Source organism: Thamnophis elegans, chromosome 8, assembly GCF_009769535.1.
Source record: "Thamnophis elegans isolate rThaEle1 chromosome 8, rThaEle1.pri, whole genome shotgun sequence".
Taxonomy (NCBI): domain Eukaryota; kingdom Metazoa; phylum Chordata; class Lepidosauria; order Squamata; family Colubridae; genus Thamnophis; species Thamnophis elegans.
The window spans coordinates 4,246,608-4,384,625 of record NC_045548.1 but is presented as its reverse complement, the minus strand read 5'-3'; the positions used below and the strand labels follow the sequence as shown (position 1 = coordinate 4,384,625).

General features: G+C 43.0%; 3 protein-coding genes across 3 annotated transcripts in view; 2 read left to right on the top strand and 1 right to left on the bottom strand.

The window, feature by feature from the left end:
• Positions 1-4,416, bottom strand: part of NQO2 (N-ribosyldihydronicotinamide:quinone reductase 2) — a 10,390-nt gene extending 5,974 nt beyond the window's left edge. The window contains 3 exon segments of the mRNA XM_032222947.1: positions 2,453-2,524; positions 3,670-3,727; positions 4,321-4,416. Of these exon segments, the coding sequence (XP_032078838.1) occupies positions 2,453-2,524; positions 3,670-3,727; positions 4,321-4,365 (175 nt within the window). The 5' untranslated portion in view covers positions 4,366-4,416.
• A 34,252-nt stretch (positions 4,417-38,668) lies between these two features.
• Positions 38,669-80,793, top strand: DUSP22 (dual specificity phosphatase 22). Its single transcript, XM_032223294.1, has 7 exons — positions 38,669-38,836; positions 50,959-50,992; positions 56,478-56,560; positions 66,627-66,676; positions 72,686-72,760; positions 75,000-75,171; positions 80,334-80,793. Exons 1-7 carry the CDS (start codon positions 38,816-38,818, stop codon positions 80,463-80,465), a joined length of 567 nt encoding a protein of 188 aa, XP_032079185.1. The 5' UTR covers positions 38,669-38,815; the 3' UTR covers positions 80,466-80,793.
• Positions 80,794-133,596: 52,803 nt separating this feature from the next.
• The window catches only part of IRF4 (interferon regulatory factor 4), a 20,082-nt gene continuing 15,660 nt past the window's right edge, over positions 133,597-138,018 (top strand). The window contains exons 1-2 of the mRNA XM_032223169.1: positions 133,597-133,850; positions 136,634-136,820. Of these exons, the coding sequence (XP_032079060.1) occupies positions 133,626-133,850; positions 136,634-136,820 (412 nt within the window). The 5' untranslated portion in view covers positions 133,597-133,625. The remainder of the gene's footprint in view (positions 133,851-136,633; positions 136,821-138,018) is intronic.

The window sequence follows — 138,018 nt, the reverse complement described above, 5'->3', positions numbered from 1 at the left end:
TAGTAGAAAGATTTCGGGTTTGCATTTTATCTGTTCTCCTGTAATTTCTTGTACCCATTTCCAAATTTAGTTTAATTTCTTATCTGAATCGGGCAAATGCTATTCTAGCTGTAGTTAGCAGATGTGTTAATATATACTTAATTTTCTTTGTATATTTCCCTTTGATTATTCCCAGTAGAAAGATTTCGGGTTTGTATTTTATCTGTTCTCCTGTAATTTCTTGCACCCATTTCCAAATTTTTGTCCAATATTTTTGTGTTTCCGGGCAGGTCCACCATATGTGATAATAAGTCCCTTGTACTTTTTTACACTTCCAGCAGGTCGGCTTCATGTTTGGGTACATTTTAGCCAATCTTGTTGGTGATGGTTCCACCACAAAACCGCGGTAGACTAAAGCGTGCTCAACGAAAGCGCGTACGTGACGTCATCACAGCGCGACGAAAACAGCACGCTGTGAGCGGTAAACTTAAAAATAACACGTAAATCTAAACCTAACCCCCCCAAACCCTAAACCTAACCCTAAGCCTAACCCTTAACCTAACCCTAAACCTAACCCTAAGCCTAACCCTATACCTAACCCTTAACCTAACGCTAAACCTAACGCTAACCCTTAACCTAACCCTAAACCTAACCCTAACGCTTAACGTAACCCTAAACCTAACCCTAACCCTTAACCTAACCCTTAACCTAACCCTAACCCTAAACCTAACCCTTACCTTTATGTGAATCGGCTTGCTTTAAAAGCGCTTTTTAAAGCGCCCTTTCTTCTCCGCGGTCATATTTGTCGTGCTGCTGATGACGTCAGGTACGCGCTTTAATCGGGCGCGCTTTAGTGGACCGCGGTTTTGACGGGTCACGGTTGGTGATAAGTGCCAACGATAAAACATTTTGTAACTGCTTTTTAAAATTATTCTTTTATTTTACCTTTTCAATCAGTCAGACCAAGGTAGATATTTTTTTTAATGCTTTTGAGTCAGTCTTAACTCCTGGTGACTATCTGGAAAACGCCCTGCCATTTTCTTAGCATGATTTAGGAAGTGTTTCAATCCTAGGAAGCATTATCTGTTTCCTTTATGTCTAATGCAGGCCTAGAACTCACAACCTCCCAATTTATAGACCGATGCCTTAACCACTACGCCAAACTGGCTTGAGGTCGCTCTTCCTGTCCTAACTTTATCCTAACCCTTCTGGGGTTAGATTAATTTAGCGGTGACTGGACCAAGGGCATCTCATGCAGTTTCTAGTCAGGAGTCTTTTAATATGCCGATCGTTTTTAAATATAGAACAAGCCCAATCTATTTGTTACCCAATGATATCACCTCTCTGTTATATTCCCTGACTCAGCTAGCTTTCCCCCCCTTATCATTTCTTTAAAAAAATAAAATAGAATGATGGTTCACTGTACCTTTATTTTCCTAAAGGCTTTTAAACTCCTCCTAGACCTCATGGCATTTTAGGAAATAAAAATATTAGGTGGCTGAAATTTATAAATTTATATATATATATCACCCCGCACAAACACACACAATGACCATTTGGGGAGAATTTCCAAAGTAATCTCTAATAATCTCTGGTCACAGTCCAGTTAGCTATCCCTATGGAAAATGAGGGGATCTATGGGGCCACAGCCGCGCGAGTGATAGTGGGTGCACCTCGGTACACCCACGTTACACCTGTCCTCCGCGAGCTGCACTGGCTTCCTATTGGTCTCCGGACATGCTTCAAGGTGCTAGTCGTTACTTTTAAAGCCCTACATGGTATCGGACCTGGTTACCTACCGCCTCCTGCCAGTTACCTCCCAGAGGCCTATAAGATCGCACAGACTAGGCCACCTCCGGATTCCATCTGCCGGTCAATGCCGGCCGGCGACTCCCCGGGGGAGAGCCTTCTCTGTAGCTGCTCCGGCCCTATGGAACGATCTCCCCATTGAGATCCGGACCTTCACTACCCTTCCGGCCTTCCGCAAAGCGACGAAGACCTGGCTGTTCCGGCAGGCCTGGGGCCGTTGATTTTGTCCAGCCCCATCCTAAATTGTGAATGTTGTGGATCTTTTAATGTTGTCTTGTTTTTGTAATGTCCTCCCCTTCCCTTTTTTACTTGTAAGCCAGAGTCAAGGTGGCGCAGTGGTTAGGGTGCAGCACTGCAGGCCACTTCAGCTGACTGTTATCTGCAGTTCAGCGGTTCAAATCTCACCGGCTCAAGGTTGACTCAGCCTTCCATCCTTCCGAGGTGGGTAAAATGAGGACCCAGATTGTGGGGGCGATATGCTGACTCTGTAAACCGCTTAGAGAGGGCTGAAAGCCCTATGAAGCGGTATATAAGTCTAGCTGCTATTGCTATTGCTCTCTTGAGAGTGGGCGGCATACAAACTAATTAAATAAATAAATAATAAATAACCTTAATTCTGGCTGTCTCCTTTAATAGAAATGTGATAAAACAAAGTACAACTTACCTGCCATTTTTTTTTCAACACCCTGCAACAGTTTGTGTCTGGTGCTATGGTTTTGAAAGATTCTTGTCAAGACTGTTACAAAAAGAAAAGAAAGAAAGAAAGATACTAAAATCCTTTTCTTGGTTTTCAAAAACAAACACTACTTGAAACTGGTCATCTTGATGTACTAATAATGACAAGAGAATCACAGGGGGGGGGAAAGCAATAGACACACAAACTTTAGCACAAGGGAATCAGCAGAAATATCCTAACTTAATAGCTCTTGGCAATAGAAACGGAAGCATCTTCTAATCCCCCCCCCCTCCTTCATTCCTATTCCAAGTCCTAAGCAAAGCAAAATAGATTCAGTTTCTCAAATCTCTGGAGTAGGATCCACCAACTGGAAAAGGGGCAATGAAAGTTTGCTGCTATTTGCATCCCATAGGAATGTGGATTCTAGGGAGTCAATGGGAGATCAAACACAGTCTTACGGAGCTTCTGCTAAAAGTTTTGGATCAAGCCCAGTTTAACAGAAGTGAAACATCCAACACTTAAGTTGCTGCAACTATTGGAGTAAGAAAAACCATGGCAAAGAAAAAGAATAATTATGTGAATGTATATGTATGTAATCTGTATGTAAGAGAATAAATGACAGTAAAAATATATAGCATAATATAGGTAAATAATATCTGGTCATAAGTAGCTAAGTTTAAATAAATAAAGAAATGTGCATACAAATGGATAACGAATAAGGAGATTATGAATGAAAGATAGAAATGTATAGTAGGGAAAACACTAACCGCAAAGAAACCGATTCGGAACTGCGGTATGATATACGATGGAACTTATTGTTCCTATGTTGTTTTTTAAGTTATGTGTTTGTTTTTGTTGATGTGCTTATGTGTTTAAAATAAAAAGAAATTATCAATGGAGTAAGAAAAACCAGAACAATGCTAGCTATCTTCCCTGTTTCTTCCCCGCATTTGAGGGCACATGGTGTCAAATTAAGGGGGAGTAAATTCAGTGGATTATTGGCTTATATTCATAATAACCCCCCACCCCCACCCCCCAAATCTGTTCATTATACCTCTAAATGAATAGTTTGCTTATCAGATGGGGTGCAAACCAACAGCCTAGAATGCAAAATCAAGAAAAGGAAAACTAATCAGCCTACCAGATTTTTTTTAAAAAATGTAAACATTTGTATCCACTTTTCCTTTATTGCAGTCTTGCCTTACCGCTGAGTAAGTGTTTAAACACAAATACCGCCACGGGGGGGGGGGGAATTTCAGATTCCTGCAACAAAGCACATTGACAAGCAATTGTATACTGTTATTCTGTATTTTGTTACTCAAAAGTAAACAAACTCTTGTCCAGTTCCCTAATTTTACTTCCAGGCAGCCGGCTTGCTGTCTCCTGTAATTTAAATAACCCACGCTGAGCATTAATAGTCCAGTTAGTTCACGGATCAAATAAGTAAATAATAATTAATGCATAAGTATGTTTCCAGCAATCTTTCCAATGAATATTGAATGACTTAATTTCTGAGTAACAGCATGCACCATGGATTAAGGGACGATTCTAAGGTATTTGGATGAATTGCAGTAAGTTTTAATGAAAAGGACCCTTTGGGTTCCCACTTTTATACTATTTCCAGATTTCTCAAACTCTTAAAGTTAGGATTTTCTTTCTTCTTCGTCTCTCTGTCTCTCTGTCTCTCTGTCTCTCTCCCTCCCTCCCTCCCTCCCTCCCTCCCTCTCTCTCTCTCTCTCTCTCTCTTTTGCAAGCCACTTTCCTTACTTGAAACTCGTACTGGAATATTAATAAAATCTAACCACGGAAGACAAACAAAATTCTTAATAAAAAGTTGTACAGGAGAAGACCGTTACCAGAATGCAGCGCAGACACCCGGCGACAGGATACGATCGGATCATCTAAGCAAGAGAGGATCCATATAGTTAGTGCGACTAGTAGTGCCTGGCCATTTAAACAACCGGGTGTGTCTGTGTGTGTGTGTGTGTGTGTATAGGTGGGTCCGCCCCTTCTTTAGCCACGGCTCACAATTATAGGATTTGGAGCGTGTGATGATTGATTTTGTTTTCGCCGTTCTGAATTTTAATTGCCTTTTCATGCGTAACTGAGTTTACTACTCGTATTAAGCAATTTAGAACTGTGGAGAAGTTTCCTGACAGTTAGAACAATTAATCAGAGGAACAGAAGTTGCCTCCAGAAGTTGTGAATGCCCCAACACTGGAAGTCTTTAAGAAGATGTTGGATAATAGCCATTTGTCTGGAACGGTACAGGATTTCCTGCCTAGGCAGGGGGTTGGACTAGAAGACCTCCAAGGTCCCTTCCAACTCTGCTATTGTGTTGTATTGAAAAGGAAGGAAAGAGAGAAGGAAGGAAGGGTTTAAATAGTAGTGGGATTCCACTGAATTATATCATCTGTCCCATTGCAATATGATGATTTTGTTATGGTTTTATCTTAATTTAATATATGACTCTCATATAGTGTTATCCACATACCTTTATGTACATCTATGTATATCTCTCCATCTCTCTTTCTCTCTCATCTATTACTATCATTATCTACTATCTCTAATCAGCTCTCTCTCTGTTATTATCTCAGGGGTTGCCTCCAGAAGTTGTGAATGCCCCAACACTGGAAGTCCTTAAGAAGATGTTGGATAGCCATTTGTCTGGAGTGGTGTAGGGTTTCCTGCCTAGGCAGGGGGTTGGATTAGAAGACCTCCAAGGTTCCTTCCAACTCTGCTATTGTATTGTATTGAAAAGGAAGGAAAGAAAGAAGGAAGGAAGGAAGGGTTTAAATAATAGTGGGATTGTCATACATGCTGAATTTCATCCACTGAATTATATCATCTGTCCCATTGCAATATGGTGATTTTGTTATGGTTTTATCTTAATTTAATATATTACTCTCATATAGTGTTATCCACATACCTTTATCTATGTATATCTCTCCATCTCTCTTTCTCTCTCATCTATTACTATCATTATCTACTATCTCTATTCAGCTCTCTCTCTGTTATTATCTCAGGGGTTGCCTCCAGAAGTTGTGAATGCCCCAACACTGGAAATCCTTATGAAGATGTTGGATAGCCATTTGTCTGGAATGGTATAGGGTTTCCTGCATAGGCAGGGGGTTGGACTAGAAGACCTCCAAGGTCCCTCCTAACTCTGCTGTTGTATTATTGTATTAAAGGGGGGGAAGTAATATTTCAATTGAAGATAAAGTAGGACGTAAAGTGAGATTTGGACATTAAGTGTGAAACCTTAAACGATAAGATCCCACAGGGTGGGCCTCCTTCGGATGCCGTCAGAAGGACAATGTTGGCTGGCGGCTGCCCGGAGGAGAGCCTTCTCTGTGGCTGCTCCGACCCTCTGGAACCAGCTACCCCCCAGAGGTCCGGACCTTGCCCACTCTCATGGCCTTCAGGAAAGCCGTTAAAACCTGGCTGTTCCGGCACGCCTGGGGCTGTTGACCTTATTGTTAAGGTCCAGCCCCGATTAGAAATGTATGCGTGTTGGGAATTTTTAAATTATTCTTTTATTTTGCTTTTCTTTTTCTTTCTTTCTTTGTAAGCCGCCCGGAGTCGTCCGGGATTGGGCGGCCTAGAAATTTAACAAATAAATAAATAAAACCTACCGGGTCAGGCTGGACAGCCTCTCGAGACCCCTTCTATATTAAAAAGCCACATAGGCAGAGTTGCAGCTTGCAAAAGAACAGGAAGCAAGCGCCTAACCACAAGATGTTCTAGCCAACGTCCCTATGTCAAAACCTATGTCAAAAGTCCAAACCACCAGGTTCAATTAAAGTTCGTTAATGACACGTACTCCATAAACAAAAGGAGAAGTAAGACCCCATCTCCTTATAAGGCTTCCTCCTCAAGGTAACCACTAAGAAATGAGTTAAGCGTTTCCGTGTTACGCTGCCTTTGAGGATGTATAAGAACGCCTGCTTCGATAATGAAGGTTGTTCAGAACTTGCAATGCTAGCCATTTTGCTAGCTTTCTGAACCTGGCTGCCAAATAAACTTTTCCTGTATCCTGAGAAGTCTAAAGCCTGTCATTTTCTGCAACAAAATGAGATTTCTGTTGAATAGCAAGTGCAGTAGATAGAAACCTCGTATGGCCGATGTTGATTGGGCTCTCAGGACAACCGGAAGGAAGAGGCAGTGGATTGGTATGCAGTGTGAATCCAGCTGATGTGCCCAACGCAGTGAAGTCCTAGCAAACCAGGATGGCTTGAGTTCGCACAACATGCTATGCCAAAATATATTTGGATCACCCCTGGTTCAGTGTACTGTACAAACCAACCTAAGGCTGTTAAATTTATGATTTAGTATATGTGGTACTACCGATTCGAGGTGGCGCAGTGGTTAGAGTGCAGCACTGCAGGCTACTTCAGCTGACTGCAGTTCTGCAGTTCGGCGGTTCAAATCTCACTGGCTCAAGGTTGACTCAGCCTTCCATCCTTCCGAGGTGGGTAAAATGAGGACCCGTATTGTTGTTGGGGGCAATATGCCGACTCTGTAAACCGCTTAGAGAGGGCTGAAAGCCCTATGAAGCGCTATATAAGTCTAACTGCTATTGCTATTTTAATCCAATAAACTTCAGATGAATTAACTGAATGTGTCACAGCTAATTTTCACTAGGTCTTATGATTAGATAAATATGCATAGAACTACTAGTCAGAGCTTCTTCTCTGAAGCAGTGGAGGCTGCCTTCTTGCTCTTTTCCAAATAATTAGATAACCAGAACTTGATTGTGAATTAATGTTTCCTCTGTTTAGAACTTATCGCATGAGCCGATACAAGCCTCACAAATCATATAATCAGGACGAGAAAGGGCCTTGGTGAGCTGCTAATCAAATGCCCTCTCCAGAGCAGGAATGCTCTACATGGGGCAGCCCTTGAAGAGTATTCGGAGACTTCAACTCGTCCAGAATGCAGCCGCACGAGCGATTGTGGGTGCACCTCGGTACACCCATGTTACACCTATCCTCCGCGAGCTGCACAGGCTACCGATCAGTCTCCGGATACACTTCAAAGTGCTAGTCGTAACTTATAAAGCCCTTCATGGTATTGGACCTGGGTACTTGAGAGACCGCCTGCTGCCAATTACCTCCCAAAGACCCGTTAGATCGCACAGGGTCGGCCTCCTCCGGGTTCCGTCTACCAGCCAATGCCATCTGGCTACCACCCGGGGGAGGGCCTTCTCTGTGGCGGCTCCAGCCCTCTGGAACGAACTCCCCGCAGAGATTCGGACCCTCACCTCTCTCCAGGCCTTCTGGAAAGCCGTCAAAACCTGGCTTTGCCGGCAGGCCTGGGGTTGATGAGTTCCCCTCCCCTCTCGACCTGTGTGGTTGTGTGATTCTTGGCTATTTTAACTACTTGTATTGTGTTCTATGTTCCCTTTTCCCCCTTTGAGTTGTTCGCCGCCTTGAGTCCCTCCCGGAGAAGGGCGGCATACAAATAAAACAAATCTAATTCTAAATTTTCAGGCCATCCCAATCAAAGGCCAGCCGGCATTTTCTTGAAAATCTCCAGTCCGTGGCACACACACAACTCCCAGAATTGTAGACATTACAAGAGATGAGGGCAGGCTGGAAATAATGATTGACGTGTTGTCAGCTCTCATGCCTTCTTGCATCTTCGAACCTGGTACTTCTGGTTTAGCAATGAAAAGTCTTTGGTCATAAATCAAGGACTGGCTGCTGTGGTTAAGGTGTTGGACTAGTACTGGGGGAATCTTTGTCCCAGTCCACCCCCGACCATGGAAACTTACAGGGGAACTATGCCAACAAGTTTCTTCCCCTCTGGTAACAGAAGGTTCTCTTCCGGTAATATTGTATTGCTAACCGGGGCATATAAAACCTTTGCCAGACCAGTTCTCGAATACAGCTCATTTGTCTGGAATTTGCACCCAGTGGTGGGTTTCAAAAATTGTGGGAACCTACTCTGTGGGTGTGGCCTCCTTTGTGGGAGTGGCTTGCCACCCATGTGACCGGATGGGAGTGGCTTGCTGCCCATGTGACCGGATGGGAGTGGCTTGCCGTCCATGTGACCGGATATGAAATTATGAATTAGTACTTAGGTCGGTCCAAGGAGCTATTCAGACGTTAGTGGTTAGAAGCAATCGTAAAGCAAGATATGGAATTAAAACCAGAAATATTTTGTTGGCTATTTGAAAGGGAGTATAATATATATTTATTTTTCATTTTTCATTTTTTTTTATTTCATTTTATTAAGATTTATAGGCCGCCCTTCTCCCTGAGGGGACTCAGGGCGGCTTACAATCACAAGGGGAGGGAGTGCAATACCAAGAGACAAACATTAAGTGAACAAAATAAAATGATAAACCACAACATACACTCAACAGTCAACACTCGGGCGGGTAATTAGAGACCTATCCCCAGGCCTGCTGGGAGAGCCAGGTCTTGAGGGCTGTGCGGAAGGTCTGGATGGTGGTGAGGGTACGAATCTCAACGGGGAGATCGTTCCACAGGGTCGGAGCTGCAACAGAAAAGGCTCTCCTCCGTGTAGTCGCCAGTCGACATTGACTGGCGGATGGAATTCGGAGGAGGCCCAGCCTGTGCGATCTAATCGGTCGGAGGGAGGTGATCGGCAGAAGGCGGTCTCTCAAGTATCCAGGTCCACTACCATGGAGTGCTTTAAAGGTGGTCATCAGTACCCTGAAGCGCACCCGGAGACCGACAGCTAGCCAGTGCAGCTCGCGGAGGATGGGTGTAATGTGGGCGAACCGAGGTGCGCCCACTATCACTCGCGCGGCCGCATTCTGCACTAACTGCAGTCGCCGGATGCTCTTCAAGGGCAACCCCATGTAGAGCCCATTGCAGTATTCCAGCCTAGAGATCACAAGGGCTCGGGTGACTGTTGTGAGAGCCTCCTGGTTCAGGTAGGGCCGTAACTGGCGGACCAGGCGAACCTGGGCAAATGCCCCCCTGGTCACAGCCGACAGTTGATGGTCGAAAGTCAGCTGTGAATCCAGGAGGACTCCTAAGTTACGGATTTAATTTTACACATGTTAGCAGCTGCTGGAATTGTGTTTGCACAACAGTGGAAAAAACAGAGATAGGTAAATGAATAAATATTACAATGTGCAGGAATAAATAAATTGACAATTAAAATCAAGAAGGCCTTGAATACTTTTTCACGTGGGATTGGTTTTAGCAATTGCCAACTAACGGAAACAGAAATTAGAAATCCAAAAGTATGAAAGAAAACACCAATTATGTAAGGAAAGGTCCCTAAAATGTATAAGGAAATATTACTAGATCATTATTAATGAGTAGATAACTGCGGGACATTACACACCCACCAGTGGTGGGTTTCAAAAAATGTTTGGAACCTCTTCTGTAGGTGTGGCCTGCTTTCCGGGTCCACTGGTGGAACCTCTTCTAACCGGTTCAGTAGATTTGACGAACCGGTTCTACCGAATAGGTGCGAACCGGTAGGAACCCATCTCTGATCTGCACTGTATATCGGACATTAATACAATTGAGTGAGTCCAGAAGTATTTCACGAGAAGAGTACTCCACTCCTCTGCTCACAAACAGAACCTCATAGATGATCCTCACTCTGTCAAGGACCTTGGAGTACTCATATCAAACAATTTAAGTGCTAGAGCTCTCTGTAATAGCATCGCCAAAAAGGCATTGAGAGTTGTTAACCTAATCTTATGAAGTGTCTGGAGGTTATGGAGATCTGGATGGAAGAGAACAGTCTCTGGATTAACTCTAGCAAGACTGAGTGACTACGGATTTTAGAATTCCCCACAGCTGCCGGTAGGTTTCCAGGTGCAATTCATGATACTGGTTAGCACCCAAAATGCCCTTCACAGCACATGATCCCATTCCTTATGGGGCAAACCAATTATAATCCCCCCCCTGCTTATTACACAAGATCTGATTTAGTCATAGTGCTTCAGAAGGTCCCCCTTGATGAAGCAGCGTCAGCTGGTGGTATCTAAGAGGCATGCCTTTCCTGACAAAGCATCTACTATATGGAATGAAACCTACCCCCCATTCCCCAAATCCAAGATTTGGATAGCTCCCGCTGAATTTCTGAGACCTTGAAAACTTGACTCTTCTCCTAGATATTGGCCAAGGGTATTGGATAGGCCCATTTTCTAATGGTTTTGGAACGTGATTGTGATTGGATATACGATAATTTGGTTATCTTCATTTCTAGACCGAGGAATTGCAAGTTCGACAGTCATGTAGACTTATTGAAATATCTTGTGATTGAATACAAACACTGTTTTGTCTTGCATTCGTAATGAAATTGTGATGCATCCTTTGTCATGTGGCCTCCTTATCCCCCTACCGGGGACTTCTGGGCCAATAAAATCTTATTACTTCCTTTCTGGGCCACTATCCATTTTGTTTTTAAAAAATACATTTTCATCAGATGTTGAGGTCTGAGTGAAGGAGTAAGTAAGTGCATAAAATGCTAATAGATGTCTGGTATTTTAATCAATTCATCTTATTCAGGGCGGGCTTCAAAATTTTTAGCAAGGGGTTCTCTGCCCAGTTACTTGGTGGGCAAGAGCCGAGGTGGTGCAGTGGGTAGAGTGCAGTACTGCAGGCCACTTCAGCTGACTGCTATCTGCAGTTCGGCGGTTCAAATCTCACCGGCTCAAGGTTGACTCAGCCTTCCATCCTTCCGAGGTGGGTAAAATGAGGACCCGGATTGTTGGGGGCGATATGCTGACTCTGTAAACCGCTTAGAGAGGGCTGAAAGCCCTATGAAGCGGTATATAAGTCTAACTGCTATGGCTATTGCTATCTCACCGGCTCAAGATTGACTCAGCCTTCCATCCTTCCGAGGTGGGTGAAATGAGGACCCAGACTGTGAGGGGCAATATGCTGACTCTGTAAACCGCTTAGAGAGGGCTGAAAGCCCTATGAAGCGGTATATAGTACTATTGCTATGGTGGTATGGCCTAGTCATCCTCCTGCACCACAAGGGGGCATTTTTGCCCTCCCCGGTCTCCAGAGGCTTTCCTTGAGTCTCTATGAGGGCGAAAATGACCTGAACGTCTGGTAGGCCCATTTTTCGCCCTCCCTAAGCCTCCACGCGCACCCTGCATTTACCTGCATCCAAAACAGGCAGCGTGGGGATTCCTGGGCGGGGCCAGCCAGGAGTGGGATTTGGGGGGGTTCTCCAAACTGCACAGAATCTTAGCTAGAGGTTCTCCCGAACTCCTGTGAACCCCCAGCAGCCCACTCCTGATTTATTCTTTATTATTGAGCCGAGGTGGCGCAGTGGTTAAATGCAGCACTGCAGGCTACTTCAGCTGACTGCAGTTCTGCAGTTCGGCTGTTCAAATCTCACCGGCTCAGGGTTGACTCAGCCTTCCATCCTTCCGAGGTGGGTAAAATGAGGACCCGGATTGTTGTTGGGGGCGATATGCTGAGTCTGTAAACCACTTAGAGAGGGCTGAATGCCCTATGAAGTGGTATATAAGTCTAACTGCTATTGCTATTGCTATTTCAATCTATATCTTGCTTTTTTAAACCTGTAAGACATTTACGAGAATAAATACGGGAAAAAAATATTTTAAAAAATCAAGAATTAATGGCTTTTCCTCTTGATGGTAGTTTGTAGAACTACAGGCCACTCCATGACTGTTGGACTTCAACTCCCAGCATGGCTTTTTTCAGGAATTCTGGGAGTTAAAGTTCACAAGTCATAAAAGGACCATTGTTCTCCACGCCTGCTTTAAATACTAGTTTTTCCTCTTCTGTTCAATCATGTCAGATTTGTAGAGACTGCCTGGACAAGCTACTAGGGAGTAAATGGCAGAAGAGGACTATTATCTCCTCCATGCACTACATTTTTGGAAAACAAATGCTCAACCATTGGAGCTGATGTTCTTAATGTGGCATGGCTCTTCCTAACCCCTTAGTGGAGGTGGAAAGAACAGAAATAAACACAGGTGATGAAGGAGTGCAACTCCTTCATCAAACACAGGTGATGAAGGAGTACATCGTTGGACAGGAACTCAGGAAATAGGCCTTTCACACATATTCCCCAGATGGCTGTATGAAAGCTTTCATTTCTTTAAGAAACTCTCACCTGCCAATAATGCTTGGATGGGTGTGGGATAGTGTCACTTTCTCATAGCCTTTGTGACCTTAAGACTGGATTATTGTAACACGCTCTACATGGGGCTGCCCTTGAAGAGTGTTCGAAGACTTCAGTTAGTCCAGAATGCAGCCGCGCGAGCGATTGTGGGTGCACCTAGGTACACCCACGTCACACCTATCCTCCGCGAGCTGCACTGGCTACCCATTAGTCTCCGGACCCGCTTCAAGGTGCTGGTTGTTACCTATAAAGCCCTACATGGCATCGGACCTGGGTACCTGAGAGACCGCCTCCTGCCATTCACCTCCCTCAGACCGATTAGATCTCACAGGTTAGGTCTCCTCCGGATCCCATCTGCCAGCCAATGTCGGCTGGCGACTCCCCAGGGGAGAGCCTTCTCTGTTGCAGCTCCAGCCCTCTGGAATGACCTCCCCGTGGAGATCCGGACCCTTACTACCCTCCCAGCCTTCTGCAAAGCCACCAAGTCCTGGCTGCTCCAGCAGGCCGGGGGGCTTGTGAAACATCCAGCCCCACGGAAATTGTGAATGTTGTGTTTTTAAAGTGTTGTCTCTGTCTTTGTCTATTTATCCCTTTTCCCTTGTCTATTGTGAGCCGCCCGGAGTCCTTCGGGAGTGGGCGGCATACAAGACAAATAAATAAATAAATAAATAAATAAATAAATAAATAAATAATAAATAGCTTCTAAAGACTCAACTGCAGAAGATTTATGACATACAAAAAGGAAACAAATACCCATTGTTGGCAAGGAACAAACCAGGATGTACTTCCAAAAGCACCCTGAAAGAATGGGAGAAAAATAGAAGTTTCTGATATTTGCAGTGTGTGGGCTGTAAATACACTAATTAAATGGCAGCAGAGCTACAGAAGCCCATCGGACATTTTTGTAATCTACTTCTGGTAGTTCTCACAGTACAGAAAAATCTTTTCACCCCCTAGAAAGGAACTGATGAATCTCACTTGATTGCATACAATTGATGTTGGGACAGTACCAGGTTGCACCTGGTAAAATATTTTTTTTTAAATTACTTTTTATTTGAGAAATCACCCCTTAAACCATTCCCAGTCCTCTGCTTCACGGTGTTCTCAAAATTCCCCTGCTGCAGAACTGATCTTATTTAACTGGGGAGGAAAACTACTGTGAGATAGATTAATAATAAAGGACCCTAAGAAGAATCAACGTTATTTAAATTAATTGTTTACAGATGCCTGGATACACCCACTGCTGGATTGCTGATATGGCTAATCTCTACAAAGCTCACTTAACAACGGCCAACAGAAATTTTGGGCTCAATTGTGAACATAAGATGGGGAATATCTGGGTTCCACCACAAAACCGCGTTCGACTAAAGCGCGCTCGACGAAACCGCGTAGCTGACGTCATCACAGCGCGTCAACAGCGCGGAGAAAAAAGCACGCTGTGAACGCTAAAGCTAAAATTAACCCCTAAACCTAAACCTAACCCCCCTAAACCTAATCCTAAACCAAACCCTAATCCTAACCCTTAACCTAACCCTAAACCTAACCCTAAACCTAACCCTTACCTTAACTTGAATCGGCTTGCTTTTAAAGCGCTATTTAAAGCGCCCTTTTTTCTCCGCGGTTGCTGTTGTCGCCCTGCTGATGACATCAGCGACGCAGTTTAATCGGGCGCGCTTTAGTGGAGCGTGGTTTTGTCGTGCCATGGAATATCTGTACTCACATTATTAGTTATGGTGGGTGGGTAAGAGTCAATCCTCATCTATTTTTCCACCTTGTTAGATTTTTGGGTTCCAGTAAATTTCTGGAGCGTGTCCATGTTTCTTTTTAGCCTAGGGTGGAATTTTGGGGGCATTGGGTTAAGTCAGAAGTGGTGAGGACTATTGCAATCCAGGAGCTGATTTCAGAAGCTGCAAGTGTCTCATCATCTTAGCTCCTCCCATAATTATTTAAGACATAATATAATATACTAGTATAATGGATTATTATTATCAGCTGGATTTTGATTAAATCTTAATTATACAATTCATGATTAACTTATCCCACTGATTTCAATAAATCCAGTTAAATATGATTGACTCTGGACCATCAAAATAAAGTATGGATATATTATGGCTTCAACTTTGCTTTAGTATTTCTTTTTGAAACTGTACATACGCGGGTTAGGGAATACTTTAATGAATGATTTTGTGTATTCTCCCTTTAATCGATCATAGGTAAAGGTAAAGGTTCCCCTCGCGCATATATGTCCTAGTTGTTCCCAACTCTAAGGGGTGGTGCTCTGTTTCAAAGCCAAAGAGCCAGTGCTGTCCGAAGACGTCTCCGTGGTCATGTGGCCAGCATGACTAAATGCTGAAGGCGCATGGAGCGCTGTTATCTTCCCACCAAAAGTGGTTCCTATTTCTTTCTACTTGCATTTTTACATGCTTTCGAACGGCTAGGTTGGCAGAAGCTGTGACAAGTAACAGGAGCTCACTCTGTTACGTGGCGCTAGGGATTCAAGCACCAAAGTGCCGATCTTTCGATCGAGAAGCTCAGCCTCTTAGCCACTGAGCCCCTGCTGAGTCACCAATTAATCTATCATATACTTTGGCTAATTTTCTAATTTACCTGAAGGTGTTCACATATAGCATGCTTTCTCAATTAGGTTTTCTCAATTCAAATAATTCATACACTAATTACACTACCTGGACTCTCACAGCAATGTAAGCTGAAATGACTAATTTGTGGTTCAATGTGCTCTATGCCAACAGTTTAAGCATGCACATTGTCAGAACTGGAAGGGGTTCAATGAGTCCAATCCAGTGGTGGGTTTCAAACATTTTTAGAACCTCTTCTTTAGATGTGGCCTGCTCTGTGGGAGTGGCTTGCCGGCCATGTGACCAGGTGGGAGTGGCTTGCCGGCCATGTGACTGGGTGGGAGTGGCTTGCTGGCCATGTGACTGGGTGGGCGTGGCCAACTTGTAAAATGTGACGAAACTCACTTAACAACACTCTTGCTTAGCAACCAAAATGTGGGCTCAGAAACCCTGGCATTTGAAGCATGCAAGTCTTAAAGCTGTCAAGTTACAAGTCCCTTACACCCCTAACCCTTTAGAAAAAAAATCCCAGGGGTGTTCAAACTTTACAGCTTTAAGACTTGTGGACTTCAACTCCCAGAATTCCTCCTCCAATTATGTTGGCTCAGGAACTCTGGCATTGAAGCACGCAAGTCTTAAAGCTGTAAAGTTACAAGATCCTTGCACCCCTAACTCTTTAGAAAAAAACCCCAGGGATGTTCCAACTTGACAGCTTTAAGACTTGTGGACTTCAACTCCCAGAATTCCTCCTCTCGCTCTTCCTCTTGATGATGTGCGGACTGGCAGGGGGTGGAGGGAGCTGGAACCGGTTCTAAACGGCAGTGTAGATTTGTGGAACCTCTTCTATAGAAGAGGTTAGAACTGGCAGGAACCCACCCTTGGTTCAATCTATCTGACATTATTCCAATACTGCATGATATTTGGAACGCTGACACAATCTTTGATGCCGGAATCCAACTCAAAGCATTCTAGATACGCCTGTTCAATCTGTCTTGAATACAGCCGGTCAACTCCAAGGGGAAATAATTGTGCTGCCAAACTGCTCTGTTGGGAAATTACACGCAGTCTGAGTTGCAAAAATCAGCTACAGAATGGGACCAGCCTATTAGGGTGCTGTTAAAAAGGCAAGTTAAAAACTAATACCATTTTATATACATTCTTAGTAAGGCCACACCTGGAATACTGCATCCAGTTTTGGTCACCACATTACAAAGAAGATGTTAAGATGCTGGAAAAAGTGCAGAGAAGCACAATTAAGATGATTAAAGTCCTGGAGACTAAAATAAATGAAGAACGGTTGAAAGATTTGGGTATGGCCAATCTAGAGAAAAGAAGGGCCCGGGTGACATAATAACAGTATTCCAGTATTTGAGGGGCTGCCATAAAGAAGAGACCTATTTTCCAGAGCACCAAATGGCAAGACAAGGAACAATGGATGGAAACTTATCAAGGAGCGAGGCAATCTGGAATTAAGGAAAAACTTTCTAACAGTAAGAACAATTAATCAGTGGAACAGCTTGCCATCAGAAGTTATGGGTGCTTCATCACTGGAGGTTTTAAAAAAGAGATTGGATAGCTATTGGAAGAGCTGGTCCCTTCCAGCTCTATTTGGATCAGAATTAAATTTTGGTCCTCTTGAGTCCCAAATCAATTGTAAACTGAGAGAGGCGTCTGCCTGTGAATATCGGCACTCCTCTTACATGTATTCTTACAGAGAGAAGAAAATGTTGTTAAAGATATTCCCTCCCTCTTATTCCCATTACTGAAATATATTTCTGGTTAAATGCGAATTAGCAGAATTTCTACATCTCTCATATTCTGAAGATCAATGTAAAGGTGTTGTAATCCATTCCGTGTGTCTGTGTGTGCAGGGCAGTTTCTGCTGTCTGAAACACACATACACAGGGATGCAAAAACATCGCACCAGAAACATCTTTCCGGCCTAACCGGCCAGGACTCACTACGCAGCCTCATGTAACGTGAACTATGTGAGCCAGCTACTCCCACACATGCCCTTTCCCCTCCCAATGCCATGCAGCTTGTGACTTTCTATTCACCCATGGCCCAGTGCATAACAGGGCATGCGCAGCCACGCTGAACCACATAGGAAAAAACAAACTCCTACATAACATAACATCCTGATAGTGCTCCATAACATCCTGACAATTCATAACATAACATCCTGATGTTCACTCTAGATGTGCCTTACCAACGATTCCAGGATTTGGTTCCACCACAAATGCGCGAACGACAAAAGCGCGCCTGACTAAACCGCGGTGACAAAACCGCGCCGACGAATGAGCGCTGAAGCGCGCCGACAACAGCACGCCGACAGAAGCGCGCTGTAACCTAACCCTAAACCTAACCCTAAACCTAACCCTAAACCTAACCCTAAACCTAACCCTAAACCTAACCCTAAACCTTACCTTAACTTAAATCGCGCTTCCGTCATCGCGCTGTTGTCGTCGCGCTGTTGTCGGTGCGCTTTTGACATCGCGGTTTTAGCGCCGTGGTTTTGTCGGCGGGCTTTTGACGTTCGTGCTTTTGTCGGGTCACGCAGGATTTGACCATATATAGACAGAACATCCCTGAGCAGTAGATTAGAAATTGTAGTTTTACAGGCTGTCTTTAATCACATGCTGACTGCTGATTGCTTCTCCTGCCTTTGTCCTATCTCAATAAAAGGGGCTCTCAGACCCCCAATCTGGGTCGCTCCATCCCGAGAAAGCTCGTGTCCGTGTCTTTTCTCCACATTGGCCTCATGGACAAACCACGGGAACTTCACATAAAGCTACCTCTCAGGTTTTATCTGGGCTGTCTGCTTTCCATCCTTTCAGATATATGCCACTAGAGGGAGCTGTATAACAAAGCAACTTTCCATGCTGGTAGGTTGCGCAATCTGTGCAAAATTTCCTTCTATTTACTTGTACATTGAATACGTGTATATAGAAAGGCATACGTGTTTAGAGCACCTGATGCAAAACTCTTTAAATTAAGAGATTGCTTATAGATATTTTCTCCAGATCAGTGGTGGGTTTCAAATTTTTTTAGAACCTCTTCTTTAGATGTGGCCTGCTTTTATAGTCTGGAGAGGAGCCTAATGACCAACAGCTGAGCGTAATTACTTCCTGTAATTACGTAGTTGTTCTTGACGCCGAGTAGCCCTTCGACGGCGTGCATCCCGGAACAACTCACTGCTGGCGTCCGGATCACTCTCCCTTGTCTCCTCCCCACTGATCCAAGACTCAGGCGCCACCTGGTGGCCAACCAGTCTCTCTGCGCCCTGCTCGGTGTCGGTACCCTGTCCAGGGTCCTCCACATCCTCCAGGGACAACTCATAGGGCCCCTCGCTGTCGGAGTCTGGTGGCAGCTCCAACGGCTCCTGCTGGGCCACAACACAAATGCTACTTTCATTCTTTGCAGATGGTTTCTGTGATTCAGGTCCCTTTTCCTCTCAAAGAGGTTTCCCTCTTGGGTACATTATGACTGGTATCAACAGCATTTTCTCTTGCAAGGTAGTCCTTGCAAGAGAAGTTCTAATAACACCTGTTCTCTGAATTATTATGTAGAGAAAGGGAAGGGAGAGGGACACATGCAATGCTTTTTTACATTTATTTTAGAACAATGACACACATATAAAACTGAGTTTGTTTTGAGCAAATAGTTAAGCTAAATGTTTATGAAAAGAATACCTGGTGAAACTTTTCTTGGTGAAAACTTTCGTTTAGAATAAAGTGAGATTTCTCACCATTACAGTAATATTGCAAGTCCTCCTCTCGTAATTAGCTATAAACCAAACTGAGTCAGACTCCAGAAAGATATTGCATTATATACTCTGCTGCTGTACAACACATCCCTGTTAGCAAGTGATTCTTTTGCTTTATTTGTTCTTTTATTCTTTTAATACCATCAGTGGTAAAGGGCATATATTATGTTTATTTATGTTTGAATGTTTATTTTATTTATATGCCGCCCTTTTCCCCCGAAGGGGACTCAGGGCGGCTCACAATTCAAATCAGGGAAGGGGGGTACAGACAGAAAATAAAAAGACGAAACATAACCATACATAATTTAAAAACACACAACAGTCATACCATTCGAGACGGGGGCAACAGCTCTTTAGCCCCAGGCCTGTCGGAACAGCCAGGTTTTAAGGGCTTTGCGGAAGGCCTGGAGGGTGGTGAGGGTTCGAATCTCCACGGGGAGTTCGTTCCAGAGGGTCGGAGCAGCCACAGAGAAGGCTCTCCTCCGGGTAGTCGCCAGTCGACACTGCTGTTATTATTCATATCATATTATGATATGAAAAGAAGGGGAACTATGGTCCTGTAAACCATTGTTGGGTTTAAAAATGCAGGTAGAACCACAACAGAGCCTCAAATTTATGTTGTTAAGCAACGGGTCTGCTTTTTTTCCTCAAGTGGTCTTGAGGAAAGTTGTCCTGCCGAATTCTCTGGAATATAGCATCCCTTCATTTTTGCCTGGTTAAGAAAAACCTAAACTTAAGCCTAAAACTTAGATTTGAAGTCACTGTCAGCAGTGCAATAAAATAAATTAGGGTTCTGGATTTCTTCTTCTAATGGATCGAAGTAGAGGGGAAAATCAAGGCTCAGAAATACATATTTTCTGGTAAGAAATGCTGTCTGCAGTTGATTCTTTGCTTGTTATCACTTGATTATTTTTATGGGTCTTGAAAATTGAAGCTTTGCTTATTGCAAAACCAGTTTCATCTTTCTCATATTTATTTCTTGTTTTTTTCAGAACCTAGCCCTTTTTATTTTACCATAACTATTTTACATGCCATTTAAAATAAACAAATTTCTGGAAATAATCTGTTTTTGTAGAGGGCTTCAGGGGGAAAAAAAGATTATCATCACCCATCACTATATAATAGAGGCTTCATAATTTGTAATTTGTAAGTTTATTTTATTTTTTTAATTATGTACTGTTTTTATATGTCACTGTCTGTATTCCCTTCCCCATAAGTTGTAAGCCGCCCTGAGTCCCCTCAGGGAAAAGGGCGGCCTATAAATAAACTTACAAATTACAAATTACAAATTACAAATTACAAAGATAGTTATTAAGTTAATTTTGTCCCACTTTACAACCTCTCTTGCCAAAGTTGTTAAGTGAATCACTGCAGTTGTTAAGTTAGTGATGCAGTTGTTAAGCAGATCTGGCTTTCCCCCATTGCCTTTGCTTGTCAGAAGGTTGCAAGAGGTGTGGCCACACGACGCCAAGACATTGCGACGGTTATAAGTATGAACCAGTTGCCAAGGATCTGAATTCTGATCACGGGACTATGGGGATGCTGCAACAGTCACAAATGTGGAAAATGGTCATGTGTCCCTTTTTTCAGTGCCATTGTAACTTCAAAAGATCATTAAATGAATAGTAGTAAGTTGAGAGCTACTTGTAGCATTTTGGCAATATTTCCACTTTCATGTCTATGGCCTGCCTCCCTTCTACATTCACCCTGTCAAGAATAACATGGCTTGAAGTGTGCGTACAAGATGTCAGTGTTCCAAGTATCATGTAGAATTAAATCAGAGTCCAAGGCAAAACGATCCTTAAAGTTCCAATTTAATAAAGCAGACATCTTAGCACATCTGTGTTAATCCCAATTCTGGAAATGACATCAGAATTCCACCCAGTTGAAAGTTCATGATCTTGTCCCCACACCCACAAATCCATCACATGGTCCAATCTTCTTCTTCCATGCTGGCATCCACACCCAGCTGCTTCTGGTCAGGTGTAAAAGTCCGGAGACAAAAGATGACCTTGGCTTCTAGTAAAGAATGACAACGATACATTCCACAATCCTACTCCTGTCTATTCCCCCCTCCCGTCGACTATACTAAAGAAACAGCATATTGAAATAAGAGAAAGTGAGGCAGGCCAAAATTCTAAAAGGAATATAATTGCAGACCTGACACAAGATAGGGAACAGCTTCAATATTTGGTCCCATTCGAAGAATCCTTAGATGAATAATCTATGCAGATGTGATGATGCGGGTAATTGAAAGCACAAAAGCAATAAAGAAAAGAGATATGGGGAAAGTGTAAGTCACTTTTATGGACTAGGGGAATATATACATCCCACACATAGACACACTTACATATACACATGTGTGTGAGAGAAGAAATTACAATTTGATCTGCACAAGGAAAAAAACATGCTGAACTGGGATGTGGAATTTCTTGGGGGGAAATGTTAGCATTCTGAATTGTTTTATGAGTACAGAATTGTAGATATCTACCCTACTACCATCTATGTTAAGAGTATTACAGCATAATCAGCTTTGCTGGAGAATTATGTTGGGGAATATTATTACATGAAAATCTCCAAGATCGTCCAGCAGAAGCTGTTTAGATATAAAGGGAAATACAAGATGAGTCACTTTTGATAGAGACAGATAAACTTCACATCTGGATGAGAATTTAGGGGCCCACTACAGTGATTTAAATCATCCATTATCAAAGGAAATTATTAATTACTTCAATGGCTGCTACATCTTCCTTCTCTTGTTTCTAAGAATCTACAGAATTGCCAGTGGGATTTAATTCTGAAATGCTATTTAATTCAGTAGTGAAAGCAAAGTCACAAAGTCACTGTTTACTGAACTTGCAAAATTAACACATACACTTTCTAATTGAGGAAGAACTATTCCACGTTCATTACTTTTCTCAGTTATCAAACAGTAATGCTTCCACACCAACCTCTGACCACTTTCCCCAAAGTATTCTGGTATACTTGTTTAAGAGCTTAACCAAAAAAAAAATCAAGAGTACCACTTTGGGACCATTAACTAATTTTTTTTCCCAAGCTCATGTAACTGGCAGATTAGTTTAATTACTTCAAAGAGGAAAATCAATACAGAAAGCTGCAATATCTTTTTAAAGTGCTGACTTTGTGACAAATGGCAGCAAACACCATCCAATCACCGTGGGGTAGCTGTCATTTTAATTCTCACCATATTGTTCTGGAAGGCAGATTCTTTTAATTTCTTCTAATATCGTTCAAAGAGATGGGGGTGAGAAGAGCAGGCTGGGAAATTAAAATGGCAGCTACCCGGCACTGATCAAAATGTTGAATTTTAAAGGAAGCCCAGGTTCCAGAAGCAGAGGTTGCTCAGAATAAAGATCAGGGAAGTGCAGATTTGAAGGCTGTGACTCTGTTTAACCACAATTTTGTTTTTCAGGGTTTGCTAATGCCTAATAATGGACAGCAAACCGTTTCTCTTCTTGACCGTTGCATAGGGTTTTTCCCTATTTAAGGTTTTCATCCTGTTGCCTTTTCATTTTGAGCCATATCCTCTCTTTCATCTCCCCACACCCAATTCCATTTATTTATTTCGCTATTTATTTAGTTATTTGTTCTGACCCCCCCTCGTTCCACACCAAAGCACACTCCGAGCCAGAGATAAATTACGGCATTTAATTAACAGACAAACAGGTCCTTGGCAGCAACACAGCACAGACAAGCTTGGGCAGCAATAAACACAGATAAGGCTTGGCAGCAATCCAGTCTGCCAAGCTCATACAAAGTTTTCCGACATTCGATTCTGTGTTGACTTCTGCAAAGAGGGGCGTGTGCACAAGTAGCCTTTTTATAGTCTGGAGAGGAGCCTAATGACCACCAGCTGAGTGCAATCACCTCCTGTGATTGCGTAATTGTTCCTGACGCCTATTAGCTCTTCAATGGCGTACATCCAGGAACAACTCACTACTGGCTTCCGGCTCACTCTCCCTTGTCTCCTCCCCACTGGTCCAAGGCTCAGGTGCCTCCTGGTGGCCAACAAGCCTCTCTGCGCCCTGTTCGGAGTCGGAACCCTGTCCAGGGTCCTCCACATCTTCCAGAGCCAATTTATAGGGCCCCACGCTGTCGGAGTCTGGTGGCAGCTCCAACGGCTCCTGCTGGGCCACAACAGTTATTTATTTAGTTATTTAGTTATTTAATCGCCTTGGAACTCTCAAATGTTGCTTCAAGTGGGTATGATACCCAGAAGTTAAGGATGTATTTCTTTAAGAAACAGTCAAGTTTTTTTTAAATTTTAAAACAAACAAAAACATACATAAAAATACCACCAGTTACACATCTATTTAGCATGTTGTTTAGTCACAAACATTTGTGCACCACCGCTTTCATAGAAACAGTCATTTTCAGAATTAAATCTGAAAGGCTGGGGTTAACTTTATGATTTTATAAAAATGGAAATATGACTAATCTGCCTGTCATTCAAAGAACAGGCAGATTCACTGAAATCTGGACCCTGCCCCCCAAAAACATGACTTAGAATTTCCTCCTTGAAGGATTTGGTTGGAAGTATTCCCATCCTAAAGGTTATTGTCAGAGCACGTTTCAAGATGTAGCTAGAAAAGTCAGGTTTTTGCCCTGCTAGTGAGATGTATTTCTGCCAAGTATTTTATTAAAATGACATTTCTAGCCTAGGTGATACGAATTTGGTCTTCTATAAGTCTTCCCTCTAGCCTTTGAGTTCAGTCAAGGTTGGCTATGTGGCCCTATTCTATTCTAGTATTTGCCTAGACGTTGATGTCATGGATTTTTCAAATTTCATTTGCAAGGTTACAGTCTCCATGGATGATAGTAGATTTCATCTGAGTTTCTATGGCTATGTTTCAACTATCTAAATTTTCAATGATCTGTAAAGGCACCATAAATTGTGTCTAGCTATTAGCCAAACCGTAGTTGTTCTCTCTAATGACTCTCCCTGACTTTTAACATCTTGGGGGAAATCTCTTCTCTCAGTTCTGCCACTATCAGAAACATGTGAGGAATGTCAGAAGAAAAACTTGAAGAAGAGTTTCTTCCTATACCCTAACAGTTGGAATTCGTCAACTGGTGAGGTCTGTAACATACCTTTCCTTCCTACCCAGGCGGGATGAGTCAATGTAATTGGGACAAGATGGTTTCTCAGATAACCTGATCCCATGCGATGAAGGGCTTTTAAGTGATAACCAATATCTTGAATTGGACCTAGAAGCAAACTGGCACCCAATGTTGACTCAGCCTTCCATCCTTCCGAGGTGGGTGAAATGAGGACCCAGACTGTGGGGGCGATATGCTGACTCTGTAAACCGCTTAGAGAGGGCTGAAAGCCCTATGAAGCGGTATATAAGTCTAAGTGCTATTGCTAACAAGACAACCATATCCAATGTGTGGCCAGTGTTTTGAGTCAGACCATGAATGACCTAGGAGAGGCCTGTGAAGCCTTAAGCTCCCTCCAAGGCCCATCCAAGGGACAGGCATGTTGAAGTCCCCGCCAAGATCATAAATTTGGGGAATTCCACAGCCAAGCCCTGGCCCCCAGCAATTCAAGCAGCAGAGAAGCTTGACACAGTAGTAACAATCCCACCTGCTCCCATGAGCCTATCTTCTGAAGCAAGGTCTTACCACTGGCAACTTGTAGAGCAGTGGCTGTGAAGATCAGCAGCAATTCCCAGATGACAACTGCCACATCCCTTGTGTGCTCTGGGGCTCCACCTGGTTTCACATCCTAAACCTCGCTGGGCATATTTCACAGAGGGAACCCCCCTCTTCTTTCCCTATTGAAAGTGAGTGGAGAGAAGGGAGTTACCTATGCAGCTCCGACAGTAGGCCCAGCAAGCTATAAAGGATTGCCTAAAATTACTGCAGCATTATTTGACATTTAGATGAACATTCAGAGACAAGATGTATCCAGGACTTTTGGCCCCTGAATGCTTCAAGTTGGTTCTCTTTCAGTACTCAAAAACTTTCATCACAACAGCCCAGAAAGTTTTTTTTTTTTTAAAGAAAGAACGACTGAATTTTCATTTTTTCACTATCTTTCTCTGCTGCCCAGTGACTTTGGGAAATACGAAAGATGAATGCCATGGCCTGCTCTTATTTGTTTCTTAATGAGTTTCTCTATACTATGGGGGAACTCCCTTGTCAAAGGGAAATTCAGGTGTCAATGGGAAATTCACATAGCAAAGGGTTGGGGGGGGGAAGCCCCTCACATGTGATGCATTTATGATGAAGAGGAGCTCTATAAAAAAAAAATTGGCCAGGTGTGGATTAGCAAATTTTTGCAGATGTAGAGAATTTAGCTCGCTCTCTGGGCAGCAAATTTTCTCACCAAGGATTCAGATTTAGACCGCAGGAGATCTGAATAATCTGTGGATCAGCTGGTACAGGGAACCCAGATTCCAAAGACCTGATTTTTCCTGCTGCCAGGACTGGTAGAACACTCTTATTGTGCCCACAAACCAGTGGTGGGATTAAGCCAGTTTACACCTATTCGGGAGAACCGGTTGGTAACTTTCTAAGCAGTTCGGAGAACCGGTTGCTGGAAGAAATCTCCTTTTGTTTTTTTCCCACTTTACAGGGCTAATCCTGTAAGGAAGGCAGGAAGGAGACATTCTGGTGTTGTTTCTAGCCTAATCTTTATTGACCTGCTTACAGAAACTGCCTCTCCGGTTAACCCTTATTACATTGTCACAGCTAAGAAAAAGCGCCCATCGACATGAGTGATGTTGAGTTGGCCACGCCCACCCAGTCACATGACCACCGAGCACCACCTACCCAGATGGTCATTAGGGCAGAGAACCGGTTGTTAAATTATTTGAAACCCACCACTGCTACAAACTGCATGCAGAGCCATCTCTCCAGGCACATGAACAATTGCGCATTGCTCTTCCGTTGTTCTGGCACGCCAGCCAGTTGGTCTTCAACATGGGAATGCTGGAAACCAGAAGAGCAGTTGTTCAGTGTGCATGCGCGTGCCGAGCGGCTGCTCTTCTGATTTCCGACGCGCACAATCGCACCGGCTACTTGGTCTTCTGGTTTCTGATGTACATGCGCACCGGGCTGGTGTTCTTCCAGTTTCCAGTGCACGCATGTGCACCGGCTTGCTGGTCTTTCCTCATGCATGCACACTAGAAACCAGAAGACCGGGGGGGGTCGATGCGCATGCACATGGGAGCTGAGGTGGCGCAGTGGTTAGAGTGCAGCACTGTAGGCTACTTCAGCTGACTGCAGTTCTGCAGTTCGGCTGTTCAAATCTCACCGGCTCAAGGTTGACTCAGCCTTCCATCCTTCCGAGGTGGGTGAAATGAGGACCCAGACTGTGGGGGCAATTTGCTGACTCAATTTGCTAAAAATCTGTAAACCGCTTAGAGAGGGCTGAAAGCCCTATGAAGCGGTATATAAGTCTAATAAATAAATAAATAAATAAATAATAAATAAATAAATAAATAAATAAATAAATAAATAAATAAATAAATAAATGCACATGCTGGAAACCGGAAGCCACCAGGGGGCTGCTCTTCCAGTTTCCAGCACACTCATGTGCACACACACACACACACACACACACACGCTCCTGTTTCGGCACTTGGTGCCCAAAAGGTTTGCCAACACTGGCCCAAGGAATCCTAGAGGCACTAGAATAATCCCCCCCCCCCAAAAAAAAGTCATCTAACTGGGATACTGCCCAAACCGTTACTGAAGCATGTCAAATCACATCTATCATTAATCTGCTATGGTTTGTGGCTTGCTGAAGTGGTAAAGCACATCTTGGACGCGCAATATTTATTCATATTTAAGAACATTTGAAGTGTAAATTTTTGAACCAATTGACAATTCCACCTGACCTACTTAAGTAAAATTTGAACTTGATTTTCAGTGAGCCCACATACTGTAGACAGAGGAAGGAATTGTCTGGAAAGACAGGAGGAAAAGGGAAGTCAGATAAACGTTGCCTGAGTCTGGCCAAGAGAGTAATAAATTGTCTCAGACACCGTGACCTGACAAATGCGCGCATGACAAAAGCACACCGACAAAACCGCGGTGCTAAAACCGCGACGTCATCAACGCGCCGACAACAGCGCGCCGACAGAAGCGCGATTTAAGTTAAGGTAAGGGTTAGGGTCAGGGTCAGGGTCAGGTATAGGGTTAGGGTTAGGGTTAGGGTTAGGGTTAGGGTTAGGGTTAGGGTTAGGGTTAGGGTTAGGGTTAGGGTTAGGGTTAGGGTTAGGGTTAGGGTTAGGGTTAGGGTTAGGGATAGGGATAGGGTTAGGGTTAGGGTTAGAGCGCGTTTCTGTCGGCGCGCTGTTGTCAGTGCGCTTCAGCGCTCATTCGTCGGCGCGGTTTAGAACTCGCGGTTTTGTCACCGCGGTTTAGTCGGGCACCCTTTTGTCGGGCGCCCTTTTGTCGGTGAACCCTCAGACACGCCTTTTCCTGGTTCACAAGTTAAGGAGGGGAGGGGGAAGTGCATTCAGACTAGCAAGCTTCTGTTACTAAAGTTGTTGCAATAAAAATAATCCTAACCCATATGGCATTGATTTCTTAGCCTGGTCTATCTTGAGAGGCTGACACATATATTTCCAGTAGTTTCCTTGGCAACCAGGGGCATCCATAGAATTTGATGGTAAGTGTTATGATGTGTAATGCAAGCTCTTCCGTGTGTGTGTGTGTGTGTGTTTGTGTGTACACAGCACATACAACACTAGTATGCCCATTTATCACCTTTTCTTCTCCCGTGGACAATGGCAATTGTTTACCATTGCCTTCTTCAAAGATATTTTTGTCTTTTTAATCTAGTCTTCAATTATCGGATTTCTTAGTGTCACCCGTCCATGGACTAAGCAGGACTTCATTAGTATGGAGATGTTTACTTTCTTCTCTGTTTACATTAATAATCACAATTCTCCCAAAGTTGCTTTTTTTCAAAAGGCAACTGTAAGTTTGGTTTTCCTTGAAGACATTTCCCTTCTCATCCAAGAAGCTTCTTCAATTCCTCAGAACAGAACTGAAGAAGCTCCTTGGATGAGAAGTAATAGCAGTATAGGAATAGCAGTTAGACTTATATACCGCTTCATAGGGCTTTCAGCCCTCTCTAAGCGGTTTACAGAGCGTCAGCATATTGCCCCCAACAATCCGGGTCCTCATTTTACCCACCTCGGAAGGATGGAAGGCTGAGTCAACCCTGAGCCGGTGAGATTTGAACCGCTGAACTGCTGATCTAGCAGTAGCCTGCAGTGCTGCATTTAACCACTGCGCCACCTTGGAGAAGTGAACCGTCTTCAAGGAAAAAACAAAATCCAGCTGCCTTTTTGGGGGGTTAGGGTTAGGGTTATTGATAATCTCCATAGACAATCATGATTCTCCAATTACAAGGATAAAAAAAGACAAAAATCTCCTTCATACTACCTGTAATTAAATGAAACAAACTGCTACAAGACATAACAAAATAGATATTGGAAGAGATAGCAATGGCCACCAGGAGATTTACAGTATGGCTGAAGAAAATTATATGTGTCCAGTTAGTGGACACATGGGTTAGCAGCCTGTTGTGGCCCAGCAGGAGCCATTGGAGCTGTCACCAGACTCCAACAGCGAGGGGCTCTATGAGTTGGCTCTGGATGATGTGGAGGACCCTGGACAGGGTTCCGACTCCGAGCAAGGCGCAGAGAGGCTGGTTGGCCACCAGGAGGCGCCTGAGCCTTGGAACAGTGGGGAGGAGACAAGGAAGAGTGATCCGGACGCCAGTAGTGAGTTGTTCCTGGATGCCCGGCACCGAAGAGCTAATAGGCATCAGGAACAGCTGCGCAGTTACAGGAGGTAATTGCACTCAGCTGGTGGTCATTAGGCTCCTCTCCAGACTATAAAGGACTGCTTATGCACACGCCCCACTGGCAGAAGTCAACGCATTGACTAAAAGTTGGAGAACTTTTGTAACTAGCTTGGCAGGCTGGATTGCTGCCAAGGCTTGTCTGAGTTGCTGCCAAGGTCCTTATCTGTTTGTTACGCTTGGCTTTCAGCCACCGAGGTTTTGGTGTCTTGCTAATAAAGTACATTCCAGTTAAGCTTGTCTCGGCATTCATTACTGGATGGAGGAGGGGGTCAGAACAGCAGCCACATGGGCTCTTTTTCCTCCTGTCTTTCAAGACCATCCCTTCCTCTCTCTACAGTATGTGGGCTCACTTTTATGTCAATTTCAGCTGGATCAAATTTTCCTTGAGTGGGTCATGTGGAATTGGTTGCAGGTGCTGCTGCTTCAGGATGGCCTGGCTGCAGGGGCCCTGAGGTGTGTGGGGCAGTTCCACTACCACCCTGCCTCGCTTCGTGGCACTGCAAACAACCAGATGAAATGGGGCTGGCTGGCTGTGCAGGCTCTTAAATAGGGATTATTTTGGGGGGTAGGGCTTATATTAGGCACAAAGGTAGCAATAGCAATAGCAGTTAGACTTATATACCGCTTCATAGGGCTTTCAGCCCTCTCTAAGCAGTTTACAGAGTCAGCATATTGCCCCCACAGTCTGGGTCCTCATTTCATCCACCTCGGAAGGATGGAAGGCTGAGTCAACCTTGAGCCGGTGAGATTAGAACCGCTGAACTGCAGATAACATTCAGCTGTAGTGGCCTGCAGTACTGCACCCTAACCACTGCGCCACCTCGGCTCTTAAAACATGTAAAACATGCTAGGGCTTATTTTTGGCATAGGAATATTATTTTCAGGGAAATAGGGTACTGCTCCTAGTTTTCAGAGGCTACTGGTTAGAGGCTCTTGGTCAAAGGACAATTCAAGCATGCAACTGAGAGACATCTTAAGCCCAACTACCAATTTATGTAGTTATATCTTGAGCCATAAGAAAGGGAAACAGTGAGCGCCCATACAATCTCTGGCTTGGTTGCAAAGACTGCATCAGTATAGATCAGAGGTGGGTTCCTACCAGTTCGCACCTATTCGGTAGAACCGGCTCGTCAAATATACCGAACCGGTTAGAAGAGGTTCCACCAGTGGACCCAGAAAGCAGGCCACACCTACAGAAGAGGTTCCAAAAAATTTTGAAACCCACCACTGGTCCTTGGATATGATTATTCTGCACTATCATGCTCCTATTTATAAAACTCAGTGCCTCTGTGAAAGGTGAGGATGACTACTGCGTTTGTGGTGCAATCAGAACATTGCGTGTGTTGAAGTTGTTTTAACGCAAACCAAAGATGCCTTTTAAAAAAACAAGTTTACATCCTATTCTTATGCATGCCAGTGCTGTGTGTGAGGTAATTTAAGGTGGTTCTGACAAGCGTCGTTGGCATCTTCATATCCGGTCACCTGGGCGGCAAGCCACTCCCATCCAGTCACATGGGCGGCAAGCCACTCCTACAAAGGAGGCCACACCCACAGAGTAGGTTCGAACAATTTTTGAAACTCACCACTGGTATTGATGCTTCATCACTTCCCTCAGTTGTCCTGGAGATACAATGCGTAGTTAAGCTACACTATAACTCCCAACATGAAACTGAATTCAAAGAATTCACAGCACATTTGTAGGGCACTAAATTGAGGAAGATTGACTGCATTCATCCTTTCTTCTCCAGTTTATTATCTTTCTATCCTGCTTAATCAGCAATGGAGTCATCTAAACTTTGAAGTGCTAACTAAAACAACCTTTTGTTGTTTCTTCCAGTTGTAGCTTTTTAAAGTGCATTTAGGTGTTTTATCAGTATTTTTCATGAAAATATTAAAAACGTGTTTCAAGAATTTGGGGGGAAATTTTGCACGACAATACAAAATATGCCTTTTGTGACTGCTGCTTAGTTGTGTAATCTGTTAATGGAACTTGCATTGCATTTAGGATACTGTGGGAAAATAAATAATACTGAGAACTGAAGGTTCTCAGTAAAAATATTTACTGATTTTTTTCCACTGTAAATAGCAGATAGGGAGGGGAAAAAAAGCCTACTGTATTAAAGATTTTGAAGATGCCCAGGTATGGGTGAATGAATGAACACGACTTACATTCATATTGAAACCGAGTTACCTAATGTAATTTCACAGGAAATAGTGTGGTATTTGACAGTATAATTTTTATGAATTATTGGAACTGAAAGGTAAGGAAGATTTATGGTACATATTTAGCATGCACTTTTGACTTTTAAATCAAATAAAAGGAAACATTTTAATCTTATATTCAGAATTTGATCTAGAAATCTTTATAGATGTTGTTGATCGCTCTGAACTGAACAGTAATTTATTTATTTTTTGAACTATTGCTGTGGAAGTCAACATGCCACTATAACAATAGCTGATAAATCTCTATTTGAATGCAAGATAAGCTCTGTTCCAGATATAAATGCCATCTTCATGTTCCCTATATGTAAATAAAAAAAAATGATTACTATTACATTTGCATAAAGCAGTGTCGTTTCTGGTAAAATGTTTGCAGGTCACAATTTTACAAAATCTATGATAAATATGTATGACTGTGCCGTAATTTGTATGTTACTTATGAGGACACAAACACACACACACACACACACACAAACACACCGTATATGCATATGCATGTAATATGTACATGTATATGAGGGTTCATTCTAGCCATTAGTACTTTAAAGCATAATTCTCTTATTTTCCTGTTTTACTCAAATTTTTACTGAATTGCTGTACTGAAAACTGCAGTTATCGGTACACAGTTTAATTTCAACAGCAAACTCGGGTTTATGCATCTACTAGAATGAATTGGATTAAAGAGTATAATTATGTGGCTTTCTTTTGTCCTTAAATTTTCCATAAATGGGATTTTCTGCATTGCAGCCTTAAACGTTCTGTGCATGAACTGGCTGGAAATGAAACTGGCTTAAGAACCTCCATTTCAGATTTCATCTCTTTTCTCGGATTCGGATACAGTGGTAGTCTGAGGTTTCGTGTGTTCCCTGTTTCCCTTGGCTTTGAATTGGTGACTTCACCTGGTTTTCTACCTCTCGCACCAGTGGTGGGATTCATTTTTTTTTTACTACTGGTTCTGTGGGTGTGGCGTTGCTTGGTGGGTGTGGCCTGGTGGGCGTGGCAGGAAAAGGTCACTGCAAAATCCCAATTTCCTCCCCATTCCAGGGAAAGCTTACTGCAAAATCCCCATTCCCTCCTGATCAGCTGGGACTCAGGAGGCAGAGAATAGATGGGGGCGGGGCCAGCCACAGGTGGTATTTACCGGTTCTCCGAACTACTCAAAATTTCCGCTACCGGTTCTCCAGAACTGATCAGAACCCGCTGAGTACCACCTCTGCCTCGTACCCAGGACAGGAAAGTATACACCAATCACTTTAGTTTTCCTTACAAAGCTTTTGAAGTCTGTCTACCAATGGCCCACTACAAAGAAATCATCAATGTTACCAATATGTGTCTGGAATAGGGGTGTCAAACTGGATTTCTTCGAGGGCCAGATCAGCATTGTAGTTTTCCACGGGCCGGCAAGGGGAGGGTAGACCTCCTGAAGCAGTTTGTCAGCCAAAATGGGGCACGGGGGGGAGGTACCCACGTGTCCCCCCTTGTGCCTTGTTTTCAGCGTGGATGGCCTCCTGCAGCAATTTTCCAGCCAGAATGGGATGCTGCGAGTCGGTATTTATTTCCAGGCCAGCCCCGCAGGCCAGATTTAAGCACCCCCGGTTTAGAAGAAGTGGGGCATAAGTCCTTCTCAAAGAATGTTCTGACCTAGGCTTCCCAAGAGCATGAAGCAAACTCCTTGCCCCAACAAAAACCCATTTTATTAATTTACTGTGAATTCTGCTCATTCACAGACTGCAAAGTCTTTCAAGGGAGGATTTACAGTCACAGACCTTATCTGGCTTGGAGAGATGCCAGGCCGATATCTGCTAAACTTGGCAAGGCGTTTCAGAGAGTCACGAACCAATTAAGCGAACTAATTGTCTCCTGCAAACTCTACTCCCCCTTTGCTCCTCTTTTATTTCCTCTGGGAGGAGCCATTCATTGTCCACCTGTGGCCTTGCTCCTAAGTTGACCCCTGTTCTTTAGCTGTTCCCTTTGTCTGGCAACTCTGCGCATACGCACACTGGCAACAGGCTCCAACTGTTAATCTGCCTCACTGATGTCTGACTCTGAAGGCAGCTGATAACTGGCATACGGCTCTGGCCTGCTCTCTGCCTCTGACACGGAGCCCTCATCAGAGCCTTCCCCAGATTCCAGGACTGGCCCATGTTCTTCCCCAACCTCCTCATTGTCTGAATCTGTTGCCAGTCCTTGACTTTATAAAAGATGCAGAGATGAATTGTGAAAACTACAAATTTTTCATTACAGTCTTTAGACAATTCTGGAGAGATACTAGCTTTGAAATGTAAAGCCAAAAACTTTGTACCATCTCTTGAATAAGAATGAATTTATTGAATCAAATTTTTTGTCAGATATCTGAAATAGGCTTATAGGCTGTAGTTCCTCAAAGATCTAAATAAAAGTTTTATTTTTGATGAGATCAGGAAATGAAAGCAATGCTACAGACAGTGGGCATTACCACTTTTGAAGAATTACCATATTAAACAAGCAAAAGTGAGAAGCATTTTTATTTATGATGCCTTGATCTACAAACATAGGTTTTTATTGTAGTTTTTTTTTTCAACCTAGAAAATGAACATAATGTACACTGTTGGGAGGTGAGGGAAGGAATTTGCTAGTTCTTGGAAATGTAGCGTTGATATTTGTCTCAAACGGCCTGTTGCAAACCTTATTTTTGGAACCGCTGGACCAGTTTTATGGAAGTTTGGGGTGAAAAACTGTATGAAAGTATACAAGTATCATGCAGAATTAAATCAGAGTCCAAGGCACAACGATCCTTTTTGTTCCAATTTAATAAGACAGCCATCTTAGGGACATCTGTGTTAATCCCAATACTGGAAGTGACATCAGAATCCCACCCAGTTAAAAGTTCATGATCTTGTCCCTACACCCACAATCCATCACATGGTCCAATCTTCTTCCTCCACGTTGGCATCCACACCCAGCTGCTTCCGGTCAGGTGTAAAAGTGCGGAGACAAAAGATGACCTTGGCTTCTAGTAAAGAATGACAACAACACATTCCACAATCCTACTCCTGTCTATTCCCCCCTCCCATCAACTATACTAATGAAACAGCGTAATGAAATAAAGAGAAAGTGTGGCAGGCCAAAATTCTAAAAGGAATATAATTGCAGGCCTGACAGTATGTGTCTTCTAATTTGAATCCACTGTACCTCCATGCAAACTGCAACAAAGTGATTGGAACAGTTACCTACATCCTCTCCAGTACTTCTTGTGGATTTTTGCCCAAGTAAGGAGCACAACACTGAGAATAACCATGTTTATTGCAACAACTGTTGGATACCTGTTTTGTCTGAATAAAGAAGCGGAACAATGGAACAGCAAAGGCTTTTATAGAAATTGAGGGATACCACACAGGAAATGCTAAAAATCTGATTAGCTGGCCAGTTTGGAGAAGCTGGACAAGTGCTTGTCAGTTGGGTCGAGTCTATTGTTGGGCAAAATGGACCTTCTGGGACAGTGGTGGGTTTCAAAAATTGTTCGAACCTACTCTATGGGTGTGGCCTCCTTTGTGTGAGTTGGCCACACCCACCCAGTCACATGACTACCTAGCCATGGCTACCCAGCTGGTCATTAGGCAGATCATATTAGTGGTCTGTGGGATTTAAAATTATGAATTTAGTAGTGAATGAGAGGGAGGGAGGGAGGGAGGGAGGGGGGGAGGGAGGGAGGGAGAGAGAGAGAGAGAGAGAGAGACCCGTCCCTGTTCTCTGCTTTGGGAAAATGGTAGTGAAACAGCTGATAGAGCAGGCAGAACACACCTGTTTCACAAATGGTGAAAAGACCAGTGAAACCCTGAAAAATGCTTCACAACACGATTACATCTGAAACTACAACAGATTTCAATTCTGGCATAAGGCTTTAAGATACACAGCAGGAGAGCTTTCTTCATTTCTATAGTCCCTTACCCCTGAATATTTGCTCGGATACCATCAGCTTATATTAAAACAGTAAAATTACTCAGCAGTGGAAACGCTCCTCGATGTGAAATTGTCTTTTCTACATTTCAGCTCATTTCAGATATTCAAGGAGATTTAAGATAAAAAGTTTCATTTTCTGCGCGACAGTGACAAATAAAGGAACTATCACTGCAGGTGAAATAGCAACAAAAATAATAATAATAATAAGACAAAAAGATACTGTGAAATTTCCTGACGTTGTCTGCTTACTTTTATTTGCAAAAATATTGGTGAAGTGATTAGTTTGGTAGAAGGCTCCCCTCCCGCCCCCGTGAAGGTTTCTAGAACTGGTTTTCCTCTCTTGCATTCTCATTGTCTCTGTCTCTCACATACACACACACACACACACAAACACACAGTGGTGCTTCTGGCCCACCATTTCCTGCAACAATCAAGCATCTGAGAATGACTGAGACAGAAGATAAAAGTAAAGGAATGGGGGAAAATTGAGCCTTTTAAGTTGACAGAAAAAATATTTGGGGCTCAAGACTCTTCCCTCTTAGCATCACAAAATAAATTAGAGCAGTTTCAGTTGTGTTACAACGGCATTTAAAAAGTTCTTTTTAATATCCCCCAAAATATTTCATTCTTCCAGGAAGTGGGGGAGCGCTTTCCAGAGGTGGTATTCTGCCAGTTTGCACTGGTTCAAGCCAACTGGTATTAATGGCGGCAGGCGGCTCCGCCCACCTGCCCAGACATCATCACGGATGCGCTGTGCATGTGTGCGTGCTCCCTGTTCCGTACCAGTAACTAAGGTAAGAGGGCTTCATGCCTGGGGGTTTCCCATAAATGGAAAGCTGAAGTTAAGACCATTAAACACAGCTGCAGTTTCACTTTGTGACCATTTTGCTCAATGACCAAGTGACCAGTTCTGAATGTAGTCCCTAAACGAGGACTACCAGAAGTGCAGTGGGAGAAGCTTAAAAGTGTAGGTATCATCACACAGCCTCTACCACCAGCCTCCCCGTGTGTGTGTGTGTGTCTGTGTATATATACACAAGACACCTCTGTAGATATATCTCTATAGAGATAAGCCACAAATATTTCAACTACACCAAAAGGAAAACAATAGCAAAAGTATTCCCCCCCCAATCCATTGTAAGATTTATATATATATAAAAATATAAAAAATATAATATAAATTTATATTTATATATATATATATAGCAATAGCAATAGCAGTTAAACTTATATACCGCTTCATAGGGCTTTCAGCCCTCTCTAAGCGGTTTACAGAGTCAGCATATTGCCCCCAACAACAATCCGGGTCCTCATTTTACCCACCTCGGAAGGATGGAAGGCTGAGTCAACCCTGAGCCAGTGAGATTTGAACAGCCGAACTGCAGAACTGCAGTCAGCTGAAGTAGCCTGCAGTGCTGCATTTAACCACTGCACCACCTCGGCTCACATGTTTGTGTGTTGCACTTGTGCTGATAAATAAATAAAGGACAAGTGCAACACAAATGTAACAAAGGCAACAGTAAAAAATATTGGGTTTCTGTCGTGACGGTCTCTTGTGACGAGCCGATAGACAGAGAATGGAAGCAGTTAGTTTCATCCCATGATTGGGGCATACCAGGGGTTGTAACACTATCTATCTATCATCTATCTATCTATCTATCTATCTATCTATCTATCTATCTATCTATCTATCTATCTATCTATCTATCTATAGTTGTATTTGTGCTGATAAATAAAGGGAGACTAGTATAGATCTAGTTCAAGCTATTTAGCTCTCATCAGCTAGCTTGAAATAGATCTATACTAGTCTCCCTTTATTTATTTATCAGCACAAATACAACAAAATATAACAAAAAGGCAACAGTAAAAAAATATTGGGTTTCTGCCTGGATGGTCTCTTGTGACGAGCCGAAGGACAGAGAATGGAAGTGTGACCTTCCTCCCATATTTGGGCATACCAGGGGTTGTGACTTTAAATATATACCTTTCACCCTGGCCTGGCTGATAAGGAGTCGAGCCCTGTAGCTCAATGGTTAACACATCTGCCTAAGAGGCAATAGAGCACAGGTTCGATTCTCAGCAAGGGTATGGCTAGCTGATGAGAGCTAAATAGCTTGAAATAGATCTATACTAGTCTCCCTTTATTTATTTATTTATCAGCATAAATATAACATATATATATATATATATATATATATATATATATAAAGTCACAACCCCTGGTATGCCCAAATATGGGAGGAAGGGTCACACTTCCACTCTCTGTCCTTCGGCTCGTCACAAGAGACCATCCAGACAGAAACCCAGTATTTTTTACTGTTGCCTTTTTGTTACATTTTGTTATATTTATGCTGATAAATAAATAAAGGGAGACTAGTATAGATCTATTTCAAGCTATTTAGCTCTCATCAGCTAGCCCTACCCCATGTTGGGAATCGAACCTGTGCTCTCTTGCCTCTCAGGCAGATGTGTTAACCATTGAGCTACAGAACTCGACTCCTTATCAGCCAGCCATGGTGAGAGGTATATATTTAAAGTCACAACCCCTGGTATGCCCAAATATATATTTATATATATTTATATTTATATTTATATTTATATATATATATATATATATATATATATATAGATAGATAGATAGATAGATATAGATAGATATAGATAGATAGATAGAGAGAGAGAGAGAGAGAGAGAGAGAGAGAGAGAGAGAGACAGACAGACAGACAGACAGACAGAGACAGATAGATATAGATATATATGATATATATAGATATGATATCTAGAAGATACATACATACATACACACATAGACACAGACACACAGAGCTACTATAACTGGAACATCGAAATGGAAATAGGCTTCTGGAAAACAACTCTGCAGAGAGCCATTTACTGGAAAAGGCTCGTTTAATTAGGGCTGTTTTCGCACAAAACACATATTTGCATAAGCAGCGACAAATAAAACTATATATAGGAAAAAATGCACGGCCTTCACGAGACGGCTCCCATTGCCCAGAAACCAAAAAAAAAAAGACGCCTCCCACACTTTGCAGCAAAGACCCCGCCGGGCGCTTACTCATCCTTCCAGGAATGAAAGTGGGCGGGGCTCCCACCCTCGGCCTACGTGCTCGGGGAGGTGGAGCCAAAAGCCATCGTCGCTCGGCATGCCGGGAGCGGTAGTTTTTCCCTCCCACCCACCCCCGCTTGAAGCCAGGCACCGAATAGGCATCAAAACTACCAATCCCAGAAACGTTCGCGGTGTTATTTGGGGCAATTTTCACGGCGCCTGGAGTTTTAATCACACGTGGGAGTGGTGAAAAAAAAATAAAAATCAGAAAGGTCGGGTTGACCCGAGACGTTGTTTCCTGGCAGTGTAAACTTGTAACTTAGTTCATCTGGGTTTGCAACCAGAGAGAAATCCAGGGGCGGATATTCCGCATATATATATATATATATATATTTTTAAAAAAGACACTTTAAAAGAGGAAAGTCCCGGTTCATTCTGATGGACGGGATATATATATATATATAGATAGATATATTTATTTATTTAGAGCTCCTGCGGTGCAAAAAAATAGCTAACAATAACAATCGCTTCTCTATGCCAGTGTTTCTCAACCTTGGCAACTTGAAGATGTCCGGACTTCAACTCCCAGAGTTCCCCAGCCAGCATTCGCTGGCTGGGGAATTCTGGGAGTTGAAGTCCGGACATCTTCAAGTTGCCAAGGTTGAGAAACACTGCTCTCTATGCGATTGCTCGACCAGACCAGAGTAAATACCGTCGTTTCCCCGCCCTAGTATTTATTTATTTATTATTTATTATTCTTTGCAGCTTCCTAATTCAATAGATTCCGCTTCCAGCCTCTGGTGCTAAAAGTTTCAGATCGTTTTTTAGAGCCATGGGGAATGGGATGAATAAGGTAAACTCGGCTTTATCTTGGCTTTAATCTTCGGGGTTGTGCTCGCATGCGAGGGTTTTAAGGGGGGGGGGTGGGACCCGCAGGGAAAAAAAGAACACCCCCCACCCCACCCCACCCCACCACCCCTCCACTTCCCTTTCCTTGCCTTGCATCGGTACAAAATTGGATACGTCTGAATCACACTTGGATGCTGGGCAAGGAAGGACCCGACAAATCACGGTTAGCCTTTCGCTGCAAAGCCGTTTGTGTGTGTGTGTGTGTGAGAGAGAGAGAGAGAGAGACAGAGACAGAGAGAGACAGAGAGAGAGAGTGAGAGAGTGTGTGTGTGTGTGTGTGTGTGAGAGAGAGAGAGAGAGAATGAGATTGAATACAGGACGCGTGTCCGCCTCCATGCCCGTCCACACGTGCAAATCAGACCCGGCGCCTGTCGTGCATTCGAAATCGGGGTTGCGCCGAGTTCCCGGGTGGGTTCGGATCGCCCGTTTTTTATATTCACGGCTTTGCTTGTTCCAAAAGGGACTCTCTCCAGTGTTGGGTTTCCAAGGAGGCTTTGATGTATCCACGGTGGATCTTAGGAGTTGGGAAGCAGGAGTTGGTTTGCACCGCCTGTGTTAGAATAGCTTGGTTTAGAAGGCGGGGGGGGGGGATAGCCCTAAAAATAGAAGACAGCCCCCCCCCCCCATTAAAGCTGCCCCCGACGCGCCAGCTTTATTCGGCAGCCTCCAGCTCTGCCTTTTTAAATCAAAGTTAAACCCTAGGCTCCCTCTTCCCTCCCCCGTTGAGTAATTGTCATTTGCATCAGAAAGCCGGAAAGGCTTGAGATCTTGCAGCTGGGCTAGTCAACAGCTGGGCGAGGCTTCCTGGGTGCTTTAAATCGCTGGCATAACTCGGGAGCTTTTCAAGAGGCAACTGTATCTCTCTGGGGTCTTTTCCCCCCCCCCCCTTCCCTTTGAAGACCTTTCCCTTCTCATCCAAGGAGCTTCTTCAGCTCTGGAAGCCCAATTTCCTCTTCACAACCGTCGCAAGGAAAGTCCCTAAACGGGGCAAAGCTCCGCTGGAGCTGGCTGGAGAATTCTGGGAGTTGAAGTCCACAAGTCTTAAAGTTGTCTCTTATATTAGAGCAGTGTTTTTCAACCACTGTGCCGCGGCACACTAGTGTGCTGTGACATAGTGTAAGGTGTGCCGTGGGAAAATTACTTTATATATAGTCAATATAGGCACAGAGTTAAATTTTTTTAACATTTTCTAATGGTGGTGTGCCTCTTGATTTTTTTCATGAAAAAAGTGTGCCTTTGCACAAAAAAGGTTGAAAAACACTGTATTAGAGCTCTAGATTTTATTCATTTTATGAAATTCTTGATGTTTGAACAATAGAACTGCTAGTGGTGCAAGCTTATGAAGGTGAAACCCAGGGGTGGGTTCTTGCCAGTTCTAACCTCTTCTATAGAAGAGGTTCCACAAATCTACAGTGCCGTTTAGAACCGGTTCTAGCTCCCTCCCTCCCCCCACCCGTCTGTTCGCACATCATCCAGATGAAGAGCGAGAGGAGGAATTCTGGGAGTTGAAGTCCACAAGTCTTAAAGCTGTCAAGTTTGAACACCCCTGGGTTTTGTTTTTTTCTAAAGAGTTAGGGGTGCAAGGATCTTGTAACTTGACAGCTTTAAGACTTGCGTGCTTCAAATGTCAGAGTTTCTGAGCCAACTTTTTGGTTGCTAAGCAAGAGCGTTGTTAAGTGAGTTTCACCACATTTTACAAGTTGGCCACTCCCACCCGTTCACATGGCTGGCAAGCCACTCCCACCCAGTCACATAGCCAGCAAGCCACTCCCACAAAGCAGGCCACGCCTACAGAAGAGGTTCTAAAAAATTTTTGAAACCCACCACTGGTGAAAACCCCCCCACACACACCGTTAATTTCCTGCTTATCCACATACAAATGGATGAAAGACAGAAATAATGTAACTGATTTGACTGTAAGAAATTGAATTCCTCCTCCAGAACTAAATGCACAGATTTTAGAAATGAGGTTTGAGCTACATATCTGCAGATGGTTAGGGTGAAACCCTTCTTCGTTCTAAATTTCAACTTGTCCATGCAATCGTAATTTGATTCGCCTATAAGATTTGGAGAGGAAGCAGGGGATAGCTTGAATGTATTGTTCGGCTGTGTGTGTTAAGCTCAGTTGTTGTGATGACTTCATTGCAAGGTGTGAGTGGGGCACAATAGGGGAAGTGGGTGTGACCACAACAAACCTCATCCCCTTTGATACTTCCCTTTTGTAATACATGGGGCGTCTTGGCATAAGAACAAAGGTTAGGTTTTAACAGTTGCCCTATTGTACTTAGGGTCAACTTGGAATGAGAAAAGGAAGTTCCTTGGTGAGTGAGGGGGCTTGCCCATATTTTTGTTCAATGACAGTAGCTAAGAGCTTGGCTTGGCACCAAGACAGCATGTAAAGGTCTGATGAAAATCAGGTGCTAAACTGCAGATTTATATGCCCCTGGATCTGATTTGGCCTTCATAAGTTGCCTTAGTTGGTCAACTGAGTCTTATGTTTTGGTTAAAGCTATATATGGTTTGGAGAAGAGAAATCATCTGGTGGGATTACTTCAATTTTCAAAACTCCCTTTGTTCTTAAGCCGGAGAGGCTTACTTCCTTCCCCTTACTGACCCGGACAGCCTCCAGAGCTTGCAAACAGCTGCTGTTGCCACAATTGGTGCTTGGATCATCTGTGTATTGTTTGTTCCTGCCTTGGGTCTGACCAATCGGTAATGCCACTCTATGTAGCTCTTAGAACCTACGTAGAGTGGAATGAGAGACATTCGCTCACATTCTTCCCTTCACACCCTCTCTTTTGGTCTCCAGGTTGTTTAACCTTAGCCTGATTTTAGATTAGATGCTCTTCAGCATCACAGGCTCTGCTGGATCGCTTCCTACTTACTCCAATAGCAATAGCAATAGCAGTTAGACTTATATACCGCTTCATAGGGCTTTCGCCCCTCTCTAAGCGGTTTACAGAGTCAGCATATTGCCCCCAACAACAATCCGGGTCCTCATTTCACCCACCTCGGAAGGATGGAAGGCTGAGTCAATCCTGAGCCGGTGAGATTTGAACAGCCGAACTGCAGAACTGCAGTCAGCTGAAGTAGCCTGCAGTGCTGCATTTAACCACTGCGCCACCTTGACGCCAGAGGATGGCAGAGCTCATCTTGCCCAATAAGATGCTATAAAGTCCCGAGACTGCCTACTGCCACATTCCTCCCAACGGCCTGTGAGATCCCACAGGGTGGGCCTCCTTCAGATGCCGTCAGCCAGACAATGTCGGCTGGCGGCTCCCTGGAGGAGAGCCTTCTCTGTGGCTGCTCCGACCTTTTGGAACGAGCTACCCCCAGAAATCCGGACCTTGCCCACTCTCATGGCCTTCAGAAAAGCTGTTAAAACCTGGCTGTTCCGGCAGGCCTGGGGCTGTTAACCTCATTGTTGAGGTCCAGCCCCGATCATAACGAATGTATGTGTGCTGATTTTAACCTGTTTTTACTTTCATTTTTTATTACTTTTTTCTTCGTTGTAAGCCGCGCGGAGTCCTCCGGGATTGGGCGGCCTATAAATCGTAGAAATAAATATAAAGTCAAAGGCAGCTGGGTGCCTTCCCTTTGGTTTACACGGGCAATCTTGGCACAAAAAAAAAAACAATAGCTAGGTTTGGCACTGCAATTTCCATAAACTAAGGAAAATGAGGCCAAGCATCAGACTTGGGGCTGTTTTATGCTATGTACCAAAATGTGATACATTACTGATTTACTGTCATTCCCCAGTTGTCCTATATACAAATATTTATTAGATGTTTTAATCATGTATCATCATCATCTCTCTCTTCAAACCAACTCATCATTTTTCTGTTTTTTTTCCTCTTGCCATTCTGAACTGGGCATCTTTCTTATCTGTATTTTGCTGTCTTTTCATAGCTTCCAGCCAAAACCATCCTCTTCTATTCTCTAAATTTTCCTAGTGGCAGTGTTTACTTCCGAGCAGGCTTTACATTAAGTGTGATGGCACGTTGTGAATGTTTCCCATTTCGATTGTAGTGTAAATGCAGGAAATACGTACGTGCCTATCACCCAAATTATTGTGCTTAGAAGACGTAAGGGTTCTTCCATGCCATCATCATTTTCATTTCCTGAAACCCTCATCAAAAACATTTTGAAGCTCGACTGCGATACTTGAGAATAAGGAAAAATCAAGTGTCCCACCTTGAACTGCCGTGGGTCCCGTAGCAGCAAAAAAAAATCTCACCCACATTCCTTTTGAGGAAGAAAAAAAAAAGACTTCTTCATTGTTTTCATGATGAAAAACAGACAAAATTCTTGTTAATGTTTTTGCTATTCATCTTGCAGTGAAAGGAAGTTGCAGAGGTCTTAAGGTTAGCATTTCTCTTGCAACCCAGGAGTTGAAAAAGGAGTTAGTGTAGCAAAAATGCTCTTCAGTGGAAGGAACACCTCGAATAATAACATAATCCTTTAGTTCCACTTGCCTTATTTTCAGTGAACTAAATGTCTCAGACTCCTGAGTAAATCCAAGTTTGAAATTCGAACGTCTCTCTACATCGCACAATTGCCCAGGATGCTTTCTCATACCCCCCCCATCTTACATTTGTGTAAAAAATGACTCACGTCCTTGTCACCTCAAGGCTCGATTATTGCAATGCGCTCCATATGGGGCTACCCTTGAAAAGCATTCGGAGACTACAGCTAGTCCAGAATGCAGCCGCGCGAGCGATATTGGGTGTACCTCGGTACACCCACGTTACACCTGTCCTCCGCGAGCTGCACTGCCTACCAATTGGTCTCCGGAGGGAATTCAAAGTGTTGGTTATTACCTTTAAAGCCCTACATGGCTTAGGGCCAGCGTACCTTCAAGACCGCCTACTGCCACATACCTCCCAGCGGCCGGTAAGATCCCACAGATTGGGCCTCCTTTGGATGCCGTCAGCCAGACAGTGTCGGCTGGCGGGCCCCCGGAGGAGGACCTTCTCTGTGGCTGCTCCGACCCTTTGGAATCAGCTACCCTCAGAGGTCCGGACCTTACCCACTCTCATGGCCTTCAGAAAAGCTGTTAAAACTTGGCTGTTCTGGCAGGCCTGGGGCTGTTGACCTCATTGTTGAGGTCCAGCCCCAATTAGAACGAATGCGTGTTGTGAATTTTAAACTATCCTTTTCTTATTTTCTTTTCTTTTTTCTTTCCTTCTTTGTAAGCCGCCCGGAGTCCTTCGGGATTGGGCGGCATATAAATTTAATAAATAATAATAATAATGACCTGGGTAGGTGGGCACACCTCCAAGCAAGCATTGACCTTCAGCCACCCATGGTTTTTTCCCCCAATAATTTCTGTGTCATGCATTCTTTGCAAATAAAGTGGTATGGGAGATTAGTACTTTAATTTTGCAACATTCTACAGCAAGGGATTTCGTTGAGGGCCGTATCAGGGTTGTGTTTGACTTCGGAGAACGGAGGGGGGGGGCTGTCCAGGTGGGTGTGTCCAGGATGGGCATGGCCAGCTCAATGTCACTCGTGTTGGGGGTGCTTGTGGTGGCCTGGGCAGAGCTGCGGTGGGGGGGATCCACTTTTGCTAGTAGTTTGTTTTGCTAGCGCTCTGCCAGCGAAAACAGAGCTTGGAATCGCTGTGTGCTCCATTTACGCTGGCAGAGGGCTGCAGGAGGCTGTCGTAGCTGAAAACGAAGCTCGGTGGGACTGTGCACGGCCATCCCAAGCTTCGTTTTTGCCGACAGAGGCACCGTGGTCCTTCGCTGCTTCCAGATCCGGCCCGCGTGCCTTGAATTTGACACCCCTGTAATACAGCTATTTTTTTTAAATAGTCAGATAGGGCAGGAAACCTGGCAGGCTTAAATAATGGTGGGCTCCTAATGTATTAAATCTTTATAGTTTGATTTGATTGTGTGACATCAAGTCAGTGCTAACTTTTAGCAATCATCTAGAGATATCTTCTTCAGTATGATCAATGTCCGATTTGGACAATCCTCGTTTGGTTTGGCAATGCAGAGATATATATACACGAGATTAGAAGTGCAAAGTCCTATACATGACCACATTATTTGTATTCCTTCTGTTGGATAGGGATAGCCAACACCTCTTCTCCCCCCGCCCTTCTTCTGCCTCCTAGTATTTGGGCTATCCTGTCTTGCAACTCCAGATCTTTAGGAAAACATTTGGAGACACGTGAAGACCTTGCTGTCTAATAAAAGATGTCAAATCAGAGCTCTCTTGCTGGTATATTGATTGCATTGATTGTTCATATTTTAATCTTAATTTATTATCCCTGAGCTGCTTGGGATTTTCAGAAATGGAATTGCAAATGAGGTGAAGTAATAAATACCCCTGATGAACTTTGTCAGTGTTCTTATGAATGTCAATATTAACAGTAAAATTGTTTAGTGAAGTGGAAACTGATGTCATTCATCTAGAATTCTGAGAGGTCATAATTGGTCGTGCTGGCTTGGGCTTCAGCTACCTCTGAATCACTGCTAGGATCCCAACTTTGTAAAGGGACATATTTTTGGCCCTTATTGTATTATGCCGAGGTGGCGCAGTAGTTAGGGTGCAGTACTGCAGGCCACTTCAGCTGACTGTTATCTGCAGTTCAGCGGTTCTAATCTCACCGGCTCAAGGTTGACTCAGCCTTCCATCCTTCCGAGGTGGGTGAAATGAGGACCCAGACTGTGCGGGCGATATGCTGACTCTGTAAAACCGCTTAGAGAAGGCTGAAAGCCCTATGAAACGGTATATAAGTCTAACTGCTATTGCTATTGCTATTGCTCCTAAGACAATCTGTATGCTCCCTTGCTTGTCCATGTCTGTAATTTCCAGATCTGCTCATTAGGATTTGATCAGTGTAAAAATAGTTATCAATTGAAATATGAGTCTTTGTAAAAAATTTACTATTACAGGATAAGGGGAAATTAGAAATCTTTTCATAATATCTAGCTTTAGTGCACTTAACTGTGGGGATGCAGCCCTGCTATGGATGTAGTGGGTTCACCGACAAAAGGGTGAATGACAAAAGCGCGCCTGATTAAAACGTGGTGACAAAACCGCGAGTTCTAAAGCGCTCCGATGAATGAGCGCTGAATCGCGCCAACAATAGTGCGGCGACAGAAGCGTGCTGTAAACCTCAACCTCAACCTAACCCTAAATGTAACACTAACCCTAACTCTAAACGTAACGCTAACCCTAAACGTAACGCTAACCCTAACCCTAACCCTAAACCTAACCTTAACCCTAAACCTAACCCTAACCTAAATCGACGCGCTGTTGTAAATCGCCCTTCTGTCGCCGCACTGTTGTCGCCGCGCTGTTGTCGCCGCATTGATGACGTCGCGGTTTTAGCGACACAGTTTTGTCAGTGCGGTTTTGTCGTGCGCGCTTTTGACGTTCGCGCTTTTGTCGTGCGCGCTTTTGGCGGGTCACGGATGTATTGAAGTACCTTGATATTGGTCATTTGATCTAAAGTGATTTTTGGCTATTGCTGTAACACCTACATGTTAATATCTGCATATGCTCATCATTCTTTGGTATTTTAATAGCACATACAAGGTTTTTTTTTGTTCGTTTGTTTGCTGAAAGGACCTCTTTCCTGTTCTACTTTTTTCCCCAAAAGATTGTCGGGTGCTTGTCTCCAGGCATGCTATGCCATGAGAATGTGGGAGCAATCCCCAAAATAAGCCATGCTCAAGAAGAAAGAGTGGCAAGGATGCGGTAAAGGAATTTAGGATTGGTAACAAGGTCTGTTTTTTGTGGTAGTAGAAATGACAACCACAAGGGCTAAATGGCTCCATATTATTATTCCTTGTGTGTCCAATCCTGTGGTGCGATTCAAATAATTTACCAACCAGTTCTCTGCCCTAATGACCAGCTGGGTAGGCGGGGCTCGGTGGTCATGTGATCATGTGGGCGTGGCCAAGTCAATGTCACTCAGGTCGATGGGCGCTTCGCCTTAGTTGTTACAATGGTAATAAGGGTTAACCGGAGAGGCAGTTTCTGTAAGCAGGGCAATAAAGATGAGGCTAGAAACAACACCAGAATGTTTCCTCCCTGCCTTCCTTACAAGATTAGCCCTGTAAAGTGGAAAGAAACAAAAGGAGATTTCTTCCAACAACCGGTTCTCCGAACTGCCTGGAAAATTACCAACCGGTTCTCCCGAATAGGTGCGAACCGGCTGAATCCCACCACTGGTGGACACATATAATTTTCTTCAGCCATACTGTAAATCTCCTGGCGGCCACTGCTATCTCTTCCGATATCTATTTTGTTATGCCTTGTAGCAGTTTGTTTCATTTAATTATAGGTAGTATGAAGGAGATTTTTGTCTTTTTTTTATCTTTGTAATTGGCGAATCATGATTGTCTATGGAGATTATCAATCATCTAAGTCATGGCTGTCCCAAAGGTGTTTCTCCCCCCCCCCCAAAAAAAGGCAAATGGATTTTGTTTTTTTCCTTGAAGACGGTTCACTTCTCATCCAAGGAGCTTCTCCAGTTCTGTTCTGAAGAATTGAAGAAGCTTCTTGGATGAGAAGGGAAATGTCTTCGAGGAAAACCAAACTCCAGTTGCCTTTTGAAAAAAGCAACTTTGAGAGAATTGTGATTATTAATGTAAACAGAGAAGAAAGTAAACATCTCACACTAATGAAGACTTGCTTAGTCCATGGATGGGTGACACTAAGAAACTGTAAAGTGGAAAAAAACAAAAAATTTCTCCCAACAACCGGTTCTCCCAACTGCTTAGAAAGTTACCAACCGGTTCTCCCAAATAAGTGCGAACCGGCTGAATCCCACCACTTGTCCAATCATACTTGGCCACTAAAGAATTCTATTCTATTCTAAAGAATTCTAGCCTATTCTATTTGCAAATAAACAGGCCATTATATGCTTGCTGACTTCCAAAGAGAGATATTTTTGTTTTAATAGCCGAATAGCCGTCAATCCTAAGAACTATTCTGCCGGCAGTTTAGTTTAGTAGCTGTTAAAAAACAACAAAGTAAAAACCAAAGAGAATCTCCTACTGCTTTGACACAGGCATTTGCCACATGTCGCTGATTTATCACCATCTACAAGGCATAGTATTCCCGGGAAACGTCCTACCTCAGATATCCTGTACGGGGTTGCATTCCTGAAATGATGAACAAGTTTCCTGCCTCCTTCTTTCCCATGGTCAAAGGAGCCGACTTGGGAAAGATCATGACTGGCGAGCTAAATTTTGACAGTGGTTTTTGTGGAAGCTGGTAGGCTTTTTGGTATGTTGGGTTAAAGAAGGGAAGATCTCTGCAAAGCTGGTCCTCGGTTTCCTTTTTGAGTTTAGGCTTTTCCATGCCTGCCAACATTTCAAAATTTAAAAAACCGGAGCGTGGTAACCTCTAGGCCTGTGATGGTGAATCTACGGCACGCGTGCCTGAAGTAACATGTGAAGCCATGTCGCCTGGCACGCGCGGTTTCGCCTGCTCGTCTTCTGGGTTTCCCTGTGCACATGTGCATACGACAATCCGCTAGCCTTCAGCAGTGCCGGAAACTGGAAAAGCTGCCCTTCCGTTTTCCGCTGGGAGAATGCGCCAACTCATCATCATGGGCACATGTGCACCAGTAACCGGAAGTTTAGCTGGCCAGCCCCCGCATGCGCCCACTGGAAACCATAAGTGCGTTTTCCGGTGCAGGCGTGCCCTCTGGGCATCTCCTCTCCCAGGTCCCAGATGAGCGTGTGGCAGGCAGGTGAGCGGGCTCTGTTTTTGGCACTCAGTGCCGAAAAGGTTTGCCATCACTGCTCTAGGCAAAATGGGCAGCATACAAGTCTCTCTGGAATGAGCTGCCCCCCCCGGAGCTTCGTATAATCCCCGACCTCCGGTCCTTCCGACGCACCCTAAAAAGTTGGCTTTTCCAGCAAGCCAGCCTGGCCTGAACAAAACAAAATAAATGATTGATTATTGTTAATTTTAATCGATTTTTTTTTAAAAAAAGTTATTGTTAATCTTAAATAAGAGCCGAGGTGGCGCAGTGGTTAGGGTGCAGTACTGCAGGCCACTTCAGCTGACTGTTATCTGCAGTTCAGCGGTTCTAATCTCACCGGCTCAAGGTTGACTCAGCCTTCCATCCTTCCGAGGTGGGTGAAATGAGGACCCAGACTGTGGGGGCGATATGCTGACTCTGTAAACCGCTTAGAGAGGGCTGAAAGCCCTATGAAGCGGTATATAAGTCGAACTGCTAATTGGGTTTGTTTTGGATGTTCTATTTAATTTTTTTAACTTTTGTAATATGTGTTTTTTATTAATGTTGTATGCCGCCCTGAGTCCTTTGGGAGAAGGGCGGCATATAAATCCAATAAACCAAACCAAACCAATAAATAAATAAGTTCAATGTTCCTTGAGCACACGCTCCAATCTCATTTTGGGTGATCTTCCTAAGCAGCATCCAGCATGCTAGACTTCCAGATGATTATAAGTAGTCCTTGACTTACAGCCGTTCCTTTATGTCCGTTCAACGTTAAAATGGCACTGGAAAAAAGTGACATGACAATTTTTCACACTTATGACTGTTGCATCATCCCGCATGATCAGAATTTGGGCCCTTGGGAAGTGGCATGTATTTATGGTGATGTACTGTCCCGTGTCACGTGGTCATCATTTGTAACCTTCCCAGATGTCTTCCGGCAAGCTAAGTCAATGGGGGGGGGGGGAAGAGCCACGTTCATTGAACAACTTGGTTACTAACTTAATCCCTGCAGTGATTCCCTTAACAACGGTGGTGGGAAAGGTTGTAAAACGGGGCAAAACTCACTTAACAAGCGTCTTGCTTAGCGGTGGGATTTTTGAGCTCAGTTGTGGGTCATAAATCCGTGACCCGTCAAAACCGCGGTCCACTAAAGCGCGCCCGGTTAAAGCGCGTACCTGACGTCATCAGCAGCGTGACAAATACGACCGCGGAGAAAAAAGGGCGCTTTAAAAAGCGCTTTTAAAGCAAGCCGATTCACATAAAGGTAAGGGTTAGGTTTAGGGTTAGGGTTAGGTTAAGGGTTAGGGTTAGGGTTAGGGTTAGGTTAAGGGTTAAGGTTAGGGTTAGGGTTAGGTTAAGGGTTAGGTTTAGGGTTAGGGTTAGGGTTAGGTTAAGGGTTAGGGTTAGGTTTAGGGTTACGTTAAGCGTTAGGGTTAGGTTTAGGGTTAGGTTAAGGGTTAGGTATAGGGTTAGGTTTAGGGTTAGGGTTAGGTTTAGGGTTAGGTTTAGGATTAGGTTTAGGGGGGTTAGGTTTAGGTTTAGGGGTTAATTTTAGGTTTAGGGTTTACAGCGTGCTTCTGTCTCCGCGCTGTTGTTGCCCTGTTGATGATGTCAGCTACGCGGTTTAGTCAGACGCGGTTTAGTCGAGCACGGTTTTGTGGTGGAACCCATAAATCAAGGACTACCTGTATGTTGGAAAAATCGGAAATTCCTTTCTATTGGCTCCCATTGTGGTTTGCAACCTTTTGGAGTCCAGTGGGCTAAATTTAAAATTTTGTGAGTGTGCGATGAACAATGAGGCAATTTGTCTTTTCCACAACATGATTGCTGTGGTGGGTAAGACCAAGAATAAAACTGGGAATGGAGCTCCCAGCCACGTCTCCTTGTCTTGTTCTAAGAATTTTTATACTGTATAGAGTCCAGAAATATAGAAGCAAACCAATTTAGAAATAACATATGTCAGTTTAGAGGCAGAGCAATTAATCTAACTGTTGAACCCCGCCTGAGCTACAAATATTCTCTTTGATTGGTAATCTTCTAACCCTCAAATGTTTTGGACTGTAAGTAGAACATCTAGCAAGACACATTTTACAACCTTTGACAATCTAGATCAACCCCATGTTTGGAGAATTATTTCTTTTTTACACTGTTCTTAAACTACAGGACATTATAATAAAACATCCCATTTAAGTGTAAAAATACAGTGTGGGAATGTTTTGAGAAATAGAATGTAAAACTTAACTCTGCTTGAATAGTGTGATGTTATGTTCCATTCTGTATGCAAATCGAACTGCGTCATACCATGTTACCACAAAAGATTGACATTTGATATTATTTTGTTCCTCTGACAGATACTTCCTGGTTTGTTCCTTGGAAATTATAAAGGTAAGATGAGTTTTATTAGTGGCTTTTGAAAAATACTCTGCATTGCATCCCTAGCATTGGGGCTGGGGGTTTACAACTCTATCCCCTTATGCTTAATCCTCCCAAAGGACAATGGCTCTGTTTGACATTTGAAAGAAATAGGGGTGTCATTCTGATCGGTTTTGCAAGCAGTTTGAAATAACAAATATAAAATTAAAAATTATCTTAGCTTCAAGGGCTAATATTCTATAGCAGGGCTCACCAAACTTGGCAAGCTTAAGACTTCATCTCCCAGATTTCCCCAGCCAGCATGGTTGGCTGAGGAATTCTGGGAGTTGAAGTCCACAAGTCTTAGAGTTGCCAAGTTTGTAAACACTTATTCAATAGGCAAAAGTCTGATTTTGCTAAAAAATAAAAAAATTCAGACCTTTTGGGATCTGCATGCAGTACGGTGTATCTTCTTGAGAAAGAAAAATTGGACCAGGGAAATGCCATTTGCTCCCCCTTATCTAGAGCCCTTACTTCCTTTTCAAAATAGATCCTTTATTATTGCAGCTATTCACTTCTTGTTAACTGTTATTTTCCTAGGGGAGATTTGGCACTTCCAGGCTGTCCTCTCCCCGGCCCAATAGTTGCTGTTTCACACTTAGTTCCAGAACCTGAAAAATCTAAATAGATAGAAACCCACATTCCTGTTAGCCCCTTTGAACGTTGCACCATCGCAAAAGTCATGTCAGAAGGAAAATAATTTCACTTTATAATTTCCATTAAACTTTAGTTTCAGAGTTAAAAGGGGGACAGTTTCATTTCTTCTGCGAATATCAGAAACTGCAGCTAGAAAATGCTCAGCCTTCATTTCACATGCTGTCTCTGTCTTCAGTTTCTCCAGCCATTTCTGAGGAACGCTGTCTTTTTAATGCCCTTTACGGCCCAACTCTGGACAAGATTGGTTAATTTTAAACAGCATTTACCCAAGTAAAACGACTTCAAACTTTGGCTTGTGAAGCTACTTTGCTTCAATTGGCCGTCTTTCATATTCCTCATGGTTTAGACAGAACCCCTTCATCCAGACTGAAAATAGAAGCGAAAGCTGTAGGAGAAGGTGAAGGGACCAAAACTACTTTAATTCAGTTTAAGTTGTGGTTTCGTAATTTGAAACTGCTTTGTTGGTCTCTTAAAAGATGAAATATGGATGCGTTTCCCATTTGCTTCAGCCTTCCCTTTTCGATTCTGAGACAGAAATGAAATGACAGCCCCTCGATCCTACTTCGCTGAATTAATTGTTCAAAGTTACATCAGAGAAGTGGCGTGTTGGAGTAGCGGGCCTTTGAAGGTTAACCACACAACGAAGAGAGAAGAGAGAATTGGAGGTTATTCCTTTGAAAAGCACAGTTCCATGCTGTTGAACGGTGCATCTCAGCTCGGGCGAGAGTGCACCACTTCAGATCATACTTTTGACATGGTGTTCCTGTTTCATCAGAAACCCCCAAATGCATTACATTTTGCACGCATGACATCCGAATGATTAACATAATTGCTAAGTCATGCTCTTCCCTCTCGTTAAGAATTCTCCTTAGGCCTTTGTTAGACTATAGGCAATAGAATGAAAAAAATAATGCGAATGGCCACTTTTCTGAAGCTAAACATTGCATCAAATGCAGGGATGGGTTGCTAATCCCATTCCAACCAGTTCGGTTGGAACGGGGCGGCGGCGTCCTCGTGGATGCGCGCAGTTCATGCATGCGTCTTAGCGCCTGCACGATGCTCCAGCTGCTCGCGGAGAATTGCGCAGGCGCTGTATGTGCCATGCGCCTGCGTGGAAGTGCAGAAGATTTCAAAGACCGGTAAGGAGCGCGGGCGGGCGGGTGGGCCCTTCGCCGTTCCTGGAAGTTACTTACTTCCGGGTTCGCCGACCAACCGGTTCGCGGGGACCGCCACGAACCGGTTGAAACCCACCCCTGATCAAATGGGAGATGGGTAAACTTGGATTTGTCAACAGAGGGGAGATGAAGGTTTGTGTCTGTAAGAAACAGAGACTGGATTGATGCACACAATCTCATCTGAAACTTAGTGGAATCATACTGCGAAGAAATTTGCTTTGCAATATGAGCTTAAAGTCAGTGTCACGAAACCAAGACCTGGTATTTGTTTCTCACTTTGGTTCTTTTATATCTTTCCTTCTGTAGTTACGAAAACCAAAATATAGCTTATCTTTTTTTTTTAAAAAAAAAAACACATTTGTTTGTGTCTATGGCAAAAGGCAGCACTTAATGAAGTTCTCCAGTCTTACTACTTCATTTCTTTGTATAAAATGACCCCTGATATACTCTTGAGCCATTCCTAACAGAGGTAATATATAAATAACTTGGAAGTAAAAATAAAATACGTTGCCCCCCCCACAAATAGCCAATATATGAATAAGTGATTCGTTTTGTCAGTCTGGTATTGAATATCAGAATTAACATAATTTCTTAGTGAATGTTAAAATTAATATTCCATTTGCGCATCTGTATGAAATAGAGAATTTACTCTTCATGTTTAAATTAAACATACAGATGATGCTCAGGTACACATATAGAACTGGAACTGTAGTTAAAAGTTCTTTCTCTTCCATTGAGTGGAGCCTATTATGGTCTGTATATAATTGAAGCCCAGCATGACAGTGTACCTTTCTGTGTGACAATCTACTAGTTCTTGATTTATGATTATTTATTCAAAAGCAGTTTGATGTTTCATTTCATTTATTCCATTTGTATGCCGCCCTATCCCGGGGGACTCAAGGCGGCTAACAAGCGGGGGGGGGGGAAGGGGGGATACAACAAAAGACAAAACAAACAAGTTAAAAACAGAGCAACAGTCGCAACAATTCAAGTGGGGCTGGGAACTCATCAGCCCCAGGCCTGCCGGAACAGCCAGGTCTTAGTGGCTTTGTGGAAAGCCGGAAGGGTGGTGAGGGTCCGGATCTCCACGGGGAGATCGTTCCAGAGGGCCGGAGCGGCCACAGAGAAGGCCCTCCCCTGAGGGGTCGACAGTCGACATTGGCTAGCTGATGGTATTCGGAGGAGGCCTAATTGGTCGTAGGGAGGTGATTGGCAGGAGGCGGTCTCTCAAGTACCCAGGTCCAATACCATGTAGGGCTTTAAAAGTAACGACTAGCACCTTGAAGCACGTCCGGAGACCAATAGGCAGCCAGTGCACCTCACGGAGGACAGGTGTAACGTGGGTGTACCGAGGTGCACCCACAATTGCTTCGCGCGGCTGCATTCTGGACAAGCTGAAGGCTCCGAATGCTCTTCAAGGGCAGCCCCATGTAGAGCCCGTATCACCAAGACAATTTTTAGTATCAAACCATGAGTCAAAATCCTCTGCAGAATTAAAGACATCTGGTAAAAGGAAATTGAGCAATGCCCACAGTTCATGAAGATTATTCTGTAAAGGAGTTCCTGTTAAGGTCCTCTTATATGAGACCCTTGGAAAAAAAGTTACTTAAAACCCATCCTCAGAGTTACAACCATCGCCCCCACCATCATGCAGTCCCATGATTGCAATTTGGGCCCTTGGCAGAAAGCTTGCATTGATAATGGTTGAAGCATCTTGCAGTTACATAATCATGGTTTGGGAACTCCCCAGCCAGCAGGCAATGTTAATTGGAGAAGCCAAATTTACATGCTATGATTCACTTAACACAGTGTTTCTCAACCTTGGCAACTTGAAGATGTCCGGACTTCAACTCCCAGAATTCCCCAGCCAGCATTCGCTGGCTGGGGAATTCTGGGAGTTGACGTCCAGACATCTTCAAGTTGCCAAGGTTGAGAAACAATGACTTAACGACATGTGATTCCCTTAATATAGAGTGGTGGTAGCACTGTGGTTAGAATGCAACATTGCAGGCTAACTCTGTTCACATGGCCAGGAGTTCGATTCCTTCGATCCTGACCTGGGTGATTCAGCCTTCCGTCCGTCCGATGTCGGTAAAATGAGGAAAACAGATTGTTTGGGGCCAATATGCTGACTCTGTAAACTGCTTAGAAAGGGTGGTTTATATTGCTAATATTAATATCCATGGATAAAACATAATAAAATTGGATCTGGTCATGCGATGACTCATTTAATGACGGCATCACTTAGTAGCCAAAATTTTGGTTCTAATTGTAATGGCAAGTCAAGAATTACCTGTGTTCTGTTTTTGGATTGGATGGGTCATACCTGAGCAGACTTTTCTCTATTTTTTGCAATCTTCCTGAAGAGTTTTGCTCAAGGAACAAGCAGCTGTGGCTAGAAGCAAGGGGAATTCTAGTAGTTAGAGTCAACCACATTTTAAAATTGCTGGGGTTGAGAAATACTGCCCTAAAGTATTGCAGGAGAAACTTTCCAATTTCTTTAGAATTAATGTTGATGCAGCTTTTTTCCCCCCAGTAGCTACACCAGGCAAGCTATTAAACTGGGTCTTAATCTAGATTTGTTTTCCCCCTCAAGACATAAAATTCACACGGTACTAATTTTGAAAATAAATGTTACTCTTTTTTAAAAAAATAGCAAAAGATTAAAAAGATCAATCAGATTATTTTGATTCAGGGATTAATGTGGTCATCAGAGCAGTTGGCTTTGTCCTAGTCGTTCGTAATGGGAGAAGCCAGGGATTTTCCCTTCAGCAGAAAAAAAAAAAAAAATCTCTGACTATCTATGTTTAAGCAGCTTTTTCTATTGTAGAGAGAGGTGTGATGGAGGGATAAGCTGTTGAATGTGTTTTTTTCAATTAAATGTAAATTTTGAGCTTTGTAAAACACAGAGGAGTTTGCAAATAAGTATGTGAAATTCGAAACATTTCTGGTAACCTTTAATAATGCTAGAATCCCGCCTAATCATGGTGGCAAACCTTATAATAAATCATGTTTTCTGATTCTATCAATTTCATAGGATCAAAAAATCAAAACACCTTCAAATTATATTTGGAGTTCACCTTCCATGACCTTAATAGGTTAGCATCAGTGGTGGGATTCAAATAATTTAACAACCGGTTCTCTGTCCTAATGACCAGGTGGGTAGGCGGGGCTTAGTGGTCATGTGACAGTGCGGGCGTGGCCAACTCAACATTACTCAGGTCGATGAGCATTTTGCCTTAGCTGTTACAATGTAAGAAGGGTTAACCGGAGAGGCAGTTTCTGTAAGCAGGGCAATAAAGATTAGGCTAGAAACACCACCAGAATGTTTCCTTCCTGCCTTCCTTACAGGATTAGCCCTGCAAAGTGGGAAAAACCAAAAGGAGATTTCTTCCAACAACCGGTTCTCCGAACTGCTTAGAAAGTTACGAACCGGTTCTCCCGAATAGGTGCGAACCGGCTGAATCCCACCACTGGTTACCATGATACTTCCATATCTACTTTCATAACAATCCAAAGCGGTACGTTACACTAGAGGAAGATGTCTCAATATTTCTTGGATGCTTACAAGAAACAAGATACGTGCAGCTGATGATTTTATTTCTTTTGTCTCCTCTTTGTTACAGATGCTCGTGACACCGAACAACTAAAACAGAATAACATCACACACATTCTTTCAATCCATGACACTGCTCGGCCCATGTTGGAGGTAGGATAAGAAACTTACAAAACTTAAACCAATGTGGTTTCAGTAGAAATAAGAAGGAAAATGCTATTTTAGCATTGGTACAATATTAATTTAGGGCTATTTCTTTAATGAGCTACGAATTAAGAGGAAGGAGGAAATTGTTAAAGAATGGTTGTGTAGGTGCAAGAAGTGGGCTTTTTCTCAAGAATTCCGATTGCTGTTTTTCCATCGATCTGGTCAAATGAGTCTAATGCAGGGGTGAAATGCTACCGGTTCGGACCGGTTTGTCTGAACCGGTAAAAACATGCCAGCTGTTCACCTGAACCAGTAGTAAAAAAAAAAATGCTACCGGTTTTTCTGGACAATCAGCTGTGCAATTTATATTAATCTAAATTGCATAGCACAGCGGATTCCCCCCTCGCTGTTCGCTTACCTTTGTAGGCGTGCTCAATAGCAGGCTCCGCCCACCCTCCTGGACGTCAATTTGACGGTCTGCGCATGCGTGGAAGGTTCTAGGGGTCAAATTGTGCTCACATTGCTACCAAACCAGTAGCAAAGGTAAGTGGATTTCACCGGTTCACCGACAAATGCACGCTCGACAAAAGCGCGCCAACGAAACCGTGGCGAGAAAACCACGAGGTCGAAATCGCTCCGATGAATGAGCGCAGAAGCGGGCCAACAACAGCGCACTGACAAAAGCGCGCCTTCAACAAACAACTAATAACAACCTAATAACCCTAACCCTAACCCTAAACCTAGCCCTGAACCTAACCCTAACCCTTACCTTAACTTAAATCGCGCTTTTGTGGGCGCGCTTTTGTCGGCGCGTTGTTGGCGCGTTTATGACATCGCGGGTTTTTCACTGCGGTTTTGTCGGCACGCTTTTGTTGTGCGTGCGTTTGTTGGGTCACGGATTTCACCCCTGGTCTAATGTCATAGTCCAGTGATGGCGAAGCTTTTTCGCCTCAGGTGTCAAAAGCATGAGCATGCATGCTATCATGCGCGCTGATGTGCCTACCCCATAATTTAACCCACCCCCCCGCCTTGCCCCCTGCACATGCACATGTGCCTTTGGGAGGGGTTGAAGCCAGGGCAGGCCTTTCAAGGTAAGCCAGATCTCTCCTTAGTTTGTTCTAAGAACGAGGTTCCAGAAGGAGAGCTAGATGTTGGGGGGGGGGAGAGTCCACTACCTCGGAAGGCTTGAGCCCCTCTGCTAAGATGTCTTGGAGATGGCCCCAATTAGGCCTATCAGCCTGGAAATGCCTTGAAAGAGGCCAGTTGAATAAGGTGGCTAATTCTATCCGAAACTCACTGAGGACCCAGACTGTAGGGGTGATATGCTGACTCTGTAAACCGCTTAGAGAGGGCTGAAAGCCCTATGAAGCGGTATATAAGTCTAACTGCTTTTGCTATAGATGTGCTGGGCTGACCCACAACTTACCTTTTGTGCCTCCCGCACAAATTTCAGGAGGCTTTTTTGAAGCCTCCAGAGGCTGAAAAACTGCCCAAAAAATGAAGGCGAAAATCAGCTGGCCAGCGCGCACATGTGCGCTGGAGCTGACATAGGGCAACGCCTCGCGTGCCCCAAGAAATGGCTCCGCGTGCCGTCAGTTCGCCATCACAATCATAGCCACATCATGATAAGTTAATGCTGTCTAACTTCCATGTGAGGTTTGCATCCAGCATATCAAACTTAAAACTCTCACGGCCTTCGGGAAAGCCGTTAAAACCTGGCTGTTCCGGCAGGCCTGGGGCTGTTGACCTTAGTGTTAAGGTCCAGCCCCGATTAGAACGAATGTGTGTTGTGAATTTTAAACCATTCTTTTTATTTTCCTTCTCTTTTCTTCCCCTTTTTTCTAAGCCGCCCAGAGTCCTTCGGGATTGGGCGGCCTATAAATTAAATAAAATAAATAAATAAAATAAATAAATAAATCAGTAAATCAGTAAATCAGTAAATCAGTAAATCAGTAAATCAGTAAATCAGTAAATCAGTAAATCAGTAAATCAGTAAATCAGTAAATCAGTAAATCAGTAAATCAGTAAATCAATAAATAAAATACAGAGATGCCACTCTCCCTTTACGATTCATTCCCTACAATTTATGCGATGTGATTCTATCACTTTGAGGCGTCTTGCTCCATGTTAAGGACATCCTGCGATCGTCAAAATGTTGCTTACATCTGTTGTTATATGCAAATGAGTTTATAAATCCAGTAACACGGGATATCATAGATACAGCAAGCTTACAACAGCCCTCATATCTTCACAGATCCTACTCCCGTAAATATAGTAATACAAGTAAAAAATAGAAGATTTTTTTTAAAAAACTAGTAAAAGAGAAAGACGACTTCAGCCAGTACTTCCCAGAAATCAGTAGCAGTTTGTGGTGGGGAGAGCATTACACAAGTATCTCTTTGTTTGAGAATGCTATGAGTAGTGGTCTGGAGTAACGTTGGGTTCCACCAATGCTGAATTTTGGCACAAGGCTGGAAATGAAAATTTTAAGTCAATGTTCTTCATTCTTCACTAGTAGCTACTAAGACGGCTGAGAATATACATTCTTTGTACACATTTGCTTCAACTCCTATAGAAAATTTCACTGACTTTTCTTTAAAGATCAGTGATCAAATTACATTTTGCTTACTTAAAACACATAAAAATTGAAGTTAAAACAAGGATTTTTTTCCCCATCTTAAATATTTAACATTAAATATTTATCTTCTGTTATCTCCCCGAAAAAAATAAGTGTAGCTGTCCTAACTGAAGTTCATTTAGATAGTCCTTAATATTCTTAATATTAATAAAAGGGGCTTTTAAAACTTCATAATCGTAGTCTTATGGGAAATAGTGCTGTAACTGTCATCAGAACCTGAATCATAATTACTACGTTGCCAACAAAAATTTACAGTCTGCAGACTCATAAATAATATATTTAAATCCTAAATGTTTCCATGTTTTCATTAAAACTCTTGTATATGTATCTTGCATATTAGCAATCCATTTGACTTTTAATCCTGTTCCCCAAAACTAAATATAGTTCTTCCATCTTTTTTTGTCCCTAAGGAGTCAAACAAAATCAACATCTGAAAATAAGTTGTTGATACCTAGGAGAAGTTACTGATCTCGAGGGGGAAAGTCTGTTGTTGATCTATTTGGAGAAGTGTTATGTTTCATTCGCGTGAACACTTTTTTTCCTGAAATGGCTTTGAGTCTTTGGCTTCCTAGTTACTTTGGTACAATATTCCAATGATGCCCTATGAACTTTATAGGAATTTCAACGTAATCTAAGCTACATCCTGAAGGATAGGATTCAGCAATAGTTTTCACTAATGTCAAGGTCAAACAAACTTTGTGATATATTCAGAAGAGTAACATATTGCTTAATCTTCAACCCTCCATGGTGTGTGTGTGTGTCTGTGTGTGTTCCTGTGTGTAACAATCTTGTTTTTTTCATATAGTAGGATGCTCATCTTCGGTGGTGAAGTAACGGTACATTGGCTTCATTTATTGCTGGAATTTTTGAATATTTTCAATAATAAAATGAGTCAACATCTACCCTGGGTGACGGCCCTTTTTCCCCCCCACCTGCCTATTTGGTCCTATAGTAGGGCTGACCAAAACTCTTGGTAACCTCTTGTTTTAGTTTTGAGAAAACCATGAGAAACCAACTGCTTCCTACTCGGGCCGTTTTCTGACGAAATGTCCCTCCTGAAAGGAGAGTATCCATTCCTCATCTGTTGATGTGGCATGTCAAAATAACATATGGGGGCTTTTTGGGCTAACCTGAAAGAACTTTGCCAGGTGTTTGAGGCTTCTTATTTGCATCTGGCTTCACAATTAGGTACCCTGAAGTTTTGTTTTTGGCTATTAAAAATGTTTCTTGGAAGTCATCGTTGAAAAAATTTACATAAATTTTAATACCGAGAAGTGCCATGCCAAAAATAATGTGATGCTTATTGCTCCCTCTCCCCACTTCTCCCCAACCCCCACTTTTTTTTAAAAAAAAAAATTTGGTCTAGAAAATTGTGCCGAGGTTCAGACCGTTTAAAAGATTGCTTTATTACTTTAAATTTAAAAAAAAAGTAGTGATTCGTTGATCTGTAAATGGATAAGGAACTGAAATGTAAAGTTATTGTAGTATCTTAAGAGCATTTGCAAAACGGACATCCAGGTTCCTATAAATTGGTTGTCTCATTCGAAATAATGTATGTTCCAATTCTAAAGACGATCATAGAAAATGTCTTTAACAGAATGTGCTTAAAATTTTGATGGCCACGTTTTCAGCATGTGGATTATTAATTTTATGTAATCAAGCAACACACTTTGTCAACTAAAAACAATTCCCATGAAACGAAGTATTGAAGGTTTTTAATGTCACTTGTTTGCATCTGTGATTGTTTGAAAGTAAAAGATTTCCTATTGACTTCATTTTTTTTAAAACAGATTAGGCACAGCAATAGTTATTTCTAGGCATTCTTTGAACCGTATAAAACATGAATGAACGTCGTGGTCTCATTTTTTTTGACATTTAGGTTTTCCTTTCTCAAGTTCTTCTTTTAACAATAACAACTTTACAGTTTATCCATTCCTTTAAGTAGAATTTACATTCGGGTTGCAACTAAAAACTAAGAAGAGATTTAAAACAAAACAGATAAAAACAAGATTAACTGAAGAAAAAAATGGTGATTATGTGGTAGCCAAAGTGGAATTGAATCTTCCATAGTTCTATAAGCCTTAACAAAGCAAAAAAATAACAATATGTTTTTTAAAAATGTTTAACTATATATGTGTGTGTGTCTGTATGTATACACACACACACACACACACACACAAACATATCTTAATAAGTAACTTTGTTTTACATCTATAATTTGTGATTAAAAATCCAGTAAATATAATTCATGTGAACTATAAATTACCTAGCTTAAAATATTGCCATTGTTAAATTCTAAATGAAGTGTATATTTTGGATACATGGATAATCTGAAACTCTTGAACCTACTAATAATTAAGCATAGTGTTTCCAATACAGAAGTTTTGAGTCTTGAGAAAGTTTCCTCAAACAGGTCACAAAGGTCTCATTGATGTGGTACCATTTTGTAGGGAGTGAGTACGAATGCTAGAAATTTGGCTGAATTGACTGACAAAGTTGAAAGAAAGAAATCTTGAAATCAGAAGACTTACGCTAGTTTTGTTAACTCTCCCTTTGTATCGGTTTAACTGTTTTCTTGACTTTCAGGGCCTAAGAGAAATAAAAGGTTTATGCTTGTGGTTAACTTTTCTCTGATGAAATAGAAAACTGAGAGGAAAATGAATTTATTGGCTTCCCATTCTGTCAAGCGTATTAAGGTGCGTTGGAATTTGGAGGAGGGGATCTAGAATCTGGCTTTTGCCAGAAACTGCATTTAAGTTACATGTTGTTTTCTATGCTCCGGGTATTATTCCAGCGTCATGGTGTTACACATTTTCTGGTGTGCTTGTTTGTAGGATATGCTCCATTGCTATTTCATGAAATTCCTACTCACAGGTGCTGCCTGAAGAGAATGAGTGTGAAACTTCTTCTGCTTGATAGTTTTGCATGCACGAAGGGCTGTGTCTGCTGCCACTTTCCAGAGTATCTACACCATTATTTATTACCCATATTCTGATTTCCGATGGTTAGTCAAAGGAGAAACTCCTTTCCATCCCATTTCTGGACACATCGACATGCTGCAAAGATGCTATTGAATCAGGTGGTACCAGGCAGAATAGTATCTGCTGGCCAAAAATATTGTATGACTAGCAGAACAGCAAGGAGGACAATAAGTATATATTTTTCAAATGCATGTGTTTTAAGTTACTCTAACTTAGAATTGGGCAGGGAGAGAAAAACATTTTTAATTCATTTTATGTACCAGCTGTTGTGGCCCAGCAGGAGCCATTGGAGCTGCCACCAGACTCCAACAGCGAGGGGCCCTATGAGTCGGCTCTGGAGGATGTGGAGGACCCTGGACAGGGTTCCATCTCCGAGCAGGCTGGTTGGCCACCAGGAGGCACCTGAGCCTTGGACCAGTGGGGAGGAGACAAGGGAGAGTGATCCGGATGCCAGCAGTGAGTTGTTCCTGGATGCCCGGCACCGAAGAGCTAATAGGCGTCAGGAACAGTTGCGCAGTTACAGGAGGTAATTGTACTCAGCTGGTGGTAATTAGGCTCCTCTCCAGACTATAAAAGGACTGCTTGTGCACACGCCCCTCTTGCAGAAGTCAACACAGGAACTAATGTTGGAGAACATTATTGTGCGCTTGGCAGGCTGGATTGCTGCCACGGCTTATCTGTGCTGGATTGCTGCCGAAGCTTGTCTGTGCCGGTTTGCTGCCAAGGCCCTGTCTGTCTGTTAATTAAATGCCGTAACTTATCTTTGGCTCGGAGTGTGTTGGTGTGGGACGAGGGGGGGGGGGGGTCAGAACACCAGCTAACCTTGATTTGTCCTGCAATTAAATTGTTTCTTTTGGGGAGTCAAAACAGAGAAAAAAATGGGAGAGAGGAACTTTGCAGATTTTGGAACTGTCATGGGTTTGTTTGTTAAATTTCTTCCAGAAATTCAAAGCATAGCATTCTTATCTCCCATTTTCCCAACAACAATCTTCTGGGTTATATTGGTTCGGAGGCTCCAATGAACTTCCATGGCTAAGGATGGACTCAAATATGAGTCTCCATTAACAATGAGGCCCCCACTGGTTTCTCTTTCACTTAAAGTAGAACATAATTCTGGAAATGTTATGAGCTTTTTCAGATTAGGGTGACTGATTATTTACATTCATTTGCAAATGAAAGTTTTTCCTTTTTTTGTGCCCTCTCGATTTATTCCCTGACATTGCCTTCATCCAATCAAAATGGTTCCTAACTCTGTCCCTAAAAGTATCAGGGAAGTAAGATTGAACAACCACAGGATGCTATGAATGCCAGATTAGTCTCCAATAAAAACAGATAATAAGTTAAGGTAAGATAGATCAAAAGGCCTACGAGGGTGTTTGTCATAGAGACTTGGGTGAATAGATGTGGGCCAGAAAGATTGGTTATACACGTTGATTCCCTGATGCAAAGTGAATGCATACGACACATCAATTACATCAGTCAATAAACTGTATTGGTAAGTGGACATCACGTATTGGAGAATCAATTAATAGCAATAGCAGTAGACTTATATACCGCTTCATAGGCCTTTCAGGCCTCTCTAAGCGGTTTACAGAGAGTCAGCATATCGCCCCCAACAACAATCTGGGTCCTCATTTTACCCACCTCGGAAGGATGGAAGGCTGAGTCAACCCTGAGCCGGTGAGATTTGAACCGCTGAACTGCTGATCTAGCAGTAGCCTGCAGTGCTGCATTTAACCACTGCGCCACCTTGAGAAATGTACTTGTATGGTTGTGGAAGCTGAATTTAAGGGTTGTTTTTTTTGAGTAGCAAAAGTAGGGTTTCCACATTGGTTTCCTTAAAGGGTTTCTGAGTTACAGGAACGACGACGCGAAGCAGGTTCATTTTGTGTTTTTTTTTTATATTTATTTTCAAAACAAACATACAACTCCTCCTTCTTTACATATTGTAGAAAGTGTATCAGCTGGTAACAAAATGCTTTTGTGCATCTCTTCCACCGTCATCAAATATAATTCATATTAATTCAAGTATCTTAACTCAAATATTTACTATATTAACATCATTGTACCTCCACTTTTATTTGACTATAGTTATTGAAACATCCTTCATCCTTAACTATACCAAGATTCAATACATAACCACATGCTGGCATTTCATTTACTTATTGTAAAATCCTCCATTAACATTAAATCCTCATATCCTGTTTTAGCTAAACATCCATAATATAAACCTGCGAAACAGGTTCATTTTGTTGACGAACTGATAAAGACAGAAGTAGAAATCAGTACATTTCAAAGAATTATTGTGGGCCAAGGAGACATGTACCAAATGGAATATATTAAGACTTGGACTAGTACTATGTAAAAAGTTAGCAAAGTAGTTTTTAACTTGCTCGTAAGTGAGGGGAATATTTCTCTACTGCGTACACAGTGTGCACCCCGTCAATGCTTTGAGTATCCCCAGTACTATCCAAAGATTGCAGTTGAATTATACTTTTTAATACGAAAGAGAAAATTATTAAATATAGGGGGAAATAACCAAATGAATTGTTTTTAATCAATTAAATCACATTTAGATTTTTATCTTGGCCACATTGGCTTTTTGAAGTATGCCTTTTAGATTTTGTCTTGGCTCCTGCTTAATACTTAATTGGGAGAATCATGTGAAGATGATGGTTTTGCAACAAAGTTTATGCAAAGCACTTCCCCATTTTAGCCCCCTTCCTTATCTCCATAAATAGGAAGGATGATAGTATTGGGGGCAGGGAATGTACAAGGTAGCTTTCAATGCACCCGTCCAGTAGCAAGTATCAATTGTTGTAAAGAGATTTTGAATTTTTAAAGATTGGCTGGAATGCTGAAATAAATGAAAATAAGAAATTTTAACATATGATTTATAGGATTAGCAATCCAGAGGACAGTTGGTTCTACAGTACTGCCTCCCATATCTGTCAATGATGAGGCACATCTAGTTGGAAGAGTTTGATATCCTTGTAGCTCTTCTGGAGGTGTGGACTTGCCAAATCAAGGGTCTATCCTTTGAGAAGATATATATGTAATGCAGAGGTGGGTTCCTACCAGTTCACACCTATTCGGTAGAACCGGTTCGTCAAATCTACCGAACCGGTTAGAAGAGATTCTACCAGTGGACCCGGAAAGCAGGCCACACCTACGGAAGAGGTTCCGAAATTTTTTGAAACCCACTACTAGTGGGTGTGTAATGTCCCGCAGTTATCTACACATTAATAATGATCTAGTAATATTTCCTTATACATTTTAGGGACCTTTCCTTACATAATTGGTGTTTTCTTTCATACTTTTGGATTTCTAATTTCTGTTTCCATTAGTTGGCAATTGCTAAAACCAATCCCACATGAAAAAGTATTCAAAGCCTTCTTGATTTTAATTGTCATTTTATTTATTCCTGCACATTGTAATATTCATTTACATATCTCTGTTTTTCCACTGTTGTGCAAACACAATTCCAGCAGCTGCTAACATGTGTAAAATTAAATATATATTATACTCCCTTTCAAATAGCCAACAAAATATTTCTGGTTTTAATTCCATATCTTGCTTTACAATTGCTTCTAACCACTAACTTCTGAATAGCTACTTGGACCGACCTAAGTACTAATTCATAATTTCATAATTATGAATTTCCGGTCACATGGGCGGCAAGCCACTCCCATCCGGTCACATGGGTGGCAAGCCACTCCCACAAAGGAGGCCACACCCACAGAGTAGGTTCCAACAATTTTTGAAACCCACCACTGATGTAATGAGATCTTGAACATCTACTATATTTCATATATGAATGTTGACAGGGAGGATGATCTGGGACTGCACTGACTTTCAGCTTTTGGTTCTTTTACATAGAGAAAGCATCAAAGAGTTTGACAATGTTGATTGAATCCAGCAAGACAATTCTCGCGTGGTTTTTCACTTTTCATTCCTTCTGTTTTACATATAGTTTTTTGTAAGGACTGACCAAAAAAAGTGAATGCAGCCTATTAAAAATGATTAAGACTTTAGGATAGTACTGGTACAGCACTTTAATAATCTTCAAAAAGGAAAGTTTCTATTTTCAAAAGCCCATGCTGCTTTTAAAAAAAATAATAATGATAACCAATTATACATAGCAAGGAAAATAATAACCATCTTCCCCAAAGGACACATGCATTTTATTTTCCACATGCTGTAAGGAAGGAAGAAATGCATGCCAGTTGGTAATTTATAGCATTAGAATTAAAAAGATACATTGAAATGTGATAAATAAAGCGAAAAAGCTGACTCTTTCCATTCCAGCAAAATTTCAATGCTGCATAAAATCTGGTGGATGAACCTTAAATCTTAAAATGCTTCCTGGGCACCACCCAGAAGAAAAACAGGTTCCTATCTCTGAATATGTTTTACTACAATTTTCCTTCTCCCCCCCCCTTTTTTTTTACAGGGAATAAAATACCTGTGCATCCCTGCTGCAGATTCACCCTCGCAGAATCTGTAAGTATTTAAAACTGTGCTCAATTTCACCACTGCTATCTAGATAATAGTCCAGGTTTTTTTAAAATGGAAGCAAAATATATCTGAATTTGCAAATATATGTAACCCCTTGACTTCTTTGGAAACCACAGTCTAGTCCAGTAATGACTAGCCTTTTCTGGACTGAGTGGCCAAAGGGCGCACGCTTCCCCGAACCACCAAAATACAATGCACCCCCCTCGTGCATGTGCCCCGCCCCACACATGCACGCATAACTCCTGCACGTGCCCCGTGTATGCATGTGTGACCCCACAAATGCCCCCTTCCCCCTGTGCATGCTCCACCTGCCAGGAATGTGCGCACAAACCCCGCTGTGCTCAGTTCTTGCGCATGCGCGACAGAGACATGCAGATATACGTGTTGGAGCTGAACTGGGGCGATGGCTAACGTGCCATCAGAGAGGCGCTATAACGTGCCATAGGTCTGGTCTCTTTCTGCTATAATGTGGATACAGATGTTTGGGGAAACATCACAGAGAATACAAGTCCCTATCTCTGTTGTAAAATTTCACGCGGTACGTAAGTGTTATATCTATAAAAGGAATTGGCTCCAGGTTTCGTGGGCGGAAATCTATAGGATCACATTAATAATGGCAGTACTGAATTGAGTCTATCAGCATCTGGTTTTGGTTAGGAAGAGGGGAAAAAATACTTGTACACAGCAACCTATATTGGTTTGTGAAAGATCAGTTTGAAAAAGAAAGCTGCCTTTTTGAAGGTTGCATAAACAAAGCAGTTAAACTTCTCTGAAATATTTTTTTTAATTATTTATTTATTTATTTATTTCCAAAACAAACATATGTTGTAAAAAGTGTATCAGCTGGTTACAAAAAGCTTTTGTGCATCTCTTCCACCGTCATCAAATATAATTCATATTAATTCAAATATCTTAACTCAAATATTTACTATATTTATTTGACTACAGTTATTTAAACATCCTTCATCCTTAAATATACCAAGATTCAATCCATAACCACATGCTGGCATTTCATTTACTTATTTGTAAAATCCTCCATTAACATTAAGACCTCATATCCTGTTTTAGCTAAACATCCATAATATTTAATACCAAAGTTTTCTAATCCTCCATGTATATAATTTATTATCATTATCCTTTCTTTATTTAACTATATCCTATATCATAGCATTTTCCCCCATTAGTTAAAATTTAACTGTATATAGTTTTGTTTTTTTATGATAATTATTATTGTCATTAATAATCTTTATATATAGTCCAAAAATATTTCTAACCTTCCCTTCTCATATCCAATTATTACTTATCATAACAACTCAACATTGTATACATTGCTATCATTGTCAATTTTTATTTAACTATACCTATTACCAATGGATTTAACTAAGTTTAGCTAATTTTGAATTATACTCTTCCATCTATCAACCTGTATCTCTCCAATAACAAAATATTTTTTTAAAGGACATTTTAAAAGCCAGCAACTAAGGCATTAACACCACATAACAAAGGAAGATATCAGGGAAAAGACGAATCCTTTTTATAAAATGGTTTTTGAATGAATTGGTGCTAAAAAGCGGCATATATTAGAAAACCCTGTATCCCGAGTAGTAGGTGTCTCTGTATTAAGGAAAGCTAAGAACAAAAACATCATAGGAATCTTTCCTACGTTTATTTACGGGGGGGAAATACTTTAAATCTGATGCACTGGAAAGCTTTTGCATTAATGCAGTTTACTAATTGGCGTTGGTGTTTTGGTGGTTAAAAAGTACTTTCTGGTTAGGTGTCTAGATAGATGAATAAGAAACAGAGGCTTTGTCTGACCTTTTGATGGAAATGCTTTTTCTAACCAGACTAATGACTTAGTACAGTGGTTCCCAAACTTGGCAACTTTAAGACTTGCGGACTTTAACTCCCAGCTCTGCTGGCTGGAGAATTCTGGGAGTTGAAGTCCACAAGTCTTAAAGTTGCCAAGTTTGGGAACCACTGACCTAGTAGAATTTGAGGCAGCCCCTCAAATGTTTAATGATCTCCTTATCTTTTTGAACCTCTGCTAGCCTTTTGCTACTTAAATGCCATAGTACGGGCCATAGTACGTGGCACGTGTGGTGTGTTCGCTTTTGCTGAATCACAGATGTGCTGAGCCTATTCTCAAAAGGCTTTTTACTTCACAGCAGAGCTGCTCAGACTCGCAACTAAAGTGGAACAATACAAGCTACCGAAGAATATTCGAGCCACAGCTGCGCTTTGGGGTAGAGGCACTTCCTGATCATCTTGATTTGTTAGAGAAACAAAAACAGTTTCAAAGGGCCTGCCTGGAGCCCACGGAAGGAAACCGAGCGCTTGCCTTTTCGCTCCGAACAGAGTGCTCTGCCTCTTTCACTCAATGCTTTCGAGATATATTTTTAGCATATTTGCTTCTCACAGAACAGTGAGTTCCCAGTTGCAACTCAATCAGTTGATGATTTCAGCTAACTGCAGTGGTGAGATTCAGCCGGTTTGCACCTACACGGGAGAACCGGTTGTTAACTTTCTAAGCAGTTGGGAAAACCAGTTGTTGGAAGAAATCTTATCCCCCCACTTTATAGGGCTAATCCTGTAAGGAAGGCAGGAAGATGTTGTTTCTAGCCTCATCTTTGTTGCCCTGCTTACAGAAACTGCCTCTCAATTACCTCCCAAAGACCGATTCGATCGCATAGACTTGGCCTTCTCCGGATTCCATCTGCCAGCCAATGTCGGCTGGCCACCCCCCAGGGGAGAGCCTTCTCTGTTGCAGCTCTGGCTGTCTGGAACGAGCTCCCCGTGGAAATCCGGACCCTTACTACCCTCCCGGCCTTCCGTAAAGCCACTAAGTCCTGGCTGTTTCGGCAGGCCGGAGGCTGTTGAAGCATCCAGCCCCACTGTAACGATGAATTCTGTTGTATTTTAAATTGTTGTATTGTCTTATTTATCCCCTTTCCCTTTTATTGTTTATTGTAAGCCGCCCGGAGTCCTTCGGGAGTGGGCGGCATACAAAACTAAAACTAATAAACTATAACTCTGGTTAACCCTTATTGCATTGTAACAGCTATGGTGAAGCGCCCATCGACCTGAGTGATGCGGAGTTGGCCACGCCCACACAGTCACATGACCACTGAGCCACTCCCACCCAGCTGGTCATTAGGGGAGAGAACCGGTTGTTAAATTATTTGAATCCCACCACTGGCTAACTGGATACAAGGAGGACTCATGTTTTTTCCAATCTTTTCCCAAGGGATGGTTCATAAGACACTGCCCTCTGCATGAGCTTCTCAAGATGATCCCAATATTGCCGTATGAGAGGCGTTTTGGCCCTTTCCATAGTGGTCAGTCTTTCAATCCAAAACCAAAGTGCTTTTCTCATCTGCCTCCTGCTACAAATGAGCCGAGGTGGCGCAGTGGTTAAATGCAGCACTGCAGGCTACTGCTAGATCAGCAGTTCAGCGGTTCAAATCTCACCGGCTCAGGGTTGACTCAGCCTTCCATCCTTCCGAGGTGGGTAAAATGAGGACCCGGATTGTTGGGGGCAATATGCTGACTCTCTGTAAACCGCTTAGAGAGGGCTGAAAGCCCTATGAAGCGGTATATAAGTCTACTGCTATTGCTATTGCTACCTTCTCCTATTGGCATATTACGATTTATCAACCGTTGTTTGTAGCTTATGATTTATGAATGTATTGTATGATTTGGGGCAGTGTTTCTCAACCTTGGCAACTTGAAGATGTCTGGACTTCAACTCCCAGAATTCCCCAGCCAGCGAATGCTTGTAGCTTATGATTTATGAATGTATTGTATGATTTAGGGCAGTGTTTCTCAACCTTGGCAACTTGAAGATGTCTGGACTTCAACTCCCAGAATTCCCCAGCCAGCGAATGCTTGTAGCTTATGATTTATGAATGTATTGTATGATTTAGGGCAGTGTTTCTCAACCTTGGCAACTTGAAGATGTCTGGACTTCAACTCCCAGAATTCCCCAGCCAGCAAATACACAAGTTCACATACCCTTGAACGACATTGAGGATATAAATCCATTTCAGCTTGGCTCCGAGTTTTCTTTAGTCGCCGATAGAAGGGTGAAGGAAATGCAGCATTGTTTATTCTCCTGTCAACAGCTTTTAATACCATCATCCACGATATCCTTCTAAAGCAGCTGCTTGGGATGGAGTTGGATTGAGGTGCCTTAGTTGTTCCAGCGTGGAAGTCAGCTTTTATTCTTAGCCCTTTTTCCAAAGCGGTGGAATTCAGTTTGGGCCACTTATTAAACTAAGGGGGAGAAAAACTTAGTTTGCTTATTTGAAGGGTAAATGAATTGTGACCTTTTGGAAGAACATCCAGATAGAGTCACCTTCAGAAGTATTTTCAACACCCAAACAAATCCTAGCTGATTTGTTGTCTTGAAAACAGGCAGTTTCGAAATGATTTTTATGATATCGATACCTCGGTGGATAGTATTGAAAGATTTCACTCTTGCTTACAATTCGGGTCTCGCTTACCATTCGTCCTCCTGAAATGCTTGATTTGAATTAGTTAAAAGTTTTTTTTTAGCTTTCCCCAAAGGCAGACATATGGGAATCCTGTATCCAGGGCAGCGGTGGGATTCAAATAATTTAACAACCGGTTCTTTGCCATAATGACCAGCTGGGTGTAGGCATAGCTCGGTGGTCATGTGACAATGTGGCTGTGGCCAATTGTTAAGAGCAGCTTTCCCAAATGTTGTTTAGGACTAGTGAGTTGAATATCATCACATAGTGCTTTTTTTCAGAATTTATTTCAGAATGGTTTTTGATTGTAGGGCTTTCTTACCTTCCACAATTAAGAAGCTTTATTTGGGAATGTATGTATAAGGCATTTACATTTTATGGGGGAATCTATTATGTATATTTTCTATGTATATTGCAGTTTACGTAAGAGAGAGATCTACTTCAGCAGTTTTAACTGTTTGCCTAAAACAGTGGTCACCACTTGTGGACCATTGGTGGATCCACGAGAAAATTTTGGTGGTCTGCAGAAAAAAAAATTGTATTTTTATATTGCACTAAATACTATTTATCTTTTTAAAAAATTCATATTAGTGGTCTGCAGGATTTAAAATTATGACTTTAGTGGTCCCTACGGTCCAAAAGGTTGCTTACCCCCTGGTCTAAAACACAGAATGTGTAGTGGAACCTAAGTGTCGTGACCCGTAAAAACCGCGCTCGACTAAACCGCGCCCAATTAAACCGTGTCGCTGATGTCATCAACAGGGCGACAACAGCCAGCGCGGAGAAAGAAGGGCGCTTTAAATAGTGCTTTGAAAGCAAGCTGATTCAACTTAAGGTAAGGGTTAGGGTTAGGGTTAGGGTTAGGTTTAGGGTTAGGTTAAGGTTTAGGGTTAGGTTAAGGTTTAGGATTAGGGTTAGGTTTAGGATTAGGATTAGGATTAGGTTAAGGGTTAGGGTTAGGTTTAGGGTTAGGTTAAGGGTTAGGGTTAGGGTTAGGTTAAGGGTTAGGATTAGGTTTAGGGTTAGGTTAAGGGTTAGGATTAGGTTTAGGGTTAGGTTAAGGGTTAGGGTTAGGGTTAGGGTTAGGTTAAGGGTTAGGTTTAGGGTTAGGTTTAGGATTAGGTTTAGGGGGGTTAGGTTTAGGTTTAGGGGTTAATTTTAGGTTTAGGGTTTACAGCGTGCTTCTGTCTCCGCGCTGTTGTCGCCCTGTTGATGACATCAGCTACGCGGTTTAGTCGGACGCGGTTTAGTCGAGCGCGGTTTTGTGGTGGAACCCCTAAGTGTAGATAACAGAATTGTTGGCAACAACCCAACACTAATGACACATCTTGGATAGGGTTCTATCAGACTTGCACATCCACAAAACTTAGGGAATACACTCACACATTCATTGCAATATCTTTTTAAAATCCATCCAAGTCAATTTGATTACATTCAGTGTCCCAACGCAAACCCCTCTTAACTTCTTGAATTCCACTAGTAAACTTTCTTCTTTTTCCAGAGCAAGACATTTTAAAGAAAGCATTGCTTTTATCCATGAGTGTCGGCTTAGAGGTGAAGGCTGCCTTGTCCACTGGTATGTATCAAGGTTCAAGGTTCATTTTATTTATATGCCGCCCTATTCCCGGCGGGACTCAGGGCAGCGCACAAACCCAAAGGAGGGGAAGGGAAACACAAGAACTACAACAAAAAGTACAGGGCATTTAAAACAACCAACAGCCACACGATTCAAGAGGGGAAGGGAACTCATCGACCCCAGGCCTGCCGACACAGCCAGGTTTTAACGGCTTTTCGGAAGGCCTGGAGAGAGGTGAGGGTCCGAATCTCTGCGGGGAGTTCGTTCCAAAGGGCCGGAGCCGCCACAGAGAATGCCCTCCCCCGGGTAGTAGCCAGATGACATTGGCCAGTAGACGGAACCTGGAGGAGGCCTAATCTGTGTGATCTAACGGGTCTATGGGAGGTAATTGGCAGCAGGCGGTCTCTCAAGTACCCAGGTCCAATACCATGAAGGGCTTTATAAGTGACGACTAGCACCTTGAAGCGTATCCGGAGACCAATCAGTAACCAGTGCAGCTCGCGGAGGATAGGTGTAACGTGGGTGTACCGAGGTGCACCCACAATTGCTCGCGCGGCTGCATTCTGGATGAGCTGAAGTCTCCGAATGCTCTTCAAGGGCTGCCCCAAGAGGTGTTCTAAATTGTATTCTTTCATTTATGGATATACAATGCGGGTCCTCCTCGACTTACCACCACAATTGAGCCCAAAATTCATGTTACTAAATGAAACGTTTCTTAATGTTACACCCATTTTACGTGCTTTCTTGCCACAGTTGTTAAGGGAACGACCTTGTTAAGTTGATAAAGTTAGTCACATGATGATGAAGTGAACCTGGTTTCCCCATTAACTTTGCTTGTCAGAAGGTCAGAAAAGATGACTTTGGGGACACTGCAACGGTCGTAAATACGAGCCAGTTGTGAAGTCTCTGAATTTTGATCACATGACCATGGAGTTGCTGCAATGGTCATGAGTGTGGAAAAAAATGGTCATAAGTCACTTTTTTCAGGGCTGTTCTCATTTTGAACTAAATGAACTGTTGTAAGTCGAGGACTAGCCGTCACACATTGATTTCCCTTTGAAGCTGTTGCATTTCTGTTTTGTGACACCACTGGATGTACTAGCGATACTCTGCCTGTAGATTGTCTTTTGTACCAAAGAAAACCCCTACCGTTTAGAAAAAAGTAAAACTTGGCTAAGCTCCTCCCAAAGTCAATTTTCCTAATGTGGGATATCGTTCTCCCTCCAAAGAACTTAGAGAACTGTTCTGACCCCCCCCTTGTCCCACACCAAAGCACTCCGAGCCAAAGATACTTTATGGAATTTATTCACAGACAGACAGGTCCTTGGCAGCAAACCGGCACAGATAAATCTTGGCAGCAATCCAGCCTGCCAAGCTCACAATCCCGTTCTCCAACATTAGTTCATGTGTTGACTTCTGCAAAAGGGGCATGTGCACAAGCAGTCCTTTTATAGTCTGGAGAGGAGCCTAATTGACACCAGCTGAGTGCAATTATCTCCTGTAACTGCGTAATTGTTCCTTACGCCTATTAGCTCTCCGTTGCCGGGCATCTAGAAACAACTCCCTTGGCTCCTCCCCACTGCTGACCCTCGGATCACAATCCCTTGTCTCCTCCCCACTGGTCCAAGGCTCAGGCGCCTCCTGATGGCCAACCAGCCTCTCTGTGCCCTGCTCGGAGTCGGAACCCTGTCCAGGGTCCTCCACATCCTCCAGAGGTAACTCATAGGGCCCCTCGCTGTCGGAGTCTGGTGGCAGCTCCAACGGCTCCTGCTGGGCCACAACAGAGAACTATATTTTTTTAAGGAGTGAAGCAGGAATCGCTATCACGATAAGAATTCTTGGAGTCTCTGTCAGTTAAATTAATAAAGTTGAGATGTTTTGTGGAGTTTCTCTCACTTAAACGTTCCTAACTTAAACACTGAGGTTTCAGAGCCTGCTTTGTATTCAGTTCTGTCGATTATGTTGACTTGACAGCTGCTGTCCACAATTTTCGAGCAGAGTTTTTCCAGCCTTACCTGGAATTGCCAAGCATTAAATATGGGATGTTCTCCATGCAAAGCCTGTGCTCTGTCAATGAACCACAGTTTCATTTCAACCTTAGTTCATTCATATCTCATGTTCATTTCTTTATTCTCCTGGAAAGTTTACCATGCTTCTTTTATATCCAGCCATGGTCTTCAGTTTACTACGTAATTTTCACCTTCCATCTCTTTTCACTTGTGTTGGCATGGTGGCGCAGTCTTGCCGGTGTTTCCAGGAGTGCAACCTTGGTCGTGGCCTATATAATGACTATCACCGATTTTGGCTGGGAGGATGCATTGTCCATTGTCCGAGTGTCGAGATCGTATGCCAGTCCAAATACGGGCTTCCAGCAACAGCTTGAAGACTTTGAAAAAAACGAAGTGGCCCAGGTAAGTTCTTGAATCTTTGGCATCGCCAGCTTAAGTTAAAAGCCATGACTCATTAATATGTTAAAGTAATGATGATTTGATAGCTGATCAGCTGCTGTAAGGCTGTAGACCGAGATGATGAAATGAGAATGAGTTAGCAGGGTTACTGCCACTTTAAGAAGCTGTCTATATAAGGGAGGCCATGTGAGGCCATATCTCTCTCCATGTTAGAGTTGAAGAGTGATTGATTGCCTGGTTTGCCTTGTAGATAAACCACTATTTGAAAGACAAAACCTCTGTGTACTGTATTTTGCTCCTGGGTTACCTCAAAGTAGTAGTCACACTGTGCATAGTCTGACATACTATAATAATTATTTTTCTTTGCTCTGAAATAGGAATTTTGCAAGCTGGTTGCTGAGCTCCATAACTTATTTTCATGGCTGGGATCAGAATGAGCTTTTATTAATGTAGAATGTGGATTCGATTCACAAGGTCCATGCTTCCATCAGACAATAGATGGCTGTTCCATGAGTGGTTTATCTTGTACAGATGCCAATAACCTTTATAGACTGGGGGGCCTCATGTGCCCAAATTGTTACTTCGAATGTGTTGTGCATGACCTTCTAAAGCCAACCTTCAGAAATTTGGAGAAATTGGTATTTCCTTCTCTTTTTTTGTAGGGCACCGTGTTAGCAAATGCCAAGATGTGGATGAAGGATGGAATATAGGCACCATAAGAGAGTTGGTGGTGGCTCATATGACTAGGCCCCTCCCTTGGTTTAATTTCCATGTATCCAGTGGTGGGATTCAAATAATTTACCAACCACTTCTCTGCCCTAATGACCAGCAGGGTAGGCGGGGCTCGGTGGTCATGTGATCATGTGGGCGTGGCCAAGTCAATGTCACTCAGGTCGATGGGCACTTCACCTTAGTTGTTACAATGGTAATAAGGGTTAACCGGAGAGGCAGTTTCTGTAAGCAGGGCAATAAAGATGAGGCTAGAGACAACACCAGAATGTTTCCTTCCCGCCTCCCTTACAGGATTAGCCTTGTAAAGTGGGAAAAAACAAAAGATTTCTTCCAACAACCGTTTCGTCAAACTGCTTAGAAAGTTACCAACCGGTTCTCCCGAATAGGTGCGAACTGGCTGAATCCCACCACTGCATGTATCCCAAAGGTGCTTTTCCAAAAGACAACTGGACTTTCTTGGGTTTTTTTCCCCTTTAAAATGTTTCGCTTCTTATCCAAGAAGCTTCTTGGATAAGAAAATGAAATGTTTTAAAGTCCAGTTGCCTTTTGGAAAAGCAGTTTTAGAACAACAGTGACCTGGATGATTGAGAATCTTCATAGACTAGGAGTGTTAAACTAAATTTCACTGAGGGCTGCATCAGGGTTGTGTTTGACTTCGGGGGGGCTGGGGAGGCATGGCCTGCAGGGGCGTGGCCAACATGACATCACTCGTGGCGGGGGGCGCCTGTGGTGGCCAGTGCACTCTGCCAGCAGAAACGGGCTCCCGGGCCCTGTTTTTGACCGCAATAGCCTCCTGCAGCTCTCTGCCCGTGAGCTCCATTTTTGCTGGCGGAGGGCTGCAGGAGGCGGTCGTGACTGAAAACAGAGCCTGGGACAGCCACGCTCAGCCCTCCAGAACAGTGTTTTCGCAGGCAAAGGCACCATGGGCCAGTCCTTCGCTGTTTCCAGGGTGGCCCCATGGGCAAGATCTCGGGCCTTGAGTTTATCAGTTCACCGACAAAAGGGCGCCCTACAAAAGGGCACCCGACTAAACCATGAGTTCTAAACCACGCTGACGAATGAGCGCTGAAGCGCGCCGACAACAGAACGCCGACAGAAGCGCGCTCTAAATCTAACCCTAACCTTAACCCTAACCCTAAACCTGACCCTGACCCTAACACTTACCTTAACTTAAATCGTGCTTCTGTCGGCACGCTGTTGTCGGCACGCTGTTGTCAGCGCGTTGATGACGTTGCGGTTTTAGCGCCGCGGTTTTGTCAGCGCGCTTTTGTCGTGCGCACATTTGTCGGGTCACGGAGTTTATCACCCCTGCCATAGACAAGTCTTCATGTGGGACAGCTGAATCTGTCCAAATCTATTTCCTTAGTGCCCAAGCGTGCTATTGGATCAAACACGCTGAATGGATTAGCCACCAGGCTAACATTGTTGAAGCTCTCCGCTCATAAATCTAAAGCTTTCTCTAACTGATCCTCCTTCGCAATATATCAACTTCGTTATCCAAGTGTGAAAAAATTGGGACTCAAGCCATGTTTAGCTGTTTTCAAGTCTTGGGCCCTCCGGACTGTACCATTAAATTGTCATCTTAAAAAGGGAAAACAATTTTAAATACTTGGAGCTTAATAATATTAATAAATTGATGCTTAGTTAGTATTTGTAAGTTTGAGCAGTTTTAGTACTAAATATTTACTTTTCAGAACTATAACCTATTGCACTTTATTGAGAATTACAGTAAATGGGAATATTACCGACTAGGGATATTAAGGGAATTTCCAATCTGGATATCTCCCTCTTTAATTTTCAACTTTTGCAATAATTTTATACTTAATAGTTGATAAAATATCCTTGCATTATATAAATATCTTTTTAAGAAGATCGGTGGATATAGATAATCCCTCTCTCTCTCCCTCCCTTCTCTATCTCTCTCCCTCCCTCTGAATTTCAGTGTCATAAGATAATTTCTTCACTTGTCCTCACATGAATACATTGACTTTAAAAAAGGTATTAGCTTAGCATAGCCATATAGTCCCTGCAAATTCAGGGTCACTTAACCAGCCCCCACAAACAATTTAATAGGCTAGTTTTTTTTTTAAAAAAAATCTTGGGTATATCTCAATGCAAGGTAAGTAAGTGTCATCCTTACACTAAGATAAACTGCTTTGATATAAAGCAGCTTCATACACAACGACAGGATTCACTTTCTGGGTTACAGCATGGTTTGGTTTGGTTTGGTTTGATTTAGTCAGATAAGCCAGTGGTGACTTATTCATTCTTCTAAAGTAGTACAATGTGTGAATCTAACTTTGTAGTGGTGAAATCTGGGAGAATGTCATTCTGGAAAACAAAACAAAACCCCGAAGCCAAATTGTTGGCCATGTCTACAAAAAGCACTAAACACGAGCAAAATTTCTCAGCTTCCTGCAATTCACTTGTTGCTTTCAGAAGTTGTCTCCCTCTTTGCTTGTTGCTAGTCATTTTGAACTTTTCAACCTGTGTGATATTTGACCATAGTCATACGGAATGTGCTACATGTCATGGCATTTCATTTAACCGTTAAGACAGATTTGGAATATCATTGAATATGCAGTAAGTTTTCAGTTATCTATCTATCTATCTATCTATCTATCTATCTATCTATCTATCTATCTATCTATCTATCTATCTATCTATCTATCTATCTATCTATCTATCTATCTATCTATCTATCTATCTATCTATCTACCTACCTACCTACCTACCTACCTACCTACCTACCTACCTACCTACATACATACATACATACATACATACATACAATGCATTAAGGGTTAACCGGAGAGGCAGTTTCTGTAAGCAGGGCAATAAAGATCAGGCTAGAAACAACACCAGGATGTTTCCTTCCTGCCTTCCTTACAGGATTAGCCCTGTAAAATGAAAAAACAAAACAAAATGAGATTTCTTCCAATAACTGGTTCTCCAAAGTGCTTAAAAAGTTAACAACCGGTTCTCTTGAATAGGTGCGAACCGGCTGAATCCCACCACTGAGCTTCTCCCAAGATAAGGGATAAAGGCATTTTCACTGTGTATGGTTTCAGTGCCCGAGGAAGAAATCTAACATATATATATATATATATTCTACTAGGGAAGTATGTTAGATTTCTTCCTCGGGCACTGAAATCTTTTCTTGCTGCCTTACACAGTGAAAATGTACCACTGTTCCACAGTGAAACCCACCACTGTTCCACAGGCTTCTTTGCTTATTTAAAAATTGCCTTTTTGATGATAGACACACAGGGTTCAGTGTTTTACTATATGAGTAAGCAATGTATGTTTGTAGAAGTAAAGTAACCATGTATAGAAAAGACTTAAGTATCTGTTTCTGTCCATGATTCTTCTTATCTAAATGCCCCTAAATATCTCACCTGAATGTATTAAAACTCCCGAAACTTTCATTCTATGTGCATCAGACTCATAGTTACATCCTTACACAACTTCAGTAGTTCTGTCAGATGTCCAAATACAATTAGTCCTCAACTTGCAACAGTCCATTGAGTGACCGTCCAAAGTTACAACAGCACTGAAAAAAGCAACTTACTACCGTTTTTCTCACGACCATTGCGGCCTCCCCATGGTCTCGTGATCAGAATTCACCGTTTATGACGGTTGCTTTGACCCGGGGGGGGGTCATGTGATCCCCCATGACTACCTTCTGACGAGCAAAGTCAACGGGAAATCCAGATTCACTTAACAATCATGTTATTAACTTAACAACCGCAGTGATTCACTTCACAACCGTGACAAGAAACGTCATAAGATGGGGCAAGACTCGCTTAATAACTGTCTCGCTTAGCGACATACATTTTGGACTCAATTGCAGTCATAAGTCGACGACTGCCTATATAAGGTGATGTCCGCTGTACCTGTATAGGTTCACCGACAAATGCGTGCTCGACAAAAGCGCGCCGACGAAACCGTGGGGAGAAAACCGTGAGTTTGAAATCGTGCTGACGAATGAGCGCAGAAGCGCGCCGACAACAGCGTGCTGACAGAAGCACGCCCTAAACCTAACCCTAAAGGTAACCCTGAACCTAAACCTAACCCTAACCCTTACCTTAACCATAATCACGTTTCTGTCGGTGCTCTTTTGTCGGCGCGCCTTTGTGGGTGCGCTGTTGACGTCGCAGTTTTAGCGCCACGGTTTTGTCGGCGCGCTGTTGTCGGGCACGCATTTGTCGGGTCACGCCTGTATATGGTGAAATCCAGTGCAAGTGTTATAATGTCTACAAGCAGTGCTTGTACTGCTTCTTATGCGCGTCGTCGTATTAACATTTATCTACATAATTGGACTAACTTGCGGGTTGTCTCTTGAAGTTTAGACAAAATTTAATGTGTAAACTGTCCTCTCCCAGTTTCCTTTCAACCTTCCTGAATTGTCTCTTGTGCTTCCCTCTTTCCAGTTCCGAGATTGGCTTAAAGCAAAGTATGGCGAAAACCCTTTGCAAGACAAACAAGATGCCGAGGCTCTTTTGCAGAAGCACAAACTCCATGCAGCCGATCCTTACAAATATACCTGGAAGGCCGTGGAATGATATCATTGCTACGGGGACAGCCGAACATTTATTGTAACGTTCAGGGTATAGTCACACAACTAAGCAGGGTAACTTGCGCTCACATCTTTCTGCACGTGCCGAAAAAGGATTTGCTTGGAAAAGAATAATTGAGGGGAGGGCAGATGGGCTATTTGTGCTGTTATAATACACCTGCCTTTAATTATTTGAGGAGTGGGACTCCAGGACATGAACCTTGTTATACTCGTGGTTGATCTTGCCTTCATTAGGTGAAGGGCCAGTGGTGGGATTCAGCCAGTTCGCACCTATTCGGGAGAACCGGTTGGTAACTTTCTAAGCAGTTCAGAGAACCGATTGTTGGAAGAAATCTCCTTTTTGTTTTTTTCCACTTTACAGGGCTAATCCTGTAAGGAAGGCAGGAAGGAAACATTCTGGTGTTGTTTCTAGCCTCATCTTTATTGCCCTGCTTACAGAAACTGCCTCTCCGGTTAACCCTTGCTACATTGTAACAGCTAAGGCGAAGCGCCCATCGACGCGAGTGACCTTGAGTTGGCCACGCCCACCCAATCACATGACCTCTGAGCCCCACCTACCCAGATGGTCATTAGGGCACAGAACCGGTTGTTAAATTATTTGAATCCCACCACTGTGAAGGGCCTACTCTTTTCCCTGTGGTGCGAAAACAGCAGGCCCGCGTTCTCAATGGCCAAATGCATTTTCTGCAGATTCCTATTCTTCAGGCCATCTGCAAAGACAGGGTTTGGAACAGCTGCACTTTTCAAATTATGTAGGGTTTTTCTAAAGCGTGTTGGAGGGGGGGGAATGTGTACCCCAGGGAGCGTCTTGTGATGAACGGGAGTTCTGGTTTCGCTACAGCCAGGCCCGCAAGCAGCAGAAGAGTTCTGTTCAAAATAGCAGCTCTGTTCTTCAGCAGTGAGAAAAATGTTGCACCTGAATTAAGCCAGGCTCCGCTGGTGTATGCATGGCTGCTACTCTCCCGCGAATATCTTCGTTTAGAAATGATTATTCAAAGAGGTTCCACTCAAAACGTCCGCGTGAATCGGCTGATGGAAAAACATTACAGATAACGTTGCAGTATTTATTGCCCTGGTGTCTGTCTCAGGGAAGCTGTTAACTGTTTCTTTGATCCTTTTAATACTTCAACAGTGGAGGACAATTGAAAGTATATTGGAATGTACAGAATATATTTAAAAGATTAAGACAGAATTAATCATGGCTACTGTGCTATAATAATGTCAGAAAATCCCCCCCCCCCCAAATACTACTGGCAAAAATATTTTATTGTATATTAAGTATCTTGATGGGAAGTTTCATGTTTGACTGCTTTTCTCAGTGGAATATATTCAATAAAAGCTTCAGGGTGTTTTTTTTTATTAAAAAAAAAAGTGTGATAATATGTCGCCACTTTTAGAGGTCACCAATAATTGTGGTAGAGAAACTGTTAAATGGTCAAACAGAAGAGAATATTCTAAGTATTCTGCAAAGGCTGGACTTTGTCTTCAATATGATTAAGTCTATGAATTATATCCCATACTAGAAGAGAAAAAAATACGTTCAGATCCGTCAGAGGTGGGTTCCTACCAGTTCACACCTATTCGGTAGAACCAGTTCGTCAAATCTACCGAACCGGTTAGAAGAGGTTCCACCAGTGGACCCGGAAAGCAGGCCACACCTACAGAAGAGCTTCCAAAAGTTTTTGAAACCCACCACTGGTCCTTGGATATGATTATTCTACACTATCATGCTCATATTTATAAAACTCAGTGCCTCTGTGGAAGGTAAGGATGACTACTGCGTTTGTGGTGCAATCAGAACATTGCATGTGTTGAAGTTGTTTTAATGCAAACCAAAGATGCCTTTTGAAAAACAACTTTACATCCTATTCTTATGCATGCCAGTGCTGTGTGTGAGGTAATTTAAGGTGGTTCTGACAAGTGTCGTCGGCATCTTCATATCCGGTCACATGGGTGGCAAGCCACTCCCATCCAGTCACATGGGTAGCCAGTTACTCCCACAAAGGAGGCCACACCCACAGAGTAGGTTCGAACAATTTTTGAAACCCACCATTGAGATCCGTGCTTCTCATTAGATCAGGGGTGTCAAGTACGATTTCATTGAAGGCCGCATCAAGGTTGGGTTTGATCTCGGGGGCTGGGTGAGTGTGGCCAGCCCAACATCACTTGTGTTGGGGGGGCAACCCTCCCTAGCTCCACTTTCGGCTGCAACGGCCTCCTGCAGTGCTCTGCCAGCGAAAACGGGACTTGGGAGGGCTGCCTCCAAAGCTCTGTTTTCACTGGCAGATGCACTGTGGGCCGGTCCTTCGCTGTTTCCAGGGTAGCCCCGGGGGCTAGATCTAAGCACCCTGCGGGCCAGATCTTGCCCGCAGGCCTTCAGTTTGACAGCCCTGCATTACATCAAAGAATCTGTCATTCTTTGAATATCATTTGGATCAGGGGTGGGTTTCTCGCCCCGTTCCAACCGGTTCGGTTGGAACGGGGCCGGCGGTGTCCTCGTGCACGTGCGCAGTGCACACATGCGTACTAGCATCTGTGCGATGCTCCAGCTGCTCCTGGAGGATCGCGCAGGTGCTGTATGCATCCTGCGCATGCGTGGAAGCGCAGAACTTGTCAAAACCGGGTAAGAAACGCGGGCGGGCGGGTGGACCCTTCGGCGTTCCCGGAGTTTACTTACTTCCGGGTTCGCCGACCAACCGGTTCGCGGGGACCGCCGCGAACCGCCTGAAACCCACCCCTGATTTGGATTCTATATTCACACAAAATGTTCCATCCAGTGGTTTTGAATTTTATATATTTGTTTAAAACATGTATGCTGCCCAGCTTCAACAAAATACGAGCATCAAAAGTATAAAGTACTTTATGCTTAAAGTATATGGTGAGCCAATGCACCACCAATTACCTCCACTAGACCGATTAGATCCCACAGATTAGGCCTCCTCCGAATTCCATCAGCCGGCCAATGCCGACTGGCAACTACCCGGAGGAGAACCTTCTCTGTGGCTGCTCCGACCCTCTGGAATGACCTCCCTGTGGAGATTCGAACCCTCACCACCTTCCAGGCCTTCCGCAAAGCCCTTAAAACCTGGCTGTTCCGACAGGCCTGGGGCTAAAGAGCTTTTGTCCCCCTCCTTGAATGGTATGGCTGTTGTGTGCTTTTAAATTGTGTATTGTTATGTTCATCTTTTTTATCCCCTGTCTGTACCCCCTTCCCTGACTTTAATTGTGAGCCGCCCTGAGTCCCCTTCGGGGGAAAGGGCGGCATATAAATGTAATAAATCCAAATCTAAATCCAATCTTCCAATCAAAATACCAACATGATCCATATCTCTATTCATGATATTAAGAGCCATGGGAGCACAGTGGTTAGAATGTGGTACTGCAGTAGATTACTTCTGCTGACTGCCGACTGCCTGCAATTTGGCAGTTTGAATCTCACCAGGCTCAAGGTTGACTCAGCCTCCCATCCTTCCAAGGGCAGTAAAATGAGGACGCAGACTGTCGGGAGTGAGATGCTAACTTTGTAAACCGCTTAGAGAAGGCTGGAAAGCACCGTGAAGTGATATATAAGTCTAAGAGCCAGGGCCTTTCGTGTTCAGAGTCAACTGAAGGTCAGGAGGAAGTTCATCCCACAAGATAGGGGCCACTGTGCAACCTATTGGAGCATGTAGGGCAGGCAGATAGCCTGGGGAAGAAGGTACATCCTTCAAATAACTTGGCCACATAGGGCTTTATATGCATTTTGCATTGCATCAGGAAGCCTATTGATAGTCAGTAGCTGGCCAAATAATGCTGTCACAAGGGATTAACTAGTCATGCTGCTGCATTCTCAACAAATTGTAGCTTCCGAGTCTTCTTCAAAGACACTCTTACATACAGTCATTGACTGAGATGAGTAATCATATAAAATAATGAATATTAAAAAAAATATGATCAACAAGAATCAGATCAAATTGGGAACTAGGCACATGAACAGAAGCGAGCTCTTCCCTTATACTCCACTATCCACCTCCAGTGTAAAGTTCCCCCACTAGAATCCAGCCAAGTTTGGAGACCCTTCCAGAAGTCCAAGAGGTTGCGGCAGAGGTGGGTTCCTACCAGTTCGCACCTATTTGGTAGAACCGGTTCGTCAAATCTACTGAACTGGTTAGAAGAGGTTCCACCAGTGGACCCGGAAAGCAGGCCAAACCTACAGAAGAGGTCCCAAATTTTTTTGAAACCCACCACTGGTCCTTGGATATGATTATTCTACACTATCATGCTCCTATTTATAAAACTCAGTGCCTCTGTGAAAGGTAAGGATGACTACTGCGTTTGTGGTGCAATCAGAACATTGCGTGTGTTGAAGTTGTTTTAACGCAAACCAAAGATGCCTTTTAAAAAGCAAGTTTACATCATATTCTTATGCATGCCAGTGCTGTGTGGGAGGGAATTTAAGGTGGTTCTGACAAGTGTCGTCGGCATCTTCATATCTGGTCACATGGGTGGCAAGCCACTCCCATCCGGTCACATGGGCAGCAAGCCACTTCCACAAAGGAGGCCACACCCACAGAATAGGTTTGAAAATTTTTTGAACCCACCACAGTAGTAGTAGTAGTAGTAGTAGTAGTAGTAGTAGTAGTAGTAGTAGTAGTTGTTGCTTTTGATATAACCCAAACTTTATGTGGGCTGGTGATAATAGAAACTCACTTGGAGAGACCTTGGATTAGAAAGATTGAGAAAGTGTGTGTTCATGTTGATGTACACGAGCAGATTTTTGAACTTGAGGTGGCTATGATGTAGCATATAATTCTGACTTCTGAATAATAGTTGTGATATATACAATATATATAGGGATCAACCCACATTTTTCTTCAGCTGTACCCACGTGGAGTGAAAAATCACCCCCTTGTATGATGATCAAATGAAAAACAAGTTCATGATTCAGCGGGAGTTGGGTCAGCGAGTCATTCACGATATGTAGATGACGATGGTTAATGCCTTTGAGAAAGAACATGAGGGAAACCGAAAGATCACAGTCATTGGTGGTCTAAGGCCTATGCTCAAAAATTCCATGCTCTTCCTCCCTCTTGCAAGTCCTCTCACAGCCCGAAGCATTTCTAACTTTTGTCGGGCTTCAGGCTGATGATTTAAAGTAAATTGATTTAAGTTTATTGCCAGTGCTTCAGCGGATCTAAGGGACATTCCAAGATGAAAAAGTATCATGCAGGCCTAAGTTAATCCTGGTAACTGAAAATAAGTTTTTATTCTTTCTGCTTTCTCCTTTTTTTTAATTCCCTCCCCCCCACTACTAAAGTTCTTATTAATGGGTCTTCCAGTGGTGGGTTTCAAAAAAATTCTGGAACCTCTTCTGTAGGTGTGGCCTGCTTTCTGGGTCCACTGGTGGAACCTCTTCTAATCGGTTCGGTAGATTTGACGAACCGGTTCTACCGAATAGGTGCGAACTGGTAGGAACCCACCTCTGGTGTCAGGCTATGTGATTATCACTGATAGATCTTTTTTTACATGGGTGTGTGGCTTTCCCCTGAAAAAGCTTTGTAATCCCATCCAATGTATCTACCAATGGACTAGTAAAAAAATGTTTTCCCACTATTTCTATGACTTGGACTAGAAGAGAAATCTACAAGAACCCTTGTTCACTTCTCCTGCTGAAAAAAAGAAGAAAGTTCCACCATTTCACCCTTCCATTAGTGAAGGGGAAAAAAAATCAGAACTTTACTCCTAATCCTCTCTCTTAGCCTTTAAGGCGAAAAGGGAAAAAATTCTTGCTAATTTCACTTCTTCCTAAATTTGGCTTTCAAAAGAGATTCACAATTCCCTGAGTGAACCCTTAGGGGAAAAATAAAAAATATCCAGCCTGTCCCTGCTATTGTTGTTAGTTGCAAAGTTGTGTCTGACCCATCATGGACAACATTCTTCCAGCCCTTCTTGTCCTCTATCATTCCCTGAAGCCCATTTAAGCTCACACTGCTTTGGTGACTCCATCCAGCCACCTCATTCTCCACCGTCCCCTTCTTCTTTTGCCCTCAATCTTTCCCAGCATGAGGCTCTTCTCCAGGGAGTCCTTCCTTCTCATTAGGTAGCCAAAGTATTTTGAGTTTCCTCTTCAGGATCTGGCCTTCTAAAGAGCAGTCAGGGTTGATCTCCTCTAGGACTGACCGTTTTGATCGCCTTGCAGCCCAAGGGACTCACAGGAGTCTTCTCCAGCACCATAGTTCAAAGGCCTCCATTCTTTGGTGCTCAGCCTTTCTTATGGTCCAACTTTCACAGCCATCCATTGCAACTGGGAAAACCATAGCCTTGACTATGCACACTTTTGTTGGCAAGATGATGTCTCTGCTTTTAGTATACGATGTAGGTTTCCCATAGCTTTCCTCCCCAGGAGCAAGCTCCCTGCTATACCACTGAACAAACCTTTCTTCCCTGCCCTGCAGGATAAAATGGCTGTGGAAGATACTGATTGGTGACTGGAGATGAAGTAACACTGAGGTAACTTGGTCGTACAGAACAGTCCACAGGATTTAATTGAGCCACTTTAGTTTTTTTTTCTTTGAAAGGTTTTTATTTTCATTTTCATACACTCACATATATACTGTGCATAGCCGGGGCCATACAACATTAAACAATAATCGCAGTAATTCCTCTTGTCAACAGTACCCCCCAAAAATAGAGACCCAATATACCTCTTCAACCCTCCATACACCTCTTTCTTCCGCCCCCCTCCAACTTTCTATCTTCCCTCCATCATCCCCCTCTACCCTACTTCCCCTCCCCCTCTACCACTCCTCTCTCCCGATCCACTCCCTCCCTTCCTTCTCACCCTCCCTCCCATCCTCTCTCCCGTCCCTCTCTACCCATCTTTCTTCTATCCCGCTCCTCCTCCCCTTGGTCTATTTCCACTATATGTCAATGTACTTAACTTATCCTATTTTTACAGAGAAATTAAAGAAAAACAGTATACATGTGAAGTCACATTACATTGAAATCTTAACACATCGTATCTAACCTAGTATATATCCCTCCCTCCCCCCTCCCTCCCCCCCATCTCCCTCCCCCCACCCGACTTCCCAGAGCCCGTACATGGTATAGATTTTTAACAAACACCGTCTAAAATATATTGAGAAGAAAAGAATAAGAAATTAATAACATCTCTACATTTGAGCTTAGCTCCTTCTTGCTAAACTAGCTTTGAACAATTTAAACCATTCCTGATCTTAAGCATAGGCTAACTGGAGTTTCTTGGTCCCGTATTTATTTTGTATATAGTCAATCCATTTTTTTCCAGTCTTGTTTATATCTCTCATTTGAATGATCCTTAAGATATGCCGGTATTTTAGCCACTTTAGTTTTAATTGCCTTTATCGAATTTGCCTTTTTTTTTGTAAAACCACAATGAAGAATACTAATTGGAAGTGGAGGGAATTATGAATTCTATTCTATTCTGTGTTTTTAGGTTGGTTGCAGTGATGATAAAGGCTGGTCAAGGCTGGTCAACTTTAGAACTAGCAGTCTGGAAGATAGTATGAGCCGAGGTGGCGCAGTGGTTAAATGCAGCACTGCAGGGTACTTCAGATGGCTGCAGTTCTGCAGTTCGGCTGTTCAAATCTCACCGGCTCAAGGTTGACTCAGCCTTCCATCCTTCCGAGGTGGGTGAAATGAGGACCCGGATTGTTGTTGGGGGCAATATGCTGACTCTGTAAACCGCTTAGAGAGGGCTGAAAGTCCTATGAAGCGGTATATAAGTCTAACTGCTATTGCTATTGCTATTGCAGTTCGGCTGTTCAAATCTCACCGGCTCAGGGTTGACTCAGCCTTCCATCCTTCCGAGGTGGGTAAAATGAGGACCTGGATTGTTGTTGGGGGCAATATGCTGACTCTGTAAACCGCTTAGAGAGGGTGAAAGCCCTATGAAGCGGTATATAAGTCTAACTGCTATTGCTATTGCTGTTATTCACAGAATATTTTGAGTCAATTTATTCATAGAAGAGTAAATTTAAAAGAAGGGAAGAGAAAAGGACTTATTGGAGAATATAAATGCAATGAATGAATCATCATAGGGACCAATCCTGCCATCCAGGTAGCCCTTGACTTACAACAGTTCATTAAGCGACCATTGAAAGTTACAACAGCACTGGAAAAACTGACTTACGACACTTTTTCACACTTTTGACCTTTGCCACATCCCCACGGTCATGCAATCAAAATTCAGATGCTTAGCAACTGACTCATATTTATGACGGGTCATGCGATCACCTTTTGCGACCTCCTGACACGCCATGTCAAGGGGGGAAACCCGATTCACATAACAGCCATGTTACTAACTGAACACCTGCAGTGAGTCACTTCACAACTGTGTCAAGCGAGGTCGTAAAATGGGGCACGGAACAAACATCTCGCTTAGCAACAGAAATTTTGGGCTCAATTGTGGCCATGAGTCAAGGACTATACCCATAATCTCATGTAGACATTCCTCTGCCAATTTACTTTGAGGTTTAACTGTTACACAACTTTCATCTAACTTTGGGGGCTTTGGTATTGTGAAGGCCTTTGTGTTATGTTCCCCTTACTAGTCTAAATTGTATATTAAATATAGCAGTTATGTCTTAACTGCTGTTCAATACAATTCTGTTCAATGCACAGAATTGTCCAGCCTTATGAGTAGCAGAACCGGCATCAGCACAGAAGCTTCTACAAACTGCCAAAGATGTGTTGTTTTTGCCTTTCCAGAGAAAGGTTATGGAGGCCCCCCAGTGGCTGTCTTCATTTTGCTTTTTAAACTGCCTCCCCAAAGAAACTTTGCACAATTAAACAAGACAAGGGGAATAGTGAAGAGTTATTACTTATGATAAGGACTAAGAAATTCATTGTGGCGGAGTAAATCAGCTAGATTTCAAATGCGGTTGTTTACATTTGTGAAGTTGGTGGCACACACAACTCCGTCATTTGAGAAGAAGTATTTTTAAGAAATTTTTTTTTATTATCCTTGAAGTAGGATCAATGAAGGATCAATGAAAAATTAACATGCTTCGATTTGAGTTAAGGTAGCAATCTTCAATAGACAACGTGGCAATATCGAAGTGTCAGATTTATTTTCAAATATGTGTAAAGTGTCGTAGAGAATAGGCTCTCATTGATTAAGATGTAAAATGATTTCGTTTTGGCTTACCTCAGTGTACATACACCCAGCCATTAGGTCTTGTAAATCATAGTTTATTTTAACCTTAGTTGTTTTTATAAACCCAGGAATAGTCAACAAACATGGCTTCAAATTACTATGGAAGTGCATCCATATTCCAGTTTCATCAGAGGTGGGTTCTTACCAGTTCGCACCTATTCGGTAGAACCGGTTCGTCAAATCTACCGAACCGGTTAGAAGAGGTTCCACCAGTGGACCCGGAAAGCAGGCCACACCTACAGAAGAGGTTCCAAAAAATTTTGAAACCCACCACTGGTCCTTGGATATGATTATTCTACACTATCATGCTCATATTTATAAAACTCAGTGCCTCTGTGAAAGGTAAGGATGACTACTGCGTTTGTGGTGCAATCAGAACATTGCGTGTGTTGAAGTTGTTTTAACGCAAACCAAAGATGCCTTTTAAAAAACAAGTTTACATCCTATTCTTATGCAGGCCAGTGCTGTGTAAGAGGGAATTTAAGGTGGTTCTGACAAGTGTCGTCGGCATCTTCATATCCGGTCACATGGGTGAAAAGCCACTCCCATCCGGTCACATGGGTGGCAAGCCACTCCCACAAAGGAGGCCACACCCATAGAGTAGGTTCGAACAATTTTTGAAACCCACCACTGAGGTTCATCCAACTAATTACCAAATTATCAGGGCAAAAATGCTAAATTTGCAGACTAAGATTTTTGCAACTTGATTGAGCAGTTTCATCTGCTAACATATAAAGGATAAGATGACATAGAATCGGGGATGGGGGACAGTGAGCTTCTGATAAATGCAGATAATGGATTAAAAAAGGAATTTGCAACCCTAACTCTATATACTGTATCAATGCAGTACAAAATGTGCAAGAAAAGGGGAAAATTACGCCAGTGGAGCTTGGCGTGCCAAGCAGGAGTTGAGCTGCAGCTGGTGCGAAATTCCCCTTCTGCATAACTAATAAAGGTGCATTAATTTTGTCCCCTCTTCTGTTCCTTCTTCCACCTGGGTTCCCTAGTGAAAATATTTATTCTTCGATGCATAAAGGCCTGCCTCATGACTACCTTCTCTGTGGAGGGGCCAGCTCCTTGATCAAATGTGGAGAAGCAAAATTTCAACCACAGTAGAATACACATATGAAAAAGGCTCAATAAGAATCATGATGGTCTGATCGGGAAGTCCAAATTAGTGCAGGTTAATTGTAGGGTATTAGCATCATCATTTTGCTATCCTGTTCAAAGGCAGTGGATATAAATTGAAGAAAGAAATACATTATAGCACAGGACAGAAAGCTAAAGATGTGGCTGGTAAAGAGATAAGCCACCTAGGAATTCTTGCCTTGCTAGAGGTATCAAACAGGGTTCACCCACAAAACCGCGCTCGACTAAACCGCGTCACTGACGTCATCAACAGGGCGACAACAGCGCGGAGACAGAAGCACGCTGTAAACCCTAAACCTAAAATTAACCCCTAAATCTAGGGCATCCATTAAATGGTCATTAAGTGACCATCATTTGTTTACCTCTCATCATTTTGTTCCTGTGAAGATCAATAATGATCAATCAAAGGAATAAAATTCTATGTGTAAAGAAAGCTAGGTCTACTAATGCTATGCCTTTCCAACTTCCATCTTCTTGAGACTTACTGAGATGATGATCTTTCTACTAGCAGTATCATTATGTTATCATTATGAGGCTCTAAAAAAAGTGCAGAGAAGAGCAACCAGGATGATTTGGGGGGTTGAAGACTAAAACATATGAAGAACAGTTACAGGAACTGGGCATGGCTAGTCTAGTGAAGAGAAGGACCAGGGGAGACATGATAGCAGTGTTCCAATATTTGAGGGGCTGCCACAGAGAGGAAGGGGGTCAAGCTATTTTCCAAAGGACCTGAAGGCCAGACAAGGAACAATGGATGGAAACTGACCAAGGAGAGATTCAACCTAGAAATAAGGAGGAACTTTCTGACAGTGAGAACAATCAACCCATGGAACAGAAGTTGCCTTCAGAAGTCGCAGGGGCTTCATCACTTGAGACTTTCAAGAAGAGATTGGACTGCCATTTGTCAGAAATGGTGTAGGGTCTCCTGCTTGAGAAGGGGGATTGGACTAGATGACTTAAAAGGTCCCTTCCAAATCTGTTAATTGTCAGCGTAGCAAGTGTCATGTAGAATTAAATCAGAGTCCAAGGCAAAAGTTTCCTTAAAGTTCCAATTTAATAAAGCAGACATCTTAGCACATTGCTATGAAATCCCAATTCTGGAAGTTACATCAGAATCCCACCCAGTTAAAAGTTCATGATCTTGCCCCCACACCCACAATCCAATCACATGGTCCAATCTTCTTCTTCCACGCTAGCACCTACGCCCAACTGTTTCCGGTCAGGTGCAAAGGTGCGGAGACAAAAGATGATCTTCAGCTTCTAGAAAGGAATTTTTTTATTTTGAAAACAACACATTCTACCGCTTGCTATCCCCCCTCCCTTAATGAGAGTGTGGCAGGCCAAAGATTCTTAAAGGAACCGCTGGAGGCCTGACATTAATCTTTTAATCAGTTACTCCTGGAGTTCAGAGTTACATGATACACAAAACAGTAAACTAAACTTTTATTTTGGCCCATGAACTATTCCCATAGTCTGGGGGGGCAGAATAAACCTGAGTTCAATGCTCATGTAATTGCATTTCTGGTTCGGCCAATTTGTTCCAATCCATACTTCTGATGCTGATTGGGTAATCCAATATACCAAAACAATGCCATAAAATCATCCCTTCCCCTTCTTAATTTGAAATTAGATTAATGCTTGATTAATGCTTGATCAGCAACATTTCCTTCAGGCAAACCAAGAGAGTTTTTCTTTGCTCATATTGAATTCTAGTTTTTATTAGCTGCCAACTTTTTTGTTTTTGTATTTAACGGCAGGCCGATGGATATAAATTGAAGAAAGAAATATATTATAGCACAGGAGAGAAAGCTAAGGATGTGGCTGGTAAAGAGATAAGCCACCTAGGAGTTCTTGCCTTGCTAGAAGTATGAAACAGGGTTCACCCACAAAACCACGCCCGACTAAACCGCGCCCGACTAAACTGCGTCGCTGACGTCATCAACAGGGTGACAACAGCGCGGAGACAGAAGCACGCTGTAAACCCTAAACCTAAAATTAACCCCTAAACCTAAACCTAACCCCCCTAAACCTAATCCTAATCCTAACCCTAAACCTAACCCTTAACCTAACCCTAAACCTAACCCTAAACCTAACCCTTAACCTAACCCTAAACCTAATCCTAACCCTTAACCTAACCCTAACCCTAACCCTAACCCTAAACCTTTACCTAACCCTAAACCTAACCCTTACCTTAAGTTGAATCGGCTTGCTTTCAAAGCGCTATTTAAAGCACCCTTCTTTCTCCGCGCTGGCTGTTGTCGCCCTGTTGATGACATCAGCAACGTGATTTAATCGGGCACGGTTTAGTCGAGCGCGGTTTTGACGGGTTACAATCAAACAGAGGGTAGCCAGATGCCAAGATGCTATTATAGCTTATGTCTTAAGCAGAGGAAAAAGTAATGGATGATCAAATGAAATGATAAACACAGATGGCCAAAATCATACTGTTATTGGAAGAACAGGAATTAGAACTTTGATTTCTAATTGGTTTTGTTAGTTGCTGGCAACCTTATGGGTGATATCCTTCAACCAAGTGCTCAAGTTTACAAACCCCATCATTCCTGGATAGCAATGGCACTAGGCGTTGGAAGTGATCCTCCTCAATAATAGAAGGCTAGGATTTAGTTTAGGTTAGATGCCATAATTTAGTTTCACCGAATAGTAACAAAGTAGTACTGAACTCTACAGCAAGTTGTTGTTCTGTGAGGAGTTGTCACATTTCATCAAAATGTTCTTCGAATGGAATGGTTCCCGTTATCAGTGAAGTGCAAAAGCATTTTCCCTTCTTGAATCCAGCAGTCTTCTTTTATAAAAGTGAAAAGATGTCTCATTTTAATAACTTTTTGTTAAGAAGAAGAAGAAGAAGAAGAAGAAGAAGAAGAAGAAGAAGAAGAAGAAGAAGAAGAAGAAGAAGAAGAAGAAGAAGGAGGAGGAGGAGGAGGAGAAGAAGCAAAAGAAGAAGGAGGAGGAGGAGGAGGAGAAGAAGAAGAAGAAGAAGAAGAGAAGAAGAAGAAGAAGAAGAAGAAGAAGAAGAAGAGAAGGAGAAGGAGAAGGAGAAGCAAGAGAAGGAGAAGAAGAAGAAAAAGAAGGAGAAGAAGAAGAAGAAGCAAAAGAAGAAGGAGAAGGAGGAGGAGGAGAGGAGGAGAAGAAGAAGAAGAAAAAAGGAGAAGAAGAAGCAAAAGAAGAAGGAGGAGGAGGAGAAGAAGAAGAAGCAAAAGAAGAAGAAGAAGAAGAAGAAGAAGAAAGAGAAGGAGAAGGAGAAGGAGAAGCAAGAGAAGGAGAAGAAGAAGAAAAAGAAGGAGAAGAAGAAGAAGAAGCAAAAGAAGAAGGAGAAGGAGGAGGAGGAGGAGGAGGAGAAGAAGAAGAAGAAAAAGGAGAAGAAGAAGCAAAAGAAGAAGGAGGAGGAGGAGAAGAAGAAGAAGCAAAAGAAGGAGAAGAAGAAGAAGAAGAAGAAAAAGAAGGAGAAGGAGAAGGAGAAGAAGAAGCAAAAGAAGGAGGAGGAGGAGGAGGAGAAGAAGAAGAAGAAGAAGAAGAAGAAGAAAAAGAAGGAGAAGGAGAAGGAGAAGAAGAAGCAAAAGAAGAAGGAGGAGGAGGAGGAGAAGAAGAAGAAGAAAAAGAAGGAGAAGGAGAAGAAGAAGAAGAAGCAAAAGAAGAAGGAGGAGGAGGAGGAGGAGAAGAAGAAGAAGAAGAAGAAGAAGAAGAAGAAAAAGAAGGAGAAGGAGAAGGAGAAGAAGAAGAAAAAGAAGAAGGAGGAGGAGGAGGAGGAGGAGGAGGAGAAGAAGAAGAAGAAGAAGAAGAAGAAGAAGAAGAAGAAGAAGAAGAAGAAGAAGAAGATGATGATGATTAGGTTCAAAAGTATATAGTATGAGGGCTTATAAGCATGCACACACCCCTATCTATAATTATCAATAAAGTTATAGCTCTGTGCACTTCCAAAGACCTCATGGAAAGTTTGAAGAATGGAAAATTTGCCATAGGGAGGGATCAAGAAAACCACCCCACAAAGTGTGCTAGTTTGTGCATTCAGGAAGTGATTTACAACTCAGTTCCTAACTCAGCTGATGGTATGTGATCTCTGTAAAAAATCAGCTTATTTGCATAACAGCCAACAATTATTAGGGGATCTGCGTAGTCAAAAGTATATTTGCTCACACGTGATAACATATGCGTCTGAAAATGTTCTTTCCCTTTGCATAAGAAAATGCAGCCATAGAAGAGTCAACCCCGATCCAAGGCTGGAGGAACTATGAATTTGCCAGATCTTATTATGTCTCCCATTGATTATAGTAGAGAAATAGTGATCTCTGAAAGAGATTTTCCTCCTGCACGCGAAAACTGAGGAATAATTGTTCATTGTGTCATGGATTAGCTTGACAATCAAAACCATGCTTTTGCTCCTGCCTTTAAAACAAATGATCTGGTGCTTTGTTCATGTCCTTGGGCTAGCGTTGACTTTATTTGGTTTTTATTCTGTGCTTTTTAAAATAGGCTTTGTATTTATCCTGTTTTATTATCGCTATACTTTTCTTTTTGCTTTTAGCAACCAAACAGTTTATGAACGCAGCAAATGAACGATCGTTGCTTGCTGCAGAGCCAATGTGGGGGGGGGGGGGAGGAAAAAGAAGGTAGCAATAAATTCCCCCTTTTTCCTTTACTGTACATCGAAAGGCTGAAATTATTGTAATGATTGGAACCCAGATCCCAAATTACTTTCCACACAGGTCCGGGTGCAGAGCCTGCTTTAGGAACGCCACGGAACTGTGATTGCGTGATTAAAGAAGTGCGAACTACCTACGTGCCAAATAAATAAAATCTACCATAACTCTTGTGCAAAATCATCCCACCTCAAGACATTTAAGGGTGGAATCTCCCCCCCATGCAATAATTTTCAGAACAGGATGCGTGGGTAGCCGGGAAGACAGCAGAGTGAGAGAGAGGTGGGGGGACTTAATAGGGGACAAACCAATTGTAGAAATTTGTGCCATCTTGCAATAACCCGCATTCAACGTTCGAGTATCTTGAAAGTAAGGCAGAAAAATAGATGCCCCTTTTCAGTTTTTTTTTTTAAATAGTTTTTTTTTCCCCTTCAGGAAATTGATTTCTGCCTGTTTTCATTGTTAGAAAAACCTGACAAGTTTCCACTTCTCATTAGTTGTTTACTGTATTTTCTCTATGCATATGTGCATAGAGTTATTGTCTTTTTTTAAAAAATATATATAAATAAATATTATGTTTTTTTTTTTAAAGAGATAGAGAGAGAGGCATGCTCAGCCATGCTCATAGCTCAGCCTTTCAAGTATTCTTCCTGTTCGCGGGAGCAGCCAAGCGTTTAGGCAGCCTTCATGCTCGTGAAAAGACCAAGGCAATGCACTGTTGGATCTAATGAGATGCAGTTACGATTCTATCAGCTGTCAACAGTTATTGCAGCTGCTATTTAGAGAGGGGAAAAAAATGTGCAATCAATATTAACTGTCAGACAAATGTAACAATCTGCTCAGAACCTATTTATGAATTTCTTCCAGTAAGATTGAAAGACTAGAACAGGGTACAGTCCTCACCACTGTTTCCTAGAGCTGTGAAAATCCGAAAAAGAGATGTTTTCCTTTTGACTTGAAAACCCCTCAATGGTGCCTTGTACCCAGTGGTGGGATTCAGCCAGTTCGCACCTATCCGGGAGAACCGGTTCTTAACTTTCTAAGAGGTTCAGAGAACCGGTTGTTGGAAGAAATCTTCTTTTGGTTTTTTCCCGCTTTACAGGGCTAATCCTGTAAGGAAGGCAGGAAGGAAACATTCTGGTGTTTTTAGCTTAATTTTTATTGCCCTGCTTACAGAAACTGACTCTCCGGTTAACCCTTATTACATTGTAATAGCTAAGGCGAAGCGCCCATCGACCTGAGTAATGTTGAGTTGGCCATGCCCACATGGTCACATCACCACTAAGCCCCACCTACCCAGCTGGTCATTAGGACAGAGAACCGGTTGTTAAATTATTTGAAACCCACCACTGCTTGTACCTATCAGAGCCTTGGCCTGGTTGAGTTGACCTCATAAGTAGGACTTTTGGTGGTCTTCCATGCTTGAATTTGCTTAGCTCTAAAAACATCTCTGCCGACGCAATTCCAGTGAAGTGGTCAGTCGAAGGGAAATATGACATTGGAAAGTGCCAAGAAAGAGTGCCTGATTTTTTTTACAGGTTCTGCTGTAGACTGAAGTGAAATCTTGCTGTTTCACAAGCTCTCTCTGTGTTTCAAAAGAAATCTTTTGAGGTTGACTTGACCAAACCCAGAGTTCACATTCATAGCTTTGGGTTGGATACATTACGCACCTCATGGAACCGTGGTGGCGCAGAGATTAGAATATTGCAGGCTAACATTGCCCACAGCCAGGAGTTCGATCCTGACCAGCTCAAGGTTGACTCAGCCTTCCATCCTTCCAAGGTGGGTAAAATGAGGACCCAGAGCTTGTAGGTCTGCATATATATACTCCCCTTATTAGAGAGATTGCCAGGGAGGGCAGACCATTTTTATCTAGGCTTCCTCCTCCAGGACACTAACCCGGTTACCACGTATGCAGTGGCAAAGTTCTATTCTGCTGCAATGTCCATAAGAAAAAAATTGGCTACAATTGGGAATGTATTGGGAGAGAGGAGTGATAGAGGGGGAGGGGAAGTAGGAAGTAGAGGGGAATGTAGGAAGGAAGAACGAAAGTTGGAGGGGGGTGAAAGAGGGTGTATGGTGGGTCAAGGTGGTATATTGGGTTTGTATTTTGGGGGGTATTGTCTATAAAAGGGAGGGCTGTGTTTATTATTCAATGTTATATGCCCCGGTTATGCACAGTATACATGTGATTGTATGGAATGAAATGGAAATAAACATTTTTTTAAAAAAAAATTGGCTACAAAAGTATAGTTGTCATCTTGTACCAATTATCTGGACATGCCTCTAACAATCTTTGGACCATTATGTTATTATCCACTTTTAATGTCAATACTTTTAAATTATGTTTTAATGTTAGTATTTTTTGATATAATGTAAAAACTAATATGTATTGCTGGTCTTTGATTGTAATAAAGATTTTACTTACTTAGTTACTTACAAGATGGGTAAAATGAGAACCCAGATCATTGGGGGCAATATGCTGACTCTGTAAACCACTTAGAAGACTGTAAAGCACTGTGAAGCGGTATATAAGTCTGAATCAGTGGTGGGTTTCAAAGATTGTTCGAACCTACTCTGTGGGTGTGGCCTCCTTTGTGGGAGTGGCTTGCCACCCATGTGACCGGATGGGAGTTGCTTGCCGCCCAAGTGACCGGATATGAAATTATGAATTAGTACTTAGGTCGGTCCAAGTAGCTATTCAGAAACTCTGCAGGTCTTAAAGCTGTCAAGTTACAAGATCCTTGCACCCCTAACCCTTTAGAAAAAAAAACTAGGGGTCTTTAAACCTGACAGCTTTAAGACTTGTGGACTTCAACTCCCAGAATTCTTCCTCCAGTCCTGTTGGCTCAGAAACTCTGGCATTGAATCATGCAGGTCTTAAAGCTGCAAAGTTACAAGATCCTTGCACCCCTAACCCTTTAGGGAAAAAAAAACTAGGGGTCTTCAAACCTGACAGCTTTAAGACTTGTGGACTTCAACTCCCAGAATTCCTCCTCCAGTCATGTTGGCTCAGAGACTCTGGCATTGAAGCATGCAAGTCAGTGGTGGGTTTCAAAAATGTTTGGAACCTCTTCTGTAGGTGTGGCCTGTTTCCGGGTCCACTGGTAGAACCTCTTCTAACCGGTTCGGTAGATTTGACGAACCGGTTCTACCGAATAGGTGCGAACTGGTAGGAACCCACGTCTGGTCTGAATGTTATTGCTATGGCTGGAATGTATTGTGTTGGTAAAACCCTATCTCAGTCTGAGTGAGGATCTTCGACCTATTGGCAAATGGTAGCCCTCCCAGTCCTCATATGATTCATATTCCTCTCTTATTTATCAAGCCTCTCTTTCGTTTACTCTGGCTTGGGGTTTAGGGGAGTGACTCATGACCATTTTTCACATACACAACCATTGTAGCATCTTCATGTTCAATTCAGAGTTTGGCAAATGATTCATATTAATGATGATTGCAGTGTCTCGAGACGATGCGATCCTCTTTTGTGATCTTCCGACAAGCAAAATCAATACGGAAGCTTAACAACTGCAATGATTCACTTAACAACTGTGGCAAGAACAGTCGTAACGTGGGGCAAAATTCACTTAACGACTGTCTTCCTTAGCAACAGAAACATTCGGTTCAACTGTGGTTATGTCGCGGACTACCTATATATCAGACATGGCCATAATTTGGAGGAGTTACTCCTCTCTGCATGCTGCACCCTTTTCGACCCCCTGATGCAATGGTGTGTCTTTGTGAAATGAGATGATGCTGAAGTCCAGATCATCTGCTCTGGTATCTCTTCGGCTTTCTATACAACTCAGCTTCCTATACTATATATTATTTTCTTTCATACTAGATAATAGCAGTTAGACTTATATACCGCTTCATAGGACTTTCAGCCCTCTCTAAGCGGTTTACAGAGTCAACATATTGCCCCCAAGAACAATCCGGGTCCTCATTTCACCCACCTCGGAAGGATGGAAGGCTGAGTCAACCCTGAGCCGGTGAGATTTGAACAGCCGAACTGCAGAACTGCAGTCAGCTGAAGTAGCCTGCAGTGCTGCACTCTAACCACTGCTCCACCTCGGCTCTGTGAACTGTGAAAGGACAATGGCTTTTGGAAAGCAAGAGATTTGCTGGAGGACTATCCAGATAAAAGCTTCCAGCAACTTATCCAAAACTTATTTATCTAACTATTCTACTAGGTTCAGTGGCTCTATGACTCAAAGCCAGTGGCATAAACCTATATGGGCTGCTGCGGAATTACGAAACAGTCCCCATGCTCCAGATTGCAATAGCAAAGTTGAATTAAGTTAATTCTCAAAGGATTTATGGAGCTAATAATGTCCACCACCTGTCAGAGTCGGGACTTTAATGGCAAAACAGGTTATAAATCGCTGCTAAAGAGGAAAAACTCATTTATACAACTGGTGGACCCAAGCCCAGATTGTCAAGAATTCCTTGCCTTTTTTTAGCTCTGGTAATGTAGTGGATTTCTTTCCAAAAGTCTTCTTTTGGCCTGTTTTAGAACAATTCTTCCCCAAAGTCTGGTCTGCAATTTCCAAGCTTTGTTTATTTTCTTGAGACATATTTACACACTTCTAGATTGTCCTCCTATGTATTCTCTGCTGAGATTCATTAATTTTCCCTACGGGTGACTTGAGATGAATTTTCAGGAACAGTTCCATTCTTTTAAAAAGTAAAAAACAAATCTGGCAAATTTTCATCCTGTTACTCTCCCAGCTTGAGTTATCAAACTGTCTGATGAAAACCTGTAACAGATGCTGATCAGGAAACGTGTTGGCTAAGGAATAAACTATGTTTTATACATTCATAGTGATAAATCATATAGCAGAGAAAAAATGATCTAGAAGTACCCTATATGTTTTTATTTATTTGTTTGAAGGTGGCATTCTACTCCCAGAGATGGATAAAGTACTTCAAATCTCTCTATCTCTCTATCATCTATCTATCTATCTATCATCTATCTATCTATCTATCTATCTATCTATCTATCTATCTATCTATCTATCTATCTATCTATCTATCTATCTATCTATCATCTATCTCTATTTATCTATCTGTCTGTCTGTCTGTCTGTCTATCTATCTATCATCTATCTAATCTAGTTGTCTGTTTCTCTCTTATCTATTTAGCTATCTAGCTCTGGCTGGCTGTCTGTATCTGTCTGTCTGTCTGTCTATCTATCTATCTATCTATCTATCTATCTATCTATCTATCTATCTATCTATATCTATCTATATCTATCTATCTATCTATCTATCATCTATCATCTATCTATCATCTATCTAATCTAGCTCTGTCTGTTTCTCTCTCATCTATCTAGCTATCTAGCTTGGTCTGTCTGCCGTCTGTCTGTCTGTTTGTCTGTTTGTCTGTTTGTCTCTATCTCTATCTATCTATCTATCTATCTATCTATCTATCATCTATCATCTATCAATCATCTACCTAATCTAGCTGTCTGTTTTTCTCTCTCTCATCTATTTAGCTATCTAGCTCTGTCTGTCTGTCTATCTATCTAGCTTGGTCTGTCCGCCGTGTGTCTGTCTGTCTGTCTGTCTCTATCTATCATCTATCTATCATCTATTATCTATCTATCATCTATCTATCTATCATCTATCTAATCTAGCTCTGTCTGTTTCTCTCTCTCATCTATTTAGCTATCTAACTCTGTCTGTCTGTCTGTCTGTCTGTCTATCTATCTATCTATCTATCTATCTATCTATCTATCTATCTATCTATCTTGGTCTGTCTGCCGTCTGTCTGTCTGTCTGTCTGTCTGTCTGTCTGTCTGTCTCTATCTATCTATCTATCTATCTATCTATCTATCTATCTATCTATCTATCTATCTATCATCTATCTATCTATCTATCTATCTATCTATCTTTCATCTATCTATCGTCTATCTATCATCTATCTGTTCTATCATCTATCTACAGTATCTGTCTACCCACCAGCCCTTTCCCATCTTCTGTCTACCTACCTACTGAACTGCCTAACGCAGTTCCCTTTCAACCTACCACTATTCTCTTCACAATCCAACAGGACTTAAAGTGGAGCCTTCATGCTCTTGCTCTAAGGATGAAACATTTATCATCAATTATCTAAGTCAAAAAAAAAAAAACTTTTAAATAAAGTTTTGCTAACTGCATCCACTGCTGGCAAATAAATAACACGCCCATAGAACAATCTGAAATATTTGAGACTAAAGCCTGGAAATTATTATTTTTGCCTGGTGGGGATGAATAAAAGCTTTTGCTGATCAGCTCATAGGAGATAGGACCATTAATGCCATTCTGAATTTTGTCGAGTAGCAAAGTAGCAATAATTATTTAGCCACTTCTATAAATGTCTGTAAAGTTCAAGCAAGTAGATTTTGGCTTCAAGTTCCAAGATTTATATTTCCAAACCGCATTAGTCCTTGAAGAGTTTGAATCCAGAATCTTAAGAGCTAGATTTTGAGTTCCTTGGAACATATCTAGTCCCTGGTTATGTTTGAAATCTGACTATCTTCTTTATACATTCATATACAGCTCAGTCAGTTATGATTCTGGTCAATATTGATATTTAATGAGAGATGTGTTGCTTCCTAAGACTTATGGAATAATTTTGAATATTCTTAGGAAAAATGGCATTAAATTAGAAGTTAGATACTCTAGCACAGAGGTTTTCAAACTTGGCAACTTTAAGACTTGTGGACTTCAACTCCCAGAATTCTCCAGCCAGCTGGCTGGAGAATTCTGGGAGTTAAAAGCCCACAAGTCTTAAAGTTGCCAAGTTTGAAGACCTCTGCTCTAGCATTTCAATCCAGTGTTTATTTTTACCCAGGATTAGTTGTGCCAATATGAAACTGAAACAAAGCCTCATCCACTTCATCCTCCCTGCTCTTGTGCCAAGGTGGCCTGCTAACAATTTGTGGCGATTGTGTCAATCGGATCCAATGTTGTCTTCCATTTGAAAGTGCAAAAGAGTCTCCCTTGGTGAGCATTTTGATTCACCTGGAGGAGGAGAGAGAGGGAGGCTTCAAGTGGGAACTGATGCAGGAACACCCTCTCTATGGCCAGTTCTGCCTTGGCTGCCAAAGACCATAAAACCATCCTAGCAATATTTATTCATTTATTTATTTATTTTCTTTCTTTTTTCTTACTTTCTTCCTCCATCCCTCCCTCCTCCCTTCCTTCCTTTTCTCTCTCTTACTCTTCCTCCCCTTTCCTCTCCTCCTTTCCCCCCCCCTTTTCTCCTTCTTTTTCTCCTCCTTGATTTTGGTTGGAATATTTACCTTGTGGAACCTATTCTGCCAAGTACCTTTCCCTATAATTTCCATACCCATAATCTCTTGCTGCATTTCACCCAGTGGTGGGATTCAAATAATTTAACAGCCGGTCCTCTGCCCTAATGACCAGCTGGGTAGGTGGGGCTCGGTGGTCATGTGACTGGGTGGGCGTGGCCAACTCAAGGTCACTCAGGTCGATGGGCGCGTCGCCTTAGCTGTGAAAATGTAATAAGGGTTAACCGGAGAGGCAGTTTCTGTAAGCAGGTCAATAAAGATGAGGCTAGAAACACTAGAATGTTTCCTTCCTGCCTTCCTTACAGGATTAGCCCTGTAAAGTGGAAAAAAACAAAAATTTTCTCAACAACTGCACCTATTCGGGAGAACCGGTTGTTAACTTTTTAAGCAGTTCGGAGAACTGGTTGTTGGAAGAAATCTCATTTTGTTTTGTTATTTCACTTTACAGGGCTATTCCTGTAAGGAAGGAAGGAAGGCAGGAAGGAAACATTCTGGTGTTGTTTCTAGCCTCATCTTTATTGCCCTGCTTACAGAAACTGCCTCTCCAGTTAATCCTTATTACATTGTCACAGCTAAGGCGAAGCGCCCATCAATGTGAGTGTTGTTGAGTTGGCCACTCCCACCCAGTCACATGACTGCCAAGCCATACCTACCCAGCTGGTCATTAGGGCAGAGAACTGGTTGTTAAATTATTTGAATCCCACCACTGAATCTATCCTGCCTTCAGATTCAGAGGGTTGATCCACATAACATTTAAGAACATATCTTTTCTGAGAGTGCAGCCATTGCAAATTTTTGGATAGCAGGTTGGTTTGAGACATAAACATGTCTTGAATAGAGAAAATATCATCTTAATCTAATATACTCAGGATGATTCTCTTCAGACATATTAGCTTATAATTCTTATCAGGTCTAAATGATGGCCAGCAGCTGATGAAATGTTTTCTAATTCACACTCATTGAACATATGCAGTCAGCTACGATAGTCCAAATAACAGCCATAAAAATGTGTTCTTATTTAATAGCAAAACATTCTCAGATATCCTGGAATGAAAAGCTGTAGTCCATCATTTCTAGATAGCTAGGAAACACCACATTTACCCAAGTTGGTGAATTCATTGATTGTGATTTATTCAATAAACCATAAGTAAACAATTGCTTAAAATTTGAGCCTAATTTTTCTTTTTCTCTTGCAATATGTTGCTGATGAAGCTTCCTTTCCACTACATCTGAAAATAATAAAATAATAGTTGCTGCTTTCACAACTTCATAGTCATTGCAGTTACAATGAAGTCTATGTTTTATCATTAAACTGAACTTTATAGTCCGATGCTTAAGAAAATCCAACCTTCTCCTTATATTACACTACAGTGAATGGAAAAATAATAATCTGCTTAATTTCTGCACAGACTAAGGACTAGAAACATCTGGAGGCCACAGTTCTGTTTGTTTACAATTGCAAAAATCTGCCGATTTTAATGTGGAAACAGACCAGACCAAAAAAGGAAAAAGATTTTGAAGAACCTCAGCCATTCAAGAGATAATAAGTATAAGTAACCACATCAGGCTTCAATCTCTTACTCAAATATCAACCACACTTTTTCTGCTCATTTCCTAACTTGCCACTGTTGAAACAAACAAGCACACTGATTTTTAAATATAATATCTTTTTGTAATGAGACAATATTTAATCACACTAAAAAAGAAACTTTAAAAAATTCTTCAAATGTATATTGTTAAATTTAAAATTCTTCTCTGACACTTAAATCTGAAACAAATAAAGTCTAAAATAAAGTCTAAAAATTCAGGTGGTCCTCAACTTACAAGAGTTCATTTAGAGACCATTCGAAGTTACAACTTTCATACTTACGACCGTTGCAGCATCCCCATCAGGGGTAGGTTCCTGCCAGTTCTAACCTCTTCTATACAAGAGGTTCCACAAATCTACAGTGCTGTTTAGAACTGGTTCCAGCTCCCTCTCCCCGCCCGTCCTCACATCATCAAGAGGATGAGCAAAAGGAGGAATTCTGGGAGTTGAAGTCCACAAGTCTTAAAGCTGTCAAGTTTGAACACCCCTGGGTTTTTTTTTCCTAAAGGGTTAGGGGTGCAAGGGTCTTGTAACTTGACAGCTTTAAGACTTGCGTGCTTCAAATGCCAGAGTTCCTGAGCCAACATTTTGGTTGCTAAGCAAGAGCATTGTTAAGTGAGTTTCACCACCACTGAAGTACTTGCATAATTGATCAAGATACACATAGATTTTGGATGAATTTGGATGAACCTATAAGCCTACTCTAAGCATGATTAGATAAAAGATATAAGTATATACATGATTATGAATACATGAAATGACTATGAATACAAGGGAATATTGGGACAGGGATGGTAGACACGCTGGCGCACACCCCTTAAAGACCTCTTAGTAATGGGGTGAGGTTGACAGTAGACAGTCCTTAGGTAAAGGTTTTGAGGGTTTGGGGAAGAAACCACAGTGTCAGGTAGTGCATTGACACCTCTGTTGCTGAGTCGTATTTTGTGCAATCAGGTTTGGAGCAGTTTACCATAAGTTTGTATCTATTGTGTGCTCTTTATGTTTTTATGTACTAGGATTAGGTCGGATAGAAGACAGTGAAGTTCTAAGTTGTCTAAGGCCAAAATTTCAAGTCTGGCATAAGATATTCTGTTACAAGCAGAGGAGCGGAGAGCTCTTCTCGCGAAATATCTCTGGACTCATTCGATTGTATTTGTTAGGGGCATCTCCGCTGGGAGACAGAAACTAGCGCAGCGGATGTACAGCTAGAGAGAAAGAACTTTGCTAGTAAAAAACACACGAATAGGGTTGGAGACACTGCTAGTAAAAACAAGTAGCTTTACTACTGATAATTGCTTCACAAGCAGTAATAGTAGATATTAGTCCAAACACAATTCAAAGAACAAACAATAGCTTACAGTCGCAGTTCACATTCCAGTCATCAAGTCATCAAGCATAGGACAAGCAGAGAGGAGAGAGAGAGAGAGTTCTCTGAATCCTTCTTATTGTAAAGTTAATTACAGCTGTTAAGTACGTCCATTCATTTAGAACACACGACCATTTTTGTTGTATATATGCCTATATATATATGCCTATATGTGTGGTGTGGGTGTGGGTGTGTTTATTTGTGCTGATAAATAAATAAAGGGAGACTAGTATAGATCTATTTCAAGCTATTTAGCTCTCATCAGCTAGCCATATCCTTACTGGGATTCGAACCTGTGCTGTATTGATGCTGATGAGAGCTAAATAGCTTGAAATAGATCTATACTAGTCTCCCTTTATTTATTTATCAGCACAAATAAAAAAACACAATATAACAAAGGCAACAGTAAAAATTGGGTTTCTGTCGTGATGGACTCTTGTGACGAGCCGATTGACAGATAATGGAAGCAGTTAGCTTCCTCCCATAATTGGGGCTTACCAGGGGTTGTGACACTATATATATATATATATATATATATATATATATAATATATATATATATATAATTAAATATTTATATATATAGATATATATATACTTAAAGTCACAACCCCTGGTATGCCCAAGTATGGGAGGAAGGTCACACTTCCACTCTCTGTCATTAGGCTCATCACAAGAGTCCATCCAGACAGAAACCCAATATTTTTACTGTTGCCTTTTTTTGTTACTTTGTTATATTTATGCTGATAAATAAATAAAGGGAGACATATATATATATATATATGTTTTTTATTTGTGCTGATAAATAAATAAAGGGAGACTAGTATAGATCTATTTCAAGTTCTATTTAGCTCTCATCAGCTAGCCATACCCTTACTGGGATTTGAATATATATATATATACACATATATACATACACATACATACATACATACATACACTACCAAACATTAGGAGTATACTCACAACAGTATTATGTCTGATATGCAGTGAAGGTTCCAGACTAGTGGTGGATTTCAAAAAATTTCGGAACCTCTTCTGTAGGTGTGGCCTGCTTTCCGGGTCCACTGGTGGAACCTCTTCTAACCGGTTCGGTAGATTTGATGAACCGGTTACCGATAGGTGCGAACTGGTAGGAATCCACCTCTGGTTCCAGACAGATGAGCCGTATTCAAGAATTGGTCTAGCAAAAGTTTTGTATGTCCTACCTACTCTATTTCAGTGCTTTGAAAATAATTGGAAACTTTTATTTAAAAAATCCTTTTAAAGGACAATTTTTGTTAATTAATTGCCTGCTTTCCCATCAGGTTGGCGAAACCCTTAAAAAAAAGCCAAGCCCGTTCTTTAAAATGAGAAGCCCATTTCCCCCTAGGAAAACTAACTCATGCTGTACCTCTGACTTGTCTTAGCCTATAGACCAAGAACGATAAAAGTCCCTGACATCCATTATGACACATAGGGCACAATTAGGCCCTCTCAGTTTGCAGGTTTTTTTTTTGGTGTTTTTTTTGGTATAAACATGCCATTTCCCCCAAAGTTGTTGAAGAGAGTGACTCATCATTTTCTGGAAGGCGTTGGACACATGAAATGGTCGCTGATGGCCTTGAGTTCTCTTTTTTTTGCATATCCCACAGTTTTGTTTTTATGCAAGTTAACACCACCCACTCCCCAGAGTGAACGTGGTTCATTTCTCTAAGTTATAGGGATATCTTCCTTCCAGTAATAGGCTTTACTGAGAAAAGGGCAGAAGGTTAAATCCGAGGGAGTGAAGATCAGAGCCAAGATGATCAAACCACTGCTGGAGGGTGATTTTTTTTTTAAAAAAAATTTAAATGTTTTGTGGACGGAGAAAACGGGTCAAAATATATAAGTGGAGCAGTACTACCTCTAGTACTGTTAGTTAGTTAGTTAGTTACCTCGCACACTTTCTGCTCTTAAAATGATGACCGTCTGTCATCATCATCAGGACAAGCCAAGGTCCCACCCAATCATTCAAACCTCCACTGGCAGTTAAAAGGAAGAAACAGCCGAGATCCCACATTGCTCCTGGAAGCACCAAGCCTGAAGATGACGAATGAGACTTTGTCGAAACGTCGCCAAGACATCTCCAATCTGTCGTTTAATAGAATTCGTGAATTTTCACGAATTTGCTTCCTCACAGAAAGACTGGAGAAATCTTCTCAAAGGTTACGTTGAACTGCAGCTTCTCTTCTCTTCAGAAAATCTATCTTGCGGGAGCTTTCCCCACTTTGCTACAAACGAAACTTTTTAGTCTTCTCCAACTTATAATATTGTAATGAATATTCATATATTAATAAGATGATTGAAAGAGATGGAGATGATCAAAGCCCTTTAAAGGCTCTCTGATTTACATTTATATGCCTTTGTCTGATTTGGTCCCTTAGTTTGACATTGTAAAGAGCTGTACTGTGCATGAATAGTAAGCATGCATTCAGGTCTGCAGAAAGATAAAAGTGTTTACCTTTTCTTCCTCATAGAATTTGTCAGCTTCATTCACGTAGAGACTCTAAATATACCGTTGGACGCAAACAAAATGTTTGCGTGCACTGTCAGGTTAGGACCCGTAGTTCAAAATTGGCTCTATTTATGTCTAGATCTTCCCAAATATTATCTGGCAATAATGTGAAAAACACAAGTATTGAATAAACAAACGACAATCTAATACAACCCAACAATCGGAACAAGAAAAAAAAAAAAACATTATTAATGCAGCCGTACACACAGCATTGCATCTATTAGTATATGTTTGTGTGTGTGGTGTTGTGTGTGTGTGTGTGTGTGTGTGTGTATTTTGTATTTGTGCTGATAAATAAATAAAGGGACTAGTATAGATCTATTTCAAGATATTTAGCTCTCATCAGCTAGCCATACCCTTACTGGGATTTGAACCTGTGCTGTATTACATATTAAGCAGCTGTGTTAACCATTAAGCCACAACTGCTTAATGTGTAATACAGCACAGGTTCAAATCCCGTAAGGGTATGGCTAGCTGATGAGAGCTAAATAGCTTGAAATAGATCTATACTAGTCTCCCTTTATTTATTTATCAGCACAAATACAACACAAATGTAACAAAGGCAACAGTAAAATATTGGGTTTCTGTCGTGATGGTCTCTTGAGACGAGCCGATAGACAGAGAATGGAAGCAGTCGCTTCCTCCCATATTTGGGCATACCAGGGGTTGTGACTCACTCTCACTCTCTCTCTCTCTCTCTCTCTCTCTCTCTATATATATATATATATATATAATATTATATATATTATATAGATAGATAGATAGATAGATAGATAGATAGATAGTAGATAGATGATAGATAGATAGATAGATAGATAGATAGATAGATAGATAGATAGACATTAAGATAGATAGAATAATGGATGGATGGATGGATTGTGTAGATAGATAGACAGACAGACAGACAGACAGACAGACAGACAGATGTAGATATGATATAGATATAATATATATGATATAGATATAGATATAGATATAGATATTATTGTGTGATATATATATTGTATTGTGTTGTATTGTATTGCATTGCATTGCATTAATTACATTACATTATATTTATTATATTTATTAGATTACATTACATTACATTACATTATTATATTATTTCTTTGACATAATTAATGCAGGATCAGATTTTGACTCAGATGAATCCAGAACATCAATGGTTCTCTAGTCTAGACCATTACATTTAAATTTACTTATTGAGGAAATTTTTATCCATCTTCTGTTTACTGTCCAAAATAGCTCAAAGATTTAGATTTAATGGTAAAATTGGGGAGGGGGAGTAAAAACGAGGTGTAGTTTGCAGTTATTGAGAGAACACTAAATAAAAACGAATGAATTGATAAAAAGGAAAACATAAAAGTGAAACACCGCTTCAGAATATTAATACCAGAATATGGTAATCTTAAGGAGCCATAGAAAAATTTGCTGAAGAAGCAGGGCACGTAGGAATTTTAAATGTATAAATAGTAGCGTTAAATTCAGCCAATAAACCAATAATGAAAGCGCTTTAAAGGCAAAGGCGAATAGAAAGATCTGTATAAAGGTTTCTTCTCATATAAGCTGAGAACTTCCCTCAATTCCCTGGGGGTTTTGTAGGTAGTTGAAGATGAGGTGGGGAAGCCCCTGAATTAGACTAAAGAGGCAAATAGTCTAATCCTGTTACTATACACTGGTGTGACTGGTGAAAAAGTCCTCAGTTCAAACTACTGAATTTTCAGCCGTTAAGCCAAGTTGTAGAACTTGAGTTCACAATCGGTAGCCTGAGGACAACTGTGGCTCCATCAACATGTTCTTGACATTTAATTTTAAGGAGATGAATATCAATATAAACAGGTTCGAAGGGACCTTGGAGGCCTTCTAGTCCAAATCCCTGCTCAGCAGGAAACCATTTCAGACAAATGGTTGTCTAACCTCTTCTTAAAAACCTCCAATATTGGACTATCCACAGCTTCTGAGGCCAGCTGTTTATTATTCTAACCGTCAGAAATTTCTCCTTAAGTTCTAGTTTGGATCCTTCCTTGACTGGTTTCCACCCATTACTTCTTGTATTGCCTTCAGGTGCTTTGGGAAAAATAGGTTGACCTCCTCATCTGTGTGTCAGCCGCTTAAAAATGGGAACACTAGCATGTCACACCTAGTCCTTCTTTTCATTCAACCAGACATAACCCGATTCCTGCAACTAGTCTTCATATGTTCTAGCCACAGTCCAGGGGTGGGGTTTCTCGCCGGTTCCGCACCGGTACGTCAGAACCAGTTCGTGAAATTTAGCATACCTTCTGGAACCTGTTCCAAAAGGAAGGAAGGGAAGGAAGGAAGGGAGGAAGGAAGGAAGGAAGGAAGGAGGAGGAGAGATACCACAGGAAAGGAAGAGATACACACAGGGAAGGAAGGAAGGAAGGAAGGAAGGAAGGAAGGAGGAAGGGGGAGAGATACACACAGGAAAGTAAAGAGATACACACAGGGAAGGAATGAATGAAGGGAAGGAATGGAAGGAAGTAAGGTGAAAGAATACACACAGGAAAGGAAGAGATACAGACAGGAAAGGAAGGAAGGAAGGAAGGAAGGAAGGAAGGAAGGAGAGATACACACAGGAAAGGAAGAGATACACACAGGGAAGGAAGGAAGGAAGGAAGGAAGGAAGGAGAGGAAGGAAGGGGGAGAGATACACACAGGAAAGGAAGAGATACACACAGGGAAGGAAGAAGGAAGGAAGGGAAGGAAGGGAGAGATACACACAGGAAAGGAGAGATACACACAGGGAAGGAAGGAAGGAAGGAAGGAAGGAAGGAAGGAAGGAAGGAAGGAGGAAGGAAGGGGGAAATACACACAGAAAGGAAGATACAGACAGGAAAGGAAGGAAGGAAGGACGGAAGGAAGGGGAAAGATACACCAGGAAAGGAAAGATACACACAGGAAAGGAAGGAATTAAGGAAGAATGGAAGGATAGAGAGAAAAAAGATGACAAAGATATAAAGAGAGAAAGAAGTGGAGAAGAAAGAAGAAGATAGAAAGAAGGTGGAGAGAGACAAAGAAGGAAGGAAGGAAAGAACGAAAGTGAGTGAGAGAAAGAAGAGAGAAAGAGAAGAAAAGAAAGAAAAAGAAGAGAACTTATGAGCACCAATTGAGCCCCAAATTTTGGTTGCTAAGCAAGAGCGTTGTTAAGTGAGTTCACCACATTTTTCCAAGTTGGCCACGCCCACCCGGCCACATGCCCACCAAGCCACACCCACCCAGTCACATGACCACTGAGCCACTCCCACAAAACAGGCCACACCTACAGAATAGGTTCTAAAATTTTGAAACCCATTCCCGCCTCAGTCCCCTAATCATCTTTGTTAGCATGGCAGAAGGCAAAGCAGAGCTTTCGGCATGATCCATGCACGCATGGATCCCAGAGGTTTTCTTAGAAAATAGCATCCTTGCACCAAGGGTTTTGTTGTCATATGGTCGATGGGCGTTTTTGTGACAGGCCACATCTATTGTAGCCACCATACAGGTGCACCAGTTCATTAGTGATCATTGCGAAGTTACAGCAGCACTGAAAGAAGTGACTTATGACCATTTTTCCACACTTATGACCATTGCAGCATCCCTCCATTTTTTAAAAACTGAAGAGTGTTGAAGGTGATATCATCTCCAGGAGAAGATTTCCTTGGGTTTTGTAGGAAATTGAGTTTTTCAGAGAAGGATGCAACAGCTGAGAAGGTCCTTCCCATGGTCCTTCCAAATGACACTCTTTAGAGGTAGGGTCCCTGATTGACTCCTCCTTTCCTGGATCTTCATAAATGAGCAGAAAGCATCAGAAGAAGTAGGGGGTCCCAAAGATTAAGGATGATCACTAGCTCCCTAAATTGTATTTAGAACAAACTGGTAAGCCCTCAAAGCAATTATGTTATATGATGAAACCAACTGGCACCCACAATCACTTGAACCATTGCAGTCTGGACTAGCTGAAGCTAGTAAGGAAACCCCAATTTGCAGTAGCCAAACAAGGGATGATCAAGATGTAAGTGAAAGTAAATAGATTATCCTAATCCAGGTAAGGTCGTAATTGAAACACCATGCAAAATCCTTCCTTTCCACGAACGCCTATGGAGATTCTCAATCATCTAGGTCAGTGGTCTCCAACCTTGGCAACTTTAAGACCTGTGGACTTCAACTCCCAGAGTTCCTCAGCCAGCAAAGTGGTGGGGTTTCAATTTTTTTTAGAACCTCTTCTGTATGTGTGGCCTGCTTTGTGGGAGTGGCTTTGCCAGTCATGTGACCAGGTGGGAGTGGTTGCCGGTCCATGTGACTGGGTGGGGCGTGGCCAACTTGTAAAATGTGGTGGAACTCACTTTAACAACGCTCTTGCTTAGGCAACCAAAATGTTGGCTCAGAAACTCTGGCATTTGAAGCACCCAACGTCTTAAAGCTGTCAAGTTACAAGACCCTTGCACCCTAAACCCTTAGAAAAAAAAACCCAGGGGTGTTCAAACTTGAAGCTTTAAGACCTTGTGGGACTTCAACTCCCAGAATTCCTCCTCTCGCTCTTCATCTTGATGATGGGCGGACGGGCAGGGAGAGGGAGCTGGAACGCGTTCTAAAGGCACTGTAGATTTGTGGAACCTCTTCTATAGAAGAGCTTAGAACTGGGCAGAACCCAGCCCTGCTTCCCCACCCCCCAGTCAGAGCTAAAGAAGCTTCTTTGATGAGAAGCAAAACGTCTTCAAAGAAAAACGAGAAAGTCCAGTTGTCTCTTTAAAAGCACCTTTGGGATTTCCACAATGCTGTTTCTGGTGATCCTGGCTCTGTGCAAGCAGATGACTTCGTTGAGATGCTTCAGTTGTGGTATATATATATATTGTTTATCAGGGTTTTTGAAAAGGCAACTCATATAGAGCAGCAATTCAAAAGCATAACGGTACCACTAAGTCGCTCACATTGCATAATTCCTCCTTTAACTCTATATTAACCCAAATGTGAAGATCATCTTCTTCTTCTTCTTCTCTTTTTAAAAAAAAAGCAAACAAGAAAAAAAAAACCTTTGAAAAATTCAGTTATGGTAACGACGAGGCGGGGTGTTACAGAAATAGTACAAATATTTAAATACCCAGCAATCTTAACACTAGATCTGATTGAGGTGGGTGGAAATCTAGATTCTGACCCTTCTTAACACGAAACTGAACGGGCTTTCTTTGGATTGCTAGACGCTATCTCCTGCCCTTAGCCTACTTATGATGAAATGGTGACGCTGGAAGGGTATCAAGAAAAGGTTGCGTTCCCCGAAAGAAAGTGATAAAAAAAAAATAGGAAAGGTAGAAGGAGTGGGAACACGAAACCATTTGCTGGAGCATGAAGAACAGGGGGGTATCAAACTCAATTCATTGAAGGTCACATCAGGGCTGTGGGTGACCTTGGGGGGCTGGGCAGGCATGGCCAACTGGTTGGACACGGCCAACTTGACATCACCCACTAGTGTGGCCAACTAGGGGCATGGCCAACTGGTTGGACGTGGCCAACTTGACATCACTCACTGGGTGTGGCCAACTAGGGGCATGGCCACCTGTTGGAGTGGACAACTGACATCACTCACTGGTGTGGCCAACTAGGGCATGGCCAAACTGGTTGGATGTGGACAACTTGACATCACTCACGGGGGTGTGGCCCACTAGGGGCATAGCCAACTGGTTGGATGGGGCCAACTTGACATCACTCACTGGGTGTGCCAACTAGGGGCATGGCCAACTGGTTGGATGTGGCCAACTTGACATCACCCACTGGGTGTGGCCAATAGGGGCATAACCAAATGGGTGGGCGTGGCCATCTTGACACCACTCTTTAAACTGCTGGCATATTCCATTTGCACTGGGTAGACCATGCTGAAGCAATGTGTGTAGACCAGACCAAAGTGATGTGGGTAGACCGGGCTGAAGCAACATGGGCCGACCCCTTACATTTTCCAGGATGGCCCATGGCCGGATCCGACCACATTGTAGGCCAGATCTGGGCCATGAGCCCTTGAGTTGACACCCCAATGTATAGACAATCCCTAAATTCCATCCATGATCTCTCTAGCTTATCTCTTTAGACCAGTTATGAAGGTGGTGAGTCAACTTTCGGGAGAACCACTGTTAGACAGGTATTTATATTTTGACGCAAAATGTTTATTTTCGTGCTGTCTTTATCATTTTTACAAATAACTCAAAGCGGCAAACATATCCCACAAACTCCCTTTCCCCCCACTAGCGACAACTCTGTGAGGTAGGTTGGGATGATAGAAAGTGATTGGCCCAAAGTCACCCAGCTAGATTTCATGGCTAAAGCAGGACCTGAACTCGCAGTCTCCTGCTTTCCAGACTGAGTGTCATAACCACTAGGCCAAACTGGCTTTGTAGAAGACAATTGTATGGAAAGAACATTGGGATGGATTTTGAGGCCAACCCTTAACTATTGAGGCAAAGCAGGAAGCAACCTCCTTGCATCTTGTTGTCAACTGTTGAAGGGAGGGTGTACTAGATAGCTATTATCAAATTCAGCAGAGTTTTTACTATTCCATTTCCTCCAAAAGCTCTTCACTGTGAATATGATGGATAAGCAGAAAATTCTATTTTATCTGACAAAACTGTAGGAGTTTAACATGAGCAAAAAAAATTTTTTTTAAAAAAAACCTAATCATTTCAATATGTGAAAGAGGAAATAGGTGAAATTCCTGAAACCCACCCAAATTTCTACGGAAAGTCATGTCTACATCATGGGGAAAAGTATAAACACTCCTGGGGAAAATTTCTCTTTCACGCCTGTTTGCCAGATCTGTGCAATTGGGGGATGGGGTGGGGAGGTAGGGATCTGCCAACCAACGAGATTCTTCCAGCTACACATGGCCAGGTTGGCAGGTGCTTTTGCAAACTTCCTGTTTTTTTAAATAGTCCTAGACAGGTGACAGAATCAGGAAGTTCATTAAACCAAGGGGGCTGCTGTCTATCGCTCTCTAAATTTGAGTTGGTGAATAAGTCCTAGTCTTCACAAAGAATACTGTAAATAAAGACGTGTGTGTGTGTGTGTGTGTGTGTGTGTGTGTGTGTGTATATATGATAGAGATAGAGATGGATGGATGGATGGATGGATAAATAGATAGATAGATAGATAGATAGATAGAGATAGATATAGAGAAAGAGATAGATAGATTAGATATAGGTATAGGTATAGGTATAGGTAGGTATAGGTAGATAGATAGATAGATAGATAGATAGATAATAGATAGATAGATAGATAGATGAGATAGATAGAGAGAGAGGTAGAGGTAGAGATAGAGATGAGATAGAGATAGAGATAGAGATAGAGATAGATAGAGATAGATAGAGATAGAGATAGAGATAGAGATAGAGATAGAGATAGAGATAGAGATAGATAGAGATAGAGATAGAGATAGAGATAGAGATAGAGATAGAGATAGAGATAGATAGAGATAGATAGAGATTAGATAGATAGAGATAGAGATAGAGATAGAGATAGATAGATGATAGATAGAGATATAGATAGATAGATAGATAGATAGATATAGATATAGATATAGATATAGATGAATCGCTAGATAGATTAGATGATAGATAGATAGATAGATAGATAGATTAGATAGATAGATAGATAGATAGATAGGTGTAGAGGTAGAGGTAGAGGTAGAGATAGAGATAGAGATAGAGATAGAGATAGATAGAGATAGAGATAGAGATAGAGATAGAGATAGAATAGATAGATAGAGAGAGAGAGAGAGAGAGAGAGATAAAATAGATAGAGAGAGAAAGAGAGATAAGATAGATAGTATAGATATATAGATATAGATATAGATGATAGATAGATAGATAGATAGATAGATAGATAGCTAGATAGATAGATAGATAGATAGATAGAAAGATAGATAGATATATGTCTGTATTTATGAAATGTATTTATTGCCTTGGTTGACCGGGCCTCCAGCTAGTAGCATGATGTTCAACATCCAAATTAATGAAAGATAATAAGATAAATTACAGTACAAAATAACTTATACACCTTGTAAAGCCTTTTCAAATGCTGGGTTACACACTGATGAATCCTCAAAACCTTAGAGAAGATTTTGCAACTTAACAGTGAAAGAACCAGGCCGCCACATGGAAAATGGTAGCTGGACACCATCAAAGTCAACACCAGCCAAGAACCTAGAAAATCTCCAACAAGTAGTACAGATTGGAAGCTGTGGAGCAGTGTTTTTCAACCTTGGCAACTTGAAGTTGTTTGGACTTCAACTCCCAGAATTCCCCAGCCATATCCGCTGGCTGGGGAATTCGGGAGTTGAAGTCCGGACATCTTCAAGTTGCCAAGGTTGAGAAACACTGCTGTGGAGAGACCTAACCCATGGAATTGCCAAGAGTTGTACGTGACTGAATGGATAATATCATCATCATCATCATCATCATCATCATCATCATCATCATCATCATCATAGCAATAGCAATAGCAATAGCAGTTAGACTTATATACCGCTTCATAGGCTTTCAGCCCTCTCTAAGCGGTTTACAGAGTCAGCATATTGCCCCCCAATCCGGTCCTCATTTTACCCACCTCGGAAGGATGGAAGGCTGAGTCAACCCTGAGCCGGTGAGATTTGAACCGCTGAACTGCAGATAACAGTCAGCTGAAGTGGCCTGCAGTACTGCACCCTAATCACTGTGCCACTTCGGCTCTCATCATCATCATCATCATCATTACAAGTTCCTGGAATGCTATGAAAGTGTGAGCAAGTTATTCCAAAGGAAGAGAGCCCCCCCCCCCCCTCCATATCCTCTTTTGATATCCTTTTTTTGCAGCTGGTGATAGGAGAAGACCTTGTGCAGGCAGTTTCTGGTCATCAAGATAAAATATTAGACACATTAGAAAATGATCATGATAGTCCATTTGAATAGCTGTTTGCATCTGTGGGAACTAATCATCCAGCCCTCTCCCAGAAAAAATGAATATCCTAGGAAAATTGAAAAGGCAGAATATTTCTCTGGATATGAAAAGAAAGAAACATGTTTTAAAAGACAGAATAGCTGCCTGTAGCTTCCTGCCCATCCCCACTTGTCAATGGGCCATTAAGAAGGCCAAGCTAGTCCCTTTTACATAATAAAGACTTCTCCACTGCAGCCGCAGGGGGGACGGGAGTAAAGGCATGATAATATTGGCCCCAACTGACCACATGGCATCTGAGAACTCAACTAAACCTGGATTCAAAACACAGCCCTGCATGGCCCCATGGGAGTCTGACAACCAATCAGAATACATTTCTTACACAGGAACAGGAAACAGAGAGGTGGGACTGAACAGGTTATAAAAAGCCTAGCAAGCCCCTCCCTCAGCCCTTCTCTTCTTCTCCACCAACATTGAAGCATGTCATCACCTTTTCTGTTCAGGGCTCAAGCCATGTGGTCCTGTCCACCATTAAAACCATCTTTCCAAGCAGCCTCCATGTCTCCAGTGTCTTTTCCCCCACTTGGAGCTGAACCCAGAAGGACATTTCTTTCACCACATCCCACCTAATAATCAACCATTCACGGGCATAATTAATTCCTTTGTTGCCAAAAGGCCTTTAATGAATGAATAGATCGTTCGACTGATTTTTTGCTGAAGTTCACTAAAGAAAAGAAACCCATATTCCTTACCTAATAGTACTTTATGTGTTTTCAAGGGGCCTTCATCCCCGATGAACATGTATCCCGCCCCAACCGTTGAGGCCTGTGGAAATATGGACTGCTGAGAACATTGTGGTTGCACATTGTGGAAGTTCTGGAATGACCAGTCACTAACTAAAGACTTAGAAATGGGAGGCAATCTGAAATAAATGCTATGGGCCCATTAATATCCACATTGGTGATCTTGGGGTGGGTGGGTGGATCTTAAAGTGGTTCTACAAAAGGACACAACTGTATTTTGTGTTGACCTACGTTGTTTTCAGATGCGTAAATTACGCAGCTGCTAAGTCAGGAGTTGAAATGGCCAACAAGTTATGCAGAAAAGGTATTCTTATCCTTTCCCCTTTTTTTGCTTTCCCCCCCCAGCCAGTGGTGGGTTTCAAAAATTGTTCGAACCTACTCTGTGGGTGTGGCCTCCTTTGTGGGAGTGGCTTGCTGCCCATGTGACCGGATGGAGTGGCTTGCCGCCCATGTGATCGGATATGAAGATGCCGACGACACTTGTCAGAACCACCTTAAATTCCCTCACACACAGCACTGGCATGCATAAGAATATGATGTGAACTTCTTTTTTAAAAGGCATCTTTGGTTTGCATTAAAACACTTCAACACAGGCAATGTTCTGATTGCACCACAAACGCAGTAGCCATCCTTACCTTTCACAGAGGCACTGAGTTTTATAAATATGAGCATGATAGTGTAGAATAATCATATCCACCGACCAGTGGTGGGTTTCAAAAAATGTTGGAACCTCTTCTGTAGGTGTGGCCTGCTTTCCGGGTCCACTGCTGGAACCTCTTCTAACCGGTTCGGTAGATTTGACGAACCGGTTCTACCGAATAGGTGCGAACTGGTAGGAACCCACCTCTGCCCCCAGCTAATAATCTAAGCTGGGGGGAAGGGGTTATGTCTTCTCCAAATTAACTCTAGAGACTGAGAACATACTCACCAGGAAGGGAGAAAGAATTTTTCCCCCCTTTGTTGCTCTGATATTTTATGTTAAATAGCATTCCTGTAGCTGCAGTAAATAACAGGAAAATGAAGTTTCTAAAAGCACAGCTATCCAGGCTTCGTGAATGAATCGAAATGAATCTAAAAAGGAAATTAAAATTTGGAAAGGAAAGACAAAAGGGATGGCTTCTTCTCCTCCTCCTCCTCCTCCTCCTCCTTCTTCTTCTTCTTCTATAGCAATAGCAGTAGACTTATATACCGCTTCATAGGCCTTTCAGGCCTCTCTAAGCGGTTTTACAGAGAGTCAGCATATTGCCCCCAACAATCTGGGTCCTCATTTTTACCCACCTCGGAAGGATGGAAGGCTGAGTCAACCCTGAGCCGGTGAGATTTGAACCGCTGACCTGCTGATCTAGCAGTAGCCTGCAGTGCTGCATTTAACCACTGTGCCACCTTGGCTCTGGTTCTTCTTCTTCTTCTTCTTCTTCTTCTTCTTCTTTTCTTCTTCTTCTTCTTCTTCTCTTCTTCTTCTCTTCTTCTTCTTCTTCTTCTTCTTCTTCTTCTTCTTCTTCTTCTTCTTCTGGTTCCGTTTGAATTTTAAAATGATAGCAAAAATCCAAGAGGCTGAAACAAGATCTTATGCTCTCTAATTCTGGGAAGGATTCTTCTGGCTTTAAAAAACTGAAAGAAATACAAAAATCAATAGGTGCCAGCTTCCCACTTGGTGGGGCAGGGAAAGTGATACTTGCTGAATTCTTGCCTGTGGCTTGTTTCATAGAATCCACTCAAAGTTTGACTGTCTTTTGCTTGCTCACTCATTCTGCCGCATTCTGAAAACACGAGAGCAATAGAAACATCGGCTGTTTTCTGACGAGTGCGTTAGTAGTTAACAGTCTTGATTATAAGAAAACCACAGAGTGGATTTTCCTCCACAAATCTCTCATCCAAACCACTTGCACATGTAAACAACTCACCCCTAACCAGACCTATTTATTTGCTCCTTTAAACCAATTCAAGAGGTGGACTCTTTCATCATTCCATTTCCCCATCTTGCTTTAGCATAAAGCACGGCCCTGCAGTGTCACTGCACTGGAAAATTTGATGGTACTAAAAGAAAAAACTGCAACCAATTCCTGGAAATGGTAATGATTAAAATGACGATTTAGTACGACCGAACGACAGACCTGAAGGCAGCGGGGAGATGGCTATATAATAACATATTTAAATGCTTGTAACGTTCCAAACTTAAGAAATAGAGAATGGACTCAATGCAAAGAAACCAGAGAAACTCAATTGGAAATGTCACCCATATTCGGTATCCTAAATTAATCAAATAAAATAGAATGTGTGTGTGTGTGTGTTTGTGTGTGCTTGATCCCCCTTCCCTTGACTTTTTAACTAGTGGTTGTTTTTCTCCAAAGTTGTGACCCATCCTCTTCTGTTGGAAAGTCTAGTATTTTGACTTTTTGTTAGATTTTGCTTGAGAGACCGCCTGCTGCCAATCACCTCCCAAAGACCCATTAGATCACACAGATTAGGCCTCCTCCGGGTTCCGTCTACTGGCCAATGTCATCTGGCTACTACCCGGGGGAGGGCCTTCTCTGTGGCTGCTCCGGCCCTCTGGAATGAACTCCCCGCAGAGATTCGGACCCTCACCTCTCTCCAGGCCTTCTGAAAAGCCGTTAAAACCTGGCCGTGTCGGCAGGCCTGGGGTCGATGAGTTCCCTTCCCCTCTCGAATCGTGTGGCTGTTGGTTGTTTTAAATTCCCTTGTACTTTTTCGTTGCAGTTCTTTGTGTTTCCCTTCCCCTCCCTTGGGTTTGTGCACCGCCCTGAGTCCTGCAGCTATTGCTATTGCTATAGCTAGTATAAGGTAGTGCTGCAATTTTTAAGGCAATGGAATAATTCTAAACTGATGGGCCAGCAAAAAAGGGACAGAGGGAGCCTTTCCAAGGACCCACCTTCAGATGGAATGTAAATTCATGGAAATTGGGGAACTGATAAAGGATGGGAGGGCTTAAGAAAGACAGTTTGGCATAGAGATAAAAAGAGGGAATGAGAACTCTAGAGACTTATCTTTATGTCCAGATTTGGACATAGAACAAGGTAGCTAAAACAGAGCCACATATAAGCCACCTTCAGACGATGGTGGATATAAATATAGAGAGATGGACAGTAGACTCAGATGCTTATGCCAAATCTAGATGATGATCAGTTAAATGCATGGTTTGAGTGGAAGATAGATGTTGTTGGTTTTTTTCCTTTGAGTCCATCATTGATTCCAGCAATTCAGCACCGAGATCAGGACATTTGTCAGAAGTGACAACTCCAGAGCTATAGGAATGGCCTTTGCTTTCAAAACACGGGCTCCTCTTTGATGAAGCCAGGCCAACTTTCCCCAGGATGGTGCCCTCTAGATGTGCTGGGCTCCCAATGGTTGGTGTTCAAGCCCAAAGCCCTCTGGAGTTAGTTTTGGTAAAACCGGTGTGTGCTGCGTTGTGTGTGATTTATTCTGCTGTTCCTCAAGCCATTCTGATTCGGATTCTGAACACAAATGTGTATGAGATCACTAAGGAGGAACTATTTTGTAACCCTCTGTGACCTTCACCTTCTCTCTTTGCATATAACCCCCCACCCCCCACCCACACCCTGGCTTGGAAAGCAGCCAAGTCAGCTGAATGGCTCCGTTTGCATATATGTAGATGAATAGGTGACACCATCCTATGCAGATCATGGGACATTGCGGGGTTATGAAATCACGTGCAAATGAATACATGGAAGAAAGATTAAGAGGACAAAACCATTTTAATTTCAAGAGTCAGACTAATCGATTCAAGTTATTGCACAATTGATTCTATTTGACATTTCGGGGTAAATACGGTAAAGACACTTTCTATTACCTCCACGGAGGCATTTGATTCGATTCCAGTCCCCTTTTAAACTGACCAATACTAAGAATGGGGCTCTTGTTCATATGAAGTGCCAAAAGTTTCCTTCCCATCTCTGAGCTGTAGCATTTTACCTTCTCCCTTGCGTGGCATCAAAATCTGCCCCCCTCCCATCCCAGCAACCTTAAACACTCAAAGAGCCACAAAGGTCCTAACCGGAAGCCCCCCCCCCCAATTCAATTCTGGAGCTGACCAGAAGGCCGGTTCCCCCACCATAGAGTTTCCTCCTAGCGCGACCTCCTTTTTCCTCTACCTGTCCTAACCGAAAGCCCTATCAAATTGTGGAGCTGACCAGCGACAGGGAGTCACAGCGGAGGGATGAAAGAGCCACCTGTGGCTCCGGAGCTGTGGGTTGCTGACTCCTGCCCTATCCAATTCTGTGCCCCCATAATATTCCAGACTTCAGCAGGGCGATCTTGGCGAGGGATGAAATGAGTTGGACTTCCTTATGTAGGAGTTCCTTATGTGGAAGAAACAGGTCAGGATCAAAAAAAAAATGTCCTTGCTGATAGATTCATATCTTAAAGATCACTCAAATGAGAGATATAAACGAGACTGGAAAAAATGGATTGACTATATACAAAATAAATACGGGACCAAGAAACTCCAGTTAGCCTATGCTTAAGATCAGAAATGATTTAAACTGTTTAAAGTTAGTTCAGTAAGAAGAAGCTAAGGTCAATGTAGAATGTCATTCATTTCTTTATTTCTTTTTTCTCAATAGATTTTAGACTGTGTTAGTTAAAAATTCAATACCGTGTACGGGTTTTGGAAATCGGGGGGGGGGGGATGGAGGTGGGGGGTTGGGGGGGGTGGAGGGAGGGAGGGAGGGGCATACAAAAACAATTGTACTTCAATGTTTTAATGATTGACGAATGATGAAATATTTGTGTTTTTTAAAAGAAATAAACCCTTTTTTTAAAAAAATGTCCTTGCTGATAGATTCAAATGGACAAATTGGAACCAGAATTCGATACTTTCCCAGAATATTCCTTCTTACTGATGAAGACAGATCCGACATTATAACTTTAATATTCCCTTTTTTTTTCCTCCCCATTCCGGGGAAGTTAGAAAACCTTTGCAGAGCCGAGGGGCTCAATCCTGCACAATGAAGAAGATGTGTATGATTCATTTAAAAAGAAAAAACCCCACCTCCATTGCCCTCAATTTTCCTCCTGACTTAAATACAGAGGATGGGGGGGCTTTTTTCCCTGCAAGGCGGCTATTCCAGTTCAGGTGGTGTGAGGATTTTTTTCTTCTTCTTCTTCAGAACAATCGTGACCAATTTTTAAACCCTTAAAAATTTACCAGCAGCACGGCTGGGCTTTTAAAGACAGTTGAGATTTCCCCCCCTCCCCCTTTCCCGGTTTTCACGTTAATTCGGAGCAGAATTAACATCTCCGAGAGATTTTTGCTCTACTCAGTCGGCTGAAAGTGGAGGCTACATTCTGTTTAGAAAAGTTTAGAAAAGTTTTTTTCCCCGGAGATGCTCCAGAGCTGTAGATCGTCTCAAGACGCTAGTAGAGCATAATCACCAAGACACATGAGGACCCACTTTTGTGGGGGAGAGGGGTGAGGGTTTAAATGGCATCTCTTCCAGGGAGAAGAGAGAAACATTCACAATCTCTGGCATTTTGACAGGGGTTGGAAAAGCTTCTTGCCTTCCTGGGCATCCGGTGATGTTGGTACGCCCCCTAACGTGCGCTCTACAGAGTATTAACCCCGTTGCCCTTATTCTTGAAACTTGACTTATTATTAGGGTGCGGGAAAGACAATTGCGTTGGGCAGTTGCGGGAAGGAGAATTATGCGCGTGGTTTGCGCGTGGTTCCGTTTCAAAGCGCTCGCCTAAAAGGATTGGGATTTCCTTCCTCTGGAAACCCTTCAGGATCTGGCCAGCGCATCCCACCTCAAGTCTACATCCATCCATCCGAAGACCGACCCCCCCCCCCCCCGCCTTTCACCCTTCCGGGCGTTTCCTTGCCCCGCAGGGCCAAAGGCGGGTGCAAACCCCTCCCCTCCCCTCCTCCAGGCCCCTCCCCTCCCCCAAGCCCCTCCCTCCCTACGTTGTCGCTTTAAAGACTTTAAAGATCCTCTTGGGCTGCGCTAATTCATTTTCTCGTTTGAAAACCCGATCCCATCATCCTCTCTGCCTGCTCCCCCCAGTCTCAAATCGTTTTAAGAAAGCGGCGCTACGCTGCATCCTCTCGGAATTTGGAAAGGAAGTGAGAAAGAGAGAGAGAGGGACAGAAACAGAGAGAGTGTGAGAGCGAAAGGGACGGAGCGGAGGTAAGGGACTTTACTTTCTGCCGCGATTTCGGATCGGGAAAGTGGGAATCGAGAAACAAAATCGTCTCTTGAGAAGAGCCGGAGATGAGAGCAGCCAAATGAGAACCTGGGTTGATCTCTCTCTCTCTCTCTCTCTCTCTCTCTCTCTCTCTCTCTCTCTCTCTCTCTCTCCCTCCCTCCCTCCCTCTCTCTCTCTCTCCCTCTCTCTCTCTCTCTCTCTCATCTATCTATCTATCTATCTATCTATCTATCTATCTATCTATCTATCTATCATCTATCTATCTATCTATCTATCTATCTATCATCTATCTATCTATCATCTATCTATCTATCTATCTATCATCTATCTATCTATCTATCTATCTATCTATCTATCTATCTATCTATCTATCTATCTATCTATCTATCTATCTATCTATCTATCTATCTATCTATCTATAGAGAGAGGAGGGCTGGGAGAGATGCGACGCGTAGAGTTATTCCTTGGGAGATGCTTAAGGGACTTTGGGGAAAACGTGGGAATACCTCGGTGCCTTTCTCAGGAGCGAGTTGTATCCCAGCCCTGGGAAAACGGGCAAAAGGGACGGACTGACGGCGGAAGAGAGGAAAAAACCAATCGTGAGGTCTGTCGGATCCAGAAAGAACATCCTGTAACTGTCGATCTCTTTGCTGGATCTCTTCTCTCACCCCGCACCCCCTTCCCAGAATTGAACTAGCGGCTTCGTCTGTTATCAGGCCCCCCTCCAAAAAAAACCCTGCTGAGGTTAACCCCCCTCCCTCTTCCGCCTTGAATTTGGGAAACTGCCCCCCGAGGACGGTGGGAATCCCTTGTCCTCTCTCCTAATTTCAGGTAAGGGAAGACGGCCTTGCTCCATTTCTCCCAGCAAAGACATTTAATTCTCCTAATTCTCCTTACTCTTCAAGAAAGGAAAAGTTTGGCCCGATTCGAACTCCATACTGGTGGGAGGGGGGTTGTGTCAGCCGAAGATTTCTAAAATAGTTGCAAACGTTCGGCTTTCTCCGTTTTTTTCCCTACACGCGGCGGGGGGGGGGGGAATAATATTAGCATTCAAAACGAGGCGCAGAGAAGTTGGTGTGCAGAACATTATTATTTGTTCCATTTTTACGGACCGCCCAGCTCGGTCAAAAAACAGAGCATTGCTCGGTGGGGTACAGATTCGTATTATAGACCTGCTGTGATCCACATACACCCCCAATTTTTTTTTAAATCAGTCTTTTAATTTCGTACCGGGCTGTGAAATTATTCCCTCGCCCCGTTTGGCTCCAGATCCCAAATTCTAAAATAATTCTGCGACCCCCTTCGAAGTTGTTTCACACCTTCTTTTCGTGTTTTCGCTCACTTCCCCCTCCTGGGTCACCAGCGCCGCGTTTTATGAATGAAACCGAGTAGTAGATACTCTGAGGAATCCGCGCCGGCTGGAAAAGACGGCGCTCCAACTTGCTGGAGTTAGGGACCTCAAGACGTGGGGGTTATTTTTTAAAAAGAGGGGAAGGGTCGCCGGGGACGGAATGAAGTTCCCCGTGGGTCCATGTGAAGGTAGATCTGCGCCCCTGGAGGTGAATTTCGGCTCAGCTTTAAATCTAATTTTCAACTCGCAGAAGGGAACCTTGTCCATGATGGTGGTGGCGGTTTGGGTCCCCGCTACTTTTAAGATAGGTTTTGCTAATTTGGCCCCCTCGGGATATTTTGGAGTTCAGATCTAGCAGTTTCGAGACAACTTTGCTGGTTATGGAAGTTGAACCTACAACTGAAACGGAGCAGAATCAGAAAAGTTGCAGGGATGCGCCTGCAAAATATCATCTCAGTTTGCACGCCTGTTTCAGTCGAGTTAGCCCATACATTTAGACCCATAAAATAGTGGGATTTATTTCTTTACACGTGTACGGTGGGGGGGGGGTGCATGGAGTTTTAATCAGGGCAAGATTTTCTTCCCTCAAACGCCAAATAGGGTGATTCTAAAAGTCCTTGGGGGAAAAAATTAAGGAATTGGGCTACATTTTATTCTAGGTTACTCCGAAACTTGCTATTTTTTGGAGAAACAAAATTAACCCTTAAAAACTAAGCTAGGGCGGCAAGGAACAACGCATATGATATTGTGCAGGCTAAATCCCCCCCCCCCACGCCCCACCGCGTTTAGTTGAGGGGAACATGGGAGAATACACACACACGCACACATGTTCATTTATAGCCAATTTGTACGACTGGTTTAAATCTCCTTGATTGGCGGATTGACTTTCGGGATTCCTGCAGTTTTCCGAGCCACAATTGCAGAATCCCGCGAAAGGAACGGGTTTGAATAGTTCGCTTACTTACTCTGCCACGCAAAAGGCTCTTCTGTCCGTTGAAAGAGGCGCTCGGGCTGCTCCAAGTTTTATTGCGTTGGGCTGAAACTTAACCCGACTGGTCCAAAAAATGGATCGAGTATTGCCTTGTAATCCATCCCATCTCCGCTTTCCGGGAAACGGGATCTTCAAGGGTTTTTACTGCTTCTGATGTATCTGCACAGCGAAGAAGGGTTGTGTGTGTGTGTGTGTGTGTGTCTGTGTGTGTGTGTGTGTGTGAGAGAGAGAGAGAGCGAGAGAGAGAGAGAGAGAGCGAGAGAGAGAGCGAGAGAGAGAGAGAGAAAGACAGAGACAGAGACAGAGGCAGAGACAGAGACAGACAGAGAGACTTATCGACAGCAATTAAGAACTTAATGTATTAAAATAGCCTCCCTTAATATGTTCGTCCTATTGATAACCGAGTCTCTGCCGAGGACTAGATTTCATTGACAAAAGAATTCATCCCTTCTGCGCTTCAGGTGTGTCCCTAAGGCTTATTGGAGGAAAGGATGAATCCCAATCTGGGATTCTCTTGCGTCACTAGCTGGGTTTACATCTCTCTTGGTTTCGTCTACCGAAGCAAGGAAGGTAGTATGGATTTGCACCTGCCTCTCTACCAGACTTCCTACATCTAGTATCTTTTTCTGCCAGGCCGCCTCCCATTAACCCCAGATGTTTTCTATAAGCAGGGTTGGAAAACAATTATGTCAAAGTTGGACGGTCCATTAAGTTAGGCGTATATTCCATGAATTTACCAAACTCCGTTGCAAAGCTAGAGTACAGCCACTTTTCATGCAAGAAGCCAGAGAGGAGCCATCGCTTTTCCTCCACCCAGGGAAAGGTGGGGGGACTCAGGAATATTAGGGAGAGATCTCCAAAACTTTTTTTTTCTGAAAATAAATCGAAACACTCCCTCAATAATTAAGCCCGGCCAAGGCGTCAAGGTGAAGTTAATAAAACAGCATCGTCTGTCCAACAGGTTTTGGAACCCAGCTGCATATAAATGTGTCGGTCATGGTTGATATAGCTTTTTTTTTTGTTCTTTGGGGAATTTGCAGCAGAAATATTAATAAATAGATTATCCTGTTCCTCCACGAAGTAAGGACATTTTTTTGGAGGCAGTTTCTGTCTGTAGCTACCCTTGTATCAGCCTGATCAAGCGCTGGCTTTGCAGAGTTCTATGAATCCATGGAATGTGTGCCGAATTTCGTCCAACGTCGGGCTTCATTGATTACTTGAAACAGTGGGAGAACAATTGGTTTCCAAGCCTGCTTGTAGGTTTCCAGAAAACACCTGGGGTGGCTTGAGAACGTCTGGAAGAAAAACAGATACTAGACGTAGAGAACCAGAAGAAGTCCATACTGCTTCCTTTCTTCGGTGCCACCGGGGTCCAGAATAGCCAGGTTCAAATTCCTACTTGACCATGGATAACTTTGGGAAGTCACTCTTATTCACCAAAGCATAAAATGGGAGGTGGTGTTCTTGTAGAAATATAATAATAAATTCAATTGTAAGCCCAATCTGAGCTCATTTGGAGGAAGGTTTTCAACTGGAAGGAAATCCAGAGATACACCAGAGCGGTGTAACTCCAAGTCTTCCAAAAAATGCACTGGAATCACGTTCCCATAATCCCATTGTGTTTTGGGAGTCCATCTGGGAGGTGTGGATATGCTGGGACGAGGAAGTTATTTTAGAAAGCAAGGTGCAGCTATGGGTGTTGTTGGGCTTTGATGAAGCAGAACCTCTGAAGGAAATTGACTCGAAGTTTGGACCGAGTGAGTTTTGATTCTATCTCAAAGAGCTCTTCTGGATCGCCGCAGAAGCTGTTCTCCCTTCTCTGTAGGAACGGGGCGAACTTTAAAACTTTCAGAAGGAAAGAATGAAAACTCTGGGTTCCTTTCATTCTCTCTTTCCCATTCTATCTCCCTCCCCTTCTTTCTCTCTCTCTCTCTCTCTTTCTCTCTCTCTCTCATTCTCTTTCTCTCCCTCTCCCTCTCTCTCCCTCTGTTTGGAACCAAATCCGCACCCAAGCGCCTCGTAGACCAGGATTCTAGGTGGAATTCACGACCCTTTGAACCCCTTACCGACGAATGAATAAACCGGCCCCCAATTCACCGGCGGTCAAGTCTGGGATAGTGAAGGTGAAATCCAGCATCTGCAGAGCCCAGGGTGGGACAAGCGGTGAGCCCCAGGCCGGAACCCAAGAATCTGGGGGCTGAAAAGGCTTTGGAATAGCCCAAAACCAACACCATTAGAGATTCGCTCCGTGTAAGGAGCTTGTTCCATACTTTCCTTTCCCTCCCCCCGATTTTGCCCACAGTTTTAGGATTTTTTAAAAGAAAAAGACAGGATGGCAGTCTCTTCTTCCCAGAATGGCTTCCCTTAATGTTGTATATTACAGTGTTTCTCAACCTTGGCAACTTGAAGATGTCTGGACTTCAACTCCCAGAATTCCCCAGCCAGCATTCGCTGGCTGGGGAATTCTGGGAGTGAAGTCCAGACATCTTCAAGTTGCCAAGGTTGAGAAACACTGCTGTGTAATCGCTGTAAAGTTGACCCCCCCCCACACACACCTCCTATATAGCTCGCCAACCGAATGCTGGCTGGGGAATTCTGGGAGTTGAAGTTGCCAAGGTTGAGAAACACTGCTGTATAATCGCTGTAAAGTTGACCCCCCACCCCCACACACCTCCTATATAGCTCGCCAATCCTGGTTTCCTGATGGGTCAAAGGCGCCTCTTCAGGTTCGGCGGCTCCATCAAAGCGCACGGGAGACTCAGGCGGCCGAAGTCTCCTAACTTTGATCGGAGCAACCTCCCACGTCCGCGGATAGAACTTTCCTTTTAATAGCCACCCAAGGACTCGGGCGTGGGATGAGGGAGAGAGAGAGAGAGAGAGGCCGAGGTTTTCGAAGCATCTAGCTGCCCATTGAAATCCAACCCCCTTTCCGGGTTTGGTTGCTTTATAAACTGCAGGCGTGTTTTTTTTTACAAATCCCTCGAAGAGACAGCAAATTCGCTTCTCTTTCAGCCGCCCAGCCAAGATTTTGGGCCTGTTTGATAAGGAGCGGGATGGGGGGAAGGCTGGGGCGCCCCCTAACCTCGTGGACTGCGATGCTTTCTGGACTGCCCCGTTGACACATTCGTAGTGAAGATGCGCTCCGGCTGGTACGTGCCTGGTCGCTTTTTCCTGCAGCGGAGCGAGTCCTGGCACTCATCCTGCCGAATTCGGCGGAAGGGAGCCGAAATGCCTCCCCTCTCCCCCCCCCTCCCCAGGCAAGCTTGCTGGGGCAGAGGCGCGAAAGCCGCAGCGGAGAATCCCCCGAAGCCTCTTGCGAGGAAATGGGTCCTGAAGCGGGACGACGAGACTCGCGGAGGCGCTTTCGGGAGGTGTGCGGTGTGGAAAGGGCAGAAGCCCCGCCACCCGCCTCTCTTTCCTAACCACGCGAGTGGGGGGAAGGCACTGACGGGTCGGCCGTTGTGACGGGTAAATGTGAGGAGTTTCCCCGCAAGAGAAGCCAGCTACGTGGGAAGGAAGAGAGGTAGCGAGACTCGGCGGCTGGGGTTGGCGGGTGAAAAAGAGAGAAGGGCGACCTGAGAAATCTAGGAAGGGAGAGCGAAAGAGAGAAAGGTAGATAGTGGGAGAGGGAGAATGAGGGAGAGAGAAGGAGAGTGAGAGGGGCGGAGAGAGAATGAAAGGAAGAGGAAGAGAGAGAGAGAGAGAGAGAATGAGAAGGGGAGGGAGAGAATGAAAGAAACATGGAGGGAGAGAGAAGGAGAGGGAGAGAGAAGGAAAGGGAGAGAAAGAGAGAGGGAGAGAGAGAGAAAGACAATGAGAAGGGGAGAGAGATAGAATGGGAGGGAGAGAATGAAAAGAACATGGAGGGAGAGAGAAGGAGAGGGAGAGAGAAGGAGAGGGAGAGGAAGAGAATGAGAGAGGGAGAGAAAGAGAGAGAGGGAGAGAGAGGGAGAGAGAGAGAGAGAATGAGAGAGAGATAGAATGGGAGGGAGAGAATGAAAGGAACATGGGGGGAGAGAGAAGGAGAGGGAGAGAGAAGGAGAGGGAGAGGAAGAGAATGAGAGAGGGAGAGAAAGAGAGAGAGGGAGAGGGAGAGAGAATGAGAAGGGGGGAGAGATAGAATGGGAGGGAGAGAATGAAAGGAACATGGAGGGAGAGAGAAGGAGAGGGAGAGAGAAGGAGAGGGAGAGGAAGAGAATGAGAGAGGGAGAGAGAGAGAGAGAATGAGAGAGAGATAGAATGGGAGGGAGAGAATGAAAGGAACATGGGGGGAGAGAGAAGGAGAGGGAGAGAGAAGGAGAGGGAGAGGAAGAGAATGAGAGAGGGAGAGAAAGAGAGAGAGGGAGAGAGAGAGAGAGAGAGAGAGAGAGAATGAGAGAGAGATAGAATGGGAGGGAGAGAATGAAAGGAACATGGGGGGAGAGAGAAGGAGAGGGAGAGAGAAGGAGAGGGAGAGGAAGAGAATGAGAGAGGGAGAGAAAGAGAGAGAGGGAGAGGGAGAGAGAGAGAGAGAATGAGAGAGAGATAGAATGGGAGGGAGAGAATGAAAGGAACATGGGGGGGAGAGAGAAGGAGAGGGAGAGAGAAGGAGAGGGAGAGGAAGAGAATGAGAGAGGGAGAGAAAGAGAGAGAGGGAGAGGGAGAGAGAATGAGAAGGGGGGAGAGATAGAATGGGAGGGAGAGAATGAAAGGAACATGGAGGGAGAGAGAAGGAGAGGGAGAGAGAAGGAGAGGGAGAGGAAGAGAATGAGAGAGGGAGAGAAAGAGAGAGAGGGAGAGAGAGAGAGAGAATGAGAGAGAGATAGAATGGGAGGGAGAGAATGAAAGGAACATGGGGGGAGAGAGAAGGAGAGGGAGAGAGAAGGAGAGGGAGAGGAAGAGAATGAGAGAGGGAGAGAAAGAGAGAGAGGGAGAGAGAGGGAGAGAGAGAGAGAGAATGAGAGAGAGATAGAATGGGAGGGAGAGAATGAAAGGAACATGGGGGGAGAGAGAAGGAGAGGGAGAGAGAAGGAGAGGGAGAGGAAGAGAATGAGAGAGGGAGAGAAAGAGAGAGAGGGAGAGGGAGAGAGAGAATGAGAAGGGGGGAGAGATAGAATGGGAGGGAGAGAATGAAAGGAACATGGGGGGAGAGAGAAGGAGAGGGAGAGAGAAGGAAAGGGAGAGAAAGAGAATGAGAGGAGAGAAAGAGAAGGGGAGAGAGAAAGACAATGAGAAGGGGAGAGAGATAGAATGGGAGGGAGAGAATGAAAGAAACATGGGGGGAGAGAAAAGGAGAGGGAGAGAGAAGGAGACGACAAGAGGTAAGTGGGTTAGAAAGAGGGGGGATGTTTACCTCCGGGGGGGTAAAAAGGAACAACTATAGGTCTCAGGAGAGAATTAGCGTTAAACAAGGTGTGTTAAGAGGAAGTTGTACGTGTGTGTGTAGAAGAGGAGGGAACTGCGTGCTCAGTGCTTCGCCCTATGGAAGAAAAAGGGCTAACAGACGAGGAACACGCCGAAGCCTCGTCGGTGCAGGTTTTTCGAGCAGGAAGTCTGGATTTCAGCAGAAAGTGCCCGGGTAGAACAGAGCTTGCTCTTTTGGGGTTAGGGCACCACTTTTGCCACTATAAGTCTTTCGCTCCTCGTACTTGAAGGAAGAGAAAGAGAGGAAGGGGGGTGGTGGGAGAGAAGCAAAGGCGCAGAAGAAAGAAACGGTTCGGGAAACGGTTCGGGAAACGGCGAGTTAGTCCTACAAGAGCGAGAAGGCGGGGATGGAACCGGGGATTGAAGGAAGGCCGTCGCCCTGCAGCCTCTGGAAGGAGGGACCTAGAGGAGAGAAACAGCTATGGATCTGCTCGTTGGAACTTAATACGAGGAGGACGGTTGATGCGTTTGGACTCATTGATTGATTGATTGATTGGGGCGGAGGCTTTGCTGTAGTGTGAAGGGAGAGCGGAAAGAAAAACACGCCCACCACCAACCCATCTGAAGACTTCTGTTGGGTGTTTGTGCGCCTCTCAACATTACACAGGGTTGTAGATTCTAGAGAACCAGGAGAGCCTGATTTAGCGAGGGCAGCTACTCTTCGTAGAAGAGCCAAGGACGGGTCTTCTCCAGATTGGCTTTTTGGGAAGAGGAAACGCCTAAATCTGGCTTTTTTTTTTTTAGCACTTTATTTATTTATTCCTGGCCACCGCCTGGACTCGCCCCCCCCCCCCAGTTTTCCTTGGCAAGATTTTCCGAAGTGGTTGGCCATTGTTGCCTTCTTCCTAAGGCTGATAGAGAGAGAGAGGGGGAGGGAGGGAGGGAGAGAGAGAGAGAGAGAGAGAGAGAGAGAGGCTGGCCCAAGTTGGTATCCAGTTGGCATGGTGTTGAAAGCGGGACTAGAACCCGCGGCCTCCCGAGATTCTTCCTAAGGCTGAGAGAGAGAAAGGGAGGGAGGGAGGGAGAGAGAGAGAGAGAGAGAGAGAGAGAGAGAGAGAGAGACAGAGAGCGAGCGAGAGCGAGCGCGGCTGGCCCAAGTTGGCACCCAGTTGGCATCCAGTTGGCTTGGTGTCTAAAGCGGGACTAGAACCCGCGGCCTAGGAGTTTCTACCTAGCTTGGCGCTCAAACCCCTCCACCAAGGCTGCCTCGGAAGCCCCGAAAAGCCTCCGCCAAGTGAATTCTTCAGGCGCACGGGCGTTCCCAACCGCTGGTCCCGTAAACCCCAACCCGAGCGGCTCCAAGGCTCTGGTAGAGGTAGAGGAAGCCTGTTGGGCTCGAACCCCCAAAGTTCAAACCCTCCCAGACACCCAGCCGCAGCGCCCATGAAGTCAGGGCTCTCCCAGCCCCAGCGCAGCCGAGCGAGCGAGGTTTTTGGCGTGTGTGCGCGGCGAGGTTGCTTTGAGCTCAAACCGCGCTTGCAGCGATGAAACCGGGGAAGGGCGGAGACGGGGCGAGCGCGGGGAGCTCTTTCCTGGAAACGGCCGCATCGCGGGGCGCCGAGGCTTCCCCTCTCTCGCACGCGGCGGAGAAAGGCGGCCGGGCGAGCGGGAAAGCGGACTTCTGTCTGGAACTGACGTGCGCGCTCCCTCTCTCTCCTCCTCCTCCTCTCTTCCCCCTTCCTCCCTTCCTTCCTCAGGGGCGGAGCAGGAGGAGCCTCGGCTGTCGGGGCGCCTGGTATGAACTTAGTCGGCAGCAGCAGCATCGAAGGCAGCGGCGGCGGCGGCATGAGCTCGGTGAGCTGCGGCAACGGGAAACTCCGCCAGTGGCTGATCGAGCAGATCGACAGCGCCAAATACCCGGGCTTGATATGGGAGAACGAGGAGAAGAGCATCTTCCGCATCCCCTGGAAGCACGCGGGCAAACAGGACTACAACCGCGAGGAAGACGCCGCGCTCTTCAAGGTACGCCGGAGAGGAGGGCGCGCGGGGGGGGGGGGGTGGCAAAGGGGGAGCGCCCGAAAACCCTCCATCGATCCATCGATTGCCCGCCCGGGACACCGACCTGAGTATCTGAGTTCGTAGGATTGCAGGAGCCGGGTGGCACCTGCTTTTAGAAGTTGGAGGCAACCGAAAGTCGGGCGTCTCGAGCGGCCCCAGCTTTCTTCTCTAAGCTGGTTCTGCGCTGCTACCTTTACCTTGTGCTCTTTATTATAAAGCCCAGGGTTGTTTGTTTGTTTTTTTAATTCCCAGAAAGAGATTAATTTAATTATTTGTGTTCTGGGCTTTGGTCTTCATTTTTTCCCCTTTCTTTATAATTTCCCTTCCTTTTCCTTGTCTTCATACACCTGCTTCAGATCGCTCCCTTTCTGCAGGTTTCCCCTTCCTGCTCCCCCTAAGAAGTAATAGTGAGTACTCCTTCTCACTGTAGTAGTAGCCTCACTTTCGTTCTGATTGGGGGCGATGGGAGTTATAGTTCAAGGCATTAATAGCAATAGCAGTTAGACTTATATACCGCTTCATAGAGCTTTCAGCCCTCTCTAAGCGGTTTACAGAGTCAGTATATCGCCCCCAACAGCAATCCGGGTCCTAAGGAGGTGGTCTCTTGTTTGGGAAGTCTGGTTTGGGAACAGTGTCCATGCAGGTGAATGATCTTCCTTCAACAGACTTTGGAAAAATGAGATGCTTTATTTTCCCCTCACAAAGCGGATCTTGTGCCCAAAAAGGAATGTGGTAGAGAAAGGCGAGGTACTCTGATATTGGTTAGAGTTGACAAAGCCAGTCAGTTTTACTGATTGCTTTACTTACTAACTCTAGTAAGTAAAGAGAAAGAAAGCCTATGAGATTATGGGACTTGCAGCAACTTGGCAGTAGAGGCAAGAGGTAGAGGAGAGGTTCTTAGTAATAATGGTGAGATCATCAGAGTTAATTCTTGAAACCTAGGATTCATTTCAACCTGTGTGTTCCTCACACAGGGACCATAATAAAACGTCACGTTTTCCAGTGGAGAGAAGTCACATATCTAATGACACACATGCAGGGGTGTGTGAATTCAGTGTGCCCAAAGAATGAATCCAGTTTTTGTTCCCACAAGGTAGAAGACCTGGGAAGCTCACTAACAAAGGATACCCAATAAATTAAATGACTTATTTGGGATTTGAATCCAGGTTTCTCAAATCGTGAGATTAATTTCCCAATATAACAAAACCTTTTTTCCCCCAAAAAACCTGTAAGTTTAAAATGGGAATGGTCACAAATTGTATTTACAACCGGTCCAGGAGTACACATTAGAACAAGAGAAAAAAAAATCTCACCAAATATTTTTTTAAAAAAACATTTAGGGCAATTCTTGCAAGCAAAAAGTCCTGGAAATCAGATTTGCAGTAGATCAAAAGGGCCTTTTGGAGTTTCAGGTGGCTTTATAGCACTTCCATCACCCTGAACATCAGGGTGTTTTAATGAGTAAAGCTTGAGGGAAGGAGGCTTAGCTATGGGTTTTGTAGGAGCTCAGTTTTGCTGCTATAAACAATTTCCTCTATTGCAATGCACTTAGAACCACCTTCCCCCCTTAATCCTCTGTGGGCATCCACCCTTCTATCTGAGCTGGTATTTTGCATATAGTTCCACTTGGGAGATCGCACCCTTAACTTAAATTACTGACAATACTATCCTATTTTCTTTCTTCGACTTACATCCAAGATGTTGCTGAAATAAAATGCTTTTCTGTCACACTTGGCAGCTTCCTACCACGCTGTATAATTTCTTTTTTTCCCTCTCATTTGATTAATTGCCCCAAGGCTTAATTCATTAGGTCTGCAAGCCTCATCACAGTTGTGTATACTTTAATCCCATAGATATCAATTGGACTGATGTATAATTTTGAATAGGATTGCAGACTTTTTCCATTAACTTCAGCAAGCGCCATAACTGTTTAGTAAGAATTTATTTCTAAAACTCCCTTGTTTATATTGTTATTGAGGAGTATTACCTGAAGCAATGCTGTTAAATTTCTGCTAAAATGAGTTCAGCTAATTACTTTTAATAGTAAGTATTTTTTTTTAAAGCGACTCTATACCCTACTGGTAGAATTCATATGGCACAATCTTTCTCCTTAGTTATTCAACCATCACATTTAACATTAGTACACTTGTTTATTGAGTACACATTGTTTTCTCTCTAGTATAGTTTTTACTTTCTGCCATCTGGGTTCAAAGTCGGTTTAAGGTGTTACCCAATTTATAGAAGATGCTGTAAGTTTTTTTGTGCCTGCTTCGGTTGTCATATCCCTGTGCAAGGAAAACTTGAATTTGTGAATTTTAAACTATCCTTTTCTTATCTTCCTTTCTTTTTTTCTTTCCTTCTTTGTAAGCCGCCCGGAGTTCTTCGGGATCGGGCGGCATATAAATTTAATAAATAATAATAATAATAAAGTGAAGTGGTGAAGGGTGTATCACAAATACTCAGTTTTGAAAAAGGCCACGCCACCTACTTCTTATAGAAGTGAAATAGATATAAGGAATCTTGAAACTGTGTCTGATTACCTTACTACTGAATTTACTCAAGGGTTATCCTACACTGACAATTAGATTCTAGACAGAACTACCAGAAGGAAAGAATAAATCGCATAGCATGTCCCATGTTAGTTCTATGAATTTTTTTTTATATGGAATATGTATATTATTATGCCACAGCCTGTTCTGGAGGATTCCGTTTTTTGTTTTTTGATCAATTTCTGCAAACATTTTCAGGCCTGGGCTCTGTTTAAAGGGAAGTTCAAAGAAGGCATTGATAAGCCAGATCCTCCCACTTGGAAGACAAGACTGCGTTGTGCTTTGAACAAGAGCAATGATTTTGAAGAACTGGTTGAAAGAAGCCAACTGGACATATCCGATCCGTATAAAGTATATAAAATAGTACCAGAAGGAGCCAAAAAAGGTAAACTGAGCTTTAAAAGCGTCTAGCAATCACTATTTATCCTTCGTTGGGGATTTGCATATGATACTCCTCACTAGTTAATAGCCTAGAGCAGTGTTTCTCAACCTTGGCGACTTTAAGTCCTGTGGACTTCAACTCCCAGAATTCCCCAGCCAACTGTGCTGGCTGGGGGATTCTGGGAGTTGAAGTCCACAGGACTTAAAGTCATCAAGGTTGAGAAACACTGGCCTAGAGCTACAAAAAAGATGTTGATCATCTAGAAAGAGTGTAGAGAAGAGCAACAAAGATGATTAGGGGATTGGCGGGTAAAACACACAATGAACGGTTGCAGGAACTGTAGTTTAAAGAAGATAAGGACTACGGGTGATTTGATAGCAATCTTCCAATATTTGAGGGACTGTCAGAGGAGAAGGGGTTGACCTAAATCTCCATTCCCTGTGTGCAGGACAAGAAGTAACATATGGAAACTGATTGAATAGACCCAGCCTAGAACCAAGGAGAAATTTCCTGACAATGGGAACCATTAATCAGTGGAACAAGTTGCCTCCAGACATTGTGTATGCCCCAACACTGGAGGTTTTAAAGAAGAGATTGGGCAATCATTTGGAATGGCACAGGGTCTCCAGCTTGATCAGAGGGAGGGGTTTGGAGGAGAAGACCTCCAAAATCCCTTCCAGCTCTATTATAATGTTAGATCAATACCTGCTTTCCCCCTTTCAAAGTTTTATTCCAAAGGTGCTTTTTCAAGAGGCAACTGGACTTCCTAGTTTTTTTTCTTTGAAGGCGTTTCACTTCTCATGAAGAAGCTTCTTGGATGAGAAGTGAAACGCCTTCAAAGAAAAACGAGAAAGTCCCGTTCAAAAAGCACCTTTGGAATAACCATGACCTGGATGACTGAGAATCTTCATAGACATTTGGAGTCTTATTCCTAATCCATATGGACACCAGCGTTACCTCTCTCCCAGTGGTGAAATTCAAAATGTTTTACTACTGGTTCTGTTGGCATGGCTTGGTGGCCATGGCAGGGGAAGGATACTGCAAAATCTCCGTTCCCTCCCCACTCCAGGGGAAGGATACTGCAAAATCTCCGTTCCCTCCCCACTCCAGGGGAAGGATACTGCAAAATCTCAGTTCCCTCCCCACTCCAGGGGAATGATACTGCAAAATCTCCATTCCCTCCCCACTCCAGGGGAAGGAT

What these genes read in the sequence shown, in the direction of transcription:
- DUSP22 (XM_032223294.1), top strand. Translation starts at nt 38,816, where the DNA reads ATGGGGAATGGGATGAATAAG. An exon ending in TGGGGAATGGGATGAATAAG is followed by an intron (nt 38,837 to 50,958) that starts GTAAACTCGGCT and finishes TTCCTCTGACAG; the next exon opens with ATACTTCCTGGTTTGTTCCT. An exon ending in CTGCTCGGCCCATGTTGGAG is followed by an intron (nt 56,561 to 66,626) that starts GTAGGATAAGAA and finishes TTTTTTTTACAG; the next exon opens with GGAATAAAATACCTGTGCAT.